Below are 108,123 nucleotides of genomic sequence, written 5' to 3' on the forward strand. Positions count from 1 at the left end.
ATTCTCTGCCATGCCACAAGCAGACCAATCTATCCGCTGAAGGCTTCAGTTTAAATGCTATTATATGAGCATCATACTAGTGATTCTCAATGTAATTTACACTTTGATTACATTCTTTTTCATTATAATCTTAATAGTGTCTTCCACCTCAACACAGCTCAGCTGGGAGGTACTATCACTGTAGCAATGAATAAGCTGCTAGAACAGAACCACACTGAATTATACAGCAATTGAGAACTGTAAGTCTCATATCAACTTTTATCAGCTGACAATAACAACAGCAAAAAAGCAATTACAATCTCTCAGAAACAAAACCTACCTTATGCTTATGTTCTCACCTAAGGCACCAAAAGCAGAGGCAACTAAGAGCGCTTTATCAACTGCAGACTGAACCACTGCTGAAAAACAGTTATTCAAGCAACATAAAAGAGGAAGAAAAGCAGTTCAGAGAACATACAGAAGGCATCAGCTTTGGATGGGGCTGTTCTTCACTCAGCAGAGGTTCAAGTTACAAACAGCCCACCCACTGCTGTAAGTACAGCTGCTGACAGGTAAGCCAATTCACAACTGTCCCTTCTGTGGCCAATGAAAACATCCCACCAGCCTGCTCATTAATCAGAGTCTTCCTGCACAGAGATTAGCAATGTCACTTACCAAAAAGCCAATTGAGGGCCTGCCATTTGCAGACATACCCATGCAAGTGGCTCTCTAAAAAGCATGTAGGTTGTTTGCAGGACCTGAAAACTACCCACCTGTGCATTCCGTTCCTCCCACAGCACTAGACAGTGATCTCTGGCAATGGTGCCTGCACAGCATCCACTCACTGTCTGCTCCAGGAAAAAACTAACATTCCCCAGAAAGCAGCTCCAAGAAGACACAGTGTAAAACACCAAGTACGCAAGTTGTTTCCTCATTTTTCTCATGAGGCTAGAATGGCAGCTAGACCAAAAATAAAATGGCACTCACCCCATGAGCTCCAATGCTGTTGCTTCAGACAGCTAGAAGTCAGAAACCCTGAACTGTTAAAGGAATATTACATGCAGAGTATCTTTTTCAGGCTTTTGAATCAACCTAAAATGTATTCCATGTGCCAAAACGTTGGAAGATCTTGCTAAACAGCTTCTTCTGTAGGGCACATGGGAGTTCCTCCAGAGTAACTCCATTGGGGTTGGTGGATCCACACCACTAATATTTGACCTGTGGTCCTAAGAAAACCATACTTTACAGATGGGAAATACATGCTAATGCCTCCTGAAATTAAGGCTAAGTGGTTTATGTAATATGCCTAAACACCACACAGCATGCAACGGAAAGCTAGCACTGGGCACACCTCACTCCTGACAGCTGCATGCTGCAATATGCCACAGTGGCCCCATGCAAAACATTCCCCAGCAAACATGACAAAGAACAGTCATAAAAACACTAGCACTCTCAATTGTGGCAGAGGGGAAATGATGAGGAGATATACTAGAAGATCTCACTTAAATGAAGCATTCAAAGTGTTGAGTGAAATGTGTGTCCCAAAGAGAGATATTTTGAGAATGCTTGAAATAAAAGGGCTGAAGAGAAGCTGTGGAAATTTGAACATGGTGATTAAAAGCTCCACTGATATTCTGCTTCCATGATTTCACTTCACTCAGAATATATTGACAGCACAGAAATCCTTCTCAGTTGTAGAAATTAAACATAGAAGATGCTTTATTATTTTGCCTGATGCTTTCCAGGTAATCAGCATTTATGCTCCTCTTTATATTGCATACACTTCAAGGGAAGTACTTTCATCACCTTCAAGGCACTAATGCTGCATGATGCTAAATACTAATACGTTAAGACGCTAATGCTAGCTTAATGCAGCTTTATAACACGTCCCTAGAGATATTTACAACTACCCTTTCTAATAAAACAAGAAGGTGAATCAGGGCTGAAGTAGAATAAGGTACCTGTAAGCCTCACCTCCCTTGACCTACCCAAAATCCACAGTGATTTGAGCCTAAGCCTGTCCTACACACACTCAACAAACCATTCAGAAGGCAAAACAGAGTCACATAACTCAGCATCTCCAACATTCAGAGACTTCAGCCACTCAGATTTCACCAGTGAATCCCAGTGCAAATCTCTTTGCTGTGTCAAAACTTGACTCTCGCAACATCCTGGGTTATTTAAGAGAATGGCTGATGGGATCTCTGAGTTAAGGAGAACATTTTACACCTGCTCACAATCTGTTCAACCACTGTCAGCACACAGCCTGAGCAGTATGCAGAGTGAAACTCCATGCAAAGTGAATCCACGTACTGAGAGAAATTCCACTGTGTAGAGATGGAATTATAGCACACTGGGATGCACAGCAAGTTAAACAATACTTTGATGTTATTCCATTTCTTCTCAACAAAAGATCTTAAAACATCAAGAATATCTAATCGTACACTCTATCATATACATTCTACAACAGACTTTAATGAGGATACAAAAAAAATTCCTGCCAAGTCTACCAAGAATCCCCTTAACCTGCTGTTATTTTCTTTTAAACACAAATACAGCAGGAGTATCCACATTTCCCCACCTTTTTTTTTTCCTACCCAAAGCAAACATGCTTAACTTGCCAGAACTTCACTCAAAAGTTGTTCCTCATCAAGAACACATGTGTTCATATCCAACATGTCTTCATTTCAGTGCCAAGAAAAACAGCAATAAATGTGACCAGGAGATTCCAAAGAACAGATCTTGGTGTAGTCCATGCTGTCATCTCTTCTCAAGAGAAGAACAGACACAGCTCAGAGCAGGCAAGTGAAAGTGATCAGAGGTGGTGACTTGAGGTTGGCTGATGTTAAGGAGAGAGAGATTCAAGAGACTAGGACTGTTTAATTTAAAAGCAAAAGTACACCAAGATTAGGGATTGGGATTTCCAGCCTGCGCAGGGGAAAAGGTCACAATCTTTATCTTCATTCTCCTGCAAAGCCAACAAGCAGCTGACAGATGATCTGTTTTCTCTCTCTCATGGGACTTCCCTCCTTTTTTTCCCCTCTCTTTTCCAAACTTACTCACTTCACAGCACCACTTTCCACAGTACACTCAGCAAGCTGACAGCAAGGCTCTGTAACACTGGCAAAAGTAGACAGGTGAAATGTAGCAATCTTAGATGAAATAAAGCAGAAGAGATGGGACAGTGGAATCAGGGAAAGGAAAAATAAAGCACACAAAAGATGCTTGAAATTCAAACAAAAATAGCGACAGACAGGGCCAAGCAACACTGTAATGAATAAACTGAAACTTAGGAGCAAAAACTACATCTACACAGGGAAAGCTTGAAGAATAAAGCACACAGTTGCTGCTACACCAGGACACACAAACTGTAATGCTAAATAATTATCCCAGTAACCAGAACTGTGACAGCCGTAGTAAGGCTGTCCACATGGCTTAGCTAAGTCAGCATTTTAAAAAGTGAGACTGCTTGGCAAGTTTTTCCTCCACCAACAAGTCAAGATACAACTTAGTAAGGGCTGACTATTTCCTGAATTAAAGGTACCTCTGAAGGGCTATACTGATTTCTAAAGGGCTTCCACCATCAGATGAAACCCATACTGGCATACTTTGGCTCAGACTCTGAACTCTGTGCCCCTGTGCTCTCAGCCTGTGTGTCTTCTTGCCTTTTAACTAAAGCAAGGATATTCCTTCCCCTCCCCCTCACTTAAACAAACCATCATGATGAAGGTGGTGACTTTATCTCGAATAAGGTCACTCGTGTTGGCTCTGCCATCACGTTATCCCCGTTATTTAGGTAATAACTCTGAAAACAATTAGCAGGACATACTCATCACACAGTGCCCAACTTTACATGCCTAGTGCATGCCAGGCACTGCATGTGGCAGGTACAGAATGGGTAAACGCAGACGATTCTCCCTATTCACCCGACCCAGAACTCCGACCACTTTCTGCTTTAACAAGTCAGGTCATGCTGCTCTAGATTTCAACCGTTCTCCCGCTGATACTCCAGGAGCTGACACCTCCCGGCTTCAAGGCCCACACACCTCTCCCCTCTGCCCGCCAGCGCCGGGACAGCCGGCCCCGCCATGCCAAGCCGTGCCGCTCTACAACCCCTCCGCGGCCACCTGCACCACAGCCCCGCTGCTCGGCCGCCGCCTCCTCTTGCTCGTCCGTGGGGCTTCAGCCGCAGCCGTCAGCCACGGCCCAGGGCAGCCACGTTGAAGGCTGGGCCGTGCAGCTCGTCGCGGGCCCTGGGGCGCTGCGCTGCCGGGGCAACCATAAGCGGTCGCGGTGTAAACGCGTCACGGCCTGCTGCACTGAGAGTCGCTGCTGGGGGTGCGGGGTGGTGGTGGTTAGAAGTAATAGGAAAGCAATATGCGCAAGATGTGCTGCCCTGTGATGTAACAGCGTGTTTCGCTTCATTTATCAATTACAGGATGCTTTAAAGCCATAGTGCCTTACCCAGTCTTATTTAGACTTGCACTGTATTTAAGTTCGTTCTTTCATTAGCTCTCATCTGCCTCTTAATTGCACTTATTACTCCTCATTATGGGAGTTTTGCTAAGCTTTAGTTCATCTGTCCCGTACTTATTGACGCTGTTTCCTTTTTCAGCTACACCCTCTGCTTTCTTCATCCACCTCGCTGTGCATCGTGACACTCCCCCGCTCTGGAGGAATCTGTTGATTTAGGACTGCTGCCCTCACTTCCTGCTGTATACTCCCTGAAACCAGCTCATCCCATGGGCACTTCTTATTCCAGTTTCCAAAGCCACACCTGCCTTTTTATTTGTTTGCTGTAATCTCCTTTGAAGGGCACATTCTGCTTATGTTATGAACTCGCCTTTTCCCCTTTGTACACTTGCAGCACTACCTGAAATTTGCCCTTCGCTTATTGGTTGTAGTCACAGATTAGAGTAAGCTATCTTGATATAAATGCAGTATTGATGTAAGCATTTAGGACATTAAACAACTTGGGCCAAGAACAGTAGGATTAAATCATACTCTGCCAGAAAACTGGGATGTGTAACGCTCACAGAAATGCATTAGCATCCAAAACCTTCCTTGGAAGGTCAAGTACATTAAACAATGTGAAAATAGTGGGCTGGGTTTTATATTAAGACCACATGAAAACAAAATCACAGAGCTCTTCAACACAAGTGTGGTTGCTGTTGACCACAGAGCTATCACAGAGGTCTGTGCTGCTGAAGAGAGTGGTTTGGAGGGGAATAGAAGCTGCTGTGCTCTGTTCATAATTAACACAGGGAAGACTGGTAGAGCTTTGAACTAGATTAAAAGAGGGGGAAGGGACTAAGACTTACTGGGATGAAACCAGGCTCATCAGTGATAAGCTGTAGGATGGCACACCAAAACTTGAGGGTCTGTGAGCTAGTGAGATTGTTCACTCTGCTCCACAAGATGCCCGGTACACAGAAGCATTGTGAAATGTTTCTACACTAAAGCACACAGCATGAGAAAAAAACATGAGGAGCAAGAAGCCCTGGCTGGATCCCAGTTACAATGTCATGGGCATACGTGAAACATGGTGGGAAGAATCCCATGACTAGTGTGCACAATTCAGGGCTCTGGGCCTGGGACAGGCAGAGCAGGAGGGGCAAGGAGTGATTGTGAGGGAGGACTGCACTGCACAGAGCTTGTCATTGCCTATGATGTGGTTGAGAGCCTTTGGGTAAGGATTAAGGAACATGTAAATAAAACTAGTGTCATGGTGGGAGTCTATTATAGGCCACCCAGCCAGATGATGGCACCAAAAAACTATATCTTAAGGAACTGAGAGATACACCTTGGACATCCACCCTTGTCCTTATGTGTAACCAACTTGCCAGTTGTTAAGTGGGAATGGCACACAGATCATAAAGAATGTTTTGAGAGATTTCTGAATCAGCTTGATCATAACTTCCTGGTATAGGTACTAAGGGAGCTGACGAGGATTGGTTACTTGTAAACAGAGAGGGTCCTGTGGATAAAAAGGCAATTGGAGGCCATTTGTAGTGGCCATGATGTACTTGACATTAGAATCACTGGTGATAAGAGGAAGACTTCCTCAAAAGCTTCAACACTAGATATGGGGAAAGCCAACTACACTGCTCAGGACACCATTTGGCAAGATCTCAACTGGAAAACTGCTGTTGAGAGCTTTGGGGTCCATCAGTGCTGGTCACGTTTTAAGTACCACTTCTTAAGAGCACAGGAACAGGCAATTCCAAAATGTCAGAAGTCAAGAAAACAAGGCAGAAGGCTGGCTTGGCTGAGTAGGGATCTTCTCCTTTAGCTGAGGTGGAAAATAAAGTATAACCACTGGAAGTGAGGTCAGGCAACATGAGAGGACTACAGAGACACTGTTTGCCATTGTAGGGAGAAAAAAATCACACAGCCAAAGTTCAGTTAGTGTTGAAGCTGGCTGATGTTGTGGGGAACAATAAAAAAGACCTTTAAAAGTATGTAAACAACAAAAGAATGACCAGAGATAGAAGTAGTCAGTCATTTGATGAGGATGATCACCTCATAAGTAGGGACATAGACAAAACAGAGACATTTAATGCCTCTTCATCTCTGTGTTCAGCAATGATGATGAGCTCTGGGACCCCCAGAGCCCTGAGCTGGAGGACCGTGACTATGGTAATGATAGACTCCCAGATGGCCCTAAATTTGTGTGACATTTGCTGCTCAACTAGGATGCCTAAAAGTTTATGGGGCCCAATGGGATTAATCGCAGGGTGTTCAAAGGGCTGGCATTATTAGACATTTCTCAATTATTTTTCAACAGTCTTGAGGTCCCAGCAGAACAGAAGCTGGAAAACACTATTTCAGTTTTGAGGAAAGGCAAGAAAAAAAGACCCTAGTAATTACAGGCCTGTCAGTCTCACTTCAGTTCCTGGTAAAATTATGGAGAAGATTATTCTGGGAGTTACTGAAAAACACCTGAAAGACAATGCAGTCACTGGTCACAGCCAACATGGGTTCACAAGTGAAAAGTCCTGCTGAACCGGTTTAATTTCTTTTAATTACAAGGTCGCCCACCTAGTTGACCAAGGGAAGCCAACTGATGAAATCTTTTTGGATTTCAGCCAAGATTCCTATACTGTTTCCCACAGTATCCACCTGGACACAATGTCCAGCATCCATCCAGGCAAAAACACAACATGATGGGTCAACAATTGGCTAATGGATTGGTTTTAGAGGGTTGATATTAAGTGAGGTTACACTGGGCAGGCATCCAGTCCCCAGTGGGGTTCTACAGGGCAATTCCTCTTTAATGTTTGTGTAACTTGGATACAGGACTTGAAGGTATGCTAGGTAAGTCTGCAGGGAACACTAAACTGGGAGAAGCTGTTGACTATCTTGAGGGTAGAAAGACTATGCAAAGAGATCTTGACAAATTACAGAGCTGAACAATCATCAACTTCATAAAGTTCAGCAAGAGCAAGTGATGGATTCTGCACCAGTGACTGGGCAAAAACCTATACACACTGGGGCACAAGAGGCTGGAGAGCAGCCCCATGAGAAGAGACTGGGGTTTCTGGTTGACAGTAGGTAGAATCTGAGTCAGCAATGTGTCTTGGCAGCCTAAAGGGCCAGCCCCCTGGGGTGCACCAGGCCCAGCACTGCCAGCCTGTCACGCAGAGGGACTGTCTCACTCTGTGTTGGTGCAGCCTCACCTCAAGCACTATCTGCAGTTTTGGGCACCACGATATTAGAGGGAGATAGAAGTGTTAGAGAGCATCCAAGGGAGGTCAGCAAAGATGGTGAGGGGTCTGGAGGACAAGATGCATGAGGACTGGCTGAAATCCCTTGGAGTGTTCAGCTCAGGGCAGAGGAGACTGAGGGGAGACCTCATGGCAGCCATGGCTCCTCACAGTGGAAGTGGAGGGGCAGCGTGATGTCTGCTTCAATGACAACGACAGAGCCTGAAAGAACAGCATGGAGCAGCATCAGGGAGGGTCATGTTGGGCATTAGGAAAGGTTCTTCATCTTACGGTGGTCAGGCACTACAGCAGGCTTCCCAGGCCAGTGGTCACAGCTCCAGGCTGCTGGAGTTCAAGAAGCTTCTGGACAATGGAAAATGCCCTCAGAAGTATGGCTTGATTTTTGGGTGAGCCTTTGTGGAGCCAGGTGTTGGATCTAATAATCCTTGTTGGTCCTTTACAACTTGGGATTTTCTATGATTACATGATTAATACTTCTTAGGGTGATCCCTAGGAGCAATTCAGTTAAATGCATTCATTTCATTCACATTCACATCTCTTCCCTCTCCCTGTGATAGGCTGAGTTTTGGATTTATTTATTATTATTTAAAAATGAAATAAAAACAAAGCATGTACACATCAGGCAGGAGGACTCAAGGAAGCAGGAAGCTCAAGGAGTAGCAGAAAATTCTGAACAATGAGTGGATTATACATTTTTTCTTTCGTTCCCCAACTTTAATACTAAGAAGTCACATTTATAAAGCATTTTCACTCAATCCAAATCCTCTTAAAAACAAACAGACCTACTTATTTTTACTAATCTGCCTTTTATATTTGAGGCACGAGGAACATGGCCATTTGAAAGCTTCCAATGGGTAGTTACATCTCCTTGCTTGAAAAACCTTAATAATTCAGTGCTAGAGAAGTTGAGGATGTATGGAGAATTCAAGCAGTAAAAATTCAGGACTGTAATGGGAAGTGCTGATTCTATTGAAAAGCATCGAAAGACTGTCTGATGAGAAGTGGAGATAGTATACAGAAAGGGTGGAAAACAAGCTAGTAAAAACATCCTTTACAGAGAATAAATAATAATGATAACTAGTATGCTACTGAAGGAATCAAGTGGTCTGCATTTTGTGATTTCATGGCATCCTGAGAGTTTAAGAGACTGTTATTCAGAGTTCACTTGTGCACAGCTCCTGTCAATAATCATTGTGGATGCATAAACATTGAGAAGCCAGGTCCAGGAAGTCTAAGATGAAGATAAAGATTGAATTTCTTAGTTCACCATGATAAACATCTGTCATTCCGTTCTTAACATGTCCTCAAATGCAGAAGTGTTTGTGATCGCTGATTATCTCCTGTATCCATACTTGCTGTGACAGATGTATACTTCATCTCACACTGTGGTAATAGCTGTAAAAGTATAGTTTTAAGACTCAATCATGGATCAGATTTAACTTGTTAAGAGAAAAAGATGCTTCTTAACCAAATATGTTCCTCCATCAATGATATTCCCAAAATCAGATTAACTAATTAGCTGGTGAATATCTTCAAGAAATGTATCATGGATGGTGCATCTAAAGGAGGAAGACAACTGTAGGAAATCATTTCTGAGCTTTTGGAAGTTTATTTTTGACAGAAACTGATTTTTATATTGGGAATATAATTTATTCCACTGATAAAATTTGTACTTTAATAGGTATGATGGAGTCTTGCATCCTACACATGTGATTTTCCATGCCAAATAATCTATTATTCCACTCAAAGTGGCTTCAAAACAAACAAACAAACAAAACAAACAAAACCAAATACTTTGCGGTTAAGAAACCACAAGCACAAAAACAAGCATGAAAAACTCAATATTTTGTTCAGCTACCAATGTGTGGCCTCACCTTCGGGTTTCTCTGGAATTCTAGGTAAAATTCAGCATTCCAGTCATCATCCTCAGACCATTCTGTAGTCCACACTACTGGAGAGATTACCTCATTTTATCTTTTCAGGACCTGACATGAAAGAAATATTCCACTTAATTAGTAAAAATGTCACCTGTGTGAGTCAAATAGATTATTTATGCAGACAAGCAAGCTGATTTGCAGTATATCTTAGATTATTTATGCAGACAAGCAAGCTGATTTGCAGTATATCTATCCAGAATCAGATAAAGGCACACCTTGATGTCAAAATACATGGTAGCGTCTTTCAGCTTGGACTTCCCACTTCATCACCAGTGGAATTATATTCCATCTTCTAAGTAAAGCCCAGCTGTCGGTGACAAGAGTGACAAGAAAAATACACATCTCTTATTCTGCAGGCATGATTAAGGGAGGAACACTGCACTGAGAAACTGGAGGCAGATTCTCTAAACAAATCTGTTGAATGCCAGTGATGATAATTACAAGTGATTATTCACCAATTGCTAATGCAGTCTAGATTTAAGCATTCCAAATTAGGGAAGGACTGGCAGTTAATCACATGGATGCATGTGTTCAGGCTAAATTTTTAGTTTTTAGTGTCTAACAGAAATCCCAGCAAGAAAAAAAGCTGGTATTTACTAGTTGAAATCTGTACTAAGTTTTTCATACAGTTATAGACTTACTTTACAGACTTACAACACTGCTGCTTGAAAATAGATTAATCTCTAGGAAGCAGAGGAGGAAGAATTGCCTAAAGCCAGTTAAAATAAAGGATGTCAGATGAAAGATTAAGTCATCTTTCCTCTAGAAAAGAGTGTGACTAGGTCAAAGGAAAAAGGGAAATTGTTATAATTCATTTCACCCCGTAAACTATGCTGCATGAGATTCATTGGATCAGATCTTTTGTGAGACCAGATGGTGCAGCTGGAGAAAAATGACAAGCTTTCAAGCACACAGAGCATTCATTAACTGACAACAAAGATGTAGCAAATGTATGGCTAACTACAGAACAATAGTGCATGTGTGCAGTAGATCTGTCAAACCTCTTTTGAAAAACACTGCTTAATCCTCACTTTCACAGTCCTCTCTTTAGGGTTTTTAGGCATTCACCTAAACCTTACAAATTGATTTTCCAATGCTGAAAGAAATTAGCAGTTTTCAGTATCTGAAATGACAGTTCATATGAACTTGCTGAAAATTGATGTTTTTCTTGTGTGTTTTGCTGCTGTTGCTGAGTTTTCTTTGTCCTGAATAAGAAGATGACCACTCTTGCTGCATGACCAGATCAGCAGTAGAATGAAAGGAGAGAGGAGAAATGCATAATCAGGGGCATTATGGTTTTAGATGACTTGAAGTCCTCAAGAGTTGAATAAAAGATTCAGGGAGAGTTTTCTCTGTGCCTCTCCTTTCACTAATCGTACAAGTAGATTTTGTAGGTGTAATAGGAAGCTTTGAGTATTTAAATACAGTGTTTACAATGTGTTTCATATTCTGATGAGATTATGAACTTATATGATGTTAAAATTAATGCAATTCTCTGTAACTAATACAATTTAGGTAATATCTACTGACATTGCGGTAATCAACATTCTATTGAACAGTTTCAATTGATCTGATTTTTTGAGAATTACTCTATATAACGTGACTCTCTGCTTAAGCTGCATGGTATGAAAAGAAGCATGACTGCAAATGGTTTTGCCCTCAGAGGATGACTCTCATTTTTCCTTCAAAATACTGTTCTCCCTGGATGAATTTTTGTTGTCTCTTCTGTGTATCCCAGACTGCTCCCTCAGCATTCCCAGTGGCAACGCACCCTCTGCATGGCAGCTGGCTGAGCCTAGTTTTGTGTCACATGGGACTTCTTACCTAATGATGCTTTCTACATCCTCCTCTAAGCCTCTAGCCAGTTTGGTTCTATGGGGAAAGGAATGTTGAAACCACTACTGTCTTGTCATTTGACTCTCTGTGCTTATGTAACAAAACCACTAGAGAATAGGCCCATAGAATGGAACTTGGGGGGGTTCATGTTGATAGCGCAGTGAATTTGAGTCAGCAGTGTGTCTTGGCAGCTGAAAGGGCCAGCCCCCTGAGGTGCACCAGGCCCAGCACGGCCAGCCTGTCAGGCAGAGGGACTGTCTCACTCTGTGTTGGTGCAGCCTCACCTCAAGCACTATGTGCAGTTTTGGGCACCACAATATAAGAGGGACATGAAAGTGTTAGAGAGCATCCAAGGGAGGGCAGCAAAGATGGTGAAGGGTCTGGAGGACAAGATGCATGAGGACTGGCTGAAATCTCTTGGAGTGTTCAGCTCAGTGCAGAGGAGACTGAGGGGAGACCTCATGGCAGCCACAGCTCTTCAGTGGACGGGCAGTGTGATGTATTCTCCAGTGACAATAACAGAGCCCAAGGGAACAGCATAGAGCTGCATCAGGGAGGGTCATGTTGGGCATTAGGAAAAGGTTCTTCACATGGAAGAAGTACTGGAACAGGCTCCCTTGTGAGCAAAATACACATTTTTCTTCACAGTAATTTTTGAACACATTTAGGGTTCTACTTCTGCTTTCCTTCCATCTTTCAGTCTTCTCAGTACCAGATCTGCTCCATCTCAGATGAATACTCAAATATAAGTTCAAGCAGGAGAATTTCTCTGATTTTCTCATTACCTTCTGACTTAACCTATTCATGATTTATTGATATGAGGAAGAATATCTCTAACAAGCAAGATGGACGATGAAAGTAACACATCACAATTCCTAAAGTGAAAGTTGGAGATTCATATCCATGTTCTAACTTAGGGTTAGCAGGAGACTCAGGTCTGTGTTTTCATATCCTGAATGGTTTGCCTTTGGTTTTGAGGGATATTTTTCTCACCATCATCCATATCTAAGTGACTTCAAACTGACACTGAATTTCCCTGAAGAAAATTTTATCAAGGGTGTGGGGTTATTTTTGTTTGTTTTTGTTTATTTGATTGATTGATTTGCTTTGGTTTATAGTCATTTCCACATTTTGAATAATTACCCTTTCAAATTAAATATCATTGGTTGTGGCACCAAACTGGTTGGAGTTCAAGAAGCATTTGAGATACACACTCAGATGAAGAGTTGAATTTGGGTGATTGTGGGAGGAGTCAGGAATTAGACTTGATGATCTTTCTGGTTTTCTTCAACTCAGGATTCTCAGTGAATCTATGAAAATAAATTGACTTTGTGCTACAGAAAAGCTCAGGTGATGGTTTTCTGTGTTAGTTTGCCAGTGCATGGTGCAATTCCTACAAAGTAAATGAACTGGTTTATCTCAGCTGTCCTACATGTTTATGGTATAGGGACACAAGTTCATGTGCTACTATTGCTCCCTAGGAGACAAGTGAAGCTTTTTAGACTCCTTTAGATTTCTGCTTGCTACGAATGCTACTGCTGTGGCTTGACTGAACAAGGGTATGACTGTAGGTGAAACAGGGCAGTTACAGCAGTTTCCCTCACCTCCCAGCCCACAGGTCCCTGTCAGAGTTATAAACCAAGACTAATTAATCTGAAGATAATCCCACTGACCTTTGTAGGTTGGGCTGTTTGTATACAGACTTCTTATGGATAGGCTGCGTATAGGCAATTATGAAGTCAAAGGAGGTAAAGCAAATATTTATTAGAGTACCAATCCCAATGACACCCTGGTGATGCAAGGCAATGTTGTTATCCCCTGCTCCAGGACTGAAGCATGGAAAGACTTGGTAGCTGACACAGTATCACCCAGCCATTGTACACCAGGGAAGGCAGTAAAACTAGTTATTCAAGCTTCAGACTAGTTTCTAAGTACTACTGTTGTCTTCTTCCTATCTATTTATCTTGTTGTATGTGACCAGATGCCACTGCTCTATCTCATTTTCCATGACTGATGACCTAAACTATTGGCTCAAGAATGAGATCACATGTACCATGACAGTGAATCTATTCCACCTTTGTAAGAACATTTCAAAACCTGGATCTGCAGTCCTTATCCATACTCAGTAAAAGAAGCCATTGGACACACCATTGTTATGTTTCAACTTGATGCACATATGATGTATTTTAAATATCCATTCCAAAATATTTTATTTTAAGGACTATCATCATATGCTTTTCTGTCAGGTAATTCTTACTTCAGTGGTAAGTAGGAAACTCACAGATAGATGTCTAGCTTCTCAACATGACCTACTGCAGCTCACAGCCATCTGTATTTACAGTAACAGGTCGCCCACAAGCATTAGCTTTAAAAAAAAAAAAAAGAAAGAAAGAAAATTGTATTTCTTTTCTTTTTCAATCTCCATCTATGCAGTCTCTGAGTGTCTGCCTCTAGATATGTGTTTACACATATAAGCAATTTAGCAGTTTTCAAAGGTAGTGCTTCAAATCCACTATTGCATTGTTGGTAGCTGAAAAGATTACTATATTATTGTTGTCAGTAGTAAGGGAGCATTTGTTTCCTGGCCCAAACCCTTCCTGAACTAGCAGTGTTTTCCTATTCAGATGACCAATGCATACTCAATAGCCAGTCAAAATATAAATAAAGAAAAGCTGTGAGTTTCCCAAACACATGAAGGTACTGGAAATATCTTTGCCATTTGGAAACTGTTCTTCCATGTTACCTGACTTCAGGCTGTCAGAAAATTGTCTTTCTGACAAAAGCTGGAGGCAGGAATAGCCACAACACTTATTTTGCAGTCCAGTAATGTTTCTGTTAGACTGCATATGTATTTGTGAAGGCGATGAGTGCAAAAAATTTAAGCCCCAATTTTTCCCATAAGTATAATTGCTGAAAAACAGAATTAAGAATGAAGTAGGACTAGGTAGTGTTTATAAGACATTATAAAGAACACACTTGTATTTCAAGTGATAGAAAGCAAAGCACAGCTTTGCTGCTTTATAATCTCCGGGACAATAAAATCCTCTTATGTATATCTGTGTTCAGAAAATGTACAATGCCTGTGTTTAAAAAAGGTAAAATGACTCAAGCTGGGGGGGAAGTTCTGCAGTCAATGCAAAGATGAATAAATTTCTGAATATCCTTGTATAGTAAGAGCGAAATCAGCTTACAGTTCCTGAAGNTCTTTTCATGGAACAACCATTTGTATTGCCAGAAAGCTAAGAATGTGAATTGTTTCTGTAATGGAAGCCACAGTATTTGGTGCCAAGGAGTCCAAATGAAATGCAACTGTGCAACAAATGTTTGGAAGGGAGGTGGGAGGCAGATAGACAAGCTGCACTTCAGTCCCCATATTAGCATGTAGCAAATCCTATCTATAGTGGTGAGAAGGCAAAAGGAACTGACATACAACAGGCATACTTTGCTTCAGACATAATTCTGTGTCAGACACTATTTTGTCAGACTGCCCCTCTGCTGCCATCTGTCACATGGCTACAACATGTAATAGAATACTGTTGGGAAGGTTCAACATCTACTGTGATTCCACCAACATTTGCCACTGATGCTGTGAGCCAGCGTAACAAAATAGGAGACACTACTTTTGGAGGACTCCTTGTACTTCTTAACTGATAAAGTAAATAGAAACATTTTAGAGAAACTGTTGATCTCAATCTAGTGAGAAAGGTGATGTTAAACCTGATGAGGTTTAACAAGAGCAAGTGTAGAGTCTTGCACCTGAGGAGGAATAATTGCATGTGTCAGTATGTGTGAGGGATGATCTGCTGCAAGGGAGCTCTGTGGAGAAGGACCTGGGGGTTCTGGTGGACAGCAGGTTGGCCATGAGCCAGCAGTGTGCCCTTGTGGCCAAGAAGGTCAGTGGTATCCTGGGGTGCATTAAAAGTTGTGTGGCCAGCAGGATGAGGGAGGCGATCCTCTCCCTTTACTCTTCCCTGGTGAGCCCACATTTAGAAAACAATATCCAGTTTTGGGCTCCCCAGTTCAGAAATCTCCTACAAGGAGTCCAGCAGAGAGAAGAAGATGATGAACGGCCTGGGGCATCCTCTATATCAGAAAAGACTGAGTAACCCAAGTCTGTACAGGGTGGGGAAAAGAAGAATTAGAGGTGAACTGGTAAATGTTTTCAAATAACTGAAGGGAGATGGGAAGCAAATGGACATACCAGTGGTATGTAGTGATAGGACGAGGAGTAATGGCCTAAAACTTGAACACAGGAAGCTCCATACAAACATACAGAAGAACTTCTTTACAATAAGGGTGATGGAGCACTGGAAAAGCAAGGTTGTGGAGTCTCATTCTATTAAGACACTCAAGACCCCTTCTGGACACCTACTAGTGAGACTTATTGCAGGGTACCTGCTTTAGCAAGGGGGGCTGGACCCAATGGAAGGTGCCCTTCCAACACTTCAATTCTGTGATTCTGTGGTTCTGTAATGTCCCTAAATGAGACACATCTCAGTGTTTTCTCAGCTTTCTATCTGACTGAAATTGAGTCAGAGGCTGCAAAACACAGGCAGTCCCTACACAATCAACAGCAAAACCTCTTCACTGAGCAAGAGGTCATGATAGTAGGAGTTTCTGAGTATGTTAGCCTACTTGGATAGAGGATGTAAGCACACACATCTGTTTTGAAGGTCCTCAGTTTGTTTAGATACTTGCAGCCTTGGAATGGATAATGTATCAATAGCAAAAAGGAATTAAACCATGAGTAAATAAATAACTAAGCAACTAAGAAAATAAAGTTATGAATTTCCTGCAATGTGAAAGGAGATTCTTTTAGGCACAAATTACCAGCTATAAATCACTGTTCTGCTGTTAAGTCATACAATCTGAACTCAGAGACAAAATTCTTGCTTCCTTGTGGGAAGAAGAACTTGTTTGTGTATACATGACATTTTGGGTTTGGCTTGGAGGAATCTTTTTGGTGGGTGAAGAAAGAGGTTGCATTCAGGCATCTTTATTGCCTGGTGATTTGGACACATTACAACCATCTGTTCAGATGTTTCAATCCAGAACATGTTGTTTTGAGAGCAATGAAAGAACAACAAAATGAATATAGAAAATATATTTTCTGGCCGGCATAACTTGGATAAACTTTTTTTTTTGTAAGAAAATTTCTGTAAGGTGGATTTGGACTTTTTGCCTTTTCTGGTAAAAATAGTAAAGGACATGAAGAAAAGGCATACAAACAGGATTAAGCTCAGCAAGTTTACCATTTCAGTGTTGTCACTGGTGTAACTACTAAAGAATTTATGGGAAAAACTTCTCAATTGTTATTAAGCTATAAAAATACCACAGGACAGAACACATTTTAAACCATTAATAGCTCCAGAGGTTAAGAAGGCAAAAATGAACCAATTAAAAATTAGCCTCATTAAACTGCAGTGACACACAAACATCTTTAAAAGTTTATTTAACAAGATATTCTGCAAGAGGTGATCCACAATGTGCCATACAAACATCAGGCGTCACACTAGTTGAAAGGGGATGCAGAACACGTTAATAAATTTTATTTTCTAAATAAATAACATGACTTAGTCTGGCTTTTTATATCATAACAAAAATGAATCATAACAAACCAACCTCTCTAATTGTTAATGAGAGGACAGAGGCATATGAAACTATTACTTATTATTGTTATTTGGTTCTCAAAGATATAAGGGGATATACAGAATATGCTATAGCCTCTAAATTAAGAATGCACCTGTGGAAGTGTTGCGGGAAACCAGCATGCAAACAGTGTTTGTGTAACATTGGTAAGAGCATTAGAGGCTGCCTGAAAGCTAGGTGCACTGATTGCATTATGCTTTCACTGAGAACAGCTTATACAACCTGCTTCATATTCACAGAAAGAAATTATGATAACTGAGGTAAACCACTGGACTTTATCCAAAGTGCATTATTGTCCTTGCCCTGGCTTTGGGAAAGAGGTAGGACTTCTCTAAGTAGAGAAAACTTCACTTTGGATATTGTTCAAGGCTATGTTTGTGCTAAATTATTTGGTAACTACCTGACCAACCCTCTTCTAATCCTGGGCATTTGAACTAGCAGTTCCTTTTACCTCCTCACCACTATAGACAGGATTTGCTGCCTGCTAGTATGATGAGTGAAGAGAAATAGAGCTATCAGATTGATGGAAATGGTGGCTTTACTTTGACATTAAGATGGATACCACATTAAATTGCTGAAAAATGTTAGTGTTTGAAACAATTGTGGATCTTTGAAAGTGCCTGATGGAAGATAAAAGTATAAGTATTTAAAAGCAAAAAAAACAAAACCATCATACTGATATATGCACCAAAGAAATGATGCTAAGATTCCTAACTTCCAGAGGGAGTTCTTAGTAAGTCTAACAAAAATGATTTAGTTGAGGCAGCTTACTGGGAGTAGAAAACACTTGCAATTGCAGCAGCCATGTACTTCAAGCTTTGTTTGATGACTCTGTGTAGTCTCTGTGGTACCTGTATGCTCCAAGACATGCTACCTTCCCATCAAAAATGTCCTGGAGAGGCTGCTATCTTTGATGTCTTTTAGAGAAAGTAGATGCTGGTTTGGTTGGTTCAGATTTTTATGTGGATAAGTTAGGGCTAGACACCAAAGAGAATGTTCTGAGGATGCCAGTTTTCCTGGTAATTTGGACTGTTGTGCTAACAAGGTAGGCTGCTTGGTTTCTTGCTAAGCTGACCTTTCAGCTGGCTGTGGGAAATATAGCACTGAGACTGAGATCAAGGTAAAATCTGAGACGTCTTGCTCCAGGGCTGGCTGGCAGCAGCCAAGTGTGTGCCTATTCACATTTGTTGTGTGAGCAGGGGGGTGCAGTACACAACAAAACAATCTGACTATCAGTACTAGCCTTCTCATACAAACATGTACGCATCAATGCTCTCTTATGTGTTCTAACTCTAAGGAGGTCACTAATGTTGCTGTAGTGATCTCTGAAATACTGTTTGCAAACCACTGACTAGTTCAGCTTGTGGAAATGAACAATAATTTGGCACTGGTCCCTCAGGTGAAGGAATTGTGTCATCTTAATTGGCCTAACTAGTGCTGGTTTGAGAATAAAGTTGACTAGATAATGGCATGGCTGTTACAGTCTGCAAGGAAAAGCACCATCACCTGCTTTTCTGTTTTTGCTGTTCCTTCTTGCTTTTGCGGAGGTCCTTATAAGTTAGTACCTCTGCTAAATTGCTGCAATTTTTTTCCCCTCATTATTCTGTGAATTCTTACATTCAGGCAAATTTTCAATGCTGTGCTGCAGAAGGAAATACTAACAGGGCTATTCAGTATCTAAGTAGCATTAGCACAGCAGCATGCAGATGCTGGATCTGAAGATGATGGAAAAAATACATAGACTTCTGTTGGGCAAGAATTCTATATTGCTGTGCCAGGTGGAGGGCAATGTTGTCTCAAGGGCCCACCTTTTCTGTCAGATCTCAATTAAATCCTTTCAACAGGTCTACTGGAATTTCACCTGAAAGATTAGCAGTCAGCTCATAATCTTTCTAATTCTTGCTGCAAAGATACCTACATTCAAAAGGATGGAAACACTAGCTGCCTGAGAACTGCAACATGCTCCTCATCTCAGGGATTAAGGCCTGTTAATAAGACCTGTTAATTCTTGCCTATACTGCTCAGAAGTTCAGAAGTGTTTTTTGGTGGTTTGTTGTTGTTGTTTTGTCTTTTACAAATGAAAAGCTACAAGGAAAAAGGAATTTGCAAGGCTTTTCTTCACTGATTAGATTTCAAGTGTAGTGTGATAAAACTGATTAAAGCCAATCTGATGGCTCTGAGATACCCTTCTGACTATTACTACAGCTCCAATGGGAGTGTGCCCAGTGGTAGCCAGTCAAAGACCAAGCAAAACTCAATAAAGCTTCTGCATTTCACAGGGCCTGTATTCAGACTTCAGTAGTATTCTTCATACCTCAGGTACCTGTGTCAGGAATGATATGATGTAGCTATCCCTACCACGATCATTCAGCATATGTATTTGTTCTGTTCAGAGAAAGACCACTAGCAGATACAGCCTTAACTTGTTCAAAATGATATAAATGAGCTGGAGATATGAAGGGCATTGTGGGGAGGGAATATGATAATATAAGCAAAGCCTATCAGGAGCTAATCACAATAAAGTTGTGTTGCCTTTAGCCTTGACCTTCAGTGTGAACTTAACCTCTAACTCCAGCGTAGACATGTCTAATACACATAGAATAACTATTTATAACTACAAACTCCTTATGTTAGAGTTGTTCCTCCAACCTAGCTTTGTAAGTGATGGTGTTACAGCCTTCAGTGTGTTGTGCGAGAATGTAAGAGACGCGTCCAAGTTTCTATTTAACTGGAACTAACCAGCTGGAACTGGCAGTGCATAGCTGGCTATGTGAGCAAAGGTTACGGCACAGTGTACATAAGTGGTTCTTGCCTTCAAAGACCAAGCTCCCAGCACTTGGAGATCTTATGCATTAACTACCTTATGCATGCACTCTGTAGCACTTAATATTATGTTGTGCAGTAATAGCTTTGACAAAGAGGAATTCTTCTTCTCCAAACAAAAGGCATCTTGAATTTACAGCTGGAGAATAGAAACAGAGTCGTGTCTTTAACAGAAGATGATAAGTTGTGTAATTGTGGTGAATAGTGTAGAACTATGGGGTAATGGTAACATGAATTTTAGGTGGAGCTGTGTGGGCAGTGTTAACAAGCAACTGCTCTGAATCAAACACAAGGCGTGTGTGGGCCTGTCTGCTGCATCTGCGCCACAAACACATCTGTTGTGTTTCAGATCAGTCCTAGAGAGGTGTGTAACATCTCTGGAGCATCTTCCAGTGAGTTGTCAGTGAAGAAATTCCTACTGGTGCAATCAGAACACAGGAGAACAGTGTGTCAGTAACACCTTGCTTGCGAAGAGCGCTGTCTTGCAAAACAGAGGAATGCTCTCAAGTGAGGTTTCTCTTCCCTCTTTACCTAACCAGGCTGGGTAAAAATAGAAGAGCAGATACAGCAGAACTGTGTCTAAGTAAGACTAATAGGGACATTTGCTAGCCTACACTGAAAGCGCATGCTGCAATGTCAATACACCAAACTTGCTTATGTCTCGACTGTAATCTTCAGTCTGGCAAAAAAACTTTTCCTCCTGTTTAGCTGAATCTGTTCAGTTCCCTTTCTTAATCTGTCATTCTAATCAAAGTTGGTATATAGAAACTTTATTTTAGGGGCTGCAGCAGAGATGCAACTTACAAGAAACTGGAACAGGTGGAAACTGAAACTTTATCCACTGTTTTATTAGTAGAACTTGTCAGCTGGCAGAACAAGTGAAAGCAAAAACAGACAGATTTTCAGAGAGGAACATCACAATACTGTGAACTCCCCCCATGCTTTCAGGAGGAGGCAGAGGGGAGGGAGCAGTTCTTCTCTTAAATAACAAACTGCTTTGCAAACAACTGCTCAAGGACAAACCCCTGCGGAGATGAAGCAGCTCTCCACAGAGTCAGGTCACAGCACTGAAGGACTGCAGCATAAGTTTCCATGGGATCTCAAGCGCTGGATGCCTGGAGCAGACAGACAACAGTGACTGGAATGCCCAGCGGGTTGGTGGTGCTGGCTGCTGCCAGCCACGTGCAGCTGCCAGGGACAGTGCGGCAGATGATGTCTCGGGATGGGCTTGTGATGGATCTCAGCTTGCCTGGAAGGCTGAGTACTGAAGCGTTATCTTGATAGACCCCCCCGGCGCCAGGCAGACCATGAGGTGCGTTTCCCTGAGACGGAAACCCTCACGGATGCTCTCGCCGTGAAGCAGCGGGCAGATGTCAGCACTCACAGCGGCAGCAGCCGCCTTCTGTGCCCAGGGACTATCCCCGAGAGGTCTCGCTGACGGGGCCGGCGGCAACCACAGGGCGAATGAGGCTCCGGCTCAGACTCGCTGCAGAAACCCATCGGAGCGCGCGGCGGCGAAGCTGGCCGCCCCCGGGCCCCACCGCTGGGGGCGCGCTGCGTCCCGCTCCCCGGGGCAGAGCCGGGCAGCGCCTCGCGGCCGCAGGAGCCACCGCGTTGCCCGGGGCGGGGCCTGCGATGCAAACGAGGGGGCGCGGACAGCAGAGTTGTGTGGCGGCCGGGGAGGAAGAGGCGAGCGCGGCTCGGCGCGGACCGGGCGGTCAGGGCGGGCGGCAGCGGCGGCGGAGCCGGACCGGGCGGAGCGGCGGCAGCAGCAGCAGCAGCAGCAGCAGCTGGGAAGCGCGAGAGGCGGGGACTCGGTGGCGGAGAGCGGGACGGGGCGCGGCGGCAGTGCTCATCCCGGAGCGGGCGGCTCAGCGGGAACATGGCGAGCGTCGGAAACGGCACGGAGGAGAGCGGCGGCGGCGAGGAGGTAACGCGGGCTGCGGGCAGCGCTCGGGCCCTGGCGACACGTCGGCGGGGGCAGCGCGGGCCGGGCCTGCCGTCCGCATCCCGCTCGTCCCGCTCCGCGGCCACCGCGTCCCGTAGCCGGCCCGGCCGCCGTCGGGCTGAGGGCGAGCCGGGAGTTGAAGAAAGTTGCGGCGTGGGCGGCCCCTTCTCCTCCCTCGCAGTGAGCGGCCGCCGGCCCGCGCCTTCCTTCCCCCTTTTTTATTTTTTTTTTCCTTTTTCTTCCCTTTTTGACTCAGCTCCGAGTCAGCGCCCGGCTCCGCGCAACTTCGCCTGCCCGGCGGCGGCGGGGAGAGGCGGGCGGGCGGGCCGGCAGGTGCCCCGGGAGCGGCCGTCCCGGAAGATGCGGTGCGTGCCCTGTAGGCCCCGCGTGGGTGGAGGCGGTCTGCGGAGCCACGCGGGGCAGCGCAGCGCAGGACAGGTGTGGGCTGCAGCCCGCTGCCGCTGTCACCCCGCTGCTGTTGCCTAGTGGAAGCCGCAAGCAGAAAGCTTGCGTCGTAACACCGCTGCCCGATCGTCTCCTTTTTGGTGCCCTCTCAGCCAGAGGGATGCAGCGGCTGCGTCGCTGCAGCTGTCAGCGGAGTGGCTGCGTGTCACACAGCGAGTGCGGGGCGCTCCTGCAGGAGCGGCTCACACAGGGAGGGAGAGCGCGTGTTGCGCTGCTGACCTGGCAGTGCACGCTTAAAGCGCTGCTTTAAGTGTTGCTTACGGCTCAACAACTCTGTAGTGTTCTGTATTTGACATCTGCAGAGTTCTTGTATGAGACAGAAATGAGTAGAAAATCGGCTTCTTTCCTCGTTTGGAAGGTGCAGATGTGCCAGTGCCTGCACCTCAGGGCATGCTGTGAAAGTTGGTACTTCCTAACACTATTGCAAGGAGACATAATGTGAAATGCTTTTATCTCATTGTATGTGGAGTGAATCATTGCAAATTCTGAGGGCACTGAGTACAGGCAGTGATCTCTGTGAGGCTAAGGTTTGTTTCCAGTAGATGGTGTGAGTAAGTGCCAGTGGGAGCAGGTTATTAATCAGCTCCTGCTGCTATCAGTAAGCAGGTAGTTGGAATTCACAGTTGGTAGGACAAGTAGGTAGCAATTTAGCTGTAGCCCAACTGTCCTGCATAAATAGTCTGAATATTGTTCAACAAGTTTGCTGCCAAGTATCAGTACTTAGAGGAAAAAAGGACTTCCTTACCAAAGCACCTAAAAGATGTAAAAGCACCTGGAAGAGGCTTTACTTAAGCTACTGTACGCAGAAAGCACAGAAACTTTTTTCAGAGGAGTTCTAAAAAGCTTGGAGACTTGTGCTTGATCTGCTGGACTTTGAGAGTTATGAATGGACCAGAATAGGTAATGGAGAGAGCACTTGAGGGTTTTCCTGGTAGAATCTGAAAGTTCAAGGAGGAAGTGCAGGTGCTGGCTTCATTGTGGGGGTGGTCACTTCTGCACCAAAACCTGTCCATACCATTGGCATCCTATGTCTACAGGTTCACCAGACTTCTCTATAACGCTTGATTTTCTGCCGTTTGGGTGTGAGTTAGTTGTTCTTAAGTGCTTTCTTGTTTTTTGTTTCTTTTTTTAATTGTTTAGGTTTTAATGGGGGAATGTTACTGCTAGTTATGTTCTTGAAAGCAGTGTGCTTCCAAGTAATGTTTACATAGAACATGAAAGATAATGAGCTGTTTCTTTTTTACCATCCTTAATGCTGTATGAATATGGATCTTAACATAGGTTTTTTTTTTCCTTTGTGAAGGAACTTTGAAATACTTGTTCATCCCTGAAGCTTTGAGAAAAGATGTGCTTGAAGCTGTTTCCTACCTACAGGGAACCTAGCTAGGTCTCAGCTAAGATACCTTCTCTGAAGCCCAGACTTAGTGGTGCAGTAAGCTGTTTGCTGCTGAAGTCCATGATGATGTAAACTGTGGTTTTCCTTATGCTTCCTTGTAGCTCGAGGAAGTGCCAGACCCGTATTTACATTTAATTATTTTGCTGATTTATGCCTTGTCCTTCAGCTCTGGCTTTCCACTGTGCATTAGAAGGAAGTGCTGTGAATTGTGTGTCTTTGTTTAATTCCCCAGACTATGTAAGTCTGGTAGTTTAGGTGTTGGTTGCCAAGAAGACATAAGCCCAAGAGACTCTATGAATGAGATAGTGCTGTGAGTATGCTCATCTGGCAAAAACAAATGGTTATCAGACTCAGGATTTTGCTATGTGATGATTTCAGGGTGCTAAAAGTGTGTGTGTTGTTCCTCTACCAGGATTTTTTTTTTTCCTGGCTGCTATGTTACCTGAGTGAAAGTGTCCACCGATGATGAGTGTAGCTGTGAATGCAGAACATATGTTGCATTCACTTCAACAGCTATTAGCATTGAATTTCTATTCTAAAAGTATTCATATCAGTATTCTTCCGAAACAGGTTGCAGATCTAGGGCAGATATGCTTAGGGGCAAAATAATATTCCTGGCCAGAGCGGTCTTCAAGCAAAACTTTAAGCCTTCCCCTTCTCCCCCCCTCTACTGTCTAAAGATTACTTAAAATAGTGGGCCAGATCTGCTTCCCATTAAGTTCACTCTGTGCTGCCCTGGTTTTTCAAAGTCTTAAAGCCAGCTTAATTGGTTACTTGGGGATTCCCTATCCATTAAGAAAAAACAAACCAATAAACCCATCCTTGGCCTTTGTGCATGTGAGGGTTGTGGCCAGACAAAAAGGATCATGCTCAAGCAGTATCTGTATGCTACAGGAAAGTCTTGTTTGGCCACAGCCAGCTAGGCTAAGGATTATGTAGGGATCTGAAAGTGATTTTGTGCCCTTGCTGTGGTTAACTCTAAGGCCTGCATTAAGGACAAGTTGATCAATTCAGCTAACATGTGCCTCAGCACTAGCCTAACCTGTTAAGGAAACTTTGTGTAATGAAGATGTGGTGATGCATGTTGTACTCTCTCAAATTGCCCAAGCTGGGGCAATGCTATGCAGGCTGGCTTTACAAGCCTGGGCAGTTTATCTTCTGAACTCAGTTCAGTATGAAACAAGTGTTTTCAGAACAGGTATTCTTTAATCCAAGAGCTGTTTATTATTTGTTAGTATTCAAGTATTCAAAGCTTTTTATTCACAGCTACTACAGATACGGCACTTACAATTGCTTGTTTTCACCAGTAACCTACTATAGTAATGTACTTCATATTAAAGAAGCCTGCAGTGCTGTGCATTCTCTTGCTAACGTTTATTCTGATCTTTTTGCTGCTTTGGCTGGTAATTCTAACCTGGAAAAAGAATGCAAATAGGGAGAAATGATCGTTGCTGGCCTCCTCCTCCTGGGGACTTTGGGGAGCTGGAGCAAGCAGTTATGGCACCTTTTTCTCTCTTAACGAAAAGTTCTGTCAGATGGAGGGTTAGTGAGGGCATTTCCTCTCCTGAAGGATGGTTACTGTCAGAGAGGCAAACCATACAAGTCAGGTAAGGAATCCTTAAGAAGTAGATCTTGCAGAGTTGGAGGACTTGCTATTTGGACTTCTTTTTTCAATGTAATCTAAGGGCTTGTCTCTTGGCTTGTGCTCAGCTGTTTCTCCTGTTCCTGTTTTGGCCTCTCCTACTTCCAGAGCACATAGCCGTCTGATCTGACAGGCAGGCTTTTCCAGCAGTGCAGGTAAGAAAAGAACCAAGGGAAAACTAAGCAAGTGTAATAGTTTCTTCCTCAATAAATAAAATTAGGCTGCTCTTTCTGTTTCTGAAGTCCAAAGGTTCTTTATTTAAAATAAAATATACCATGACCTTGACAGTTTATTTTACCCATGGATGTACTTATTGAGAGACATTATTATTATTTTTTTTTTTGTGACCTCAGAATGTGTACTTCAATTTTTTATTACCTACTGGTACTGTTCTGGGAGGGCACATTATTTTTGTTTATATTTTTTTTGTGTTTTAATTGGCTTCCTGAAGCTTGGTTTGTTCATCTCCTTGAAGCTTGCTTTGTTATCTCCTTGAGCCTCTTGTTTGACTGTGAACAAACTTGAAGTGTGACATTAGTCTTTGTTAGTTTTTTGGAGAGGCAGAGGAAGCACATGTAACATGTTCCAATTGAACATTCTTATTTAGTGTTCACTTTGATTGGTTCTCTCCTCAGAGAAAGGTATATGAGGAAAAAGTGGAGTTATGGTGGTTAATGGTTCACAAGTCATCACAAACATCAGTAAAGCTTGGTTTATGGCTCACTGCATGTATGCACACTGCTTATACAAGTAGTGAGGACTGCTGAGGGAGCAGACATGGCTGAATGTGGGATTTCAAAATGACTGCGTTATGCAGTAAGCTGAAGATTTCTTCACTGGGAACACTAAGAAAAATTGTACAGGCTGCCTTATATGGGAAGGCCTCTTACAGAGGCAACGCTGAACTTCTGCGAAATCTGAGTACCTGGAAAGTGAGACTTTTTCAATCTGTTAAAATTTGCCTTCTGTTTTTTATTTTTGCTTTTCTATAAGGAAATATTTGCTACATCTGTAGAGATGTGAGAAAAGCTGTTACTTCTGAGTTAATAGGAAGAGTGGTTATACTTAGGGAAGAAGGAACAGTGGGGCACTAATCTTTTTCTTGTATGATAATGATATCAGACAAGATTTGAGATTCTGCTTTTAGAGATGACCCTATGCTGCTGTTGATGCATCTTTAGACTGTAGCCTGCATCTGTCCAGGAGTCTTGTGTCATGTGTGGGGAGGCGACTGCTTGATAGACCTGTCTGAAACATGTGAGAAGTTTGTGTTAAGTGCTAAAAATTTATTCTGCTTTTCTAGGCCCTCAGGGTCAAAAACATTTCAGCTAAGTTAGTAGTAAGTAAGTGTCACAGACCTGTAGGCTTGTTGTTAGTTATCAGGTACTAAAAGCAAGATGTTACTACCAAAGAAGTAAAGACTTACCTGCCATCTTTTTCTGAAGTCAGGGAAGTGGCATTGTTACCACGTAGCAAGTCAAGATAATCTGATACCTCTGACCGTACTTGCTGTGATCTGTTGTCATGATGTGGTGAGTGTATCATGTTTTTATTCCACTTCTCCTACGTATTCACTGTGCAATAGAATAAAACTTTACGAGCTAGAGTTCGAGTATGTAGCAGTGCTTTGATTTCTTCCCAGGATCTAGAATTGTGCATGTTCTTGCTTTCAATAAATTCTCTTTTAAGGATGTTCAAAAAAACCAATGTTTTTGTGAAAAACTTATTCTGAAGGCAGTCATTTTTTTATCTTTGGTACATGCTGAGAGTACTGTAGGTTCTAAGAAGAGGAATAACACCTGTGTGAATAACCAGTAGCAGGTTCCCAGTAGAAGGAAATGCCCTTACTAGTTTTATGCTGAAGGAATTTTGGTTATAAAGGTAATGGACCTGCTGGCTTTTATTTTCACCAAGAACTGATAGACTAGGAAAAAAACTGTTTTATCTAGATTGTCTCAGTTATTACAGTTGTTTACCAATACAGTGGGGTAGCCAGCTAAACAAAATGTTTTTTTTTTGTTTTTTTTTAAAATCCTGTTCTCCAGAGTTTTTAAGCTTCCTGCTTTCATTCATTGTTTTTGTTTCTTTTGAATAAGTATGAATGCTAATTCACTGTTCAGTGACTACTCTGAGGTTGTGCGTCAAAAGCTGAGTGTGCTGCAAAATATTCTCTAGAGATGCAGGACTACCATTTGTGGCTTTGGAAAAGAAGCCTCTTTTTCTCTTTGCTCTTCTGAGCAAACTTGGAAGGGAATGATAGTATATGATAATATGATAGAGCTAAATATATATAGCTAAAAATATTAGCAATAAATACGTGTAGCTAAATATGTATGATACAGCTAAATATACGAAACTTGGATGGGGATAGAAAGTTCAAGATAAGATCCATTGGTGTAAACCTGGAATTAAAGAATATCTCAGTCTATGCCTTGTACGTGCTCTTCATACTGAGAGTCTTCATCTGTACAACTATGGAAAATCCAGTTAATTGTATCTGCCTGTGTACTTTTGCCTGACAGCAGTGAAGTAGCTGACTGTTAAGTTACATTCTACTGAGCTTAAGCAAAATTTCTTTAAAGTCTTAGGGAAGAGAGATGAACTATTTTTATGGTAGACTGAGTCATGCTGATTTCGTCAGAAAGTACGAGTTGGGTATCTAAATTTCAGAGCAAGCATACTTCTCAGTGAGTCAGCACCAAGTTAATGTTAAAGTCCAAATGAAAAAAAAAAATTAGAGTAGACTGTCTTGAAGTCCATTTCACTGTTTTGGTGGAGCTTTTGCCTTCCTCTTGAGTTCATTCACTGGTATGGTAAGGTAAGCAAGTTGTTACTGGAGAGACTCTAGTACTCTGCATATGTGTCCGTAGTGGCTCACAAAATCAGTTGTTCAGCTTGCAAGCATTTCATCGAGGGTAACTGCACTGAAGCTATAAAAAGGAATTATTAAAAACAGGAAAAAATACAGGGGCAAGGATTCAAGGTAGAGAAGTAGGAAGGATCTTTTCTCTTTTCCCCTGAATAGCTGAAGAGTTGCATGCATGTCATGTAGATTGTGATCAGTTTTAGCTGTTCCCCAGGGGGAAAAAAAAAAAAGGAAGAAAACAAGCCAAAAACACATAAAGCCCGACCAAAACCAGCCCCCTTGTCCAACAGGGCATGTGCGTTTACCTTCAGTTCCTGTCAGTGTGTATGTGTTCTCTTCCAATTGAATACAGAAGGGAACTCCTCACTTCCCTGGAAGAACTAGTATTATTAACATGCTTTTTTTTTTTTTTTTTTTTCCTTCTTTTTCTTTTTTTCCTAATATCACTTTGCTATTGTATATTTTGTGTTTGTGGAAGTACTCTGCTGTTACAAGGGCAGGTAGAGTGTAAAAAGGAGAAGCTGAACTACTACTTTTGATAGAAAATCTGGATACAGAACATCCAGGGATGGGGAAGTCCACTGCTTCTTTGGGCAACCTGTTGTAATGCATCTTAACCCTCAAAGTGAAGAATGTCTTTGTAATCTGTAGTCTGACTTTACCCTATTTTAGTTTAAAGCTGATACTCTCGTTTTACATCACAACACTCCCTGATTAATAGTCTGTCCCCATCTTTACTGTAGACCTCCTTTAAGGTACAAGAGGGCTGCAATGATTTTTCTGACTTTCTCTTCTGAGTCAACAAGCCCAGATTGCAACCAGTCCTCTTAGGAGAGCTGCTTTAGCTCTCTGGTCATCCTTGTGGCCTCCACTAGAACTGCACCAAAAGCTCTGCATCTTATGTTGAGAGCCATAAAGGTGAAGGCAGTAGTGCCGGTAGTGACAGAGTAAAGAGGGAGAATTGCCTCCTCTGACCTGCTAGCTATGCTTCTTTTGATGCTGCCCCAGATATGGCTGGCTTTCTGAGCTTCAAGTGCACATTGTCAGTTCATGTCCAGTTTTCTGTCCACCTCTACCATCAAGTCCTTCTCCACAAGGCTGCTCTCAGTCTGTTTGTTGCCCGGCCATCAGTAAGCAAACACAAAACTGTAGTTAGCATTGGCTGGTGCTGTAGTGGCAATAAAGCACATAACATGCTACCAACTAAGGTAAAAACTTAAATTGTGTTTTCTGATTTTATGTATCTTGTTAGATTATACCTCATGGTATAATTTGTTCACTTTTGATCATGCAGGTGAGTTAACTAAAGTTGTGTGAGATTTCATAAACATTTATAACAGTATGCACAGATTAATAAAAACTTTCATGTGTATAATAACCTCATGCTAAAGTGAAAATGGATATCAGCAATGGGCAGAGTTCAGATGTGACATGAATAGTTCAGTGCCAGCCTGGAGTAGCTGGTTGTTTAACTGCACCTTCCAAAGTTAAAAGAAGTATCCTACACCTTGTGTAATGGGTCTGGCTTTTCTGTGTTACGTGCCTGGGTGCTGGGGAAAGTGACTTGTAGAAGTTTAGTGTTTTGGACTAGACAGTGCAGTCATGTGGGGTTTCCTTTTCCATTGCATGAGTCATCACAGTCCAGTTCACCAGCCATTTACAGCTGCATGAACTTGTGAAGGAGCCAATTCTTGGACTTCCTGTGGGTAAGTGCTTAATATTATGGAGAAATGTAAAGTGACATCACTAAAGGAGGGAAAGTGTATGTGAGCAGTGTCTTAAACATACTGGCATACTGTAAGTGTAACCTTATACCTATGGTGATGTATTAACAATCCTTTGGGCAGAACCATTTTATCAAACAACTGTATATTCTTTCTGTCATTATTACATTATTTGTAAAACTTCCAAAGGTTTTAAATTGCTCATGACATCAGTAAGCTGTATTGTATCTGTGTGTGATGGAGGAAACTGTCCATCTCTATGTCTTAGACAAATCTCAGTACATAAATGGATGGTAAGACTTCTCTGTGGGTAAATGCATGCTGAATTCAGTGCATCAGTGTATTTTTTCTGGATGCTGTAGCTTTTGTTTAATGCCTGAGGAAGCATTAAAGCTTTGCCTGGGGATCATTCTGGTTGAAGAGTTAAAACAGAAGGACTTTTGTCTTAAGAAGCAAAGTGATAGACATGTGACACACCAGCAAAACTTAAGTGTTAATCTACTAAGGCACCCCCTTAACTTTTTGTTAGTGAAATTTGAAAGCATATGTTACTTATGATATTTGTTGATAGTTATCCTTGTAAATTCAGGTGGACTGGTATACTCAGGTATAAACTTCATTTGTACTTGCCTTTAGGTAGCCTAGAAAGCCTTCAGCTTGCTGTCCAGTTGAATCAAGATCTGATTCTTCTCAGTGTAATTTACTATGATACATGTTCTAGTTGTGACACTATTTTCATGTTAGGCTTTTGTTGTCTTGCTCCGATTCTGGTAGAAACAGAATGGACTTTTCAGAATGCATGTATAAAACAGCTAATAATTTGTTAGCTTTATACTGGCAAGGAAGTTAAATCTCTTAAAGGTGGTGCTTTTTTACTCTAGTGAAATAAAATCTGATTGTTTTAGGAGAGGTGGAAGGTTGTCTGTCTCTCTTGCATCAGGGGAACAGGTTGTGCTTTGGGCAACAGTCATTGCTTTAGTCCTGTGCAGATGTCTCCAACTCTAGATAATGTTGGTTGCTAAAGCTTTGCTACTTTGTTACTGCCGTTTGTGCTACTGGTAGATTAGAAGATATCCACAGAGACTTGCATATAATGAGGAAAAACATCTCAAATAGGTTGTTGCAATTACTGTTGTTGCAGCAAGGGCTTCTTTTAAAGGAAATGATGCACTTAAGGACAATCACTTCACTAAATTTTCACTGTGAGACAGAACTTTTTGGTGCTTTGTGTGCAGCTGCTGTTGCATTCTATACATATAATTGATCAGCCATGTAGTTCAGAGAATACTTAACCGGGGAGGGTGGGGAGGTTAATACCCAAGATGCTCGTACTAATTTCTGTTTCATACAACTAATGAATAAAGATAGACAAAGCTGAAACTGAGTCATCTTTAATACAAAGGGAACAGATTGTTCTTCAGCTTGGATTCATCTCTAAAAAGCATTAGCAGTTCCAAAGTGGTGTCTCAATAATGAGACTTACTTAGAGTTTTTGATTGTATTGTAATTGGTAGGCATTCTGGAATGCTATCAAATCATTCTTCCAGGGGAAATGTAATTGGTAAGAAGTGATGCTTTTGTCGCAGTGACCTGTAATTGGTATACAGTGACCATTATGTAAATTGGATTTTTCTTTGAAGCTCTACAAATCTGTAGAATCAGTGAGCATCTTTACTTTCAGTAGCCTAGGTTCAGAGTAACACGATGTACTCTTTTTCTGCTATTTATATTTTACCTTTTTTTCTTTACTGTCAACTCCTTCTGTATCCTAAGTCAAGGTTAATTTTCATTGTGTAACTGGAGCTTGACATAACGCTATGCCCTTCTGTTTCATTCTGAAGTGTGTGAGACGTCTGAGTTTTTAACAAATTTACTTGTGTTTTGTTGTTTTTTTTCTTCAGCTATGATGAGTAGCTACTTATGTTGTGAGGTAAGGGGAGAGAGACTGGAGTTGAAGTTGTGCTTTTTCCTACTCTGAGCCACTCATGCTTAATGTGAACTTGATTATGCAAGTAGAAACCTCATCAAAGCTTGGTAACTGTTACTTGATAATGTGGTCTTCACTGGAGAAAGGCTTGGAAATTTAGTAAGTACATTTAAATCTAAACCATGAATACTTATTTAGTGTAGATTAAAGACAGACAGAAAAAACAATCAAACATTAGGAAGCCTTTGTTTGCTGAAGACTTGCTTCTTAAGGCCTGGGATAGTATTTCAGACAGTGACATGTAGTATGAGATATGTTTCCAGCCATTCAGTGTTTGCTTCCACTGCTGTAAGCGTATAGCTCTTGTTGTGATGGGTTTGTGGGAGGGTGATATAATCAGTCTGCTGGGCCTCCTCGTATTTGTATTTCAGCTGTCATTCTCCAAACCAGAGAGGCTTTATCCACTTGGCTTGCTTAATTGCAGTGCGTGTGCCACATTCATGGATAATCTGTGCAATAGCAATTGTGGTCAAGTTTACCCCTTGATTCTGAGCCTGTCTATGAGTTGTATTTCTTCCTTGATAGCCTGAGAGGTCATGGGCCTACTGAGCTGGAAATAATTCACCCAGTCCAGGTCTGCCAGAGCCCCCTCAATCCTAGAAGCCTGATTCACTGGCTTGTCACAATTCTGGCCTGGTTCCATGACTAGTGGGACAGGGGTATCCATACCCTATGAAAGGGGGAAGGGAGAAGGCAGGGAGATATGTCTGTGAAGGAAGCAGTGGCTATGAGCTAAGGGAGAGAACTAATTTACTAAATATGATAGTGGAATGTTAGATAATACATATAGTTAGAATATAATTAGAATTGTAGCTAATAAGTCAAGTAGATGAGTGTTTAAAACACAAAAACTGTAATGCTGAAGGTGAGATGGCTAGGGAGCACGTGCTGCAGAGATGAGCAGAGACTCCCAGTCACAGGATCACAGAATGGCCCAGCTTGGAAGGGACCCCAAGGATCATGAATCATGGCCTGAGGCAGGGCCACCAATCTCCCCATTTAATACTAGACCAGGCCGCCCCGAGCCCCATCTTTCCTTCTGAATGGGAAACAAAATAATGAAGTCTTCTGGGAGCTGTAGTTCGTTCTTTCTCTTCTGAGAGCTGGTATCTGAAGCAATCAGTAATCTGCAGAACTGCAGCATTAACTCTTTATCACCCAGAGTAATATGTGATGTTATGATGTGGAATACTGATAACAAAAGCCATAAAACCATGACATGGTTATTTTGGTGTTCTCATAGCTCTTGTGTGTGTGGGTATCTATGTAATGTACTTCCATAGCTGTGTTCTCTTCCTGGACATCACAATTCAGCTTATCAGAGGTTTTGTCTGTGTGCTGCCAGTTGTTCTACTTTCTTTGCCGTAACCACTGCCATAGGGCATTTGCCACTATCCATGAGGCAGTACAGAGAGAGATCATTGGCCCTTACTCTTGTTCAGCAATATGTGAAGCCAGTTGGATTGCCTTCAGTTATGCACATTTGCTTGATTTACCTTCTTCATCATCGGTGTCTGCAGGTTGTGTTTTAGGACTCTGTACAGCAGCCTTTCATCACTGATGCTTTCTCCCAAAACAACAGGACCCATCAGTGAACAAGAGATATTGCTTCCCATTTCCTTGTACTTGACTGTACCTGGTTTCTTCAACACACATCATCTCCTCCTCTGTCAATATTTGAATGAAATCTTTGCCTCTGGACCAATCCATTACCACTTCCAAGATTCTTGGATAACTGCTTTGAGCCCACAGTGTGAACAGTGTGTCCTGCTTAGTCCACATAGTGTCAGTTTATGGCATGTAGAGAGGTCCATCTGAACATCCAACCCAGCATAGACAGTTGAGGTGCGAAGAGGAACTGTACTTCAATACCCACCACTTTTGAAGCAGCTCAGAACCATTCATGTGCTGCCAGATCTCTTCTTCAGTTGGAGTGTAGTGGGCTTTGGATGCTCTGTTCGGATCCTGGCAGACAGAACTGGAGTTAACCCTTGTTATGATGAGAATGTATGCAAACTTTTTAGTAACTTTGACATACTTTTCCAGTTTAACTTAGTGACTGGTTATTTTGGGAAAAGCAGTACTGGACAAGTTTTCAAGCTAGTAACCTATGTCATCAAACATTATACTGTGGATGTCCAGCCTTTTGGCTTGTCTGGGCTGCACTGAGTGAAGATGAGTTAGTTGTCTTGGGTTGAATATATGTTGGCTGCCCTGAAATAATACCTCCCATTTGTTCTCATGGAAACTGCAACAAATACAGAGAGCACAATACAGCTATCTAATAGAACAAATTCTCAGCTATGCAACACTATTTTTCAGCACAGTCACTACCATTGGCTATTTATTTTCACCGCTGGTGAACCTGCATGCTGCAGTAGCAGAAATCTGCACCAGCAGAAGTGACCTGCTCTCACCACTGCATAAAAGTGCTAACCGTTGCCTCACTTAGCTCACATCCACTGTTTGATCTCCATAAATATTCAACAAGAGTCAATGAAAGTTGATGGGTGCAACATTTTCTGCATGGAGGAGCTTACTTCCATGTATTTGCTTCATAAGCACTTCATGTCAGATGTTGTGTCGTCAGACTGCCCCTCTGCTGCCGTCTGTCACACAGCATCATCATTTAAAGGAGTACTGGTGGGAAGGTTCAACCTGTACTGCCATACTACCAACATCCACCTCTCATGTCCCCTTGTAGAATATATGATATAATTAGTACATACAAGTAACAAATCTTTAATAAAATATTTAATTTTAATAAATTAAAATTTTATAATTAAAAAATTAAAAATTAATAAAAAATAATATTTAATTTTATCTTAATCTTTAATATTTAGGGCTTTTTTGCTTGAAAAAGAGAGCAATGAAACCATAAAACTAGTGGAATATGTGACCCTATTTATGTGAAACCATTGCATCAGTCTGTCTTTATGGCAGTGGCTGCAGTTTTTAGTGAGTTCTCAAGGTGTTCCATTAGAGATTTTTGATGGAATTTTACTCTTCCTGTACTTAATCCTTCAAACAGTTTCTCATAAATACACAATTTGCCAGTGTGGTTTAGTGCAGGATTAAGTCCTTTTTATTGTGAAGTGTGCTTGTTTTCACATTGCTTGAAAGGTGAAGCTTTCTTTCTTACTACACATTTTGGCTGGTATCTTAACTTTGAAACTGTCTTGATTTATAAGACAATTCAGCATTATAAATGCCTTTACTACAATATCAGTGCTTCTTGGTTTACTTCTATGTTCTTCAGTCTCTATTCTTGAGTGCTGACGAGCTGCTTTGTCTGTTTTTTGCTTTCTTTAGAGATGATCAGTTGAATCAATAGCTAAGTTCAGTTGCAGCTAATGGCACTGTATGTATGTAATCTGGGGAAGGCGAGGCATTTTCTTTGTGGTCTGAAGAAATCTGTTCTTGACAAATATGAATTTCCAATTTTTTGAATAATTGGTTTACTAGCAAATATGTACACTCGCTAATGAACAAGTTAGCAGGGCAAAAGTAGATTCAAATTTATAAAGCAGAAATAAAAGTTATTTTTAATGACCATAATACAGATGCTTTTGTCAGACTGTTTAGTCTGTGGTCATGGTGGAATTAAATCTTATGTGGAAAGAGGTAGAAGTTTAACTATCACCATAATTATTCATCAAGTCAATTTGTATGAAACAAGTGACTTGAGAAATTTTCCTTTACCATTCAACTCGCTTCTGCTTTTTCAGCTGATGAGGAATGCTTTTCAGTCAGCAAACTGAAAATCCATCCTCAATGGAAGTAAATGTTGCTTCTTCCAATTTTCCTGCTTTTTTTTTTTTTTTTTTTTTTTTAATTTTTTTCTATTTCCCAGTTTATTTTGAGCAATCCATGGTAACATTGTGCATAGGGCATCCTAGAAGCAAAACCTAACAGCTTTCATCATCGCCATCTGCTTTAAGAGCTTTGAAATAAGGAAATGGAAGTGGGAAGGCCATGTGAGGCACCTGGCCAGATTTACCTGTATGAGGAAAAAAAAAAAAAAAGATTCTGTTGAAACTGTAAACACAACACAGTAAGACTGATCTCATAGTCTGGTGTATGTCAAATGGATCTTCTGAATTCCCTTTTCATCGTAGCTTTTACCTTAGTGCATTTTGTGGACTCACTTGAACCCAAGTGAATATTGTGAATATTTTTTCTTCTTATGCACTAGGACTATCTTTTGATTTTTATGCGGTGTGTTAGCATCACATTGTCTCTTTACCCTTTGACTTGTCTGAGCTGAAGTTTCTGTAATGTTTTGTTAATTATGGAAATCTAAACTTGATGAGGAATAGTCTCTTCTGAACTATAAATGGGTGAATTTCCCTAGCTGTGAAATTTTGTCTTCACTAGACTTATTATCCAAGCTTCTTGAATTGCATCACAAACCTGTAAGTTTGATTGATGATGTCTTTGGTTGCATATAAGCGAATCAAGAGGATGGTTTTTCTGTCTAAAACAAAAAATATCCGCTAATTTGTTCTTTTGTATTTTTTCCTTTCCTTATCTCTCTGTGAAACTTCAGTGTGTTTTCATGGCTTCTAATGCATACAAAAATGACCTTTGTAGAATGTTTGGAAACTGATTGGAGGAGGCCGATAATCTATATGGTTGAAAGTAGAAATGTCTTCACAAGCATTGTTGTGGAAAATGTAGATAAACGTAATTACTGTATATGGTTATGCTTCTGAAGAATTAGGTCTAGAAGGACACCTTACCAGCTTCCAGATGTTTTTCCTTTTGATTTTAATAGGGCTGAAAGTAATTTCTATGAAATTATTAAATATTCCTCCATCTGTAAGCAAAGATCAAGTCTGCAACCACCTGAAGAACCTGAATGTTCATAAGTCTGCAGGTCCTGACCAGATGCATCCCAGAGATGACCAGGCCATTCTCAATGATACTTGAGAAGTCGTGACAGTTAAGTGCAGTCCTTTGTGACTGGAGACATGGTAACTTTGCTCTAGTTTTTAGTAAGTCCAGAAAAGAAGACCCAGGGAACGACTGACCTGTTATTCTCACCTCTGAGCTGGGGAAAATCATGGAAAAGATATGCATTAGCATTACTTGGGGAGACAGGGAGGTAATGTGGCACAGTCAGCATGGCTTCACCAAGAAGTAAGGCCTGAGAGGTGGTGGATGCTCTGTCCCTGGAGATGTTCAAGGTGAGGCTGAACCAGGCTCCGATAAACCTGGTCTATAGATGTCTGTTTTTGTTGTAGGGGAGATGGGCTAGATTACTTCTAAAGGTCTATTCCTACTCAAATGATGCAGTGGTCGTTTTTATGTCCGTTCTATGATTGAAAGAGGTTTTCATTGAAGTTTTTAAAAACCTTGACAAGCTTGGCCCAAAGTTTTACAGGACTTAGAAGAGATGTCTGGTTAAAGAGGTATTAGGCTAATTGAACGATCTTTCTTACAGCTCAAGAGAGCAAATTTGTAGTATCTGTTGGAGTGTCTGCTTTGAGGAGAGTGGTTTTGTGTAGTCCTTTTGTAGTTTAACCCAGCAGGTAGCTAAGCACCACATAGGCACTTGCTCACTCCCTCTCATTTCCAGCTGAATGAGTGGGAGAATCTGGGGGAAAAAAAAGAGTAGATCACATGGGTTGAGATAAAAACTATTTACTCAGATATAGAAAAGGAAGAGAATAATAGTTCTGTCTGTATATACCTGGATTAGAGTTCAGCCAAGTTTAACTGTAATTATACTCTCACTTTTATGTGTAGGAAGTCAGATATTCATTTGAACATGAATAACTGTTGACAGGAGCCATTTGTGTGTCAATTAAAATGGAATATTTTCTGATTCTTGTTGACTGCATAACTGAATTTGCTTATTTCTACTTCTCAGTCATAAGGGAGAGGAGGTGTTTAAAACAGGACAAGCTCAGCCAGCTGCATTCAGAACAATTAAGACTGATGTCACTGTTCTGAAGTGTGGTTCCATTAGGCACCTTCTTCAGAAGTACATTTAGAAAAGGCTTCATCCTGTTACTTTAGTAAAGGCATATCCAACCTGTGGCTGCCATCTACCCCAGACTATAAGGGCAGTGGCTCTAGCCCCTGATCCAAACCTCTACTGCACTATTAACCCTACAGAGGTTGAAAGCAGGACATGGGGCGGGAATGGTGTAGTGCTGACTCAGGTGATGGGAAATAAGTTTGTGCATTGTAATACATTGGCTAAACACAGTTCTGTGAGCAGCCAAAACCAGAAAAAAAAAAAAAAAAAAAAGAAAAAAAAAGCAAACAAACCAACCCAAAATAATGTAGCAGTGCTTTCAATTTTGATAAAGGAATTTGAGAAGTAGATTTGGAGACTGCTGAAAAAATCATCATTTTTTGGTATATTTGTGATTCTATTTTCAGTCAGCATAAATATATTACTCGTGAATTTTCAAGTGGAATGCATGGAGTTGCAATCAGATATTCAACTCAAAGAAAAATCTGGTTATGTCTCTTCATCAGAATTCTATAGGCCCTATCTTACCATAAAAAATTATCCTTTAGTTCATAATGACATCTTACTTGTGTTATCATTTTTTGAAAGTATGGACATTTGTGAAAAATTGTTTAAAATGTGTATGAAAAATTGTTTACAGAGAGTAAAATTTCATCAAAAATAACCCAACAGATGTCTTGGGAGCTCATTGAGACTTGCAGCCACTGCCATCAAACCTGATATGTTAGTCTCACAAAAACAGGGTCACGTATCCTAGTAACTTTATGGTTTTGTTGCTCATATTTAAAAGATGTTTGAATAAAAATGCAAGCAGTTAAAATAAGATCTGTTACTTCTTTACATTTATCTAATGTATTTTATGAGGGCTGCTCCAAAATCAATGCCTCCTCTTTTATTGTGCTGTCCCATGACATCAGAGACGGATGCTGGTGGTATGGCAGCAGATGTTGAACCTTCCCAGCAGTATTACGTGTTGCTGTGGCATGACAGATGGCAGCACAGGGACAGTCTGACACAATGACATCTGACATGAAGTGCATCTGAAGCAAACATGAAATTGTATTCCCCCATGCAGAAAAAGCTGCACCCATTGACATAAATTGACTCTTGCTCATATTTATGGAGACCAAACAGCAGATGTGAGCAGAGTCAGGAAATGGATAGCACATTTCAGCAGTGGCAACTGTGACAGTGAGTCATCTTTACTGGGGCAGGTTTCTGACGAGCTTGACATGCGAGCTCTTGTTCATTGCTGGTGAAAATGCATAGCCAATCATAGTTACTATGCTGAAAGATAGTGTAGTGTAGCTGACAATTTGCTCTATCAAGCAGTGTTAGCATGCTCATTTTATTTGTTAAAGTTTCCATAAGTGGGAGGCATTACTTTTGGGGTGGCAAACATAAATTCAGCCCAAGACAATTTGTCTTCACTGAATGCATCCCAGAGAAGCCAAAAGGTTGGACACCCATGTGCTAGTGTGTAGCGTGCCTGACCCACAAAGTCTGGCATCACTGAATATAGTCATTCCCACTCCAGGTCTCATTTGTACAAAATGACTGGTATGATGCTGTTATTTGCTAAATGCAAATCAGGATATTAAATTTTTTTTTTTTAAATTTTTTTTAAAAAATTTTTAAGAATGTGCTGGTTATTAGCATCTATCTGCAGCAGATAATTTCATTAAAAACTTTTAAAACTGAAGATGGAACTTCAAAGCCTCAACTTTCCCATGTCTTTGGTAGTTTTGAAGTAAGCAGCTATGTGAAAAGGTCACAGCTTTCCAGTCTGTGGTGGAAATATCTTTGTTCTTGTGGGTGCTGACATCTAATGTTTGAAATAAATGACACTGAAGTTTATGTTGCTGAACCACTCAGCTTCAGTTTGTTTAGCTATATTTCTAGTAAAGCTGTGTTCTGTTGTTTTGATCCTGTTTTCTTTTTGGATGTGGAGTTGTTGCTGTTATTTTTTGTTTGTTTGGCTAAAGAATGACTCCTAACCAAGTTACCCGTGTTAATAAAGATCTTCAACATGACATGCTTTTCTGTGTTCTTGAGATTTAGTAAGCGAGTCTGAACTACTGACCTGCATCTGTGGCTTCTAACAGCTGAAGTTTTTCATCTGCTGCAGAAAACTTTCAGCAAAACACAGCTGATTCAGCACGGATTCTCCCCCATGACCCCGGATGCCGTCCTGTCCACCCCTCACACTAACTGCACCACTGGCTCCAGCGGCCACTCTCCAGGCCGAGATCACAATGGGAGTGTGGCAACGTCTGCACCAGAAACTCCAGGGTCGTATGGGATCAACAAACCCATAGTGTGTATGCAGGCCAGGAGACCCCCAGCTCCCTGCCCCACCAGCACCGAAACACAATCTGCGAGCATTTATCTCAGGGATCAGATTGCACCCAGTCAGCATGCTTTCTTGTGCCTTGATGGTCCAGCATTCAGCAGCCTCGGCTGCTTCCCTCCCCAGATCCCGATCACTCGCGGTTTTACTTTGAGAGCCTGGGGATGTCTCACTAGGTGAGGCTGACCGCTTTTTTATCTGTGTTAACTCTGTTCCATTGTCCACCTCCTCCTCACTAGTCGAGGACTCCCTGGCACCACGCCGTTCTGCTTCCCCTCTCTTCTCTGTTTCTTTCTTCAGAGACCTTTTGTTGAGGGTACAGGGGCGGCATAGTGGAGAACACAGGTGGCTGAATAGAGGCAGCAGCGTCCGCCACCAACCCCGGCTGTTTCTCCCCCGGAAAATAGGTAAACCCTCAGCCCTCCATGCCCCAGAGCCCTCCCGAATCATCCTCCCCCCACTTCAAGTGTCCCATGGAGGGAGCCCACGGAATCTGTAACGGGACTAATAATGGGGCTGTCTCCGTGTGTCTCACCCACACGGTCCAGACCACTGTCACCACATCACGTTCGTGGTCATCAATTGTTGCCTCCCGATCCAGCGACAAGTCAAGGCTGCCTAGTGACTTTACCGTGCCTCCACGCACGGGGAACATACGGGACCCACACACAGTGTGTAACGCTGAAAGTACAAGTTTAATGCCCCACAACAAACCCTATATAGTGGTACAGGTGACCGCCCCTGGTAGATACTCCTGACCTCCCTGACTCCACCCCAGGTGCACGCAGGCACCACCTACCCAACATGCAGCAGTACCTATGCATAGGATAAGATTGCTTAGAAGAATTAGCGGGAATACATGAGATGATGCAGATACACAACATGATCAGTGCTGCAATAAAGAGATTTTCCTGACATGAGAACCATGTGCCATGTTGCTAACTCGCAACACACATGCAGCTCCTCTTTACAGACTGACTTACACCTTGATCCCAATCAGTTAAAGACAGTGTTTTCTTGTTCTGTTTAGCTTTCCACTAGTTCTAATGAAATCTTCAGCCATGAATAATTAGGTTCTTTTTTTGGATATTGATTAGAAACTGTATTGAACAAAAAGAAGCATTCTGAGAAATTCAAGTAGAAGCAATTTAATGACGGACTTTCAATTATAGCTGCTTCTCATTGTGTTTAGTTGGCAAATTCTTAATATAAAAAATATATGAGTTATTTCTTTAAAACTAATAAGTTTAGCATGTGAGCAAACTTAAATAACCATGCTATAATTTTTATTAATACCTTTTTAAAATTGCAAAAATGACACGTGTATGTTTATTTTAAACAGAGATAGATTTCATGTTTACAGTGATCTAGATCTTTCCAGTTATGTGCATTTATTACTATATTTATTACTATAATATATATGTATGTACACATATGTATTATATATATGTACACACAACATATACATATATTACTGTATTTATTACTATAAATGCACATCTGTGGTAGTGCCTGAAATTATTTCAGACTATTTGAAAGAAAGCTAAAAAAAATTTAAGACTTGAAAACTCTCAGTGTTTTTGTAATACAAATACAGAAAAAGTGAGTAGAGGACTGACAGTGCATTGTGCAGTGTTTGTATTTCATTAAATACTAAGGATGCTGTTGTCCTTGAGAAATGCTCCAAAGGTAAATGGAAAGGGGAGAAAAAAGATAGAAGAAATGTCGCTGAAAAGTCTTGGCTTTAGCACTAAGTAGATAAAACAAGCAGACAAAAGCCTGAAATGAGAAATATGATCTTACTGAAAATTAAGGTGCGATCCCAGCCAAGTGGGGTTGTCCTGCCATTTTGTTGCTTTAGAGTCAGTCATGTTCCTGAGCTGCACATCTCAAAATATTTCCTGTTTCATTGATATTTTTGTTCTTGGCTTTGTCAAGTCAGGAGAAAGGAAGTACGTTGCCTTTTGTATCATTGAGAAGAGTGATCAGGAGCTTTCATCTCAGTGTAATGGTGGCATACTGCTGATTTGTAGCTGTTGGCTTGTATTAAGCTGCTACCACTGAAGGTCTTGAGTTTAAAATGTATTGCCACTATTGAAATTGTTAATGTAGCACGGCTAGGGCTCAGGGGAAATGAGTGTAAGTAGAGTAGAGTAATAGAAAAGAATATTTAAATTCTGTTCAAATAATATTTTTAATACTTGATTCCATTTACTAAGAAATCTGTGTGGTCACTCCTGGCTTCTAGAAACTAGTGATTGTATCCAAATGAAGACCATATAGAAAGCCTCTCTTTCATCGTTCTATTCCAAAATGTGGATATTGCAGATCAGCAATCATCTTCATCATTATTCTCCTTATACCTCTCCTATTCTCTTCACTTTACAAAGTTGCAGTCCACAGCTGCGTAATAGTAGCAACACCATAAATATGGGAAAAAGGAGAAAGAAATCCCAGTGTCAAAAATACAATCTATTGCCAGGACAAGCAGTTGTCTCCACTGTCTACTAGTGTATTAAAAATACCGTAACTGATAATTCTCCTATAGTAATGTTACGTGTCTTGCATTTTATTTTTCATAAAGCTATAGGTGTAAGTGGTGATCTGCTGTGAATGGTTTCTGCTGTAATTGCTAAAGAACACTGAAACTGTTTTTTTTCCTTCTGTCTATACACTGTGTTCATGTTTGTCTGAGTTGAACTTTCTTGGATTCGGAAAATGGAAGTGTCTCTAAGACACTGAAACTTCTCAAATTGGCTTATATCTTTAAAAAAAAAAAAAAAGAAAAGAAAAAAAAGTTTAAAAGTTGTTAAATGGAACAGTAATCCTAGAAAAAAAAATGATGGTATGATTCAGGAAAAGTCTTTTTAAGGCAGTTTTACTTTATCAAGTATTTTGCCTTTTTTTTTCTTTTTTTTTTTTTTTTCCCCCCACATTTGCAGGAAAGTCAGTTTTTGTCATGCCATCTAGTGGCAAGTTTATTTTCATTCTTGTCTTAAATATTCATATTGACCTGTTCTCTGGATAAGATAAAAATCTTAAGGGTTGCAGGATTAGCCAGTATCATGTATTGAGGAACATTATTGTTAAGCTGTTTCACTTGGCTTCTGAACTAACTTTTAAGTGTTTGTTTTTTATTTTTTTAAATGAATAGAATATATGAAAAAACTGTGTGTTTCTGTTTTTGTTTTCCCTTCCTTTTTTTTCTTCTTTTTTTTTCTTTTTACCTCGCTGCAGGTTGTAGTTCCAGAAGATCTGTGCTGAATGTCTGTGCCTATCAGGGCAAGGGTATACTTAGAACTTGCTTCAGGATGCACCCAAGTCAGGATAAGGGTCTGCGTTAAGTTCGTAACAAGTCTCTCTAGCGGTGTAAATAAAGGATTTTTATTAATTCATTAGAGACTTTTGAATTATTTAGGTCACAAATATGGCTGACTTAGATGCACACAGCATTAGATTAGTAGGAAGTTGTGTTCTGACATAAACTGACATAAAAAAGCACTCTTTGAAGCTGGTTATAGCATACCTACTGCTAGATGAGAGCCCTGTCTCAGCCTGACCTTGAATGGGGATTCCACAACATCTCTGGGCAACCAGTTCCAGTACCTGACCACTCTTATAATAAAAAAACTTGTTCCTTAGGTCCAGTCTAAATATCAGAGTATGAACAATTTCCCCTTGTCCTGTCACCACAGACCCTGCTAAGGAGTCTGTCCCCTTCTTTCTTATACCACTTTGGTTACTGATACTTCAGGTAGTTTTTTTTTCTTCTTCTTTTTTTTTTAAAATTTTTAAAAAATTTTTATTTTTATTTATTTTTAATTTTTTTTTACCTTTTCTTCTTCTTCTTTTTTTTTTTTTTTCTTTTTTTTTCTGTAGTTAGCATGGAATGGTGTAGAAATGGCCATGTTTCTCATCTAATGCCTTCAACATTTTCATTACATGATATTGACTGCAGGCTTGTGTGAGACAGAACAAGATGACGCATTCGGTGCCTCTTAAAACATCTTTTGCATGCAGTGGAATTGAGAGGGTCAGAGAACTTCAGGAAGAAAACCATGCTTTTTTTGTTTCCTTTTATGCATCAAAGTCACCTTCAGGGAATGTTTCTAACCGCCACAAGGAATTTTGAGAGGTTGTGACTAATCCCTGTGATTTGAAATGGGGAGAATGTCATTGTTGTTCTTCATCTACTAAAAGCTTAGAGGAACATTTAGTGAGTATGAATAAGAGGAAATAAAGTTCGTCAGAGGAGACAGGCTTGTGAGATCCTTGCCAAGTGTGTGGAGTAGGCAAGAAGAGATCCATGTTGGTGTTTTCCACATTGATACAGACTTGTGATTGCTGCTATTCTCTGGAAATACCTGACAGTTCAAACATCAGATAAATGAAACAGTTTTTTCCCATATAAAAAATGGAAGCATACTCAATAAAGCTGCCAGTATGTTTTATGTATGTTGCTGAATTTCCCCTCCTGTCTCTGGAAATGTAGCAGGGAGGCAAACAGTCTTCAGAGAAGCACTTTATTCTAAGACTGACTCTTATCATTGTCTGAAGTGAGACATGGATAACCGGGTTTTTATTTAGGATATTTGTTCCTGTTGGCATCTATACTGCTTTTGGAAACTCAGTTCCATTCTTCTCAGATCAGTTATCATTTTACTTCCTTCTGAGTTGATTACTGTATTCAGAATAGTCCTTATCCCTGTGTATTGTAATATAGATAGTAAGCTTAGTTTGAGAGAGAGCATTTAGGCAGTCTGTTAATGATGTTTCTTTAAATATATGTATAGTACTCCTTGGCACCGGTAGGTGCAGGCAAAAATAGCATGCAATTGCAGTAGTTCAAAACAAGCTGTAGTAGCGTGTTCAGCTGTTCAGCAGTTACTCTGAATGGTTATTTTCCCTTAGTTAAAAATACAAGTAATGTTTTTTGGAAGGTGGATCACTGTTGCATGTTATGTTCCTGAATTTCTTCTACAGAGGAGAAAGAGTTTCTGATCCATCATTATCATTTGATTATTCTGATAAGTTTACAGAGAAATTTAGAATTCATGAAGCCTGGGTTTGTGCTCTGAAGTTCTGCTAAATGTTTGCTTAAATCTCACGTTATCATTCTTGGGGTAAATACCACATAAACCCTTTCATCTCACCAGCAGTGGACTCTTAAGGCGATGCATGCGCCTGGAATATTATTAAGTGAGTGGATAACAAAGTAAGCTGTAATTGGTGGAAATTCAGCTACTGACACAAGGATGGTGTTTATGGAACTTAAGTTTAAGTGTTATGTTTTTTCAATAAACATTTCTTTTTTTGAAAGTTTGTTGAGGGCACTAAGAATGCTGTACAAGGTTTGTATCACTTTTATTCCTTTGCATAGCAAATTCATGAGGTACTTTGTTTCCCTCAGTAATTTGAACAGTGGAAGTTTTAAGAGTCTGGAGAGGAGAGGAGAAAAATCTATGGTTATACTTACCATTAAGCTATACTCTAGTTCAGTGAGCCTGTGGAAAATGTGTTTGGGTGATGATTTGCACTGAAAGCATGACTATGAATAATCCAGTTATTACTCTGCATTGCAGAATGAATGCTGCCCTATAAACGTAAATTTCTACTGTGTTACATGAAGAGTCCCTGAGCATACGCAGACTGTTAATTGAAATTATTTCTTTCTTTTCCAGGAAAATTTTGAAGATGCTTTTGAAAACATCCCTGTGTAAGTAACATTTTAAAAATTGTGGGTTTGTTTTTTAAACTGAATCCAGTAATGAAATACTATATGCATTCCATCTCAGTGAAAAATGGCTTTATATACACTAACTTCATATTTTCTAGAGCAGTTACAAGGTCTCAAGAGTTGGGAAATGTAAGTGTAATTAGGTTGATGCATATGGTGAAGTGCTTGTCAACAAAGGGCAAAGTTGTAAAGAATGAACGGAACAATTTTAGTAACCTTGTTGCATGCTGACAGCTGCACGCAAATTTCCTCATGGTGAGAAAAAGATAACTTAGTTAAGTTGAAATACTTTGAGTGGCACATTGTACTTGACCAGGAAAGCAATATTTTTGAATAGAATTTGCGAAGGTATTTTTCCTTAATGTTGTTAGGTACATTTATATATGCCTATATATATTTTTTTCTATATACATTTTGTCTGTAATGTGTGCGTGTATATGTGTGTATATATATATATATATTCTAAAACCAATTTTCCATTTGTTTAGACTTCACAGATTCTAGTTCAGCCTGTTTCAGTAACACAGGACCACCTGCAGTTATTCTGAAGTAGTTTTTGGGAGATTACAAAGTGAACTTTATAACTTGTCTTTGTGGTTATTAGAAAAGAGAGCTGGGCAGCTGTGCAACAAATTCTGTTTTTCAGGATTAGGAGAATGTGTGATGTGACTAACTGCATTCAGTGAGCTCTTACTCATTTTTCTATATATTTTTTTTTTCTTTTCTGATTACTTCAGTATTTTATGTAGAAAATAATGCATAAGTTTAACTTCATTTCTCAAGAACTATTTAAGCTTGCGGAACAGCTACATCAGAAAAAGTTTAGTTACATAGTATGGACAAGAATGGCATTTAAACAGTCTCTGAAATTATGCCTGTTGGTTGCATATGCTGTTAAAATAGGCAGTACTAAAAAAAACTGCCTTAGATGGAAAGGGCAGTGTATGTCAGCTTTGCATGCTGACTTGTCATGAGATGTGCGTTGTGTGCTGAACATTCTTCATGGAGTGTGTCTTCTATTTCTTTGGTTGGTTGAGTAGAACCAATATGAGATAGCAGCTTTAGCCATGAAATAATTTAGGGATTAACCTTTGTCATACTCTCTGGCAAGCTACTGAACCAGTAAAGACCTCACTTTTTGTAGCTGTCAAGAAGATACCTACTAAAATGTACTGTGTTCAAACTCAGGAATGCTGCTCAGGTGTACTTGGCAGTGCCTCCTAAACAGCCAGCTGTTTAAATAATGCTTTTGCAGTAAGAGGGTTGTGCTTTCCTATTAATTCTCTGAAATTAAGGAAGTAATGGGCTTTTCAAATCCAACAGAATTTATAGTTTTACACATTACTACAGTCTTTGAGTAACTGTAATTAGATATTCATAGGTAGTGGGGAAGTTGTTGAAGGCTTTTGTTTAGTCAACATTATTAAAGGCCCTATAAGTTTTTAGCTATCCTGGATAAAAGGAAAGAAAAGGAAGTTGCCTATCTGTTAAAGTTCTGCAGGATCCTGAAAAGCATCAGTGATTTACAGTGGCAACTTCTTTTTACAGTTAAACATTCTGCTGAAGCTACAGTAAGTTTCAGGCATTTCTGTTAGAACTTTCTTCTGGTTCGCGTGTGTTTACTGTAGGTGACAGAGGAATAGGCCATGAGCAGTGAACTGAGCCTCATGTCATAGCGATTACTGTCTTAGGAACTTACACCTTCCCCTGCCAGATGACTCAAGCTTTCCCTGTGCATGTCCTCGTGACCTATTTACCTCTCCTTCCCTCAGATGCATCTCCCTTACTCCTGGATGGTCAATGTACAGTTTCATTTTTCAACAGGTCAATGCAAGTATTGTGCTGTACCCTATTTCATGTATTTCTGCACTAATTAGATGTTGACTTATATTATCTCTTAGATCTGTTACTGTTCTGTAAAATTTACTTGATTGACACTGGTCAGTAGGTTAAGAGATTAAGAGTGTGATCAGGCAGTTGGCATAATTAGTGTGTGTAGATAATTAGCTACTATTCAGTTGTGGGCATTATGTAGAAATAATGTATACTCTTCTATGCCTGTCCAGGATTTATCTCTCAACTAGACTCTCTCCCTTCTCAAGTTCTTCAAAATATACAGCTATTATGCAGAGCCTCTACAGAATTTCAAAAAGCCTTGAGACTTTTCTGTTCTGGGACCTTTTGTGGAACTCTTTAATATTCTTTTCCTTGGAATTCCTTGGTTTTAGTTTTCAGATGATGTTGATGAGTGACCCAAATCTAGTGCCAAACAGGTTATTCTTCACCTTAATCTGTCTAGAATTAGTGGTAATTCTTTCTGTTACTAGAACAGTAATAAATACCTGAAAATGTTACTGCGTTGAAACAATGAAATTTTGGCTCAGCCTTTTGGGGAGCTGTATCTTGTTTATGATTTTGCTGTTGATAAAGTTCTCCCTTAGAATTTTCCAATGTATCAATGTTTCAATCTCTTCTAATCAGATAAGAAAGTTAAATTGTTACCAGTCTGTGACAATGTATCTGGCATTTGTTTGAGTGGCTTACTGCCCTTTGACTGTACACAGGTGATTCTTACTAAAATTCAACTAAAATATTTTTCAGTATACAATACTGTAGATATAAAATCTTCTATGTTCACTTATTAGGAAAGAGTTTATTCAAGACCAGCTTGTTATTTTAGAGAATTCTAAAAGAGTGAGTGGGACCCAACTCATCACTGTATTTTATATGCCAGCCTGTAATTCTTTTAATAAAATATTTATAAAGTACCACTGGCCTGTATATTGATTCAGTAAATACTAGCAAATAATTTAGTTACATTATCTTCTTTTTAACTGTCTTTGTCCACTTTTAAAATTGTTATTATTGCTGAACTATGGATAGGTTGTATGAAGTTAAATGTTGAAAGGACAATGATTTATCTTAAGAGGGTGAAATCCTCTAAATCTCCAGGGCTGGCTGCTGTATCTGTGGTTGAGTCCAGGAGGAAATCAGTCTTTGCTCTGATTGTCTAAATGGATTAGACTCTTTATCTAGACTCTTTTTGTGATCTTTTACTTGTGTTAGCTACTGTGGGTATATTCAGCAACCCTACTGGTGTCTTTGTTTTATAGAAATATGAATGGCTCATAAAGTGTAAATGGATTTCTTAATTGACTGGAGTGAAAGTAAGGCTACTAACAGTCATTCTGCCATTTTGCTTAGAAGGGGTAGTGGCATGTGACATAGTATCTTTGCTGCTGAATTTAGCTACTGAGTTTTCTAGGTCTTGGCTAGGATTTTTGGTAGAGCATGTTCAACCTCGGAAGGAGGTTCAGTAGGATAAACATGAAACTAAGTCTTCCATTCTGTGCTTTTGTTAATTCAGAACTAATTTTTACTGACATCTCCTTTTGCAGAATGACTGAGTAACTCAAAACAAATGGATCTTTCTGTTTTTAAATTTCAAACCTCTGCCAGTAATTAAGTTTTGTGGTGGTAAGCTGCCACTTACCAAATATTTTGCTGTACTTCCATTCAAGTGTCTACTTGCTTCAAGCATTGTGCAAGTCTATTTTATAAGGTAAATTAACTTTATTAGATGCAAAGGCTCTATAGTTTCAAAAACATACATAAATACAACAGATTTGTAACTTTTTCTTTTAATTCTTGCTAAATACTTCATCTGTATCTGAATTTTGTGGTATGAAAGCTATTAAATATAGTTCTGTCCTTATTTCTGCTATTTAAACTTGCCCCCAGATTATTCATAAATTGTCATTTATATTTTTTTGTATGCATTTTCTCCTCTGAAGTTCTTCATCTGTTAGAAACTTGTATGAAATTTTAATTATTTTGATTTTTCTCCAGGTTATTTAATTTTTCCTTAAAATGTCATCATTATGTGACAGGAATAAGTTAACATAAAGTTATCAAACTTTCCAGTAGTCTCATGGCTGTGCAGTGTTTTTCTCTAAGGTAAGGGCAAGAAAGCATGTTAAATTAGCACTTTTTAATCAGAGGCTTATTTAAGTGAATAAGAACATTAAGAGTAACAATATTATGGCCCGGATTTATTTTATAGAGGATGTCTTTGGGGAGGAACATAGTAGGCTGCCTGAATGCTGTAATCAGTTCGCTGAAGGCAGTCTTCATGTTGCTCTCTTTGTGTAGAAAATTCTGTCACTAGATCATGCATTGTGCCATTGATGGGAGAACTGGAGAAATAGCGTGATCTCCTGTAAATGTAACTGAACAATGAAACAGAAGAAATATGGAAGCTAGAATTCTACAGAAAAACAGACCAGTGAGTTTTGATGAGGAATGGATTTCTTAGAATTTTCTATCCTTACTGATCCCAGTGGAAGTGTCCACATATTACTGTTGTATTATCATTCCTTTTGCATTTCCTTTTCCTACCCAAAGCTGGATTCAGTTAATCCTTGATCCTACCAAAGCAGCTCTGTGTGGTATTACTGGGGTGATAGATTAAGGGCCAGAAGTGTTTAAGGAAGTTAGAGCAGGTTATCCTTGTAATCTCAGAAGTGTAGTTAAGATTTTGGTTATACCTGCACATGTGTCTGTGTTCTGTCAGTTAAGGAGGCTGAAAAGCTGAGGAAATTGCTCTAAATTCAGATTTGAATTCAGGGAGCCAAGAAAGTGTAATAGCAGTGTTTTTCTCTACATTGTTGTAAAGCAGTGAGAAGTAGCTGATAACTATTCGTGGTCCAAGTTTTATGCTCTTTTATTTTGTCCTCAAGGCCAAAGGAAGGAATGAATATGTAAAGATGTTTTTTTTTGGGGGGGTGGGGGGTGGGATCTAATAACGTTTTCAGAGCTGTGTAAGTATGATACACTATCTACTTCATATTGTTAGTCTAAATATTTGCAACAGCAGAAGTCAAGACAGAAGCCGAATGTAACTTGCTTAAGTTTGAGGAGTTTTGAGTGGGCAATAATTGCATTATTGCTAATTATTCTGTATGTGTTGCAACTACACGTGTTGCCTATCATGCAACATGTCTGAGTTGATGTCTTCAGGACAAATATTGATATAGCCTGATGACTCTGAAATATGCAATCCTACATGTCATTGTCTTCTTAAAGAGGGGAGAAAAAGAAAGGCACCAGAAACAAACAAATGAAAAAGTATTGCAAAGTTTCTAGAACAGCAGAGATGTGAAATTGGGCTGGCGACAGAGTTGCATTTGGGTGGGGACACTTAGCTGCTGAGTCATAGTTTTAACTTATGAAGTCCTGTGCTGTGGATGGGTTAGGTAGGCAATGGCATGCTGTGTCCCTTTTGGGTGTTTTATGGGACAATCATTAATTTGATGGTGAGCTAGGGAAAGTACTGAGAAGCTGTGTTGGAATCACTTGTTTGGGAAAAAAAGCCTATACACTTAGCCATTGCTGGCTTGGAAGTCAGTGTCAGAGTAGTAGGTATTAACAGTATAATTCTTTTTTCTTCATGGCTACTTCTTGAGAATGGTATTCATTGCACACACTTCGTTGAGCCAAAATTCGTGTTATTTTTACTTTTTTTCTTTTTTTTCTCTGGTTGAGTGAACAATTAATTATTACTTGCACATATTAATAAAATCCTTTATATTGTCTGGTTTGTCTTATCTGATCGCAGCCCCTGGTTTCCTACAGGGTTTCGGGATGCAACTGAAAATACATACTCAACTCTTTCCTAGTGTGATGCATGTGTTTGCTTCCCAGTATTTGTTTGATCCAAAGTACATTCTCACATGTTTTAAAAAGTGAGATTTTAAAATAGATACGTTTGACATATTGCTTAATACCCACCTGTACTGACAAATGTCAGTGAATGCAAAACTACTGTTTACTGTACTGTTCAAATGGCTTTCCCTGAGGAGTTTTGGTGAACAAAGCTCAGTTCCTCACAGCAGTCACAGCTGTGAATAGATCTCCTTAGCTCCCACGGTATAGCTTTAAAGAACCTTTTTAAAAGGTAACAATAGGTGGCAAAAGGCGGGGGAGAAGAGGGGAGGAGGAGGGTAGCAAGGGGGGGGGGGGGGGGGGTGGGGGGATGCGATTAGGAGGGAAGCATGGTTTAACTTTCTACTGCATAGAAATGGGAGCATTTGCTGAGCTTACTTTCTCGTCTGGAGTGGAGACACTAAAGGGATGAAATTATTCCTGCTTGCTTCTGAATCCTGCTTTGTCCTGTTGCTACTCATATTCCCGAAGATAACTTATTTTTTTATAGCAGCTGTCTCTCTGAGCTGTTATTTTATTTCAGTCATGGGATTTTAGTAGAATTTCTAGGGAAAAGCATGCCAAAGGATAAACGAAATTGTTGATTTGTGTGAGGACTATGAAATAACAAAAATCCAGCCTAAGCCAGTTAGTTCTCCTCAGAGGGCTGTTTGCTCCCAACTCCTGCACGTTTGTTCTATTTTTACTGCATTTGCATTAGTACACCTCTCTTTTTCTGTCTGACTTAAAAGAAAAGATGATATAATTATTCAGCGAACGCTGAGGCAACTCCCTTTCTGTCTTTAAATATAAATCACTTTGCGTCCCTCCTGTCTCCATTTTCTCCTTGCAGTTAAGGAGTGATGGATTAGAATTAGGCTGCAGCACAGATTGGGAAAATCTCCCAGCATCCTCTTCCCGCAGAGGCATCAGCTTCCAGCATTGACTGTAGCTGCTGCCACTCTGACATTTCTTTTAAATCCAGCTATGGAGAGTGTCTCAGACGCCAGCTGCTGGCTTGTGAACTTTTATCCTTTTATTCTCTTTGATTTAACTCATTAATGGAACCTCACGGATGCTGAGGAGTAAAACAGTTTTATCTGCATGTTGTTTTTTTTTTTGTTTCCTGTCTTTTTGATGTGTGGTGGAAAAAGGACAGTGAAAGGAGAAGCACTTATTTCTGCATAAGGACTGTATTTACTTACCTGAAGTTAACCAAATTAGCCCTGTAAGTACATTATTTCTGCCTGATAGTTACTGAAAATGTAATTGTGATAACCAGATACATGTGATTTTCTCTGTGGAAATCTACTTTGGCAGGTGTGCTGAACATTAAAAAAAAAAACAAAAACAAACCTCTAGTTTAGATTGAGTTCCTTGGAGAAGAGAGAAAAAGATTATATTATGTTCAGTATGGATTTGAGAAATAATTGTTTCTCCTCTGCACTTTGCAGTGGTGAACAATGCTTCTGGCAAGCAGCAGCTTCTCTGCTGATGTCAGTGCTTAATCAGCGAGGATGCTGTAGATTGTAGAACACCGCAAGGTGTGTATTTTGGGATGCTGTTCTTTAAGATGTGGCAGCTGAAGGGCATGGTAAGTCTTGTAGTCATTTTCTGCACTTGCAGATTGTGTCTTTTCTTGGTCGGTGGTGCTGATTAAGCATTTGAGTTAGCATAATTTTTAACTTAAATAATTTATTTAATGGAATGCAGTTCTGTGCTCTTTAAGTACTTTAATGCAGTGGTTCTTTTTAATAGATTTTAGTAATGTAAAATCTCCAGCAATGGCTGTAATTTTACTGTTTGACGAATTCTGATAAATTGTTTTGAAGTTAGGTTAGAACGGTCCTGTTAGTAGGACCACCCTGTCCTAGTTGTCTGCTTGGATCTGAGCCAGTATTTGTGTGACGCAGTGCGAGTCCCATAAACATCTGGCCTGGTCTGGTGTCCTACTTGCTGGGTGATTTATTTCTTATCTTTTCAGTACCGAGATAAGTGGACTTTTTAGTTCATTTTGTGCAAATCTGTCAGTAAACAGTTATTATTACTTATATATGCTAGCACTTTTCAAGAGCATCTTTTTGAAAAGATTTTCTTTTCTTATGTCCTACACCATATCAGAAATACTGAACAAATTGTTTTTTTACTTTTTTAAGCTATGTAGCTATACATACATGCTGTGTATTTAATTTTGACTGTATTGTTCTCTAGCACATTCAGATGTTTGCTTTTCTGCTCACTGTATCTTGTATTGACCTCAACTGGTATATGTCTTGTAAGGTATTAGACTGTATTCAAACATAGTAAATTCCGAGTTTATCTGCAAAGGTCACATGTTAAAATGTACATCTAAATGTGTTGTTGAATTACTGTGTTTTGTTAGTAAATTTGATCACAACATTTTATAATAGTGTGCATTTCTGCTAGTGTCCAACAGAACAGTGTAAAACAAATTCTTACTTTTTTTACATGCAGCCAAACACTGCTTTGTGTTTTTCTTCCCCTCTCCCCAACCCTACCCCCCCGCCCCCCCCCGCCCCTTCACTTCCCAAACCGATCACTTTAAAGTTCTCAATATCTAATTTTTTTTTGCTGGCTGAGTTTAGGGCTACGTATGTTTTGCAAGGTTGCATTAAAGTCATACTAAATTTGCTTGAATAGGCTTATCACAATCACACTAGAGATTTTTCTCAAAATAAGGCTGATTCATTATGGAAAATGTGAATTTATTTACTGTGCATGTGCAGTACCAATTGCTATTGAAGAGTTGGTAAGAGCAGATAAAGGTGATTTTTATTTTATTTTTTTAGTCACCACTGTAGCTTTTCTTTTTGAGCTTCAGAGGGATGCACCGTGATGTTGGCAATGACAGATGCTGGTCACCCAGTAAGAAGAGTTTAGTATTGACCCTTTACTTTCTGTGCCATTTGGGACTTTGGTAGATGAACTTTACCTCAGTTTTCTTGCTTTGTGCTTGTCATTTTGTTGCATCTGTGCAGCACATGTGAGAACAAAGCAATTGGATGTTTTCATGTGCTAAGAAGGTACTGCATTAATAATATATATGCAGATAAATAAATACATTTCTGATGTGAAATGCCATTGGGAAACTTCTTTTATCTGCCTCCACTACCCCATGAAGTCATGGATATAAATTAGAGCAAGTATTTGGAAGCAAAATCTTTCAGTTGCTTCTTTGCATTTCATTACTTGGTTCTCGTGAAGTGTTACTGTAGGCACTGGATTTCTTTATAGCTAGAACCAACACAACTCCATTCATACTGCAAAGCTCAAGAGCACTAATAAGACTTGTCTAAAGAATGTGAAGCAAAAATACACTAATAATCTCCTGACTGACAGGTGGTGGTCTAGTATCTAAAACTGGGTGTCTGATGAGACTTTTTAAAAAGGAATGTGTTTGTGGGTTTTGTTGTTTTTTTGTTTGTTTGTTTGTTTTTTTAAATAATGTTTGTTGTATTTGAATTTTTGAACAGACTGCATTCATGAGACAGTATCAGAAATATTTCAGCTGATATGAGCAGTAGTACTTTCTATAATAAAGCCCGTGTCTCCTGTATTGTGTATCTAATTTTAGTCTTCCTGAACTTCATAAAACTTACTATTTTAAATCAGGAGTGGAGGCCAGACACCCCTCATGGAGTGCCAACATTTCTTCCTGACTTCTGATCCGTTAGGAATAAAGCTTTTTCTAGCTACCATCTGTCATCTTTCTTAGATCATGTATGTCTGATGAGATCAGAGCTTTAATAAAACCTTTCTGTAGTTTCTTTACATAGCAAAAGGTCTTTCTTGTTTGAATTTTCCAGTGTCTAAATGATACAAGTGAGTAAAAATGCCAATTTTCTTGCAAAAATGTGGTTCTGGATCTCTTTTACCTCCCTATTTCTGTTTTTGCAGTTGAATTCTGTTCAATTTCGTTGGACTTGACAGGGGTTTTAAATATTGTTTCAGGAGAGCTACACTGAATGAAACAACCTGAAAGAAGTACAGAAAAGCTGCACAGCACATTTTTTTTTACAGAAGCTTTGAAAGTAATGATCCATATAATTTACTGGCATAAGAGTCTACTGTGGTTAGCAGGTTGAGGAGACATTGCCGTGTGCTCTTAAAACACCCAGGCACAGATATTGAGAGCAGAAGTGTTACACAATCACCTTCAGACAATTGCAGAGGTAGTAGTTAGCAAAATGCTTGTTAAGTTCACCAGCCCCTTTTTGCAGTGGAGAAGGAAAGGGCAAACATTCAGCAGCAGCAATGATGAGTTTTAAAATAGAAGTCAAGATTTGATTCTTAAAAACAGGGGTGTGAGGGGTGGGGAACAAAAAACATTAAAAACCAAAACCAAAACAAACAAACAAAAACAAACAAACAAAAAAAAACCACTTCTGGCAATTCTGATGTTAAGACAAAAGCATAAGTCCTTATTTTCATGCATATTTTAATAATTCCTGATTTCTCACTAGTAGCAACTACTTCATTTCTCACGTGGACACTTCAGTCCTTCTTAATGTTTTTCTTTCTGATAGTTTCATCTTTTTTCTTTTTTGCAACTGTTTCTTTTGAAAAGGGACATTTTGACGCTTTCTCCTGATTTTATATACAAATTCATAGTAACAGCTAGCTAGTGTTTCTGTTCTCTCTGTATCAACATTTCTGCTTCCGCTGTAAGATGCGGGGGAAGAAGTAATTTAAATTTTAAAATATACTAGCTGTGATATTGCTTGATCATGTAAGTGCTAATAGAGGCAAACTGTCTTGGTATTGCAACACTGCAGGAGCTGTGTAGTTCATAGTTTTAGACTTAGAAATAACAGACAAACTAGCTCATAATGAAATAGCATTGGGAGTGAAAGTGCAAACCAGCTGAACTGAATTCTCTCTAAGTGTGGCATTTCTGTCTTCTGCTGTTACTAGTTTAATATTGTGGACAGATAACTAATTACTATCTCCAGAAATCAAGTAAAACATAAACTCATACTTGGGTAAGAGCAATTTGGTGTGCTTCTTTTATGGAATATTAATTTAATTATAGTGTCCAGTAAAGTCTGGAAGGAGAAAGAAGTGGAAGTGTACCTAATATGATTTTTCTAAAATAACAAATTGTATGAACTGACGTCAGTTATCTGTGCAGTGCCTATCCACAGACAGGTCAGCACCCCTGCACTAAGTGGTATTACCTGTAAGCTTACTGAAAAAACACACAATCCCTTCACCAGTATTGTTGAAAGAGACAATGGGAAAAAAGATCTGACCCCAGTTCTGAGCCCTGGGGAAACACTTGTGACTGATGGTCGGCTGGATTTAAGTCTATACCCAACGACCTTTTAGACCCAGACATCCAACCAGTTTCAACCAGTGAACAGGACATCTGGCCCAGAAAGCAGCAGCCATTTTCTCCAGGAGAAGGCTGTGGGAAAGAGTATAAAATGTTTTGTAAAAGTGCAGGGAACTGCAGGCAGAGCCTTCTCGTTGTCTGTTAAATGGGTCATCCTGTTGTAGGAGGACATCAGGTTAGCCATGCATTTCATAAACTCATGCTGACTGGGTCAGTTCACTTAGTTGTCCTGTACCACATTCTGTGCTGTGATGGTACTCAGGATGATCTGCTGCATGACTTCCCCTGGTACTGAGGTCAGGCTGACAGGCCTGCAGTTCCCTGAATCATCCTTCTGACCTTTCTTGTGAACAGATGTGAAAGTCATCAACCTGCAGTCAACTGGGATCTTGATGGTCAGCCAGAACTGCTGGTAAATTCTTGAAAGTGGTCTGGGGAGTACTTAACACAACTCCTTCATCCTTGAGTGGGGCCTGGGGTATGTGTTGTGTGTGTGTTTTGTGGCCTTGTTTCTTTGTTTGGTTTTGTTTGTTTCAGAAAATGGTCTGTTTTTGAATGAATCATAATGTAGTGGGCTTTCAGAGTAACCTCTGCCTGTTGAGAGTTTTGGCCAAAAATTGAGTAGTGTTGTTTCCTTAATAAACATTGAGCACACAGACTACATACAGTGTGCATTGATGAAGTTCTGAAACAGTGAACACTCCATGCTTTCAAAGTAATTATTTCATCAAGTCTGTCTAGCTTCAGAATTAATTTTTGTGAATGTTTCCTGTAAGTTAGTTGCATTTCCATTGAATATTTAATCTGCACAGACTTTACATTTTTAAAACTTGTGCTTCTCATGAAAGGATGTGTGCACAGTCTGCCATGGAGATAAAACAGACACAAAACTGTCTCTGCTTGCATTTTTAAACATCAGAACAAAAAAATAAATCCCACCTTTATGAGTGTTTTAAGAGTACTCCCTTGCAATAAGAAAATAATCCAGTGTAGCTAAAAGCTACTGTCATTGCTTCCATGACCATTTGAATTGCACTCTCGAGGACCTTGGATATTTTCCAACTGTCCATAGCAAAACTATTTAGAACATAAAATGTAGACTTTGTTCTGAAGAAGACAAGGTAAATGACCAAACTCTTGTGTAAACAAAATGTTACTGTAACCTTCATTTCATCTCATAAAGCTGTAGATATTTACTATTTTATCTGTGGTAGGTAGGTAGTACACCAATAAAATGTCTAATTTATATGATGGGATTTCTGTTTGTGTTGTGACTTAATGCCTGTGTGAGGGATCAATGAGTGACAGCAAATAACGTTGCCCTTTAGAAAACTACCCAAATTAGATTTTTGCCCTCTTCCAACAAGAAGAATAGAGTATTACTATTGACTCATGTGAGTGATGAATGAACAGGACAAAGTGAAACAGATTTTCCTTCTCAGTGGTGAGGACTACTGAGTTTAAAATTATGAAGAAAAATATCTGAAGAGAGATTTACAAGTTGCAGAACCAGCAGCTGATTTATCTGTATGCTTGCTTGGGTGTGATGGTTATGCACAGATGTATGTTAATGTAAAAACAAATCCAGTCTCTAATGGGAAATCTTTACAGTTCCTAGCTGCAGATATAAAAAGGCCCAATGCAGACCTATAAGTCACTGCTGTTTTGAGTCAGTACTCTGAATTAAAAATGCAGCAGAAATGATGCCAGGGACAGAAATCTTTCCTGCTTCAGTAATGCAGTGTCAGGGTCATTTGAGATAAAATAGTAGTGATGTGGTAAAGGCATTTTAAGTGTTTTGGATCCTTGCTAAATAGTAAGGTAAGCAAAGGGGGTGTGAAGAATGTTTTGTCATGTAAAGACGTAGTATAGTTCAGTTTAAAGCAGCCCTCAGAGATAATCCAGCTCAACTTCCTAACCTCTTCAGGGCTAATGAGAAGTTACTGCACAGTGAGGTTTCTGGCTGCTTCATCTCTAGGCTCTGCCACCTGAGTGTGCTCAGCCTCCCCTCACTGAGCATGCCTTCCTGCCCTGGTACTAGCTTTGGTGACCTTCTCACCTGCAAGTATCTTAACATCCTTTTATGTGGTAGAGCCCAGAACTGTGCACTGTATCTAAGGTGAGGTTGCGCTAACACCAAATGTATCACTGTTTTTGACTATCTGGCTGTGCTGTGTCTAGTGCACCCCAAAATGAGGTTTGCTCTCTTGGCTGCCAGGGCACACTGCTGGCCCATACTCAGCCTAGCATCACTGGCACCCATATCCTTCTCTGCTGAGCTGCTTTCCAGCCAGTTGTTTCACAGCCTATGCCCGTGTCTTGTAATTACTGTCCAAAGTGCAGCAGAAATACCCTTTGTGAATTTTATGCCATTGATTGCCCAGTGGTTGAATGCCCATTGCTCCAGAGTCCTTTGTGAGGCTTCTCATCTCTCAAGAGAGTCAGTAGCACCTCTCAGTTTAGTGTCATCAGCAAATTTGCTAGGAATGTGTTCAAATCCTGTATCCAGATCATTGATTGAAAAGAACCTTAATAGGACTAGCCCTAGAGTTGAACTCTGGGGCTATTCGATATTCACATGATGTGAATAGGGAATGACAATTTAATGATTTCTTTGTAAACTGACAGAGAATGCTGTAGTTGTATACAGCTTTTGGTCTTGACTGGGAGAAGATCTTCCAGGAAGACAGTGGATTCCACCCCACTGAAACTTGGAAGGCTTGAGTTTACTGGGGTAACAGTTAAGCTGTTGCAGTATGGTTGACTATATCTTAGACAGATACAAAGGCAACAGTATGTTCCACTTGGTGCTTGGAAGTCTCAAATAACTGCCCTCCAGGAGTGATTTTACACCAAGCCAGGTGTGGACAGATAATTATTTCTACTAAACTTATTAATGGCTTGAATAATTTTAATACCAGAGCACCAACTTTTTTTTTGCCTGCATTTTGAGCTAGTTGTCATTACCAGTGCAGCTCTATTTTAAATTAACCTTACGAGGGGGGGGATGGCGGTGCAAAGGGAGACTTAACAAGCATTAAATGATTTTGATACTTTTGGTTACTAACACTGCCTTATGTACATTCTGAGGATTATTGTTCTAACAGTAGATATGTATTAGAAGAGAGAGAATGAAGGCTTATTCTAGCCATAATGCTAAATCTCAACTTTGTTTACTTAAAAAAAACCCACAAAAACAGAACGAAGCAACAAGTGGAAATTTAATGTTTTTTGTTAGGGTTTTTTTTTTAAATTCCTTAAAATATTTTGTTTGTTTTTCTATGAAGAACTCCTTCAAATCAAACTGATTTTATCCCAGAAAGATAGATTATATATTCCATTTGTTAATCCAGAACATGCTCTGTGAAATTAGTTTCCTAAAAGTAGCAAAGTCAAATGTGAACACAGAAGCCTTCAAACACAGTGGTAGTGATGCTTGGTTACTGAGACTAACTCTTACCCTTTCTCTTGTAACAGAAACCGAGAGAGGTAGCGATTAATTCTCCATAGCTATCTGTTTGCAGGTGCTGCTTGTGGAACTAGCTAACAAAACTGAGTGTTTTGCAAAGTTTTCAGTTGCTCTAAATGGGTCTTTTTTATTTCTTATCACTGTTATTTGGAGAATATGCCATTGAAGATATTTTAAGAAGTTATGTAAAAACATGTGTGTTTCTCTGCTAGTGATATAAATCCTTTAATTTGGACTATTTTGTTCACGTATTCAGAATTTAAATACACTAAAATACACTCACATTGCTTCGCTTATATTTAGTAAATTTGAATGTTTATCAAGTCAATTTTGAGTAATAAGAATAGGATCACAAACATACTTCCTAGTGATGACTGCTATAAGGGAAAACATTTAACCAGTTGAACAAACTTACATGAAGTGCAAAGTCCTCTGTTTTGCCAAGGAGGTGCTGTGCTTGCTTGTGATAAAAAGAGAGCTTCTGTGCGTCTCCCACATGGCTTTCTTGGTCTATGGGTTAGTTTTCCAGAGAAGAATGGTGGAAAATGTCTTCTGTATTAAAATAATAATCTAAAGAGATTTTCATTCAGTATTTTTTGATTATCTAGTTTTTCAAAATTAGTACAAGTTATATCTAGGAAGTGCAAAGTCCCCCCTTACTGTCAGTGCAAGCAAAATCATGAAGAAAGAAAGAAAGGTGCACTGAAACACAAAGGAGAAAGTTCCTAAAATCTATGTAATCAATGGCAAATCATTGCTTTCTAATAAAAATCTGTATACTTGGTAAACCACTTTCCTTTTTCTCCTCATCAAGGAGGAGCCAGTAGGAAGGATTAATCAGTTAATCTAAGTTAAGGATTTAGAGGAGAGAGTCTAAAATCAAAGAGATTATGCAAACCTTATTAAAAGGGGAAAACTAAAATTGTCTGTGATCCTGTTGAAGTCATAATGAAAATGGCATCTAATTTTGTAGCCATTTTGGATCAGTGCTTCTACTCTTATTTCCTCCTCTTTTAATTTTTCATTGAGATGTGAGATTCAGAAATTTGAGAAAATATGTGTGTGGTGAGGGGGGAAATGAAGATCAAATGCATGGATTTACTGAAATATACTGCTGCCATTTGAGTAGGCTTTATTATCATCTGTCTCTAATGGAGATCATTCACACAGACTTGGATGAGATTTAGGACTTGAAAAATGAAGGAAAAAAATCACATATGAGCACTTTTTCTTTTTTTTTTTACACTTCAGTTGTAGCACTGCAATTGAAGTAGTCTCAAAGCTATAGCTTCTAGTAAAATTAATGAATTTATAGTTAAATGCACACTGTAAAGCTTTCTGAGTACACAGAAAAGACCTATGGTTAATGGAACTACTAAGTAAAAGATGAATGTCTAGGTTGGGTGGGAGTAGCTGCCAGCCTTGGAACTGTGAATTGTTTCTTTATGTTCTGTATTTTACAGTACAGTCTGGGGTATGAAGAGCAGTATAGAAACAACAACAAAACACAGAGTTGTTTGATAGAGGCAAAAGAAAAATTGTTGCTGTTCCTTTATCTGATTTATAACTTGTTACTGTTATTTTGGTTACTGTGATTTTTTAAAATTTGCATCTATATTAAACTAAAGTTTAATAAAGATTGTGAAAATATTTGAATACGGATTATTCTTCCTGCATTGATGAAATACAATATAAAATCATTGTCATGTGTGATCATGTACTTCTATTGTCAGTTGACCAAAATTTACCTTTATTATTTCCTTAGGGATTGCATCAGAATTGCAATCAGCTGAGCACCTTTCAGTAACAAAACAAATGTATGACCCTAAGTAGTACCTAGTGTGTGGAATACATCTCTTTTTTAGCCAAATATAGTCCATGGCTTCAGGCTCAGGATGTGTGTGTGTGTTTGTTTGTTTTTAAAGCTCTGTTGAGCAACAGTTTGCAGCTTCACAAGTTTTTGTAATGAAGTGCAAGATCCTTTTGGTAGTCTCAGTATTAAATTTTCTGTTTTTGGTTTTCTGTGTAAAAGCTGGCACAGTCATATTTTGATGAGCCTTTTGTTTAGCTTTTTTTGTTCTGTTTTGTTTTTGACTGTGCTTTACTTCCAGATTTAGAATAGCTGAATTCCCTGTAGTTTGTCTTTCTTAAATTCCTCCTTCAGGATTCATCTCTTCTCCTGAGCACTTAAATATTCATCTCACTGGTGTGATCTGTTGCTTACCACTGCTTAACCTTTCACGAATAAAGCCCATTATAGAGTCTAAACCTGTTGTTTTAAAGCTGTAAACAGATTATCTTTTCCAGATCCAGATGCGCTCTTTAAAGGCTATGTAGCTGCTAGCTACTTGTTACTGCCAGGAATGTCTGGTGTGCTACCAGCTCCACACATGGGCAGCTTATGAGGGCTCCCTAACTATCAGACAGAACTGTCTGAACTAGCAGTTTTGTTAGATAGCTTAAGCAATTACAAGCAACTTAGCTGTGAAGTGAATTAGGAAGAACAGAAACTTTAGACATGGCTGCAGGTTCCTGGACTGGAGTATTTTGGGGCGTAGTTATTTGCAGAGTCAGTGTCTGTTTACTGCTTTTTCAGACAAAAACTATTCTGTTGTCATTTCTTTCCAAACTTAGACCTGAGTAGAGTCTGATTCTGCTTTTATACTAAGATCTGGGAGGTTAGGTGCAATAGCTTGTACGTTAGTAAATTTATATTAGTAAATGTATGTTAGTAAAAATGACTGCATTGCCTATTGACTGTTAAACAGGATGGTGAAGCCATAAACAACACTTTAATAAGTTTTCCTATACATCTGTAGCATGGATGAAGTGATCTGCAGCGCAGATAAAGAATCTGACTTGGTTTTCTAATGTTAGATTTTACAATACAGTTGCTGCCTAACACCAGCTCAATTATGTAAGAAAACATATTTTTGTGTTTATATTTACAGTTGACTAAACTCAGAAGCTTTCTTTTTTATTTTTCTTTAGGGCATCCAAGATGGATCTCAAGAGTGCTCTGGAAGAATGTTCAATGGCATTGAATTTGTTTCTAAATAATAAGTTCTCCGAAGCCCTGGAATTACTTCGTCCATGGTGAGGTCACGATAGTTGCTTAAATTTCCACAAACAGTGTAAAATATACTATTTGTGAGCTGAAGATTGTTTTAAAGCCTATTAAGATAGTAGCTTTCATTTATTCCATCTTGTCCAAAAGTATTTCTCAGTATCCTGGGATTTTAAAACAGCTCATTTATCCTCAAGTAGCAGTCCTTTGCTTGCTTTGTAAGCTATTCTAGTTTTTGAAAGGAGGCTTCATTACCATTGCACTGCAATGAAATACAGATGGGAAGAACTCTTAGGATTAGAGCTGAAGCCTGTAACAATACAAGCCCAATATTTCTAGAAGGTGTTGGTAGTAGCTATTTTAAATCATCTGCAGGGCCATACCCACATTGAGTTCAAAAGCAGGTGGCTAGGGAACTTGAAAGGTCATCTGGGTAAGTGTCTGGGATCTGACTCCCATTCATGGTCCTTTTCCTGTCTTATGTATGTTGTGTCAAAGGGTATTTCAGTGAGGGAGTTCTGTAATGTGTGTCGGTAGAGCAATGTGAAGTTCTTGCTCTGCTGTTTGACTGTAAGACTGAGTAACAGTGGTGGTTTAGTAACATTGGGTAGACAATACAGACAAGTGAAAGTGCACCGCTAAGTGAAATGCTGGGAAACAATTTAAATGTCTGAAGTGTATTTGATTTCTATTCTGTGCATGTTGCACGGTGTCTTCAAACTCAAACAAAACTGCATGTTATACAGCAGCTTTTTGAGAAAGAATGGTGCAGAAAGCTAGCTTCATTTTATTTTGAATTATTGTGAAATAATACTGCATATAATGGTTGTGTGTATTAATAAATAAGTGAACACACATTTCCAAAATATTTTAATAGATGTTTCATTATATACATTGGATTTTGCTTCATATAATAAAACAGCTCTATTAGTCATATCTCCATTTGATACTGTAGTGGCTTTTTTTTTTTTTTTTAAGTACAATGAAATGTTTGTTTTAGTTGATGTATGCTCTGAAGAAAAATAATACTGTAAATAGTGTGGTTTGAACACTTTGAGTTCCTGGCAGTTAGCAGACCCTGAGCCTATTATACAGCTAATCTGCAGTAGAAGGTTTAATCTAGCAAAGAAACAAATGCCACATTTAAGAAGGTAAAAATTGTTTTATTGAAAAATAATCTTTTAATGAAAGTTAAATTTAAGTTCTTAAAGAATATTAAAAAAATAGAGAAGGAGATGATATCTCTAAGAAATAAACAGCCAAATGATGTATCTTCCTTGTTATACTAAAGTATCCTGTCTCGAAAACCATCCTTGGATACTAGCTCCTTGATTTAAAAAAGCACACTGAAGAAATGGGGGAGGATCCAGGGAGGGGTAGCAGCGTGGCTAGAAAACTGGTATATATAAACCCTGTTATATATAGACCAAGAGGTGGGCTTTTATCAGTTTGGCAAAAGGGAGACTTGAGGGATTAATCTGATAGTGGTTTGCAGCTATTGAGGGGGAGTGGTAGAGACAGTCTTATCCATTGTGGAAGATGGTAAAACAAGAAGCAGTTGCCCTAAGTTGAGGCTTAGGAAGTTCAGACTGGATGTTAGGAAAGAGTATGTTAAATGAGAAATACAGCACCAGGGAAAGAATGGCAAGAGATGTGTGCAGTCTTCTTTTTCCTGAAGTTTGACTCCAATAACCTCTTTCTAGAAGTTTTTTAAATTGTGTGATAATATTTTTCTGATGTTGTGAAAGTCTGACTGGCTCAGTGTGGCCTTTCATGCAGGACTGATTACATGTGTACTGCCCTTTCTGTGACACAGACGCAGATTTTTCTATCTTGGGATGAGTTAACCATTTTCTAAGGATGTCTTTATCTCCTTTGTAAAGTGAAAGCAAAGCCACAGGAATATGTCATGGCTTAATTAGCTAAATTAAGCAGATATGCCAGTGAACTATAAATAACAATATAATTACATGCAAATGTTTATGTAACCTCTTCTGGACATTTTCTGGGGCTTTCTGCAGCAGTAGCCTTTGAGGGTAGACAAGTAGCACCCAGGGGAAGATTGCCCTTGTCTACATTATATTCTTAAGTCTTTCGTTTTCTTGCTTTCTTCTGTTTTTACAGAAACTAATGTAGGCATTTCAGACAGCATTTAATTTTGTTTTTTAAATTAAATTTTTGTTAAAATGCACAAAACTTTTATGCTTGCTCTAGGTCTAAAGATAGTATGTACCATGCCCTTGGGTACAGCACTATTTTAGTTATGCAAGCTGCTATGACCTTCGAACAACAGGATATACAAATGGGAATTTCTACAATGAAAGAAGCTTTGCAAACCTGTCAAAGGTAAGTCCAAGCAATTTGTATTTATGAAGTTCTTAATCCAGTGAGTGTTCTTTGTTAGATACCCCAGCTGTCCTAGTGATTCTACAGCAGAATGCTCTGAGGTTAGTTGAAGAGCTGATTATACTGTATACATACAATGGAAGCTGACATTCTGAGCTATTTCTGATTTTTATTGTCCATGGTGATCAACCTCTCAAGGACAACTCCTCCCAGCCTGATTTCTAGTTTCTAGTTTCTAGTGATAGGATGAGAGGTAATGGCCTTAAGTTGCACCAGGGGAGATTTGGGATAGATACTAGGAAGTATTTCTTCTCTGAAAGAGTGGTGAGGCATTGGAACAGGCTGCCCAGGGAGGTGGTGGAGTCACTGTCACTGGTGGCTTTCAAGGAACTGTAAATATGGCACTGAGTGATGTGGTTTAATGAGCATGGCGTTGTTGGGTTGATGATTGGACTGGATCTTACAGGTCTTTTCCAACTGTGGTGGCTGTTGGATTCTTAGTAAGCTCTCAGTATCTTCAGTAATTGACTTCCTGGCTTGGAAAATGCATTCCTTTTCTGAATTGTTAGTTGAGCTTCCCTATAAAACTGTTTGTAAATATCAATTAATTCATTTTGGAAATGTGATACTAAGATAAACCAGTGTTTTGTAATATGGATAGCTGAGATCTGTTAAAACTAAAATGTCTGCTTTTCTGGTGGTCCAGTGTGAAACTCCATGCCTGACATAAAAGGTTATAAAATACTTAGGTATTAATGTTGAAAATATGACTTCTCTTGATTTTCATTGTAGCTTCATGTGCAAGTTTGAGAACAAATAGAAGAAAGATAATAATTAAAATCTGAAGTTGAATTAAAGTGGCTTACCCAGAATAAAAAAGGACTTCTGCTGCAGTAATTACATTACTTTGCTGCCAGTGTGACTTTTTTCTCAGAAGCCTCTTTTTAAAAGCTTTAGGTCCAGCAAGAAACTTTTTATCATGTGGTTCTAATTAATTCCTTTGCAGTATTTCTGCATGTGAGCTGAATTTGGCAGCAGCTTTATAGATGGAAGCTGGGAACACTGTTATATACTTAACACAGATTACATGTGTACTTGGAAGATAAATTAATGTGGGATAGGCCTCTGGGCCTATCAATTGCCATGATTAAATCTTTCAAAATAACTTAGCTATTGTTAAATTATGACTTTTCCTAAGAATGTCTACAATTTGTGGTTGGAATTGATTAAGAATTATAAATAATTAAGTTATTTTCAGAATGTCACTTATACTGTCGTTTCTTTTCTTCTATGTATGACTGATTCAGATTCAGGAAAAGAAGCACAGTGGTAGAGTCCTTGTCCAATCTAGTTTCTAAACAGTCGGTGGATCAATTGAGTGAAGGTAAGTGGTTTATAATACAATTAAATTAGCAGAATTCTTGGGAGCACTCTATCAGTGTGCACTAGTATACTATATTCTGTATTTTGAGTAGTATCTTACAGTGAAAAAAAAATTCCTGCATGTGCCATCTTCAGTATTGCAAAGTCCTTTGGAAGCATTATTATTTAATGCAGATCAGTTACCTATTTGTCCTTTTTAATGCGTAGTTTCTCAAAATTGCGTATTCCAACTCATTTGTTAGGCTCTGAGCATGCATCAAGTAAGAAAGGAGTTTGTTTGATAACTAGGTATAGTTTCTTTTTCTTCCCCCTCAACTTAAGATAGCTGCCAAAAGCTTAAGAATCACTGATGCTATGGAATAAGTCCTCATTGTTAGTTGTATTTGAATCTGAATATATTAACAAGTTTTGTGCTTGTCTGTTTTGCCTTAAGGTGTTTTGGGAAATGGTATCAGTACATTGTTCATGGCTCTGAAAATGCTGATCTACTATTTCTGATTCAGGCAGAGTCAAGTATGCATTTTTTTCTAACCTGACACAAAAGAACCCTCCTTATACCGAACACATCAAATTCACCATGTGTGCACTGTACATACAGCAGCCTTATGCATGAGTCTGGTCTTGCAGCATGCAGTTATTCTCGCAGCAGGGTAACTTGTGTCATGTGTGTTAAGTCAAATGTACTTTAGTGGTGCATGAGGACAAAGTCTGCCTGGGGCTTTCAGACTGCTTAGCATGACTTAATGAAAACTTGTCCATAATGTCTTACTGGACTTAGGAAACAGCTGAGCCAGTGTGTTAATGCTCATCTGTGGGAAGTTTTCTCAGATTTAAAAGGAGAATTTGAAGAACTAGCTACGATAGGCTTGTATTTAAAGATAATATCAATGGAAAGTACAGATGATTGTCAGCCAGAGTAGTAAGAAGCTTTTGCCCTAGGCAGAAGGCAGCCTTGGCAAGATCAAGGTTTTTGTCTGAGGAGAGGTAAAACAGAATACTGTTTTTAGCTAGCTTCTCAATTACTAGTTCTGATGGGATCTGCATGTTACAGCTGCTGTTCAGCAGCTATCAAAACAGCAGTGGTAGAGTGCAACCTTTTTTCTTGGCAGCATTTTATTTGTTCCATTGACCTCAACAGGAGAATATTGGGTGACAGCCTTGCTGACAGTAGATAACTTTTCTTTCTCATGTAGAGGAAATGCATGCTGAAATCTGCTATGCGGAATGCTTACTGCAGAAAGCAGCTCTCACCTTTGTACAGGTAAAATCATTCTCATTCTGTCTCTATGTAACAGTTTAATGGAAAATGTGAAGATATTAGTGCTTGTAGAACATCATCTCCAGAACAGATAAGTAATTAAATAAAAAACAAACTTAATGAGACTTAATGTTGGTGTTCTTAAATATGATTTTTTTGTCTCCTTGTACTCTGATTGCTTATGTGGATGTTTAACAAGTGTTTAATGAATGTATTTTAGATCACAGAATGGTTGATGGGGGATGGGACCCCCGGAGACCATCTAGTCCAACATCCCTGCTCAGTCAGAGCAACACGTTACCAATTATTGTGTCCCAATGGCTTTTGAATATCTTCAGTGAAGGCCTCTCTGGACAACCTGTTCCAGTGCTCAGTCATCCCCACAGTAAAGAATTTTTTCATGATGTTCAGTTGGAACTTCCTATGTTTCAGTTTGTGCCTCTTGCCTCTTATCTTCATCTGTGCTTTCTCCGCCTCCAAGAAGAGCTTGTCTCCTCATCTTCATCCCTACTGTTAGGTATTTATATGCTTTGATCAGGTCTCTCCAGAGTCTTCTCTTCTCCAGGCTAACCAGTAAACAGGCCCAGCTTTCTCAGCATTCCCTCCTAAGAAAGAAGCTCCAGTCCCTTAATCAGTTTCATAGCTTTTTACTGGACTCACTCAAAGAGCACCCTGTCTCTTTTTACTGGGGAGACCAGCACTGGTTGCAATATTACAGTTTTGTCCTCAACAAGACTGAATAGAGGGAAGATTATTACCACCTTCAGTCTGCTGACAGTGTTCTTCCTAACACAACCCAGAATAGTATTGGCTATCTTGACCACAAAGGCACATTTCTAGCTCATGGTTAACTTGTCCATCAGGACGCTCAGGTCCTTTTCTGCAGATCTATTTTCTAGCAGGTTAGCCCACAGCCTGTACTGATGCATGGGGTTATTCCTTCCTAGGTGCAAGACCCTGCTAACCTTTGTTAAATTTCAGGAAGTTCCTCTCTGTCTGTCTCAGCCTGCCATCCCTTCTGAATGGCAGCAAAGCTCTCTGGGGTATGAGCCACTACCCAATCTTGTATCGTCAGCAGTCTTTCTGAGAAGGTTCTCCAGCTTCTCACATCCTTCATCCAAGTCTCAGGACCAATACTGACCTGTGGGGGACACCTCTAGCTGCAGGCCTCAGACTAGAATCTGAGCCACTGATCACAGTCACTTCAGAGAGGCATTTGAGAGTGCCAGTTTTCCAAGAATTGTGGTAACCCCTTCAGACAAAAATTAGGAGGAAGAAGTGAGACACAAATTTATAAGATCAATTTGACCCAAATGATATTTATATATATCAGCTTTATAAATCACTTAATACAATACTTAGGTCAGAAGTGTCAGGAAATATTAGGAGTGGGTTGGCAGTTTGGGTTTCCTATAACTGCCTTTTTTCTTTCCAAGTGAAAGAGAAGGAAACCTTTTTCTTTCTCTTCCATTTCTTTGTTTTCTGATTTTGCTTTTAAGAATGAAGATAATTTTTAAGTGCCTATTGAAGGAGACCAGCTCTGGGGCTGAATGAAATGAAGTATCCTTATGGGAAGTGTGCCCCTTCTGTAAAGCAGCATTTTCCTGTCCCTTGTTTCACTTGCTTTGTTTTTTGCTGTAATACACTGATCTATTGATTGCTGCAGTACTCCATATTTTTCATCCCTGGCTGACCCCAATTCATCTGAAGGTGGTGGTGATAATGAGGATGTAGCCAGTTAGAAAGAGCAAGTGAACTTGTACTAAAATATCCACATTTAAGCATTCAGTTATACAAGCAGAACAGCTGATTTTCAGAATGGTCGTCTTTCCGTGGAAGCCAGCAAGTTCTTTAGTTCCTGATATTGACAGTCTTTTCATGTGTGTTTGTTTGTTTATTTATTGTCAACATCATATGTGCTGTCGTGGAGTATTTAATCCGGATTTCCAAAATGCTTGCAAACATTTCCCTTCTATGTTAATTCTAAGAGAAAAAATAAAAATCTGACTCGCTGCTGGCTGAATCATTGGCCATCTTGCTATTCAGGGAATTATTTTTGATAGCTAGTAGACTCTGGCTTTGATTTTCTAGAGATAATGAACATGTATGCTAGGTAGTATATGTAGTAACTGTTGATTAGCAGTCATAATTCATCTGCTTAGGGACTTTTTGGTTTATGTTCTGCAGGGTTATGTGTGTCAGAATCATCATTTCAGATTTTGTTAAAAGATTCCTACAGCACCACCTGGTGGAGAGCTTTCTCCTTCTTTTATATGTGTTAGAAATTCTGTTACAAACAGTTGCCCACTTTGCCTTCTTTTGAGTTTTGAAACTCATCACATGCAACAGAAAAATGGTTCCATGGAAACTTAATGCATGTGCTAACTTTGCAATCATCTTTGTATGTATTCTATTAACTGAAAAACATTTTTAATGTTTCTAGTGACTGTTAAGTGCCAAATAAATTAAAATGTTGCTGGAAGTTTGTGTATGTTATTTGTAATAGCTAAATATGTGTTTTTGTACAATTAATATTTTGTATTTCAGGATGAAAATATGATCAACTTCATCAAAGGTGGCCTCAAAATTAGGACAAGTTACCAAATATACAAGTAAGCCATTGGAAAATACTAAGATTCATATATATATATAATATTATATATTATAATATTATGTATTATATACTAAGATTAATGCTTACAAATTGGAGGGGGGAAAAAAGATTGTTTTATAGCAATGATTATGATTACACTTTATATACTTTCTAAGTCATGTTTCTCATCTCTCTTTTATTTTTGTGCATCAAAAGAGAATGTCATCAGGTTCTACAGATGACTCAGGGGAACAAAAGCAAAAATGAAACCTACCACCAGTTTGAAGGAGGAGTAAAACTTGGAATTGGAGCATTCAATTTGGTATGACTTTTTCAGGCTACATCAGTTCATTTCAGTAATTTCGTGGGATTCTTCACATATACAGTACTGTAATCCTGTTTATAAAATTTTATTAAAACATGCTCATATACATTTTTATACGGCATGAAACAATTTGTGGCTTTTTGCATTATATCTTCTAGGATTTTTCTACTAATTTATTTTAAATTTTGTTTAATCTATTTTATTAACGTACATATGTAATTCTTAAGATGGGAAGCAACTGTAGTTAGCCATGTATGGTTAGTATGACTTTTAAAGATGTTGCTATAGATGGTTGCAAGGTACCTGGAATTAATGCTTATTCTATCTCTCCCATTATGCCATTCTTGTGCTTCATTCTTTTGACATACTGTAAATTGTCACTATGAATTACTGTAGACTGTTCACAAATTCAGAAGAACAATCTGTAGCTTACTGGATTTGTCTGAGAGATGACTGGGTTCATCCACTGATGTTTTTAGATGTAATTACTACATTGCCTTTTCACATCTTTCACAACAACGGTGAGAGATGATTTCTGCTGGTATTTTAATTTCTGTATCATTCCAGACTGGAGCTGGCCAGTTCTGGATATGGTCAGAAGAACTCAGGTCTCTCTGCACCTGTCAGTCTTTAAAACCCAAGCAACTGGTATATGTCTCTTACACAAGTGCTCTGACCTCTCCTATGCTTCATGAAGTCTTCTCAGCAAGAAGCTTAACAGAAAAAGTGTGTTCTGGGCAGAATATAGTAGAGTGAATGGAGCTTACAAAAACTGACCTTCAAATAGGCCTTCCTGTAATATATTTTGAAAAGGTTGTTGTAATCTTTAAAAGTTTTCTATTGTGTAGAATGTGAAGATTGCAGTTATGGGAGAATTAGAGAGTGCACGTAATATACAGTGCTTTACCCTTTGGTGGTAGAATTAACTAATACTTGTAGAAAAGTTAGGCTTGCTAGTCTTCTGATTCTGTACTTCCAAAGTAGGAAAAAGTAGAATTTTTGGATACCATTGTGTCATTTTACTGGGATTAAAGGAAGATGAAAGTTGTTGATAAGTACTGTCAAAATAGATAATACTTGCATCTCATTCCACATGGCTCAAAATTTTCAAGCAATTCTGATCAGCTGAAGACAGGAAAGTCATTATCTGAGAAAGAACAGATGGACTTTGTCTTGTTGTTTCCATGCTGGGTGATCATCAAGTGCTTGAGTTTTCCTAAAGCTGCCGAATGATTGCATGTTGTTACCATCATGCATGTCTGTTTTTGAGTTTGTGTGTATTTTACTTTTTTGGTGATATGTAAAGGCATTTAATATAGAAGTTAGAGTTTTAGTAGTATTTTCTAGTAGTTTCACTTTTTGTGTGAAGTTTTTGTGTCTTATTTTCGTTTCAAATGTATTGCAGATGCTGTCACTTTTACCAGCAAGGATCCTCCGATTTTTAGAATTTATTGGATTTTCTGGCAATAGGGTATGGGATTTGTATTTGCTTTTCCTAATAAGACTTTTTTAAGGCAGAGACTTGGTGTATTTATTGCCATGCATTTCACACTAGATGTATAGCCATATACATTGTTGGTTAGTACTTCAGTGTTCTTAAAAAGCTAAGTAGAAAAAACATTATGCAGGCGTGAAACAGATATGGTGATATCTGAATCTTAGAATCTTGAACAACTGAAGAAAATGATGGGCTTGCTTTAGAGACGGTTTTCAAGTTATAGTTTCATTTTCTTTTCCTCATACTGTCAGAAATTAATATTTGTCATATCAGTGAGTCATAGTTCTACTTTTTTTTTCTTTGCTTTCTCCTACTCTGGGAGAAAGTTCTGAGTGTCTTGCTGTACAGCCCCAGTACATCTGTTCCTCATGGCTGAGATACCTGTTGGTAATTATAACCTGTTATTGTTCTGTATTATATTTTGGAGCACTTTAATACCACCTTTGCCACCTACAAGAAATGAGACAAACAAACAAACAAAAACAATTTAAAAACCCCACAGTTTTTATTATATAGAATTATTAGAATTATAATAGAATTATATAGAATTATATTTCACGTTATTCATGAGCCAGAGAGTCACCGTATGATCTTATTCCTCTTAGCTTGTCCACAAGTATATTTTATTTTATATAAAATTAGGTTTCAGCAGAGAGCCATTCTTTCTGTTTCTTCCTGTACAAATTGTAGCTTGTATTGAAGCTTTTCCACAATGCACATTAGTGCCCTGAATGAGAAGGTGGTAAAAGTTGAAAGGAAAGCTGAACGATTACTTTGCAATAAAACTTTTATTTGTTTGTTTGTTTCCTCCCAAAACTGTTTAAATCAGCTTCTGAAAAGACTTAAGCAGGGAAGGCTTTAGCTTGTCTTAACAACCCCCCAGAACAATCAAGCTGTCTTGTAATGGGCATAAGCTGAAATGGATAGAAAGAAGTTTCACATGTAAGAGCCTCCCTGCTTTTTTTCATTACTGACAAATTAAATTGTAGCTTCTGGAAGATGTCTAGAAGTTGGTGTCTTAGCAGAGCTGTTATTTTGATCAGAAACTCTGGTCAGTGGCTGAGTTGACAGGAGAGAATTGAGAATAACCAGTGATTTCTGTGAAGGAAGACTTTGTTCTAAAAGTAACACTAAAGAAGTGGAGAGAAGTTTCTACAAAACACAGTTAAAAACGTTGCTCTAAAAGGCTCATATCAATAAAATAGTGAGGAAGAGATTCAGATGTCTGCAGTTGCATGGTATGTGGTGTTCATTCTTCACCAAGGTGCTTAAATGCATCAGTAATTCAGTAAGCATTAACTTAGTCTGCTTTTGGCCAGATGCAGTTTGCAGTGTCAGAAGTATTTCAGTAGAAACTTATGTTGAAACTGAGATAATGAAGTACTAAATTATGAAATATTTTTATTTAAAGTGGGATTTGGGTAAGCTATAAATGATTGAAAGTAACTGTATGCTGATAGTTAATTCTGCATGTGTTTGTGATGTTTCTTAGGAGCTGGGCCTCTATCAACTATGGGAAGGAGCATCTGGCAGCAGTTTGAGAGCCATTCTGTGTACTTTCACCCTGTTGGTTTATCATACTTATGTCTCCTTAATCCTTGGTGAGACTCACTGTGTAGCTCTTCAGTTGTACTACACATTATGACAGATATTCTGCTTTTTGACCTGAGTTTAGAATCTGAGGCTGTTAGTTTTGTAAGAGGAGATTTCAGTGTAGTTCATTACATTCTGACAAAATTATGCTCCAAGAAGTAGCTGGGCAGATGCCATTATTATATTACATCATGTTCCATATGAAGGGACATCCTTCAGTTGTAACAGCAAAATCCTGTAAAATACTTTTAACTTCTGACAAGTCCTTTTCCATATATTAACATGAATTATAGTGAAAGCTGTCTCAGGAATGAGGCCTGTACTCCTAAATAATTTTCTTGGAAGTTCAGACATACAGAGAATTTTTCTTTTGCCACGTGGACCTTTGACAGACTTATGTTCTTTACTTTCAGCCATTGTCCTTGAGGCTAATCAGGAAATTAAGATGAACTTTATTTCTTTCACCTGTGCTTTGTCCCTGAGTTTAGGACCAGGAAAGAAGGCAGCTAGAGATTGTTTTCTTTACATGTTAAAACAGTCAAAATGCAAATGTCAAACAGTCAAAGGGACTTGAAAATGTAAAAGGAATTTATAATGGAATAATTCTAAGGATAATATATTTTATCTTCTGCCTACAGACATTTTCTATATTAAAATTATTAGTTTTTACTGGACAATAATTGATTTCTGTAGAAACATAATATGATGACATAATATTTCTGACTTTCAATAAAGGTGTTAACTATTTAATCTATACTTGTCATAATATGTTTTGGAAATCCAGTTTTTAATCTGTTAAACTATTTTTTCATATTTTTGGTGAGTAAACTGAAGTTGATTTGTTATGTTTTCTAGGTACAGGGGACGCCAACCTTCAGGAAGCAGACAGCCTCCTTGAACCCTACCTCAAAAAATTTCCAAATGTGTGTATTCTCAACATATTTTGTAACAGCAATGTATTTCTCTAAGCTTAAAGTAGTAATTAAGTATTTTTCCTCTCTCGTTTCAAGGGTTCCATTATACTATTTTATGCTGCCAGAATAGATATCCTGAAAGGAAATTTTGAGAAGGTAAATCAATTTTTGCTTTTTAAGGTTTTTGTTTGCTAAGTGTCCAACTGTGTTTTGTGGAAAATAAAAATCATATGATTCATCTTAGTAACTATACTGGAAATGATAATTATGTTGTTTTTCCTGTTCGTGTCTATTGTTTGATTCCAACTAGTGTTGATTCCAGATCTTACTGTAAGATGAATTGAGGTGAAAGATTATTTTTTTAGTTGATTGCTCTTTGGGTGCTGCAAAACAGTTTTCCCTGTAATTAGATATGTCTCATGGAACTGTAACTGAACAAGTTTTCATTATTCCTACTTACCTAAATTCCAGGCTCAGTTAACATTCCAAGACTGCATAGCATCCCAGCAAGAATGGAAGCAGATTCATCACCTCTGTTATTGGGAACTGATGTGGTGCTACACCTTCCAGCAGAACTGGCTTCAGGCATATCGGTATGCAGACCTGCTGAGCAAAGAGAGCAGGTGGTCTAAGGTAAATGGTCAGGTGGACATTAATATGATACTCAAGTAGCCACTCATAGTTACATTTGCATTTTGCTGTGCAAAATAAGCTGTTTTTCCTTTCTTCTTAAACGTATGAGCAAAGGGACAGTACAACCAAACTGTAGGTGTGACTGTGTGGTTAAGTACAGAGTTTTCTTTCACTTTCTGAAGCACTTGTACCATTATTAACAACGTGTCAATCTCAGTAAAAACAGAAGTGCCAGTTACAGTTGAGGGAAAGAAGCAGGAAAGGAAAACTGTTGGTTTGCAATTCTAATTGAATGCCAGTATTTGCTAATAAAACTTGGCTGAAGAAACTGTGTTTTCATTGGTTACGAAAAGATAAAGGCATGGCTAGTCAGCAGATGCTTTGTGACGTGAAATTAAAAGCCTTCCGGAGATGGAGTCTTTTGAGTAAAGCAACCTTATCCTTGTAAAAACTACTCTCAGAGTAGAAACCAAGCACACTGTGCACATAATTTTGGATATATCTTTTCTTCGTTCTTTTTTAGGTTATTCTTTCAGAGTAGGTGGAAAAGAGGATTCATCCTGTTTATGACAAAAGAGGAAAACAGTAATAGCATATTCAATGTAAAGTGTGAATGTCTTAAATAGAATTATGGATGTTTCCTTTTTTTCCTCCGCAAAGTCCAAACTTCCCTTGAGGTAGTGATCAGATCAGATAATACTTATTTGGAATAGTTACGTCTGTCATTAAATTCTTTTATTCATCAGTTATTTCCACGGTGAATTGTCTCACTTTTTCAGGAAGGATTTTTAATATTGACTTATTAAGGATATTAATAAGTACGTTGAAAATAAAATAAAACTACAAAATAAATGCATGGGTAAACATAAATGGTTCTACCCACCCAAGAATTACTGGAAACACTTCACTACAAGTAGGGTGAGAGATTTCACTTCTTAGTGTATTCACTGAACGCAGCATATCAGTGTGGTAATATGTTGATTTTTGTTTATGAAATAGGCAATATATGTATTCCAAAAAGCAGCAATTTTATGTATGCTTCCAGAAGATGAATTGAAAAGTACCGGTGAGGACATTGTATCTTTGTTCAGGTAAACATTTATGAAATAATTAGATGTGCAGTCATCATATTCCATCCCAATTCCACACTCTCAAACTAACTTCAGCTTGAATATCTTTGTTTTGTGTTACTCCCTGTGTTTTACCATTAACTTTAAAACTTTTCTCATTCTGTTTTAGCATCACACTGTTTAAAATGCTTTCATTAACAACATACATCTTGCATCAGCATACTATGTGGGGGGAAACAATCTTAAGATGTCATCTTACTATGTGAAACTAAAGGAAATAAAAACTACTTAAACTGACTTCTCTTTTCTGCTCTGTCTCCTTTTAGACAAGTGGATGGTCTAAAACAGAGAATTGCAGGAAAGTCTATTCCAACTGAGAAGTTTGCAGTAAGGAAAGCTCGGCGCTACGCAAGTTCCCAACCTGTGAAGCTGATATTACCTGCCTTGGTATTTATACATGTTTTCTTTTTTTCCTTTTTAAATGAAGAAATTGAGAAAAATGGTGGAGGGAAGGGGCTGGGGGAAAGGAGTATAATTTCGTTCATAATTTCTCACATTAATTTTATCAGGTAATAGATATCTGACAGTTGCATTTATTTTTTTTTTTCCAAATAATTATTGGCATTCATACAAATGGAGTGGTCTTGGGATTATTGTAAAATGTACTAGGAACACTCCAAAACCAAGTCAGATTTTCTACAAGGCAGGGCTGGATGTGGCTATGAGCAGCCTGGTCTAATGGTTGGGAACCCGGCTCACAGAAGGGGAATTTAAACCAAATAATTTTTAAGGTTCTGTTCAACCCAGGCCATTCTATATTGAGCATGACTTGTTGCTTCATGGAGCTGCAAGTCACTTTTCTTCTACATTTGTTTCTGTATTTTCATGTTCTCAAAGAGTTTCATAACATCTTTCCAAGGGATTCTCTTTAGTTAATTATCTGTGCAATTCCATGAGATTGTCTTGTTTATTTTTTGTCAGGAAATGATGTATGTCTGGAATGGCTTTGCAATTGTGGGCAAAAGAGCAGACCTCACAGAAAATTTATTGGTAACAATTGAAAAAGAAGAAACTGCTCTAAAAAATGAAACTAGTAAGTAGTTGATTAAGATCGAATTAACGTGCTAGTAAGAAATGTTGACATTTTTCTTTGCTTCCATTTTACTGGAGAGTACTGTGAGGTAAGTTCTCTCTTATGCAGTATGCTTTTAAATCCGAGTCTTGAAATTTTGAAGCTGCTTGAATGTTTAGTAGTGGTTTGTGATGTGTCCTTCATCAGGTTTAATTAATGCTGGGGCAGAATTTAGAAAAGCCAAGAATTTGAGGCTATAACTTACAGGACTTAACACAGTCTTCCTAAGACTTAAATGTCTGAAAAATGCTGTTACTGAACCAGACTATGCCACGCTTCAGCTGTATATAAAACAAAGCATAAATGTACAATGTATAAAAGAAAAGATGAAGTATTGTTCTTGTGTGTATTTTTTTTTTTTTTTAACTTACGTTAAAATAGAACATCTGGAATTATTTGCTGGTCCTTAATTTAGGCTTTATCAGATTGCTGCCATTTCCTGTCATGTAAGCTTGTCATTAGACTTCTCCTTTCAGTTCTTCTAAGATGAATAAATTTTAGTTTTTATTTCATAACGGTAATTCACTGAAACGGTTTGTTTTGTAGTCAGATTGTAATCATACTTACTACCAATTTAACAAGCTAGTTTTCCCATGTCACTAAAACATGTAATTACATAATGGGTCAGTAGTTCTGTGCAAAGAGTTTAGGAATTGCTGAATGAAGTGTATATTTAACCTGTGTACATCAGTAACAGTAACATTCTTCGGTTGGACAGTATCAAAACCCAGTTTGTTACTAGCACATAAAAATATCTGCTTAAAAACTGTCCAGAATAACTTTACCTAAAGTGTACTATTCCTGTAAGGCCAAAACCCTTGGAAATTGAATTTCAAACACCATTATGAATGTTCTCCTGAGCTCTGTTCTGTAGGCAAGATACAGTATGAGGTGTTTCTACAAGGTAAGGAATGGAAACATTGGAATATCCTTGCTTGTAGAGAAAACAATAGAAGTACCTGCACGCCAGAACGAGGTACTGATATTAACAGTTTCATTATATTCCAAAGATACACAGGAAAAGAGAGACATTCTTACACACAAATTAAATACAGAATAATGTGGAACATACTACCCTTGTCTCAAGCCTAAATTTTTCATCTTCAAATAAGCAAACATGACAAATGGACTGCCATGGAAGTAGAGGTGCTCTTTTTTTTCATGTTTTGTTGCTTCGTTGAAATAAAAATGTTGCAAAAATAGTAGTGTTATGGTTTGAGACTGCATTACAAAATACTTATTCACCACTTGGAAATCTGTTGTTAACAGCAGCTAAAATAAATAAATTACTGGTACTTTCAAATAGTCTTTTTCTGTAAAAACAGTATTTTCTTTTAATAGAAGCATGCAATTTACAAGTAGGATGTAATTCGGAAGCATATTTATATTTTATCTATCTCTTGTAGAAATAACTGCAGTGAAGTACAGTTTTGTTCTGGAATTTCCATCTTAAAGCCTGATTAACTTTTAATGATGAAGAGTCAGATAAAATAAAGACACTGATTACCAGAATCTCAACCACTGAGTTGAGACCCAAAGAAAGTGTTTAAGGCTATTAGCAGAGTGAGGCATGGATACAGAATTATTTTAAGAGACAGCTGTCAGTAGTAGATAGCTTAAAAGGACTGCTAAGGTGCTGTTAAAAAAAAAAAAAAAAAAAAAGAAGTAGGTTAATTATACACAGAGGTCATTTAGGGATTGAGCCTTCTCAGGGAGAGCTGTTGTTACTGCATTCACTTCATGTGAATGGGCACAGCAAGGAATCTGTCAGTGACTGAAAAGTGGTTGTACAGAGCTGAAAATAGAGATGACAGATGGAACGGGATGGATCACTTTAGAAATTACTTTTTTTTTTTTCTCAAGTTTCTTCTGCACTTTTGTCATTTCTAAAATATGTATATAAAAAAAGAATTTTTAACATTATGAAAAATCATTTTGTAGTTATTTTTCATGTTTCGTAATAACGGCATTGTTTCCTCTGATACAGAGAACTGCAGGAAGATGGGTCTTCCACATTTATTGCCAGGGTTATCGATGTTGAATTGGCCTGTGCATTGACTGTTCTTGTTGCAGTATTTTGATGCACTATCTTTTCTTCCTGTCGGACGTACCAGGCAGTTATTAGTTGAATAAAAAAGTGAAGACTGGCAAGATTTTAATGATACTGATCTTGGTCCCAGTAGCTTTAAGGAATTAGACCTTTGGGAAATAACCACACAAATCTAATACTAGTAAAATGGGCTAAAGGAATGTAGCATTCTTTCTACCTGTCACTAAAAGCACAATCTGTCAGCTGTTATCTATCAAGACTTTCTGAGTTTAAACACAGACGGAGATAAGCCAGAGTGTAGTGCAAAAGCACTCCCCCAAATCCTAGTATGCTCTTGTCTCACATATTTCAGAACTGCTTATGTAGGATTTTTTTGGCAGACTATTAAAAAAAAATTAACGTGACCTCAGAGAGCTGGTGATTAGTTGTAAACAACATGATGTGGAGGGAGGGTGTTTTGCTTCTTGAATTGTTAATGTATGTGCAGCCATCTGTCTGTCCATATGTGTTTTCTTTCTTTTCCTTCCCTACACCTAGTGAATTCTATAAACCAAGGCAAAAAAAAAAAAAAAAAGAATCACACACATTATATTTCCATGCCACTTTGCAGCAACACATTTCATCTGGTATTTTTAGTCCTACTCAGCATAAAGCTTTCTTGAATTTTCCAAATGTTATACACTAATAGCAAGTATTAATTGTTATAGATGATGCTAATAAAGGTCATTTTTTGAATTTCTTTTGCCACGTAATGCATTTTAATAATTATGCAGAAATGAACCTTGTGCTTTTCACATTACTGGCTGGTGCTGTCGGGGTTCTGCCACTACTTTTCTTTCTGTTTTGGATGTTATGTGTGATAGAAGTCTATAGCTAGTGCTGATTCATTTGTTCTTTGTAATGACTTCCTAATACAGAAGATTGGGGAACACCGGGATATTTAGGTTTCTTTATTGTTCTTAGTTTGTATTCTTAGATATATAGAGATGCTACTTGTGTGTGCTCTCTAGTAGACAGCATTTAAAATTGTGCCTATGGATTATATGTGTGTTGAGTTGTAAAACTCTGAGAAGCAAGCTCCTGACTTTTGATTATGTATTCCCTACTGAAAACCTTGTTTGCCTTTTCATGATTGTGTCTTCACATTGTTTGATGTATTTTGCTTTTAATTTCAGGCCACACTGAGTACTATATGGATGATGTGTGCATGCTGCAGTTACTGAAAGGCCTTTGCCTTAAACACTTGGGAAGACTCATGCAAGCTGAACTATGTTTCAATCAAGTAATTCAAAGGTAAATATAATAGAAATAGACATTTTACCTTTATTTTGTACCTGTCAGTGAAATTTCTGATGTTCCTGCAGAAATTAGAATTTTGTATAATTAAACTTAGTTATTCTGTTAAGGATCTGGAGTTAAAATATATCTGAAAGTAGCCAGAGGTCCACAAAATTTTGGTTTTGTTTTTCTACAGCAATTGAACAATAAATTATTTTTATAAACATGAGATGCTTTAGGCCAAGTAAATCACACTGACAAGTAATGTGTTTATCTAGATACATTCATAGTTAATATTTTTGTAGTTGCAGAACTATCACTGTAAGTAAAGGTAATTTGTGTGAATTGTTGTTATTCTCTCTCCTTTTTTCCCCCAATATTTAGTGCTTCTGGAGTTAATACTTCCTTAAGAAAGATGAGAAATTTTTGAATTTCTTGTTAGTTTCAGTTGACAAATTGGATTTCTCGTGTTAGGAACTTATACAACATTTTAGATGTCAGATCTGTATCTACATAGTTATTTTTCTATTACGCTGAGTCATTCATTTGTTGTTAATTTCTTGGATTTTTAAAAGTAGTTAGGCAGGAAAAGAAATTACGATATTTGTGCAGTTCTAATCTATAATAATCTGGAAGAATTACTTTTTGTTTAAATGAGAATATTTTCTATAATTCTAGTGCCTTTTGCAACTTTCTTGCCATCGGCCCTTGTCTTACCATCTGTAAGATCCCTAATGGGTTTAGAGAAACACTTTTGTTTATGAATTTCCTGAAAGCCTCTCTCCAAAGATATTTGATCCAGTGGAGGCTTGATGCACCTCAAAAACTTATCAGACAAGGCTTCTTTAAAAAGATGTTTTCAGTGGGGAGGAGGAGGAATTTTTTGGTAAATTAAATGTTGGTTATCTTTACTCTCTACTTTCTTGAACAGCTGTAGAACTTTATAATTGCTTTAAAGACTTGTTTCTGTGCATCAAAGCTTGACTTGGTTGGTGAAGTAACTCTATAAGTATCTCAAAATGTTGATGCTTGTTACAAACTTTATGTTATGCAAAATTATTTAATATTATTTTATCTGGAAAAGAATCAAAGAATTGATTGTAAAGGACATGGGAAAGGCCAAGGTGCTCAGTGCCTTCTTCACCTCATTCTGTGCTGCCAAGATCACTCTTTAGTAATTTCCCAGATCTCTGAGATGTGTGGAAAAGTCTGAATCAAAAAAGCCTTATCCTTGGTGGATAAAGATCAAGTCAGGGAACATTTAAACAAACTGAATGTACTTATGTCCATGGCAGCTGAGCATACCTAATGGGACCTGTTGGTGTACATCCATGACTACTGAGGTAAATGACCAATCTTGCTTTCCTTTGAGAAGTCATGACAATTGAAGGAGGTTCCTGAGGATTAAAAGAAAGCAAATGCCACTCTAGTCTTCAAGAAGGGGAAGGAGGATTCCTAGAGGAACTACAGATCAGTCAGCTTCACGTTGCTGGATGTTTATCTCCAGCTTAGAAAAGCTTTTGACATGATGTCCTGTAATATCATCATAGAGAAACTGATGAAGGCTAGACTAGTAAAGGAGGCAGTGGTGTGAATGGAAAACTGGCTGAACTGTTGCATTCAGGAGGCCTGTGAAGGGCAGCACAAAGTCAGCTTGCCAGTCAGCAACATAATACTGCAGGGTTTGACACTGGAATGCTTGTAGTTAGAATGGTGTTGATACCACATCAGTGTTCTGGCTGTTACTGAGGTATGCTTATTGAGTCTGTCTCTTTAATGAACCCCTCAGTGAAGTACCAGTAGGCTGGAATTAGGCTAGAGATGGGGAGGGGACATCACCAGGACAGCTGACCTCAAAGCTGACATCAAAGAGATGTTCCATACTGTATGACATCATGCTCAGTAACAAAAGCTAGAGAAGAGGTATGAGAACAGAGGGCTCACATAATTATATATGAGTTCTTGAGTAATTGCTGCATGTACTAAAGTCATGCTTCCCAAGATATGGCTGACCATCACTTGGTGATGAGAATTGGAGAATAATTGCTTTTGCATTGTCTTAGCATTTTTTTTTCCTCCCTTCATTGAACTGTTCTGTATTTCAACCCATGGGGCTTTTGTCATTGTATTTTCTCTCACTGCTTTTTTTTTTTTTTTTTTTTTTTTTCAGAGGGGGATTGAGAAAATGATGTGATTGAACTTAGCTGTCTACTGGTGTGAAAGCACACTGTTAGGCTAGAGATATGATCTGACAGCAACCTCATAAAGTTCAGCAGAAGGAAATGGAAAGCTTTGGTGAGGAATATACCTCCCTGCCACCAGCTCAGGCTTGTGGCAGCATGATGGGAAAGCAGATTGTCAGTAAGAGCCCTGGGGATCCTAAACATCACGGTGAACTCCAACTTGACAGGAAGCCAGCAGGTTAGGTTAATAGGTTGTATTAGGAACAGTGTCCTCAGCAGGCCAAGGGAGGTGATCTTTCCTTACTACTCAGTTCTGATGAGGCCACATCTAGATTACTGTATCCAGTTCTGGTCTCTCTTTAAGAGAGACATTAACATACTGTATCAAGCCCTGCAAAAGGCCGCAAAGATGATTAAGAGATTGGAACTTCTGTCATATCAGGAGAGACTGAGATAGCTGGGGCTACTCAGCCTGGAGGAGGAAAGGCTTGGTTGGATTGGAATAATTTATTGTATAAATAACAGAACCACAAAATAACTTGAACTGAAAGGGACCCACGGGTATCAAGTCTAACTTCTGGCTCCACACAGGCCAACTCAATAATCAGATTGTATTGCTGAAAGCATTGTCCAAAAATTTCTTGAACTCTGGCAGCTTGGGGCAGAGAGTCTGTAGAGTCTCCATCCTCGGAAATGTTCAGCCCCTAACTGGATACAGTCCTGAGCTGGTTGCTATTGTTGACTCTGCTCTGAGCAGAGTATTGGATTAGATAATCTCTAGAGGTGCCTTCTGACCATTATGATTCTACAGATTTTATATGCTGTAGAAAAGTTTTTACATTGTATTGTAAAAGTATTTACATTGCTTTTAACTGTGTCATTTTGTTCCTTTTTATTTTCAACTGTAAGTTGCACAGTAGAGCTTCAGTGTATGTAGCTTGGATAATACATAGGAATGAATAAGTCTTTCCTTGCTGAAGATCATGATAGTATTTTATACCCATGGCTCGCAAGTGTTATTGATACGCATGGTGTCAACTGGTAAAAAGTATCCAGAGTTTTCTGTGGCCATGGACTTCTACAGATGGTGTTTGCATTTGAAAGTTAAGTGATCACTTAAGACAATGTTGTATTTAGCTATTCTGTGTTTTTCTGATTTCCTAGTGAGAAGCAAATAAAATATGATAGCTATTTGGTGCCATTCACCATGTATGAGCTGGGACTTCTATACAAACAACAGGACGAGAGAGAAAAAGCCATAAGATACATAGAAACTGCAAAGTAAGTCAATTTTTTGTTCATTTGTTTGTTTCAACCTGTAGACTAAGAATATCTGAGTAAGTTTGGCAATGAGGATTTTTTTTTTTTTCTGACAATCTTCTGCCAAAGTAGATCTTTGTTTTTTACTACAAAATTTGTCCAATATAGTTGAATTCGATAGTTTCACTGGTGAAATAGACTATGCTGAACTACACAGGGTATTCAGAGAAAGTATCTCTTTTTAATTTAGTTTTTAGAGATTCTGATGCTGTATGTAGGAAAGGGCTGCACTCTGCTGCATGTGTGGTTTGGGGCCAGAGAATCCCTAGAAAGGGTCTGTACCAGCAGTGACACTGAGAGCAGCGGTGGGCCTTGTATCTGCTACAGTAAAATATTATTGGGAATAGGTTAAATGGTAGCACAGTTCTGACCACCTATATTTTTCTTTTTAAATTTGGTTGCAGAAGAGCAGCAGATAACAGAATTTACCATAGTGTGTAGCATGTTCATTTCAAATATTGAGCACAGGAAGGAATATAATTTGTGTCTAATGTGGGTAGGGAAGTATACCAATTGTACAGTAGTGTTTTGAATTAGAAAGAACAATCTTGTAAAATGCCTTTTAGAAATGTAATAGCTTTTTATTTTTGTTTTGATTTGGTTTTGCTTACATAATTTGATTTCTGTGTTGTTTCATTACACTGGCTCTGGTTCTGTTCTGAAGTTGAGAATATATTTGCAGCTTAGTCTTTCGTAGTTTTCTGGTTTGTGTTTTCACTGCAAACTTATGTAGGTGGAAGGACCTGCTGAATGATCAGTGAAAAAGACATGTTAAGACATGGATGAAGTTTAGCAGAAAATGTAATTACTAGTGCTGGTACAAGTCTCTGCTCTGTTTGTAGAGATAGTTTTAAATGCCTCTAGAAGACTTTAATTCATCTGTGTATCAGCCTCTGTTTCCTGTGGAAAGAGTGAAAGCTTTAAGCTTTGGTGTTTCAGTCCGTATATGAGGCAAAAGTAGTTCAACTAATAAAAAAACTTTATTGTTTGCAGAAACAACTACAAAGAATACTCTATGGAGTCCAGATTGCACTTCAGGATTCATGCAGCACTCGACAGCTTGAAAGTGTCACCTGCTTCAACACCTTGAATGAAGAGGGATGCATTTCATGCATATAGTGCATGCAATAGTCTGCACAGTCTTTTTGGAATGTTTTTTAAATCTTGAAAAAGAGAGAACTTGGTGATTGTTTTCTGACATCTCTGATTTGATTTATGTTGTTTCTTCAGACTTTTCTTTTTCCTTTATGGCTCATATACTGTATCTACTTGATACTTTAAAGAAGACCTTATATTTTATTTGATAAAAATAATTTAATATTTGACTTAGTGGGGGATATTTAAAAAAACAGTTGATGGTGCAATAAAATTTAATTCAAACACTTTATTTTTTTATATGAAAACAGATGCTGGCTATGCAGTGGAACTGGTGATAATTTCAGCCTTTTGAGAAGGTTTGATTTTCTGCAGTACTCTTGAGATCTTTTTGCCTCTGGAACAACAGTGCAATGGCTGCAGTAACCTGTACCCATATTTAGTGTACCATATTCTAAAATTTGTATTCCAGAGCAAAAAAAAAAAAAAAAAAAAAAATCTTCATTTTTGACTTAGTTTCATTTTGGGAACAAAATGAATTTGTCCAAAGTGCAATACTTTTATATATTGTAAGGTAAAGTTAAGCAGAGCTACAGGTAAAAAAAATCTCTGCAGCTCTAGTTCACTCGAGATAAGTGGTCACAGGGGGACATTTATCAGTCAAAGAAAAGCAGGGCTACTAGGGGCATTAAGAGATCATCTGTTATGTATTCCCTCCCTTGAAGCAGAATCAAGGTCTTGCATTATTCCTTGAAGATACATGTTTAAACTGTTTAAAAAAAAAATCAAAACAAAACAAAAAACAAAAAACAAAAAAAAAAAAAACCAAAATTATAACTTGCACAAGCAGTGTTTTCCAGAGCTTTATTATTTCTATAACTTTTTTCCTGGTGTCTACCTGCAAATAATTCCTTGACTAAAACTGATTACTTCCCATCTTCCTTGTAGTGGATTTGGGGAATGGATTGTTCTCTTCCTTTTCTGAAGCAGTCTTGCAGTATTTGAAGACTGGCTATTTCGTTTCTCCTTTTGGTTCTTGAATTCCAGTCAGAACAAATGAAAACTTGCAGAACATAATTATTTCCCTGATCTTTGGGAATAACTGATATTAATTGGAGTTGCTTTTGCATCAAAAAAGAGAAACCAATTTCAAACTTGGAATTTGGGAAGTGCATATTCTAACCATAACTTTCTGCCACAAAGTGGGTACTGAGATATGGTTAAAAGTTTTGTTTTTTCATTAGTGTGTGGAGAACATAGTCAAATTTAATTTCCCAATTCATTTCTAATACTTCTCCAAGTTTTACTAGCGCTGTATTCTTAACTAAAAATATACCTGGCATACTGAACACTGGAACAAGCTTTGCAGAGAGCTGGCAGATGCCCTGTGACTGTTGGTGTTCAAGAGGCATTTGGATACTGCCCGCAATAATATGTTTTAACTTCTGGTTGGCCCTGGAGAGCTCAAGCAGTTGGACAAGATGATCATTGAAGGCTGCTTCCAACTGTTCTGTTATGCACTATTCTATTCTTTTCTGTTCATCCCCCGTAACTGTTCTGTCACAAATTATTGCAAACCTTGCCAATCTCAATATTTTAATAATTCTGGTTTATTTGTTTTCCTGTGATAAATAATTAATAGTAACTAAGTATATGATTTTTTGCCCTCAGCTGCAACCCAAGAGAAATAAACAAAGTAGTTGAAAAAACCTCTCCTCAGTAAATGACAAACTATAAAATTCTTAAGAATTAGTAAGACCACAGCTTTTGTCCATTACTATAAATGAGTAATTAAATTGCATAAAAATCCACAATACAACGGAAATCAGAGTTTATAAATAGTAGCTAAACAAATACAACAGGTTTTTCAAAGTGGAAGGCTATTCCAAAACCTGTTGTCTTTTCTTATTTGGATTTTTGTCTGCCTATTATAAATGTGCAATTAAACTGTTGGGTTGAATTATACACATTTGAAGGTTAAATGCCAAAGACACTGATTCATCAATGCTTATTTCAGAATGTGCTCTTGTAACTTTATCTGAAGTATAAAATACATTTGGCTCTTTACCAACCATGGCAAAAATATGCTACCACTGATTAGATTTCCTGTCCTTCTGTACACATCTGATTATAAATGATAGGCAGCAAAATTGAATTTCTCTGTGTTTTGAGACAATGTTTTTATTGGACTATTTGGATATTTTCATTTTAATGTTAAGATTAACTGTGATTCAGTCTGGTTATTAGGTTATAGCAGTCAAATGGGACCACTTCATTTTCTTGTGAAAGATGATGGAAACATTAACAGGTGGAAGTTCTATAGTTTCTATTTCAGATCATTATCTGAAACCATTATTATTATTATAATTATTAATTATTATTGTTATTCACTTCACTGAAGAATAAGAGCTGAGACTACAGACTCAGGATGGAGCATGGAGTAGTCTCTGCTCTCTTCTTTTTGTTCAGAGTGTCTTACGTTTAGTGTTTTATTGGAGATTTGGAATAGAAATTGAAATCAACAAGATATAAAAAAATGAGCTTCCTTAGAAACTGATTTATTTTTCTTGTAGTTCAGTTACAAATGTTATTTAGCACTGTACTTTACTGATAATAGAGATTGCAGAGGTAAAGGAGATCTTTATTTTCTTCATTTTAACCTTCCAAAGTCAATATCACACTGTGCATGTTAGTTCTCTTTGTCTCTTCTGGGATCAACCTTTTCTCTTCAGAGAACAGGCATATCAACACAAGTTTGCAATATAGTCTAGTGATTTGATGCCCTGAAGTCCCCAGCATAAGTACCCTTTACAGACTGTGTCCCTTTCTTTGCTGCTATTCGAAACGTATTTGATAGAATCTTGATCAATCAGGTTTTCTTAGCTTTATTCTGGATATTAAAGAAAAAACAAAAAAACACCACAAAACACAAATCTTATTAACAGTAGAAATGCAACTGTGTAAGAGTGACCTGAAGCCCTTCATATAGAATAGGTCTCAGTAGATCTCTTAGAGATGCTTTTCTGAACGCTGCAGAGGAAGCACATTGCTATGGTCTGCTCTTATGCAGTGCATCATTGATGCAATAATATTTAGTACATTGTGTGTAAGTTAGGATAAGTGATTTGTGGATAAGAGTTTGAATGAAAAGTTGTATGTTCTTTTTTTACTTGCTGCGTACTGTACTTGGCCTTAAATACAACTCTGACTTAGTTTTAATACTCTTTAGAATCTTCACCTCATTTGCTTGTGTCCTGGGGCATTTTTCTGTAATGTGCTGAAACTTCAAAACTGAGCATTTTCTAACGATGCTGTTGATGGTAGTAGGGGGATTGTAATGTATCCAGGAACTGGGCTAAGCCCTTAGTTTAAGCAAGCAAAGCTGAACTTGTAATGTTATGACAGAGGTCATACTGATCATAGGTGGATTTTTTTTAGGTGAGGATTAATAAAGCAGTTCAGTTACAGGACAGAGCTTCTGTTCAATTGATATTTGTCTTCTTGGAAAACCAAAAATCGCCTTGTGTATACATATCAGTCATGTTTAGTTTCTTGGAGAGCAATCATCGTATTTTATGTACTAGTTATGTACTATTATGTACTAGTTCACCACTCGAACATACTAAAAGAAAGCTGATTAAAGATTGTATTTCATATCTGTTCTAATACACGAGGGTAGCAGCGGTATTGAGAAGCTTACAGCAAGAATAACATGTAATCATTGGGTCCTGTCATGTTTCTAAAATACCTTGCAACTAGCTAAAGCATAAAAGAAGCCATTTATTGTGACAAATCCTGCTTAACTTTGCAATTATGTTATTATTAATTTTCATGCTTAATGTCATTTTGTTTCTGTATGTTCTTAGATTGCATAGTTCAACAAAGAATGTTTATATTTGCTGGTGAACTGGTGATTCAGTTTATTTGCTTTTAAACTGTTGAGGTTTGCACATGTTCATGTTTGCTGCTTTAGTAAAGACAAGGTTAGAATAACATAGGATGAGCGATGATTGGTTTTGGTATTAAGAGCATGTAGAAGTGTTCATTTTGATACATTAGATCAGATTCTCCCTTCAGGGGAATAATGACATGATTTCATGCGCATGCTGCTGAGTGCAGAATCTGGCACTGTTATTCTCATTGTATACAAAGAACCTCCTGCTGGGGTTTATCAACATAAAATCAACAAAAAGGGTGTACACAAGTTTCTGTATGCTGTTGCAGCCATATTTCTCTGTTACCTGTCTTCCAATTTATCAAAGTCTAGTATAGAATAAAGTCTTTTGAAATGTGCATAGCAAGTGTGAAATTAAAAGCTGCTTTAACTTCTCCCCACAGACCATATAATCCTTTAAAATGCTGCAGTGGTTAATAATTAATTCATTCTGTTATCATTTATGACATAAAGTTTAGTGAGACCTAGAAATGATGTAGTCATAGTATTCTATTACAATCCTATCAGTAAAAACAAGGAGAAAATTACTTTTATAAATGTGCAGGATTTGATTTTAATAGCATTGAACATTCAATATTCTAAATGTTCAGAATATTCTTCTCGTGTGGTATGATTAAACATTTTCATAGTCGTGTGTTGTTCCTAACCAGTTAGGCCGACTTTTTGTCCTGAATGGTGATTATGGTTCTCATGAGAGACAGTGGATGACTCAAGTCAGAGAAAAGCAAAAGAATGGAGATACTCCTGGATGTGTTGTTGTCTGTAAGGCACTAATTTACTCTCATTTGTAGATGTACCATAACACAGAGCAAAGCAAAGACTTAGTGGATAGATTAGAATACTTGCGGTATGTTGAATAAAGATAGTGTACTGAGCAAAAGGTTAGAACAAATGCTCAAGAAGAACCTGAGCAAAAAAGAAGGAACTATATTTCCATTCGTGCAAGCGTTTTGCAGAAGCTATTTTACGTGTGAAAATTTAATCTATAGTTCCTTATCAACTCACTACTTGGACTTCCTTTATTCCAGCCAGAGGAAGAATATCTGTGTAGCCAGGAGCTTAGCTCCATTTGGCTGTTTATATTCTGGTTTTGTTCATTAATCTCTGGTACTGTCATTTGCTTCTAAGTTAGTATTCTAGGATGGCTTCATAAAGAAATTTAAGCATTGCAGCTCAGAGTTTTGCAGTTTGCAAAAGAGTGGCCCATGGAGGAAATGGAAGCCTGTGGTCGGCACAGCACATTCCGTGTTCAAGGAATGCAAAATTAAATGCTATCCTTCCTGTAGAAGTATAAGCAGGTAGTTCTGCTGTGCAGGGAGACACATGTCAGCTAGTAATCATAGGAATACTCTTCTAGATGCTGTCACTCATTTCAAGAGAACTTCAAATTCATTAGCAGTAGCTGGTGCCTGTATTGTGTGCCATAAGTATAATAGTAATTGGAGCATTCAAGCCAAATGGGACAGATCTGATATCTACCTCATCTGAAGCCATAGGATGGAGAACACTTGGTGTTGATGACATGCCGTGGTGTGGGAAAATGTTATGGTTATTCTGGAATCCCACTGGAGATGTTCATACCCTTGTATACTTAAGTATGTAAATGTGCATATTTTTATAATGGAAAATGTGTGTAAGGCCATATTAATATATCTTTTTCTGCTTTTACATGCTTAAATGACCTACTCTTACTTCAGTGTCTAAAATCAGGGTGGAGGGATATGTAAGATTAGGTTAATGCTGCTTATTATAGCTTATGTGGTTGGGGCTTAAGTTGTTTCAGAGTATTAGGAGACCTTCAGTATTAAACTTGATGTGGAAAAGAGGGTAGTATGAATTTAAATATGGTCTTCTTTTAATGCACTTTTGCTCAGTGCTTAAGTCTAGGCAAAACACAAGGTATGAATGTGCTTACTTTGACAAGATGCTTGTCTTAAACCTTGCCAAAAATTGTTAATGTTGTTTCAAATTGATTTACATTAGTTTTTATGTAGCAACATCCAAAGCGTCTTGTTGTTGGTGACAATGAGAAAATATATTACTTGTTTTTTCACCTATTCTTTGTTGTTTCACACACACTGGAAGAATACTTGAAAGAAAAGTACACTTGTTTTTGTGTTTAATGCAAATAAAGTTCAAGATTCTTTTATTTTGACAGCCCAAATGGAAATTGCCGCTGTATTTCACATTTTTACTACGCTACATGTTGTGATTTATTTCACTTATTCCAAGCAAATAATATTGATAAGACTTGTGTTTATTCTGTAATGAATCTTTGAATGGTAAGTATATTGTATGTACGTTAAACTACATTTCTGTGAGCTGAAAGGAGAGAGACTAGGCTTGTCAACCTGGTGAAGAGAAGGCGGCAGACCATTGCAACCTTCCCGTACCTAAAGGGAGCCTATAAACATGAAGAAACCCAGCTCTTTACAAGGTTAGATAATAGCAGAACAAAGGGAAATGGTTTTAAGTTGAAGAAGGGAAGATTTAGGTTGGATGTCAGGGGGAAGTTCTTTACTGTGAGTGGTGAGGTGCTGGAACAGGCTGCCCAGAGAGGTTGTAGATGCCCCATCCCTGGAGATGTTCAGGGTCAGGTTGGATGGGGCCCTGGGCAACCTGATCTAGTGTTAAATGGGGAAGTTGTTGGCCCTTCCTGTAGCTGTGGGGTTGGAGTTTCATGATACTTGAGGTCCCTTCCAACCCAAGCCATTCTGTGATTCTATGAAAGTGAAATCATAGAATCATAGACTCCCCCAAGTAGGAAGAGACCCACAAGGATCACTGAGTCCATCAGCTCTGCCAAATATCATCCAGAATTCAAACCCTATGTCTTGAGAGTTTTGTCCAAATGTTCCTTTAACTCTGTGAGGTTTGGGGCCATGGCCACTGCCCTAGGCAGCCTGTTTCAGGGTCTGACAACCCTCTGGTGAAGAACTTTTGTCCTGAGGCATTGAGGGATATTTACAGGCTCTACAGAACATTAAGAGAACATGAAGAGTCAGGCAGAATGCTGCTTAGCATGTAGTGTGCTCTGAGGTCTAGTGACAATTTGTATATTTTTCATACAAATCAGCTAGTGAATATTAAGGAACTTATACACAGCAGCTTTTTTGGTTATTTGTGGTTTTTTGTTTGGTTGGTTTTTTTGGTGGGTTTTTTTTTTTTTTTTTTTTTTTTTTTTTTGGCCAAACTTAAGGTTTTAATCATTTTTCACTGAAGCCAGAAAATAAACCTTAAGTCATGAAAACAGAACCTGCAGCTTGGGGTATTACTGCATGTTGCTAATTGGATGGTAACAGTTTTGCTTACTGAGTGTGTCCCATTTTTAAGGAAGTCTGAAGAGTCAATAAACCAGCTTCACATTTCATTTAGGTGAATGAAATGTTACTGCATGGAAATCAAAGCATATATTTTCTCATTTAAGCAGTGGGTGCTCTTTAATGCCACTTCACACCTTAGTGGATCTTATACATTGAAGGCTCATTTTCTGTCTTTTTCACTTATTTATAACTGCAGGCTTTTGTTTGTTCATTTGTTTGCTTCTATTACATAAGATGCCACATGTTGCAGCACAAATATGCACAGGCCTTCGGTGTTCTGTAGAACAGAGCTTAAGTTCTGGCTAATGCTGGCAGGGCAAAAACTGAAACTTAAGTCTTGCTTTCTGATATGGAAGCCAAGTTTTGCTTAACTTCAGGAGTCCTATGTGTGCACACAAATGAGATCAGATCTGGCAATCTGAAATCCTTCCAGTGTGTCCTCAGGAAATAGTCCAGGTAGAGTTGAGGTTGTTTGATGACCAGTATTTTTGGTGTGTGAATCTCAGTATGGTGTCAAAAGCTGGGCTTTTGTTTCTGTTTTTATTCTCTGGATGTATTTGAAAATAGTAAGGGAAAATAACAACAACAAAAAAACAGATCTATACTTCTGCCTTTATCTTGTTTCCTTGGATTTTTCCCTTAGTCCTTGTTCATCGGCTTATCTGAAACCTATAGTGGAATCTGTCAAGGAAAGTCTTTGCTCATCGTTAGTATCTGTGCACTTGGAATAATGCAGAGACAAGATAGCTGCTCATTCTTGCTAGCAGATCTAAGTATTTTCAAGTCTTTAAGTTGTTCCAGCTCATGAAATCTAGATGGTTGCAGATATCAGGTAGCTCGAGTATTATCTGCCGAATGTAAAAGGATAAAAGTTAATGAGCTCCAATCTCTGAGCAACCTGGCTTAGCTGTGGATGGCCCTGTTCATTTCAGCTGGACATGGTGAGCTTTAAGAGTCCCTTCCAGCTGAAACAATCCTATGATTCTAGGGATATGAACACTGCTGTCAGCACAGCCTAGGCCTGTCTGGAAATCTTGCAGAACTGCGGCTCATGGCAGTTTCTTAAGGTGACAGATTATTAACATCCACACTAAGCAGTGGGGGAAAAAAACCTCCCAGAAACAACAGTGTGGGAATTTATAGTGACAACTCTTAAGCATTTAACGCTTTTAGTTAGCTCAAGAAAGTTTACTTTTGTGAATCGTATACTTATTTTGAAAGAACTTTTTTAACGTGGATTGCATCCCTTCTAGGATAACTGCGCAGTTATCCATATGCAGACATGAGACGTGTTTCATACAGCCATCTGAAATCTGAGCATTTATTGTAATGGGCTCTCAGAAGGAAAAGTTTGGGTCGAGGGTCTCAAACAAGGATTGATACTGATTAGACTTGTTGGTGAAATTAGATTAAGTTAAATTGATTACTTTGAAAGCAGTTGGCCTTAAACTGTTACTCGTGTTATCTTCAGTGTAAAATTAGAGGCTCACAGCAGGTAGCACCTGTTCATCTCCTCTGTAAGGTGCTTATGCTCCAGGGACATTAAAGAGCAGTAAGGATCCTAGTATATGTGACTTAACAGCAGCTACGCATGCTCCTTATGGTCTGAAACATGGCTGAGCTGGCTTGAGGTGTGTCATGCTGTCTGCATGTTATACAGGGCCGCTGTACACACTTCCCAGCAAAAGCAGCTCTCCCGTGAGTAGTGTTTGTAAAACAGCTTGTATTGCTACAGCAATACTTTACTCTCTCTAAATAAATGCAGATTATATATATATATATATATACATATATATATACATACATACATATATATATAAAAACATATATATATGTTTATGTGTACATATATATATATGAAGGCACTTTTCTTAGTGAATTAATAGCAGCAACAATCAACAGTCTGAGTAGAGGACAGAGTATATAATTGTTATAGAGAATAATAAAATAGCTTCTACCAGAACACTAGTGAAATAATATTTCCCAGGTTTTTCAACAGCTGTGTTAGTTACTGTTTTATCAGCGGCCCTATAAGCTCTCGCTGCTGAATTCCCTATGAAGTCTGTAAAGTCTGTGGATTTCACAATTAATTTTGAAGCTGTTCTTCTGTGGCTCATGGTTTCTGGTTAGTTTTGGTTGGTTTGTCATAGAGTCCGATGTGACTACAATAGTTGTGTATTTCATTACATAATAAATCATTTCTATCAAAAAAAACGTGTGCTACTTTGAAGGTGATGGTTTGGTGCTTTGAAAAGGGGGTGGTGTACTAACACAGTCCAACCAGAGAGATCTGCCTGTTTTACTGACTAAGCAGGAGTTTTAGCTCTGGTTGCATCCTGACCTGGGTCTTTTGTTTGTTTGGGCAGACCAGGATGCCTTCAATAAGCCACCAAGGAAGAGTTTGGACTCTTTTCATAAAGAAGATTCCATGTTAGCATTTTACAGGCATGAGAGATGCTCACCCTAGCATGTTTCCCATGTCTGCAGAGCCTTTCAAAACGTCTTCATTGATTTTAAACAACCAATAAAACATTAGGGAGTTGGACGGCTCCTGTGAGCACTTCTAACATTAAAACAGTGTTACAAATGGCATAGTTGTTACAAGGAATTTCGAAATGGATAGATTATTAGATAAAGAAACCTGTGTCTGCTCTTCAGCGCTGCATCTTCCTAAATCTCCCATGCTGTGCTCATGCAGCACCTGGCAGGGTGAGTACGCTCACAGGGGAAGCAGGAGGAAGGCGTGATTAGTGTCTCCAGGTGGGCCATCAGGGGATGAAGAGGAATGAATGTTGCTAATTTTTCTTTCCAGTCTGCTTGATAAATCTGTGTTTGACCAGTATGTGTGTGCTGGAGAGGGAGAAGTTGGGTATCTTTTTTTCTGGTTCCATCTGTTCAGTGGATGGAAAGATACCATCTGTGTTACCTATATTTGGTGTACATACAAAACAAACCACAAAAGAGGGGTAATATCTTTGCAACTGGGACGTTAGAACATGCAGAGATACTGCATAGTTTCAGAACTGTGAATACACCTTTACTGTTTCCATTTAATGACAGCTTGTTTATTTTGCACTCAACCTGCAGTACGGAACAATTTATCTGGATTGCAATTTGCAGAATTAATTTTCCAGTCTAGTAAATAATCAGATGCAAGTTCAAGGGGAGAGATCCTCTTTGTTTGCTCTGTGAAACACAGATCACTATGAAAACGTGAAGCAGCAGAGTGCTGGATGTTGGAAGCCTTACCCTTCAACATCTCTTCACTCAAAACCATAGAGGAAGCACTTAAGGAGCAGAGTGGCGCTGCCACTTGGCAGGCAACATAAAAAAACCACTCTTTTTGAACTTTTTTTCTTTTTTCCCTCTTTGAACAATATAGAAGGTAATCCCTGACCCCTCCTAAGGGAGATTTTGAAGGGAAGTACATTGGTAGAAAATATACTCGTAAACAAAAAATCTGGGTGTAACTTAACTGCCCTGTGAATCTGAAAGCTCTACTGAACGTGAACCCAAATTCACTGCATCCTATTCAAGTCTCAGTGGTAGCTCATCGTACTTTCAGAAGCAGTCTCTCTCTCTACAGAAATTTGAATCACAAGCTTGCTCTTATATCTTGATCTGACAGCTGTGCTGTGAGGTGCAAACCTTGGAATATCTGATTACACCTCCAGTTTTAAACTCTCAGATCTTCTCAACTTCCCATCACAAGATCCGAATAATTACATTAATGGAGGATTCATTCTGATGATACAGAGTAGGACTTTCAAACAAAACCTGAAGTTGGCTTTCACATGAGATCCATTCTAAGCATGTAAAATCATAATGCTGAAGTTTCGGATTGGGAGTAAGTTTTAGCCAGTTGTGGTGACAGCAGTGAAGGGACTGATGATCTCAAGAATGAGACTGAGTGGGGTCCAAATACTTTGCTTCTTGTCTGGTGCTGTGTGCTCTGAGCACATGATGCTGAAGGCAGTCTGACACCTATATGTGCAGAACAGAAGCTGTGCTGCAGTGTGAGCAGCAGACCACACTTTCTGCACTCAGTAACTTGTGTCCTGGCCTATGGCTATAACAGACATGCAGTTCGGGCACACTGCTTGGATGGGTTATTCTAATAGTGTTCTATCTATGGGCAGGTCAAGTAAGGCATCTAGCTGTATTTGTATGTGTAGAAGTATGTTCATTGAGTTTCGCAAATACAAATTAAAAAAGCCAAGAAGAAGTTGCTCCTATGTTCCAGAACACTTCCGAGTGAGAAGTTAATAGGATTAGCATTAGGCTTTGTTAATCTCTTTTACTGCTGCAGTACAGCTCGGTAGGTGAGCGCTGTGAGAGGCTGGCTGTGAGGAGCAGGGACTGGCTGCAGGTGGTGGTCCCTTTATGGGAAGCAAGGATGAAAGTTGTCTGAATATGCATCAGCTTTGTTCTTGATTTTAATTTAAAAGCACTGTACCCTGGAAAATACACTACTTAGATAAATGTGGCTTCAGGCTCTGTACTCTACTGTTTCTAAATGAAAGCTAAAATGACATTTTGCTGTCCCGTTCTGCCCCAGATAGTTTGACAGCAGCCTGTTGGTGAGACCCATCGGGTCTCACACGAAGACATTTCATTCTAACTCCTACCTGAGATGTCAAATTATTATTTAGTTGTCGAGCCTTGGTGTGTCTACACGCATCCCAGAAGACATGCTGTGTCAGGACACAGACTCTCATTGCTTTTCTACGGCCAGCTACAACAGCAGCACTGCAGCACTTGTGTGATTTACATTCCTGATGAATCCTTGGAAGCATCTTGCACCATCTAGTGAAGAAGCCAGGAGTTTCTGGTGCCACATCGGCAGTGTGTAGAATTTGGCAGCACGTGGCTGGAGATTCTGCCATTTAGCAGAGTTTCTTGAGGCAGCTTTTTTCTTTCTTCCCCTATTACCAACATGCTGATGTTTTTGAGGGGTATCTGTCAAGTGACAGCCACACAGAACTCGAGCAATCTGAGCTCAAACTTGTTTACACTCCAGGGTTTTTGAAAGCCCTGTTCAATCTCTTATCTCTGAGAGTGACTGAATGGTCAGAGGATACGCTTATGAAGAAAGCCACAGGGAATGGCACAGAATTCTTCATTTGGTGTGGGAGAAGTGAGTTTGTTTTGCTACAGCATGAGAATTCTTTTGTTGCCAACATTCTATCAATTTAAGCTGTGTGTTTTCCTTTCTGCTGAGGTTGCTAGTAGTTTGCAAACACTACAGTATTACTGAACTGTGATGCCATTTGTCTAAGGGAGCAGAACTGTGACATGTGAAAGCCGGGCAGATGAGAGCAGGCTGTGCTGCACTGCTGTGACAAAAGCTGGTGTGTGCTTGGCTCACGCAGGGCTGGTTGCTGGTTACTCCCATCTCTCCAGTTCAAAGCAGTAGGAGCACACCAGCAACTCTGCAACATTTAAAAGAGGGTCACACGACATGCAACTTGAATCAAGGGATATTTTTTAGATTTAAGAAAAAAAGGTATTCTATCCATTTCCCCAGTGAATTTCTTTTCTCTCCCTCCTTTCCTCCTTTCCTCCTTTCCTCCATCCCTCCTTTCTTTTCTCCCTTCCTTCTTCCCTTCCTCCCTTCCTCCCTTCCTCCCTTCCTCCCTTCCTCCCTCCCTCCCTCCCTTCCTCCCTTCCTCCCTTCCTCCCTTCCTCCCTTCCTCCCTTCCTCCCTTCCTCCCTTCCTCCCTTCCTCCCTTCCTCCCTCCCTCCCTCCCTCCCTCCCTCCCTCCCTCCCTCTCTCCCTCCCTCCCTCACACCTTCATTAACTCCATGGATATTTGTTCACAAAAGTTTTTTACTTCAACATGTAACAGACTTCCTTAGCAATGTCTTCTTGAAGCATTGTACACATTCCACACATGCTGTTTGGCCTGTAGTGATTGCTGGCTTTGATAGAAGAAGTATTTCTCTTCTGGTGAATGCACCTCACAGTGCGACCTTTCCCATCGTGTTGCATTTAACTTTTATTATATATATATTTTTTATCCAAGATTTCCAACTCTGAATTTATGGTGTGGTGGATTTCCAGGTGTGAAAAACAACAACTGAAGAGGAGGGGTTCCCTTGGAGGTCTGTAGCCTTGTAGATGTGGAACTCAGCATGACTGATACAGAAGATGACAAGTCAGATGCTGGGAATGTGCTCAAGGTCCCATTACTGTGACATTCCACACCCTACACAAGAGAGGAAGCAAATGTTGTGAAAGTCCTTCAAAAACCTGTTGGTGGGGAATTCCAGGCAGGTGCCTCACATGAGGAAGGAACATAAAGAAGGGGCTACTTGAAAAATAGCTGTCATCTGTGATCACAATGGACAGCATAGCAGGGCCCAGAAATCTGGGCTGCTTCTCCTGACTGCCAGCACCTTGATCTGCTGGCTGCCTGATGCAAGAGACAGGAGGGCAAGCTGAATGATGTGCCAAGAAAGAAATAAAAAAGATACTAGGTAATAAAGCACCAGGACCAGGTGGGACAGCAGATGATTTTGGAGGACAATCTGAGACACATTATGTATGATTTTAAGTGAGGTTTCTTAATGCACATTAGGAACAAGATGTTTTTCCCTAACTTAATTTATTCATCCAGGAAGGAAGATGAGGAAGTTCAGAGTGTACAAATCTGTTTCATTTTCTTGCGTTGACTGCAATAACTTTAAAAGCCATTGCTATTAGATTAGGGGCCAGACTTACAGTGTTAGCTCAGGACAAGTTTGCTGGAAGAAACTGCTGGGTGAATCACAGTATAAAGAGAATGTATCAGCTCTGCTGTAGCATCACAATTTGACTGTGTCTCAGCAGGGGATTCAGTTTATCCCCTGGAAAAGGAAACCACACGCTTATTTGGATCCTTCTCTCAACCTACACACTGAGAGAGGTGCAATGCCCTTCTCCAGTGCTGCTCTGTAAAATGCAGCACAGCTGCACAGTGCCTTGCACAATAAATAATGGTGTACCATTCAGAGTTTTACATTTTGTGGACTGTGCCGTTCAAACGTGGACTTTCTGTCTGAAGTCACAATGCATGTGCATTCCAGGAGTGAACACTTCCAGGAGTCAATATGGCTTTATGATAAAATAACCCTAGGACAGAATTTTTACTATTATTTTTTTACCTCTTTTCCCGGATTGTTGTGCTTTGTTTTCCTCAGTAGGTGGCAAGCTTCGCAAGCTGTAGCTGGTGAGATATGTTTGGCACTCCTATGTGGTACAATTAAAAGCTTTCCTTGGACCTCATCCAAATAAAATTTTCTTTCTTTCACTTGCAAAAAGGATCCATTATTGTTCCTAATTCAATCATTTTCCTTTCTGGGCTGGTCTGTGAAAAGGCTGTAGCCACTGCAGTGGAGTATTTACTTTCTGTGTGCAGTGCTTTTTGAGTGTGATGAACAAACAAGGGAAAATGACCTTTTGCCATTGAAAGCAAAAGCCCCACATCAGCTCCATCCATGAGAAACAGGCCTGGCTTGTTGACTGTACAGAATTATTATTAGTTAACATAAAAAAAGCACCGCAATTTATTTGTTTTTCGTTAATGTCTCTTGGTGCTGCCATTTGTTTTTTGTCATCATTAAGTGTGGGCAGAGCTCTTGGCACAACACTGAGAAAAGGGTGACCTTCAAGGAAGCTAAGAGGCTGCTCCAACATGGAACTAAAAGATTCCTGAGACTAGAAACCACACATTCTAATTTCCAGTATGCAAACAAAGTGAGTGTCTGAGTGTTATAGAAGGCAGGACTGGCTGTGAGGCTTCAGCAGCTTTGCTTTTCTTCCCCAGACTGGTGGCACTTCTACTGAACTCTGCAGAGGAACCAACATTTCAGGAGGCATTTGGAAGGAAAAAAACCTGAATGTCTGATGAACCAAGGCATGAAGAAAAGAGTTCAAAGCACAGGGGGCTGTGGTATTTAATCTGCTATCAGAATCCTTAGAATGTATTACATTTACAGTGTAAGACATTCTGCACTTAATTTGCAGAGTATTTAATATACAGAACTGTAGGGCTTCTCACAGTGAGAAGAGGGAGTGGAGAAAACTGGAGAAACAAACAGGTAGGTTTTTAACAGAAGACTTGAAAAGAACTGGGGGGTTCCTTTGTTGAGATGACAATTCAGCTGAAGCAGTTTTTGCAGCTGTTTTTTAGGTTTATTTTTAAAGGTACTCAATTTAGGCAAAGAACAAAGCCCCTGTATTAAACAGCAAGTAAGTCCTGTAGGGGAATGTTTCTTGACATGTAAAGGAGGGACTGCATGCTTGTTAACAAAAATGAAGCGTGCTGGCAGGGAAGACTAAAACCAGTTGGACTGTTAGGATTCTGTGGTTTGAATGGGGATTTGCTCCTCTGAGTGATTGTGACTGTAAGTTGTGCATCCAGGTGCACATTGTTTGACTGCTCTGTGCATCTGTTTATTTGCACTGCCGGCCACAAGGTCTAGAAACAATAATAGGGGTTGTTTTAAAGTCTGACATCTGTTCTTTGAGCTTGAGGGTCCAATTCTCAGGATTTGACCTGGTGAAACCATATTGTCTTGCTGTGGAAGAATTTTGTTAATTCTCATAATCCTTGGATCAAAACTTTATTCTTGTTTGAATCATTTCCTCGGATTTCATCTCCCATCCACATCCTCCCCAAATCTGCTAATGTGGTCACCAGATACAATCATTTTCTCAATGTTTTTTTTCTCTTTTCCCATCTTCTCGCCTCTGCTGTCCATGTCGTCTAGATCTGCATTTCCCCATGGAACTTGTTCAGCCTGTCCGACCTTGTGTTCCTCCTAATTCTACTGGTCTGCAAAGTTTAAGGTGAGATTTCCTTTTCATGTGCTGACCCTGTTGCTTCCTCCTCAATTTATCCATGTGGTCTCTGCATGCATTCATGCCCCCCATTTCTGGTCAGCAGCCGTCTTTCCCTGGGGCAATGTGACTCCTAAGAAAGCTAATCAAAACAAGAGGAGCTTGTAGCCTTCTTGGGCACAGTCATAGTAACCAGAGGGGCTGAAATGGGAGAAATGAGTGGCTGGAAGACTGTAGAAGTGGAGTTTGGGGTATTGGTCAACACTTCGTTGATTGTGAGCAAACAGGGTGCCTAGGTGTTGAAGAAGGTCAATGGTATCCTGGCTTTTATCATAAATGGGGCTGCCAGCAGGAGCAGTGAAGTAATCATCCCTCTGTACTCAGCACTGGTGAGGTTGTACCTTGAGTACTGAGTTCAGTTTTGGGCCTCTACAAGACTTTGAGGCCCTGGAGCACGTTCAGAGAAGGGCAGTGAAGCTGGTGAAGGGTCTGGAGCACAGGTCTTATGAGGAGTGGCTGAGAGAACTGGGATTGTTCAGTGTGGAGAAGCAGAGGCTCAGGGAGACTTTATACTCTCTAGAACTATGTGGAGGGAGGTTGTAGTGAAATGGGAGTTGATCTCTTTTCCCATGAACTAGCAAAAAGGCCAGAGGGAACGAATGGCTGCAAGTTGCACCAGGGGAGATTCAGGCTGGACATTAGGAGATACTACTTCTCTGAAAAAGTGGTCAGGTGCTGGAATGGGCAACCTAGGGAGGCAGGGAGTCACTGTCACTGGAGGTGTTCAAGAAATGTTTAGACATGGCACTGAGGGAATGGTCATACTGCATGATCTTAGCAGCCTTTTCCAACCTTAGTGATTCTATGATTCTAAAGCTGTCAGAGAGGGATGTTTTCATATTTGCACCTTGGCTATTCTTCATCCAGTTATTATCTGGGTTGACTCTGAACAACAGGACTATTTTTGGATCATTCCCCTTGGACTTTGTAGTGCATCAGTGGTCAGCAGCTGTGGAAACTCTTTCCCTGGGTAATCTACATATTTCTATCTAAATTCTCAGAAATTAGGCAAAGGAGTCTGGAATCATCTCATTTCCACAATGAAAAGCAAGCTTTCCTTCCAGAGATCAAAAGTGGCCCACTGATATTTTTAGACACTGTACAACCAATTCACAGGCTTTGTCTACTGAATGTTTCCTTCTCGCTGTCTTACAGGAGCAAAGGTTAAGGTTTAGTAAAGTGCAGGGAGGCTCAAGGGACTGGAATAATAATCTTAGATAAAAGAGCCTGGAAGTCTTCCACCTCTCTTTAGCTAGCAGTTCCACTGGGGTAAGTTGTTTCTATATTTGTCACATCATGTTAATTGTTATCTCTCTGCAGTGTTACTTTTTGAAATATTTTATGCAAACTAAAGAGATATTTTCTTCATTTAGGACAATCATATCTACATTTAGAGATCTACTCCTCTCATATCTCAAAATCAGAGTAAACACACATTATTCAAAGCAACTGATTCTCTCTCAAGACAAACAAACAAAGAAAAAGAAGAACAAAAAACAATAAAATGCACCCCATCTTTTCATGACCTGAATCTTCCGTAAATGGTTCCCCAGTAGAGAGTTGAGATGAGTCTTTTTACTGTCAAATAGTTAGATTAAGATGGCCCAGTTTCTGGTTTAGCTGAATGGTAACAGAGTAGTAAGAATGAGTTCCTTAAGAAACTCATAATCCATCATCATTCTAGGGACTCAGTTTCCAGCACTTACCATCTTTTCCCCTGTTCTAAATCCAGGATTTATCCTTCTTTCTAATGATTTGTTTGCTGCTTCAGTGCACAAGTAATGAAATGTAAGAAAAAATGACCTAAACTGCTTAGATATTTAGTGGACAAGTTGTAACTCCGTTGCAATGCAATGTTTTGGGTATGCCTATTGATTCTTGGTTGATGAAGTGAGGGGAGTAAATATTACAGGCTTCTCCTGCTCCAGTGGACCAAGTTTGCTCCCAGAAAATTAACATCTACCTTCTTTTCCTTTAACCATGTCCCTCGATTTTAATTCTCTGCTGCAGTGCTGTCTGCTTTCTCTCAATGTCATCAGCTCCTGAGCAGAACCTACAGGCTGGCCTTAATACCTCTCTCTTTTTTTTTCCCTACTCAATCATGTGTCCATGTTTAACAAAGCCGATCCCATGCACAGAATGCCTCCTTACTGTAATTGTTAGTTATCTCTTCCATGCTCCAGCTCATCAACAAGCACCATTATATAGCTTTGCTTGACTCTTTTCTAATCCTTGCCCCCTGACCATTATGTTTCAGCTTTTGTGGGCCATAAAATAATCAATAACAAAAGTGATGTGTCTGCTTTACAAGAGGACTGTAGTCCCAGGATTAGAAAAGAGCTCAATTATCCACTTTGCAGAACTCACCTAATACCAACTGCAGTTTAATAGCCTGGAAGGCCCGAGCAACGCTCCCATGCTCTTGACATTATTTCAAAATCTTTTGCTACTCTTTTTGATTCCTCACTGTAATTCATACTTTGCAGAATACCTTGGGGTTCAGTCCCATTAGGTACAAGTTAGTCAGAATTCTCTTCAAAATGCATTCTCTTGCTTCTTGATGATGGCTTTGTCTTTTCACTGCTAATGAGTTACATCCCTGCATGACAGTTCAATTTCCTTTTATAACCTTTTTTTTTTCCTTTTCTTTTTTGTATCTATGTGGAAATTATGGACTTTATACTAATAGAAAGAGATTATTTTTCCCTTTTTCTTTTTTTTAATTAATTAATTTAATTTTTTTTTTAATATGTAATTTTGTATGCAGTATCATACTTTCTGCCTTTTGGTGGATATTATATTCTTAATGTTATTCCAGTAGTTATATTCTTAATGTTATTCCAGTAGGAAAAAAAGGCCTTTGTGTTTACCTTCTTCAAAGGTAATGGTCTGAACCTTGCAGTGATTCAGCAGAATTAACCACTTTGGCTTAATGGTGCACTGCAGCCAAAGTGTGTTTACAGGACTGGATCTGAAAAGACCTCTCATTTTATCCTAATTTCGGGGCACTTGTGGGTGTGGAGCAGCATTTAGGTTCACGCCTCAATCAGTTTGTCTGTTTCATGGACTTTTAACTTCTAGTTTCACACCATAGTGGCGTTGACATTTGCTCCTGAGTAGTTATTATAGATGTGCACCACCCACTCTCAAACCTGATAGTTTTCCTTTCATCTTGGAAATCTCTTTTAAAACCCACTAATCTCCAAACATTTTAAGGAGGTAAGTAAGGGTCTGAAAAAATGGACCCAAATTCTGCTGTTTTGAAACACATTCCAGGCTTCCTTCTCTCACAGATCCAATTCTGTCATTCATGAGTGCTAAAAATCTGCTGTCCTGAACTGTGGTAATGCAGCTGTGATTTCAGCTTACCTTGTTCAAAGCTTGGCATGGGGGCCCAAAGAAAGAAAACTTCACTTATTTTCACCTCCAGTAAGTACAGAAACCAACAGGGACATGAAAGGGTACCTGCCGTGAGCCACAACCTTGTTTTTATCTAAAAAGCAGCCTCTTAACCAAATAGCCTTGCTTTTATTTACAGTGTCACTGTTATTTACTGTTATTTACTGCTTCACTGATTGCGGAAACTATTTGCAAGGCTCTTTGGCCAGTCATTCATAAACTGTCAGACTGGCAAACAACAGCTTTAGTTTTGTAAGCAAGCAGAAAGTAAATGTACCAGTGATTGATTTACTGCCTTTCATCCCCATCCTCATTTTCAATAAATAATTTCCTTTTAGATCTGAATGAAAACACAAAACCAGTGACAATTATAACATTTGCATGTGCAGAGAGAAAAGCACACCTTATTTTTGCCTTCGTAGATGGCAAAACATTGCAGTGAAAAACACTAGTTGTCCTGTTGCACAGATGGAGCAACTGAGGTGCCACAAGGAATGAGAGGAGAAGGCTGGGGTTCAGCAGCCATCTTCACACAGCTACCTCCTAGTCGTGCCCACAACACCCAGCAGAGCAGAAGGCAGTTGTAACAGAGGATTTAACAGCTTAACAAAGCTAGATTAACTGTGGGTTTTCAGCTTTTCTGTGAGATGCGGTATTTATTTTTGTAACCCCTTAGATTCATGCCCAAGGAACCAATTCCAGCTTCTGCCAGAGCCTGACCCATTGTTATAATTTCTCACAGCTGTGGTGAGGGAAATGAAGCACCTACCTTAAGCTAAAGGTTCTATGTATTCATTTAAAATCCATAGCAAAGCTTCTTCACTGCCTGAAAGCTGCGTTGCTTTGACATCATATAAATGCAAACTCATTGAAAAAATTAAAAAAGCCTGATCTTTAGCTCTTCCAGTTTTACAATATTGAAAAGTTGGAACATTTTAAAACATCAGAAAGTACTATTTGACTTGTTCTTCTGTATGTTTTGCAGCATTTGTGAGGCAAAGCAGCTATACAAGGAATGTTCTTTAACAGTTAATGCTGGCCATGTTTTTTTAACCAAGCATCCAGCAGAAGACCACACAGGGAGCTCAGTGTCAATTTGAAGGGCAAGCCCTTAATGATCTCCTAAAAGCCTGTGAGACCTCAGAACTAATGCTGCCTGGAGAAAAGTCCTGAGAGCCCTTAATTGCCAGAGAGTTCAGCTCAGGCCCATGTCTCTATCTATACACGGATGTAAAATGTGAGATTAGCTGAGCTCAGCTGGCTGCTGTGCCATGATATTTTTGTAACAGCTGCCCAAGGTTGTTGCGGCATTTGGGATTGTTCTGGGGACTCCACTGGCTTGAGAAACCTACAGTGACCTGCTTCAGTGTGGGCCCATCAGTTACCTGAATACTGCAATGTGTCCCTGCAAATACTGAGGCTATGTGTGTTTTTTCCATGTATGTCTTAGTGGTAACACATGTATTTGTGTGTCTTCTGTAAGATTTATGACATTTGAGTAAGGCAGCTGAGGTTAATTCTCTCACAGGTTTTCGCCTGTGAATGCCTTAAACCAACTGTGCTGTTTGGGGTAGGAACTACCTCTGACATTCTTCAAAGCAATCTTATTTTAGACAACTCTCAGAAGTCCTAATATGTTTTGTTTTGCTTACTGTGCCTTTTATATAGATAATCCTCAAAGCTGACCTATTGCTGGTGAAAGTGCCACAAATTTAGAGTAGCAACCTGCAGTTCTCCTTGTGAAAATTAAGCATGCATCCTGTCTCTTACCGTGGCATTCCTGGGATTTATGACTCCATTCTTTTTCTCAGTTGGATCTGGTCACATTTTTGGAATTTAAAACAGGAAAACACAACTTCAGCAGTGCATTGTATTAATGAAATTTGCCTACGCTTTGTAGTTACTGTGGGTGTCTCAATTGATTGCTCTTTGTCCATTGGTGATAGAGGTGAACCTATCAGGTAAAGAAAGTGTTTGAAAGGCACATGGCCGCTCACTTATAAGCTGAGAAGCTGACAAACAATATTTTATCTGCCTGAGGGACTTGGTTATTGAATTTTCTCCATGAGAGACCAGGCAAAATCAATTTCCAGAAAATCTGTAATGGAATCAGGAATCCTAAAGGATTTATAAGGAATGTTACTAAAGAGATTTTTATTCCCAACAATGCCAGTAACTTCTCCATCAGTTAGGCATCTGCTAACTATTGTTTTCTGTTTCTCTGTTCAGTCTTTTTTCAACATA

General features: G+C 39.0%; 1 protein-coding gene across 4 annotated transcripts; it reads left to right on the top strand.

Moving 5' to 3' along the window:
- Window positions 1-21,589: 21,589 nt before the first annotated feature.
- On the top strand, window positions 21,590-90,649 carry TTC39B (tetratricopeptide repeat domain 39B). 4 transcript variants are annotated; one of them, XR_001552014.2, is made up of 19 exons: window positions 21,590-21,881; window positions 45,997-46,031; window positions 63,572-63,676; window positions 65,862-65,993; window positions 67,301-67,377; window positions 68,570-68,637; window positions 71,182-71,246; window positions 71,444-71,549; window positions 72,958-73,023; window positions 74,543-74,651; window positions 75,499-75,566; window positions 75,654-75,713; window positions 76,029-76,190; window positions 77,190-77,281; window positions 77,587-77,707; window positions 78,242-78,353; window positions 81,618-81,735; window positions 83,891-84,015; window positions 85,068-85,181. XR_001552014.2 is itself a non-coding variant. In XM_015849003.2 (19 exons), the coding sequence occupies exons 1-19, from the start codon at window positions 21,834-21,836 to the stop codon at window positions 86,311-86,313; spliced, it is 1,758 nt and encodes a 585-aa protein (XP_015704489.1). In that variant the 5' UTR covers window positions 21,599-21,833; the 3' UTR covers window positions 86,314-90,649. The 4 variants fall into 4 exon arrangements, 3 of the variants coding, with proteins under 3 accessions (XP_015704489.1, XP_015704490.1, XP_015704491.1); XM_015849003.2 differs by lacking the exon at window positions 83,891-84,015 and adding an exon at window positions 86,217-90,649 and having other exon boundaries at window positions 21,599-21,881; window positions 85,068-85,184; XM_015849004.2 differs by lacking the exons at window positions 21,590-21,881; window positions 83,891-84,015 and adding exons at window positions 29,498-29,974; window positions 86,217-90,649 and having other exon boundaries at window positions 85,068-85,184.
- Window positions 90,650-108,123: the final 17,474 nt, after the last annotated feature.

Source organism: Coturnix japonica, chromosome Z, assembly GCF_001577835.2.
Source record: "Coturnix japonica isolate 7356 chromosome Z, Coturnix japonica 2.1, whole genome shotgun sequence".
Lineage (NCBI taxonomy): Eukaryota > Metazoa > Chordata > Aves > Galliformes > Phasianidae > Coturnix > Coturnix japonica.

Coding starts and splice junctions, on each gene's coding strand:
- TTC39B (XM_015849003.2), top strand. CDS start 21,834: ATGGCGAGCGTCGGAAACGGCACGGAGGAGAGCGGCGGCGGCGAGGAG. Junction 71,550..72,957: donor GAATTGGAGCATTCAATTTG/GTATGACTTTTT, acceptor AATGTATTGCAG/ATGCTGTCACTTTTACCAGC. Junction 75,714..76,028: donor TGAAAGGAAATTTTGAGAAG/GTAAATCAATTT, acceptor CCTAAATTCCAG/GCTCAGTTAACATTCCAAGA.